Below are 144,179 nucleotides of genomic sequence, written 5' to 3'. Positions count from 1 at the left end.
ACGGTAGCACAACAGTGTTTCACATCAAGGCCATAGTAGCACAACATAATTGAATTTAGAGCCATAGCAGTACTTCATCATTTGAAGTGAAACCATAGCAGCAGCACAGTGTTTCACATCAGGGCCATAATCAGCACACCATAATTTGAATTAGAGTCATAGCAGCACTACATTATTAGCATTAAAGCTATAGTAGCAGAACAATGTTGTGCTACTATGACTCTACTTCAAGTTATGCTGTGCTGCTAGGGCCCTGATGTGAAACACAGTGAGCATTAGAGCTATAGTAGCAGCACAGTGTTTCACATCAGGGCCCTAACAGCACACCATAATTTGAATTAGAGCCATAGTAGCACCACATCATTTAAATTGGAGTCTTAGTTGGCCAACATAATTTGAATTTTAGTCATAGCAGCACTACATAATTAGCATTAGAGCTATAGTAGCAGAACAATGTTGTGCTACTATGACTCTAACTCAAGTTATGTTGTGCTGCTAGGGCCCTGATGTGAAACACAGTTAGCATTAAAGCTACAGTAGCACTACAGTGTTTCACATGAGGGCCCTAGCAGCACACCATAATTTAAATTAGAGTTAGAGCAGCATTGCATAATTAGCATTAAAGCTATGGTAGCACAACAGTGTTTTACATCAGGGCCAGGACAGCACAGCATAATTTGAATTTGGGCCACAGTAGCAGCACAGTGTTTCTCACTAGGGTCATAGCAGCACAACTAAATTTAAATTGGAGAGATAGTATTCCAGCATAATTAGCATTAGATCTATAGTAGCACCACAGTGTTTCACATCAGGGCCCTAGCAGCACAACATAATTTGAATTAGAGCCATAGTAGAAGAGCATCATTTGAATTAGAGCCATAGTTGGCCAACATAAATCGGATTATCGTCATAGCAGCACAACATAATTTAAATTAGTCATAGTAGCATAAAATAGGTAGCATTTGAGCTATAGTAGCAGAACAATGTTATGCTACTATGACTTTAATTCAAATTATGTTGTGCTGCTAGGGCCCTGATGTGAAACACAGTTAGCATTAGAGCTATAGTAGCAGTCGAGTGTTTCACATCAAGGCCATAGTGGCACAACATAATTTAAATAAGAGCCATAGTAGCACTGCATCATTTAAATTGGAGTCATAGTTGGCCAACATAATTTGATTTATAGTCATAGCAGCACTGCATAATTAGCATTAGTGCTATAGCTGCAGAACAGCACAATATAATTTAAATTAGAACCATAGCAGCACAACCTAATATACATGTGCACTTTTGAATAACATAATTTAAATTTGGACCATGGTGGCACAACAGTAATTTGAATTAGAGCCATAGTAGCACAACATTGTTCTGCTACTATAGCTCTAATGCTACCTATGTTGTGCTACTATGGCTCTGATTCGAATTATGTTGTGCTGCTAGGGCCCTGACGTAAAACACCGGGAGCATTAGAGCTACAGTAGCAGCACAGCGTTTCACATCAGGGCCCTAGCAGCACAACATAATTAGCATTAGAGCTATAGTAGCAGCACAGTGTTTCACATCAGGGCCCTGGCAGCACAACCTAATTTAAATTAAGTCATAGTAGCACAACATTGTTCTGCTACTATAGCTCTAATGCTACCTATGTTGTGCTACTATGGCTTTAATTCGAATCATGTTGTGCTGCTAGGGCCCTGATGTGAAACACAGTTAGCATTAGAGCTATAGTAGTAGTACAGTGTTTCACATAAGGACCAGGACAGCACAGCATAGCATAATTTGAATTTAGGCCACAGTAGCGGAACAGTGTTTCCCACTAGGGCCACAGCAGCACAACAAAATTTAAATTGGAGAGATAGTATCTCAGCATAATTAGCATTAGATCTATAGTAGCACCACAGTGTTTTACATCAGGGCCCTAGCAGCACAACATAATTTGAATTAGAGCCATAGTAGCAGAGCATCATTTGACTTAGGGCCATAGTTGGCCAAGATCATTTGGATTAGAGTCATGGGAGCACAACACAATTAGCATTAGAGCTATAGTAGCAGCACAGTGTTTCACATCAAGGCCCTGGCAGCACAACATAATTTGAATTAAAGTCATAGTAGCACAACATTGTTCTGCTGCTATAGCTCTAATGCTACCTATGTTGTGCTACTATGGCTCTAATTCAAATCATGTTGTGCTGCTAGGGCCCTGAGGTGAATCACAGTGAGCATTAGAGCTATAGTAGCAGTACAGTGTTTCACATGAGGGCCCTAGCAGCACAACATGATTCGAATCAGAGCCATAGTTGGCCCACATGATTTGTATTGGAGTCATATTGGCATTACATAATTAGCATTACTGCTACGGTAGCACAACAGTGTTTCACATCAAGGCCATAGTAGCACAACATAATTGAATTTAGAGCCATAGCAGTACTTCATCATTTGAAGTGAAACCATAGCAGCAGCACAGTGTTTCACATCAGGGCCATAATCAGCACACCATAATTTGAATTAGAGTCATAGCAGCACTACATTATTAGCATTAAAGCTATAGTAGCAGAACAATGTTGTGCTACTATGACTCTACTTCAAGTTATGCTGTGCTGCTAGGGCCCTGATGTGAAACACAGTGAGCATTAGAGCTATAGTAGCAGCACAGTGTTTCACATCAGGGCCCTAACAGCACACCATAATTTGAATTAGAGCCATAGTAGCACCACATCATTTAAATTGGAGTCTTAGTTGGCCAACATAATTTGAATTTTAGTCATAGCAGCACTACATAATTAGCATTAGAGCTATAGTAGCAGAACAATGTTGTGCTACTATGACTCTAACTCAAGTTATGTTGTGCTGCTAGGGCCCTGATGTGAAACACAGTTAGCATTAAAGCTACAGTAGCACTACAGTGTTTCACATGAGGGCCCTAGCAGCACACCATAATTTAAATTAGAGTTAGAGCAGCATTGCATAATTAGCATTAAAGCTATGGTAGCACAACAGTGTTTTACATCAGGGCCAGGACAGCACAGCATAATTTGAATTTGGGCCACAGTAGCAGCACAGTGTTTCTCACTAGGGTCATAGCAGCACAACTAAATTTAAATTGGAGAGATAGTATTCCAGCATAATTAGCATTAGATCTATAGTAGCACCACAGTGTTTCACATCAGGGCCCTAGCAGCACAACATAATTTGAATTAGAGCCATAGTAGAAGAGCATCATTTGAATTAGAGCCATAGTTGGCCAACATAAATCGGATTATCGTCATAGCAGCACAACATAATTTAAATTAGTCATAGTAGCATAAAATAGGTAGCATTTGAGCTATAGTAGCAGAACAATGTTATGCTACTATGACTTTAATTCAAATTATGTTGTGCTGCTAGGGCCCTGATGTGAAACACAGTTAGCATTAGAGCTATAGTAGCAGTCGAGTGTTTCACATCAAGGCCATAGTGGCACAACATAATTTAAATAAGAGCCATAGTAGCACTGCATCATTTAAATTGGAGTCATAGTTGGCCAACATAATTTGATTTATAGTCATAGCAGCACTGCATAATTAGCATTAGAGCTATAGCTGCAGAACAGCACAATATAATTTAAATTAGAACCATAGCAGCACAACCTAATATACATGTGCACTTTTGAATAACATAATTTAAATTTGGACCATGGTGGCACAACAGTAATTTGAATTAGAGCCATAGTAGCACAACATTGTTCTGCTACTATAGCTCTAATGCTACCTATGTTGTGCTACTATGGCTCTGATTCGAATTATGTTGTGCTGCTAGGGCCCTGACGTAAAACACCGGGAGCATTAGAGCTACAGTAGCAGCACAGCGTTTCACATCAGGGCCCTAGCAGCACAACATAATTAGCATTAGAGCTATAGTAGCAGCACAGTGTTTCACATCAGGGCCCTGGCAGCACAACCTAATTTAAATTAAGTCATAGTAGCACAACATTGTTCTGCTACTATAGCTCTAATGCTACCTATGTTGTGCTACTATGGCTTTAATTCGAATCATGTTGTGCTGCTAGGGCCCTGATGTGAAACACAGTTAGCATTAGAGCTATAGTAGTAGTACAGTGTTTCACATAAGGACCAGGACAGCACAGCATAGCATAATTTGAATTTAGGCCACAGTAGCGGAACAGTGTTTCCCACTAGGGCCACAGCAGCACAACAAAATTTAAATTGGAGAGATAGTATCTCAGCATAATTAGCATTAGATCTATAGTAGCACCACAGTGTTTTACATCAGGGCCCTAGCAGCACAACATAATTTGAATTAGAGCCATAGTAGCAGAGCATCATTTGACTTAGGGCCATAGTTGGCCAAGATCATTTGGATTAGAGTCATGGGAGCACAACACAATTAGCATTAGAGCTATAGTAGCAGCACAGTGTTTCACATCAAGGCCCTGGCAGCACAACATAGCACAACATAATTTGAATTAAAGTCATAGTAGCACAACATTGTTCTGCTGCTATAGCTCTAATGCTACCTATGTTGTGCTACTATGGCTCTAATTCAAATCATGTTGTGCTGCTAGGGCCCTGAGGTGAATCACAGTGAGCATTAGAGCTATAGTAGCAGTACAGTGTTTCACATGAGGGCCCTAGCAGCACAACATGATTCGAATCAGAGCCATAGTTGGCCCACATGATTTGTATTGGAGTCATATTGGCATTACATAATTAGCATTACTGCTACGGTAGCACAACAGTGTTTCACATCAAGGCCATAGTAGCACAACATAATTGAATTTAGAGCCATAGCAGTACTTCATCATTTGAAGTGAAACCATAGCAGCAGCACAGTGTTTCACATCAGGGCCATAATCAGCACACCATAATTTGAATTAGAGTCATAGCAGCACTACATTATTAGCATTAAAGCTATAGTAGCAGAACAATGTTGTGCTACTATGACTCTACTTCAAGTTATGCTGTGCTGCTAGGGCCCTGATGTGAAACACAGTGAGCATTAGAGCTATAGTAGCAGCACAGTGTTTCACATCAGGGCCCTAACAGCACACCATAATTTGAATTAGAGCCATAGTAGCACCACATCATTTAAATTGGAGTCTTAGTTGGCCAACATAATTTGAATTTTAGTCATAGCAGCACTACATAATTAGCATTAGAGCTATAGTAGCAGAACAATGTTGTGCTACTATGACTCTAACTCAAGTTATGTTGTGCTGCTAGGGCCCTGATGTGAAACACAGTTAGCATTAAAGCTACAGTAGCACTACAGTGTTTCACATGAGGGCCCTAGCAGCACACCATAATTTAAATTAGAGTTAGAGCAGCATTGCATAATTAGCATTAAAGCTATGGTAGCACAACAGTGTTTTACATCAGGGCCAGGACAGCACAGCATAATTTGAATTTGGGCCACAGTAGCAGCACAGTGTTTCTCACTAGGGTCATAGCAGCACAACTAAATTTAAATTGGAGAGATAGTATTCCAGCATAATTAGCATTAGATCTATAGTAGCACCACAGCGTTTCACATCAGGGCCCTAGCAGCACAACATAATTTGAATTAGAGCCATAGTAGAAGAGCATCATTTGAATTAGAGCCATAGTTGGCCAACATAAATCGGATTATCGTCATAGCAGCACAACATAATTTAAATTAGTCATAGTAGCATAAAATAGGTAGCATTTGAGCTATAGTAGCAGAACAATGTTATGCTACTATGACTTTAATTCAAATTATGTTGTGCTGCTAGGGCCCTGATGTGAAACACAGTTAGCATTAGAGCTATAGTAGCAGTCGAGTGTTTCACATCAAGGCCCTGGCAGCACAACACAGCACAACATAATTTAAATAAGAGCCATAGTAGCACTGCATCATTTAAATTGGAGTCATAGTTGGCCAACATAATTTGATTTATAGTCATAGCAGCACTGCATAATTAGCATTAGAGCTATAGCTGCAGAACAGCACAATATAATTTAAATTAGAACCATAGCAGCACAACCTAATATACATGTGCACTTTTGAATAACATAATTTAAATTTGGACCATGGTGGCACAACAGTAATTTGAATTAGAGCCATAGTAGCACAACATTGTTCTGCTACTATAGCTCTAATGCTACCTATGTTGTGCTACTATGGCTCTGATTCGAATTATGTTGTGCTGCTAGGGCCCTGACGTAAAACACCGGGAGCATTAGAGCTACAGTAGCAGCACAGCGTTTCACATCAGGGCCCTAGCAGCACAACATAATATTAGCATTAGAGCTATAGTAGCAGCACAGTGTTTCACATCAGGGCCCTGGCAGCACAACCTAATTTAAATTAAGTCATAGTAGCACAACATTGTTCTGCTACTATAGCTCTAATGCTACCTATGTTGTGCTACTATGGCTTTAATTCGAATCATGTTGTGCTGCTAGGGCCCTGATGTGAAACACAGTTAGCATTAGAGCTATAGTAGTAGTACAGTGTTTCACATAAGGACCAGGACAGCACAGCATAGCATAATTTGAATTTAGGCCACAGTAGCGGAACAGTGTTTCCCACTAGGGCCACAGCAGCACAACAAAATTTAAATTGGAGAGATAGTATCTCAGCATAATTAGCCTTAGATCTATAGTAGCACCACAGTGTTTTACATCAGGGCCCTAGCAGCACAACATAATTTGAATTAGAGCCATAGTAGCAGAGCATCATTTGACTTAGGGCCATAGTTGGCCAAGATCATTTGGATTAGAGTCATGGGAGCACAACACAATTAGCATTAGAGCTATAGTAGCAGCACAGTGTTTCACATCAAGGCCCTGGCAGCACAACATAGCACAACATAATTTGAATTAAAGTCATAGTAGCACAACATTGTTCTGCTGCTATAGCTCTAATGCTACCTATGTTGTGCTACTATGGCTCTAATTCAAATCATGTTGTGCTGCTAGGGCCCTGAGGTGAATCACAGTGAGCATTAGAGCTATAGTAGCAGTACAGTGTTTCACATGAGGGCCCTAGCAGCACAACATGATTCGAATCAGAGCCATAGTTGGCCCACATGATTTGTATTGGAGTCATATTGGCATTACATAATTAGCATTACTGCTACGGTAGCACAACAGTGTTTCACATCAAGGCCATAGTAGCACAACATAATTGAATTTAGAGCCATAGCAGTACTTCATCATTTGAAGTGAAACCATAGCAGCAGCACAGTGTTTCACATCAGGGCCATAATCAGCACACCATAATTTGAATTAGAGTCATAGCAGCACTACATTATTAGCATTAAAGCTATAGTAGCAGAACAATGTTGTGCTACTATGACTCTACTTCAAGTTATGCTGTGCTGCTAGGGCCCTGATGTGAAACACAGTGAGCATTAGAGCTATAGTAGCAGCACAGTGTTTCACATCAGGGCCCTAACAGCACACCATAATTTGAATTAGAGCCATAGTAGCACCACATCATTTAAATTGGAGTCTTAGTTGGCCAACATAATTTGAATTTTAGTCATAGCAGCACTACATAATTAGCATTAGAGCTATAGTAGCAGAACAATGTTGTGCTACTATGACTCTAACTCAAGTTATGTTGTGCTGCTAGGGCCCTGATGTGAAACACAGTTAGCATTAAAGCTACAGTAGCACTACAGTGTTTCACATGAGGGCCCTAGCAGCACACCATAATTTAAATTAGAGTTAGAGCAGCATTGCATAATTAGCATTAAAGCTATGGTAGCACAACAGTGTTTTACATCAGGGCCAGGACAGCACAGCATAATTTGAATTTGGGCCACAGTAGCAGCACAGTGTTTCTCACTAGGGTCATAGCAGCACAACTAAATTTAAATTGGAGAGATAGTATTCCAGCATAATTAGCATTAGATCTATAGTAGCACCACAGTGTTTCACATCAGGGCCCTAGCAGCACAACATAATTTGAATTAGAGCCATAGTAGAAGAGCATCATTTGAATTAGAGCCATAGTTGGCCAACATAAATCGGATTATCGTCATAGCAGCACAACATAATTTAAATTAGTCATAGTAGCATAAAATAGGTAGCATTTGAGCTATAGTAGCAGAACAATGTTATGCTACTATGACTTTAATTCAAATTATGTTGTGCTGCTAGGGCCCTGATGTGAAACACAGTTAGCATTAGAGCTATAGTAGCAGTCGAGTGTTTCACATCAAGGCCATAGTGGCACAACATAATTTAAATAAGAGCCATAGTAGCACTGCATCATTTAAATTGGAGTCATAGTTGGCCAACATAATTTGATTTATAGTCATAGCAGCACTGCATAATTAGCATTAGTGCTATAGCTGCAGAACAGCACAATATAATTTAAATTAGAACCATAGCAGCACAACCTAATATACATGTGCACTTTTGAATAACATAATTTAAATTTGGACCATGGTGGCACAACAGTAATTTGAATTAGAGCCATAGTAGCACAACATTGTTCTGCTACTATAGCTCTAATGCTACCTATGTTGTGCTACTATGGCTCTGATTCGAATTATGTTGTGCTGCTAGGGCCCTGACGTAAAACACCGGGAGCATTAGAGCTACAGTAGCAGCACAGCGTTTCACATCAGGGCCCTAGCAGCACAACATAATTAGCATTAGAGCTATAGTAGCAGCACAGTGTTTCACATCAGGGCCCTGGCAGCACAACCTAATTTAAATTAAGTCATAGTAGCACAACATTGTTCTGCTACTATAGCTCTAATGCTACCTATGTTGTGCTACTATGGCTTTAATTCGAATCATGTTGTGCTGCTAGGGCCCTGATGTGAAACACAGTTAGCATTAGAGCTATAGTAGTAGTACAGTGTTTCACATAAGGACCAGGACAGCACAGCATAGCATAATTTGAATTTAGGCCACAGTAGCGGAACAGTGTTTCCCACTAGGGCCACAGCAGCACAACAAAATTTAAATTGGAGAGATAGTATCTCAGCATAATTAGCATTAGATCTATAGTAGCACCACAGTGTTTTACATCAGGGCCCTAGCAGCACAACATAATTTGAATTAGAGCCATAGTAGCAGAGCATCATTTGACTTAGGGCCATAGTTGGCCAAGATCATTTGGATTAGAGTCATGGGAGCAGAACACAAGAGAGCATTAGAGCTATAGTAGCAGCACAGTGTTTCACATCAAGGCCCTGGCAGCACAACATAGCACAACATAATTTGAATTAAAGTCATAGTAGCACAACATTGTTCTGCTGCTATAGCTCTAATGCTACCTATGTTGTGCTACTATGGCTCTAATTCAAATCATGTTGTGCTGCTAGGGCCCTGAGGTGAATCACAGTGAGCATTAGAGCTATAGTAGCAGTACAGTGTTAAACATGAGGGCCCTAGCAGCACAACGTAATTTTAATTAGAGTCATAGTTGGCCAACATAATTTAAATTAGAGTCATGGCAGCACTGCATATATAGCATTACAGCTATAGTAGCAAAACAGTGTTTCACATCAAGGTCATAGTGGAAATTACATTACATAATGTAATTTAGAGCCATAGTAGTACTTCATCATTTGAATTGAAACCATAGCAGCACAACAGTGTTTCACATCAGGGCCCTAGCAGCACAACCTTATTTGAATTAGAGCCATAGTAGCACAACATAATTAGCATTAGAGCTATCGTAGCAGAGCAATGTTGTGCTACTAAGGCTCTAATTCAAATTAGGTTGTGCTGCTAGGGCCCTGATGTGAAATACTGTTCCGCTACTATAGCTGTAATGCTAACTGTGTTTCACATCAGGCCCCTAGCAGCACAACATAATTTGAATTAGAGTCATAGTAGCAGAGCATCATTCGACTTAGAGCCATAGTTGGCCAACATAAATCGGATTATAGTCATAGCACCGCAACATAATTAGCATTAGAGCTATTATAGCAGCACAGTGTTTCACATCAGGGCCCTGGCAGCACCAGCTATTTTGAATTAAGTCATAGTAGCACAACATTGTTCTGCTACTATAGCTCTAATGCTACCTATGTTGTGCTACTATGGCTCTAATTCGAATCGTGTTGGGCTGCTGGGGCCCTGATGGGAAACACAGTTAGCATTAGAGCTATAGTAGCAGTACAGTGTTTCACATGAGGGCCCTAGCAGCACACCATAATTTGAATTGGAGTCATATTGGCATTACATAATTAGCATTAATGCTACGGTAGCACAACAGTGTTTTCCATCAGGGCCAGGACAGCACAGCATTATTTGAATTTGGGCCACAGTACCGGAACAGTGTTTCCCACTAGGGCCATAGCAGCACAACAAAATTTAAATTGGAGAGATGGTTGCCCAACATTATTAGCATTAGATCTATTGTAGCAGAACAGTGTTTCACATCAGGCCCTAGCAGCACAACGTAATTTGAATTAGATCCATAGTAGCAGAGCATCATTTGGATTAAAGTCATAGGAGCACAACATAATTAGCATTAGAGCTATAGTAGCAGCACAGTGTTTCACATCAGGGCCCTGGCAGCACAACATAGCACAACATAATTTGAATTAAAGTCATAGTAGCACAACATTGTTCTGCTACTATAGCTCTAATGCTACCTATGTTGTGCTACTATGGCTCTGATTCGAATCATGTTGTGCTGCTAGGGCCCTGATGTGAATCACAGTTAGCATTAGAGCTATAGTAGCAGTACAGTGTTTCACATGAGGGCCCTAGCAGCACAACATGATTCGAATCAGAGCCATAGTTGGCCCACATGATTTGTATTGGAGTCATATTGGCATTACATAATTAGCATTACTGCTACGGTAGCACAACAGTGTTTTACATCAAGGCCATAGTAGCACAACATAATTGAATTTAGAGCCATAGCAGTACTTCATCATTTGAAGTGAAACCATAGCAGCAGCAGCACAGTGTTTCACATCAGGGCCATAATCAGCACACCATAATTTGAATTAGAGCCATAGTAGCACCACATCATTTAAATTGGAGTCATAGTTGGCCAACATAATTTGAATTATAGTAATAGCAGCACTACATAATTAGCATTAGAGCTATAGTAGCAGAACAATGTTGTGCTACTATGACTCTACTTCAAGTTATGCTGTGCTGCTCGGGCCCTGATGTGAAACACAGTGAGCATTAGAGCTATAGTAGCAGTACAGTGTTTCACATGAGGGCCCTAGCAACACACCACAATTTGAATTAGAATTAGAGCAGCATTGCATAATTAGAGTTAGAGCTACGGTAAAACAACAGTGTTTTACATCAGGGCCAGGACAGCACAGCAGAATTTGAATTGGGCCACAGTAGAGGAACAGTGTTTCCCACTTGGGCCATAGTAGCACAACATAATTTAATTTAAAGCCATAGTAGTACTTCATCATTTGAATTGAAACCAAAACAGCAGAATACTGTTTCACATCATAATTAGCATTAGAGCAATAGTAGCACAACATAGTTAGCATTAGATCTATCATAGCAGAGCAATTTTGTGCTACTATGACTCTAATTCGAATCATGTTGTGCTGCTAGGGCCCTGATGTGAAACACAGTTAGCCTTAGAGCTATAGTAGTAGTACAGTGTTTCACATAAGGACCAGGACAGCACAGCATAGCATAATTTGAATTTAGGCCACGGTAGCGGAACAGTGTTTCCCACTAGGGCCATAGCAGCACAACAAAATTTAAATTGGAGAGATAGTATCTCAGCATAATTAGCATTAGATCTATAGTAGCACCACAGTGTTTTACATCAGGGCCCTAGCAGCACAACATAATTTGAATTAGAGCCATAGTAGCAGAGCATCATTTGACTTAGGGCCATAGTTGGCCAAGATCATTTGGATTAGAGTCATGGGAGCACAACACAAGAGAGCATTAGAGCTATAGTAGCAGCACAGTGTTTCACATCAAGGCCCTGGCAGCACAACATAGCACAACATAATTTGAATTAAAGTCATAGTAGCACAACATTGTTCTGCTGCTATAGCTCTAATGCTACCTATGTTGTGCTACTATGGCTCTAATTCAAATCATGTTGTGCTGCTAGGGCCCTGAGGTGAATCACAGTGAGCATTAGAGCTATAGTAGCAGTACAGTGTTAAACATGAGGGCCCTAGCAGCACAACGTAATTTTAATTAGAGTCATAGTTGGCCAACATAATTTAAATTAGAGTCATGGCAGCACTGCATATATAGCATTACAGCTATAGTAGCAAAACAGTGTTTCACATCAAGGTCATAGTGGAAATTACATTACATAATGTAATTTAGAGCCATAGTAGTACTTCATCATTTGAATTGAAACCATAGCAGCACAACAGTGTTTCACATCAGGGCCCTAGCAGCACAACCTTATTTGAATTAGAGCCATAGTAGCACAACATAATTAGCATTAGAGCTATCGTAGCAGAGCAATGTTGTGCTACTAAGGCTCTAATTCAAATTAGGTTGTGCTGCTAGGGCCCTGATGTGAAATACTGTTCCGCTACTATAGCTGTAATGCTAACTGTGTTTCACATCAGGCCCCTAGCAGCACAACATAATTTGAATTAGAGTCATAGTAGCAGAGCATCATTCGACTTAGAGCCATAGTTGGCCAACATAAATCGGATTATAGTCATAGCACCGCAACATAATTAGCATTAGAGCTATTATAGCAGCACAGTGTTTCACATCAGGGCCCTGGCAGCACCAGCTATTTTGAATTAAGTCATAGTAGCACAACATTGTTCTGCTACTATAGCTCTAATGCTACCTATGTTGTGCTACTATGGCTCTAATTCGAATCGTGTTGGGCTGCTGGGGCCCTGATGGGAAACACAGTTAGCATTAGAGCTATAGTAGCAGTACAGTGTTTCACATGAGGGCCCTAGCAGCACACCATAATTTGAATTGGAGTCATATTGGCATTACATAATTAGCATTAATGCTACGGTAGCACAACAGTGTTTTCCATCAGGGCCAGGACAGCACAGCATTATTTGAATTTGGGCCACAGTACCGGAACAGTGTTTCCCACTAGGGCCATAGCAGCACAACAAAATTTAAATTGGAGAGATGGTTGCCCAACATTATTAGCATTAGATCTATTGTAGCAGAACAGTGTTTCACATCAGGCCCTAGCAGCACAACGTAATTTGAATTAGATCCATAGTAGCAGAGCATCATTTGGATTAAAGTCATAGGAGCACAACATAATTAGCATTAGAGCTATAGTAGCAGCACAGTGTTTCACATCAGGGCCCTGGCAGCACAACATAGCACAACATAATTTGAATTAAAGTCATAGTAGCACAACATTGTTCTGCTACTATAGCTCTAATGCTACCTATGTTGTGCTACTATGGCTCTGATTCGAATAATGTTGTGCTGCTAGGGCCCTGATGTGAATCACAGTTAGCATTAGAGCTATAGTAGCAGTACAGTGTTTCACATGAGGGCCCTAGCAGCACAACATGATTCGAATCAGAGCCATAGTTGGCCCACATGATTTGTATTGGAGTCATATTGGCATTACATAATTAGCATTACTGCTACGGTAGCACAACAGTGTTTTACATCAAGGCCATAGTAGCACAACATAATTGAATTTAGAGCCATAGCAGTACTTCATCATTTGAAGTGAAACCATAGCAGCAGCAGCACAGTGTTTCACATCAGGGCCATAATCAGCACACCATAATTTGAATTAGAGCCATAGTAGCACCACATCATTTAAATTGGAGTCATAGTTGGCCAACATAATTTGAATTATAGTAATAGCAGCACTACATAATTAGCATTAGAGCTATAGTAGCAGAACAATGTTGTGCTACTATGACTCTACTTCAAGTTATGCTGTGCTGCTCGGGCCCTGATGTGAAACACAGTGAGCATTAGAGCTATAGTAGCAGTACAGTGTTTCACATGAGGGCCCTAGCAACACACCACAATTTGAATTAGAATTAGAGCAGCATTGCATAATTAGAGTTAGAGCTACGGTAAAACAACAGTGTTTTACATCAGGGCCAGGACAGCACAGCAGAATTTGAATTGGGCCACAGTAGAGGAACAGTGTTTCCCACTTGGGCCATAGTAGCACAACATAATTTAATTTAAAGCCATAGTAGTACTTCATCATTTGAATTGAAACCAAAACAGCAGAATACTGTTTCACATCATAATTAGCATTAGAGCAATAGTAGCACAACATAGTTAGCATTAGATCTATCATAGCAGAGCAATTTTGTGCTACTATGACTCTAATTCGAATCATGTTGTGCTGCTAGGGCCCTGATGTGAAACACAGTTAGCCTTAGAGCTATAGTAGTAGTACAGTGTTTCACATAAGGACCAGGACAGCACAGCATAGCATAATTTGAATTTAGGCCACGGTAGCGGAACAGTGTTTCCCACTAGGGCCATAGCAGCACAACAAAATTTAAATTGGAGAGATAGTATCTCAGCATAATTAGCATTAGATCTATAGTAGCACCACAGTGTTTTACATCAGGGCCCTAGCAGCACAACATAATTTGAATTAGAGCCATAGTAGCAGAGCATCATTTGACTTAGGGCCATAGTTGGCCAAGATCATTTGGATTAGAGTCATGGGAGCACAACACAAGAGAGCATTAGAGCTATAGTAGCAGCACAGTGTTTCACATCAAGGCCCTGGCAGCACAACATAGCACAACATAATTTGAATTAAAGTCATAGTAGCACAACATTGTTCTGCTGCTATAGCTCTAATGCTACCTATGTTGTGCTACTATGGCTCTAATTCAAATCATGTTGTGCTGCTAGGGCCCTGAGGTGAATCACAGTGAGCATTAGAGCTATAGTAGCAGTACAGTGTTAAACATGAGGGCCCTAGCAGCACAACGTAATTTTAATTAGAGTCATAGTTGGCCAACATAATTTAAATTAGAGTCATGGCAGCACTGCATATATAGCATTACAGCTATAGTAGCAAAACAGTGTTTCACATCAAGGTCATAGTGGAAATTACATTACATAATGTAATTTAGAGCCATAGTAGTACTTCATCATTTGAATTGAAACCATAGCAGCACAACAGTGTTTCACATCAGGGCCCTAGCAGCACAACCTTATTTGAATTAGAGCCATAGTAGCACAACATAATTAGCATTAGAGCTATCGTAGCAGAGCAATGTTGTGCTACTAAGGCTCTAATTCAAATTAGGTTGTGCTGCTAGGGCCCTGATGTGAAATACTGTTCCGCTACTATAGCTGTAATGCTAACTGTGTTTCACATCAGGCCCCTAGCAGCACAACATAATTTGAATTAGAGTCATAGTAGCAGAGCATCATTCGACTTAGAGCCATAGTTGGCCAACATAAATCGGATTATAGTCATAGCACCGCAACATAATTAGCATTAGAGCTATTATAGCAGCACAGTGTTTCACATCAGGGCCCTGGCAGCACCAGCTATTTTGAATTAAGTCATAGTAGCACAACATTGTTCTGCTACTATAGCTCTAATGCTACCTATGTTGTGCTACTATGGCTCTAATTCGAATCGTGTTGGGCTGCTGGGGCCCTGATGGGAAACACAGTTAGCATTAGAGCTATAGTAGCAGTACAGTGTTTCACATGAGGGCCCTAGCAGCACACCATAATTTGAATTGGAGTCATATTGGCATTACATAATTAGCATTAATGCTACGGTAGCACAACAGTGTTTTCCATCAGGGCCAGGACAGCACAGCATTATTTGAATTTGGGCCACAGTACCGGAACAGTGTTTCCCACTAGGGCCATAGCAGCACAACAAAATTTAAATTGGAGAGATGGTTGCCCAACATTATTAGCATTAGATCTATTGTAGCAGAACAGTGTTTCACATCAGGCCCTAGCAGCACAACGTAATTTGAATTAGATCCATAGTAGCAGAGCATCATTTGGATTAAAGTCATAGGAGCACAACATAATTAGCATTAGAGCTATAGTAGCAGCACAGTGTTTCACATCAGGGCCCTGGCAGCACAACATAGCACAACATAATTTGAATTAAAGTCATAGTAGCACAACATTGTTCTGCTACTATAGCTCTAATGCTACCTATGTTGTGCTACTATGGCTCTGATTCGAATCATGTTGTGCTGCTAGGGCCCTGATGTGAATCACAGTTAGCATTAGAGCTATAGTAGCAGTACAGTGTTTCACATGAGGGCCCTAGCAGCACAACATGATTCGAATCAGAGCCATAGTTGGCCCACATGATTTGTATTGGAGTCATATTGGCATTACATAATTAGCATTACTGCTACGGTAGCACAACAGTGTTTTACATCAAGGCCATAGTAGCACAACATAATTGAATTTAGAGCCATAGCAGTACTTCATCATTTGAAGTGAAACCATAGCAGCAGCAGCACAGTGTTTCACATCAGGGCCATAATCAGCACACCATAATTTGAATTAGAGCCATAGTAGCACCACATCATTTAAATTGGAGTCATAGTTGGCCAACATAATTTGAATTATAGTAATAGCAGCACTACATAATTAGCATTAGAGCTATAGTAGCAGAACAATGTTGTGCTACTATGACTCTACTTCAAGTTATGCTGTGCTGCTCGGGCCCTGATGTGAAACACAGTGAGCATTAGAGCTATAGTAGCAGTACAGTGTTTCACATGAGGGCCCTAGCAACACACCACAATTTGAATTAGAATTAGAGCAGCATTGCATAATTAGAGTTAGAGCTACGGTAAAACAACAGTGTTTTACATCAGGGCCAGGACAGCACAGCAGAATTTGAATTGGGCCACAGTAGAGGAACAGTGTTTCCCACTTGGGCCATAGTAGCACAACATAATTTAATTTAAAGCCATAGTAGTACTTCATCATTTGAATTGAAACCAAAACAGCAGAATACTGTTTCACATCATAATTAGCATTAGAGCAATAGTAGCACAACATAGTTAGCATTAGATCTATCATAGCAGAGCAATTTTGTGCTACTATGACTCTAATTCAAATTATTTTGTGCTGCTAGGGCCCTGATGTGAAACACTGTTCTGCTACTACAGCTCTAATGCTAACTGTGTTTCACATCAGGGCCCTAGCGGCACAACATAATTTAAATTAGGGCCATAGTAGCACATCATCTTTTGATTTAGAACCATAGCAGCACAACAGTGTTTCCCATTCGGGCCCTAGCAGCACACCCTAATATACATGTGCACTTTTGTAGAACAATACAATTCAAATTTGGACCATGGTGGCACAACATAATTGCCATTAGGGCCAGAGCGGCACAACAGTAATTTGAAATAGAGCTATAGTAGCACAACATCATTTGAATTGGAGTTATATTTGGCCAAAATAATTTGATTTAGAGTCATAGTAGCACAACATTGTTCTGCTACTATAGCTCTAATGCTACCTATGTTGTGCTACTATGGCTCTGATTCGAATTATGTTGTGCTGCTAGGGCCCTGACGTAAAAGACAGTTAGCATTAGAGCTATAGTAGCATTACAGTGTTTCACATGAGGGCCCTAGCAGCACAACATGATTCGAATCAGAGCCATAGTTGGCCCACATGATTTGTATTGGAGTCATATTGGCATTACATAATTAGCATTACTGCTACGGTAGCACAACAGTGTTTCACATCAAGGCCATAGTAGCACAACATAATTGAATTTAGAGCCATAGCAGTACTTCATCATTTGAAGTGAAACCATAGCAGCAGCACAGTGTTTCACATCAGGGCCATAATCAGCACACCATAATTTGAATTAGAGTCATAGCAGCACTACATTATTAGCATTAAAGCTATAGTAGCAGAACAATGTTGTGCTACTATGACTCTACTTCAAGTTATGCTGTGCTGCTAGGGCCCTGATGTGAAACACAGTGAGCATTAGAGCTATAGTAGCAGCACAGTGTTTCACATCAGGGCCCTAACAGCACACCATAATTTGAATTAGAGCCATAGTAGCACCACATCATTTAAATTGGAGTCTTAGTTGGCCAACATAATTTGAATTTTAGTCATAGCAGCACTACATAATTAGCATTAGAGCTATAGTAGCAGAACAATGTTGTGCTACTATGACTCTAACTCAAGTTATGTTGTGCTGCTAGGGCCCTGATGTGAAACACAGTTAGCATTAAAGCTATAGTAGCACTACAGTGTTTCACATCAGGGCCCTAGCAGCACACCATAATTTAAATTAGAGTTAGAGCAGCATTGCATAATTAGCATTAAAGCTATGGTAGCACAACAGTGTTTTCCATCAGGGCCAGGACAGCACAGCATAATTTGAATTTGGGCCACAGTAGCAGCACAGTGTTTCTCACTAGGGTCATAGCAGCACAACTAAATTTAAATTGGAGAGATAGTATTCCAGCATAATTAGCATTAGATCTATAGTAGCACCACAGTGTTTCACATCAGGGCCCTAGCAGCACAACATAATTTGAATTAGAGCCATAGTAGAAGAGCATCATTTGAATTAGAGCCATAGTTGGCCAACATAAATCGGATTATCGTCATAGCAGCACAACATAATTTAAATTAGTCATAGTAGCATAAAATAGGTAGCATTTGAGCTATAGTAGCAGAACAATGTTATGCTACTATGACTTTAATTCAAATTATGTTGTGCTGCTAGGGCCCTGATGTGAAACACAGTTAGCATTAGAGCTATAGTAGCAGTCGAGTGTTTCACATCAAGGCCATAGTGGCACAACATAATTTAAATAAGAGCCATAGTAGCACTGCATCATTTAAATTGGAGTCATAGTTGGCCAACATAATTTGATTTATAGTCATAGCAGCACTGCATAATTAGCATTAGAGCTATAGCTGCAGAACAGCACAATATAATTTAAATTAGAACCATAGCAGCACAACCTAATATACATGTGCACTTTTGAATAACATAATTTAAATTTGGACCATGGTGGCACAACAGTAATTTGAATTAGAGCCATAGTAGCACAACATTGTTCTGCTACTATAGCTCTAATGCTACCTATGTTGTGCTACTATGGCTCTGATTCGAATTATGTTGTGCTGCTAGGGCCCTGACGTAAAACACCGGGAGCATTAGAGCTACAGTAGCAGCACAGCGTTTCACATCAGGGCCCTAGCAGCACAACATAATTAGCATTAGAGCTATAGTAGCAGCACAGTGTTTCACATCAGGGCCCTGGCAGCACAACCTAATTTAAATTAAGTCATAGTAGCACAACATTGTTGTGCTACTATGGCTTTAATTCGAATCATGTTGTGCTGCTAGGGCCCTGATGTGAAACACAGTTAGCCTTAGAGCTATAGTAGTAGTACAGTGTTTCACATAAGGACCAGGACAGCACAGCATAGCATAATTTGAATTTAGGCCACGGTAGCGGAACAGTGTTTCCCACTAGGGCCATAGCAGCACAACAAAATTTAAATTGGAGAGATAGTATCTCAGCATAATTAGCATTAGATCTATAGTAGCACCACAGTGTTTTACATCAGGGCCCTAGCAGCACAACATAATTTGAATTAGAGCCATAGTAGCAGAGCATCATTTGACTTAGGGCCATAGTTGGCCAAGATCATTTGGATTAGAGTCATGGGAGCACAACACAAGAGAGCATTAGAGCTATAGTAGCAGCACAGTGTTTCACATCAAGGCCCTGGCAGCACAACATAGCACAACATAATTTGAATTAAAGTCATAGTAGCACAACATTGTTCTGCTGCTATAGCTCTAATGCTACCTATGTTGTGCTACTATGGCTCTAATTCAAATCATGTTGTGCTGCTAGGGCCCTGAGGTGAATCACAGTGAGCATTAGAGCTATAGTAGCAGTACAGTGTTAAACATGAGGGCCCTAGCAGCACAACGTAATTTTAATTAGAGTCATAGTTGGCCAACATAATTTGAATTAGAGTCATGGCAGCACTGCATATATAGCATTACAGCTATAGTAGCAAAACAGTGTTTCACATCAAGGTCATAGTGGCACAAAATAATGTAATTTAGAGCCATAGTAGTACTTCATCATTTGAATTGAAACCATAGCAGCACAACAGTGTTTCACATCAGGGCCCTAGCAGCACAACCTTATTTGAATTAGAGCCATAGTAGCACAACATAATTAGCATTAGAGCTATCGTAGCAGAGCAATGTTGTGCTACTAAGGCTCTAATTCAAATTAGGTTGTGCTGCTAGGGCCCTGATGTGAAATACTGTTCCGCTACTATAGCTGTAATGCTAACTGTGTTTCACATCAGGCCCCTAGCAGCACAACATAATTTGAATTAGAGTCATAGTAGCAGAGCATCATTCGACTTAGAGCCATAGTTGGCCAACATAAATCGGATTATAGTCATAGCACCGCAACATAATTAGCATTAGAGCTATTATAGCAGCACAGTGTTTCACATCAGGGCCCTAGCAGCACAACATAATTAGCATTAGAGCTATTATAGCAGCACAGTGTTTCACATCAGGGCCCTGGCAGCACCAGCTATTTTGAATTAAGTCATAGTAGCACAACATTGTTCTGCTACTATAGCTCTAATGCTACCTATGTTGTGCTACTATGGCTCTAATTCGAATCGTGTTGGGCTGCTGGGGCCCTGATGGGAAACACAGTTAGCATTAGAGCTATAGTAGCAGTACAGTGTTTCACATGAGGGCCCTAGCAGCACACCATAATTTGAATTAGAGTCATAGTTGGCCCACATGATTTGTATTGGAGTCATATTGGCATTACATAATTAGCATTAATGCTACGGTAGCACAACAGTGTTTTCCATCAGGGCCAGGACAGCACAGCATTATTTGAATTTGGGCCACAGTAGCGGAACAGTGTTTCCCACTAGGGCCATAGCAGCACAACAAAATTTAAATTGGAGAGATGGTTGCCCAACATTATTAGCATTAGATCTATTGTAGCAGAACAGTGTTTCACATCAGGCCCTAGCAGCACAACGTAATTTGAATTAGATCCATAGTAGCAGAGCATCATTTGGATTAAAGTCATAGGAGCACAACATAATTAGCATTAGAGCTATAGTAGCAGCACAGTGTTTCACATCAGGGCCCTGGCAGCACAACATAGCACAACATAATTTGAATTAAAGTCATAGTAGCACAACATTGTTCTGCTACTATAGCTCTAATGCTACCTATGTTGTGCTACTATGGCTCTGATTCGAATCATGTTGTGCTGCTAGGGCCCTGATGTGAATCACAGTTAGCATTAGAGCTATAGTAGCAGTACAGTGTTTCACATGAGGGCCCTAGCAGCACAACATGATTCGAATCAGAGCCATAGTTGGCCCACATGATTTGTATTGGAGTCATATTGGCATTACATAATTAGCATTACTGCTACGGTAGCACAACAGTGTTTCACATCAAGGCCATAGTAGCACAACATAATTGAATTTAGAGCCATAGCAGTACTTCATCATTTGAAGTGAAACCATAGCAGCAGCAGCACAGTGTTTCACATCAGGGCCATAATCAGCACACCATAATTTGAATTAGAGCCATAGTAGCACCACATCATTTAAATTGGAGTCATAGTTGGCCAACATAATTTGAATTATAGTAATAGCAGCACTACATAATTAGCATTAGAGCTATAGTAGCAGAACAATGTTGTGCTACTATGACTCTACTTCAAGTTATGCTGTGCTGCTCGGGCCCTGATGTGAAACACATTGAGCATTAGAGCTATAGTAGCAGTACAGTGTTTCACATGAGGGCCCTAGCAACACACCACAATTTGAATTAGAATTAGAGCAGCATTGCATAATTAGAGTTAGAGCTACGGTAAAACAACAGTGTTTTACATCAGGGCCAGGACAGCACAGCAGAATTTGAATTGGTGCACAGTAGAGGAACAGTGTTTCCCACTTGGGCCATAGTAGCACAACATAATTTAATTTAAAGCCATAGTAGTACTTCATCATTTGAATTGAAACCATAGCAGCAGAATACTGTTTCACATCATAATTAGCATTAGAGCAATAGTAGCACAACATAGTTAGCATTAGATCTATCATAGCAGAGCAATTTTGTGCTACTATGACTCTAATTCAAATTATTTTGTGCTGCTAGGGCCCTGATGTGAAACACTGTTCTGCTACTACAGCTCCAATGCTAACTGTGTTTCACATCAGGGCCCTAGCGGCACAACATAATTTAAATTAGGGCCATAGTAGCACATCATCTTTTGATTTAGAACCATAGCAGCACAACAGTGTTTCCCATTCGGGCCCTAGCAGCACACCCTAATATACATGTGCACTTTTGTAGAACAATACAATTCAAATTTGGACCATGGTGGCACAACATAATTGCCATTAGGGCCAGAGCGGCACAACAGTAATTTGAAATAGAGCTATAGTAGCACAACATCATTTGAATTGGAGTTATATTTGGCCAAAATAATTTGATTTAGAGTCATAGTAGCACAACATTGTTCTGCTACTATAGCTCTAATGCTACCTATGTTGTGCTACTATGGCTCTGATTCGAATTATGTTGTGCTGCTAGGGCCCTGACGTAAAAGACAGTTAGCATTAGAGCTATAGTAGCAGTACAGTGTTTCACATGAGGGCCCTAGCAGCACAACATGATTCGAATCAGAGCCATAGTTGGCCCACATGATTTGTATTGGAGTCATATTGGCATTACATAATTAGCATTACTGCTACGGTAGCACAACAGTGTTTCACATCAAGGCCATAGTAGCACAACATAATTGAATTTAGAGCCATAGCAGTACTTCATCATTTGAAGTGAAACCATAGCAGCAGCACAGTGTTTTACATCAGGGCCATAATCAGCACACCATAATTTGAATTAGAGTAATAGCAGCACTACATTATTAGCATTAAAGCTATAGTAGCAGAACAATGTTGTGCTACTATGACTCTACTTCAAGTTATGCTGTGCTGCTAGGGCCCTGATGTGAAACACAGTGAGCATTAGAGCTATAGTAGCAGCACAGTGTTTCACATCAGGGCCCTAACAGCACACCATAATTTGAATTAGAGCCATAGTAGCACCACATCATTTAAATTGGAGTCTTAGTTGGCCAACATAATTTGAATTTTAGTCATAGCAGCACTACATAATTAGCATTAGAGCTATAGTAGCAGAACAATGTTGTGCTACTATGACTCTAACTCAAGTTATGTTGTGCTGCTAGGGCCCTGATGTGAAACACAGTTAGCATTAAAGCTATAGTAGCACTACAGTGTTTCACATGAGGGCCCTAGCAGCACACCATAATTTAAATTAGAGTTAGAGCAGCATTGCATAATTAGCATTAAAGCTATGGTAGCACAACAGTGTTTTACATCAGGGCCAGGACAGCACAGCATAATTTGAATTTGGGCCACAGTAGCAGAACAGTGTTTCTCACTAGGGTCATAGCAGCACAACTAAATTTAAATTGGAGAGATAGTATTCCAGCATAATTAGCATTAGATCTATAGTAGCACCACAGTGTTTCACATCAGGGCCCTAGCAGCACAACATAATTTGAATTAGAGCCATAGTAGCAGAGCATCATTTGAATTAGAGCCATAGTTGGCCAACATAAATCGGATTATCGTCATAGCAGCACAACATAATTTGAATTAGTCATAGTAGCATAAAATAGGTAGCATTTGAGCTATAGTAGCAGAACAATGTTATGCTACTATGACTTTAATTCAAATTATGTTGTGCTGCTAGGGCCCTGATGTGAAACACAGTTAGCATTAGAGCTATAGTAGCAGTCGAGTGTTTCACATCAAGGCCATAGTGGCACAACATAATTTAAATAAGAGCCATAGTAGCACTGCATCATTTAAATTGGAGTCATAGTTGGCCAACATAATTTGATTTATAGTCATAGGAGCACTGCATAATTAGCATTAGAGCTATAGTTGCAGAACAGCACAATATAATTTAAATTAGAACCATAGCAGCACAACCTAATATACATGTGCACTTTTGAATAACATAATTTAAATTTGGACCATGGTGGCACAACAGTAATTTGAATTAGAGCCATAGTAGCACAACATTGTTGTGCTACTATGGCTTTAATTCGAATCATGTTGTGCTGCTAGGGCCCTGATGTGAAACACAGTTAGCCTTAGAGCTATAGTAGTAGTACAGTGTTTCACATAAGGACCAGGACAGCACAGCATAGCATAATTTGAATTTAGGCCACAGTAGCGGAACAGTGTTTCCCACTAGGGCCATAGCAGCACAACAAAATTTAAATTGGAGAGATAGTATCTCAGCATAATTAGCATTAGGTCTATAGTAGCACCACAGTGTTTTACATCAGGGCCCTAGCAGCACAACATAATTTGAATTAGAGCCATAGTAGCAGAGCATCATTTGACTTAGGGCCATAGTTGGCCAAGATCATTTGGATTAGAGTCATGGGAGCACAACACAAGAGAGCATTAGAGCTATAGTAGCAGCACAGTGTTTCACATCAAGGCCCTGGCAGCACAACATAGCACAACATAATTTGAATTAAAGTCATAGTAGCACAACATTGTTCTGCTGCTATAGCTCTAATGCTACCTATGTTGTGCTACTATGGCTCTAATTCAAATTAGGTTGTGCTGCTAGGGCCCTGATGTGAAATACTGTTCCGCTACTATAGCTGTAATGCTAACTGTGTTTCACATCAGGCCCCTAGCAGCACAACATAATTTGAATTAGAGTCATAGTAGCAGAGCATCATTCGACTTAGAGCCATAGTTGTCCAACATAAATCGGATTATAGTCATAGTCATTATAGTCAGGGCCCTAGCAGCACAACCTTATTTGAATTAGAGCCATAGTAGCACAACATAATTAGCATTAGAGCTATCGTAGCAGAGCAATGTTGTGCTACTAAGGCTCTAATTCAAATTAGGTTGTGCTGCTAGGGCCCTGATGTGAAATACTGTTCCGCTACTATAGCTGTAATGCTAACTGTGTTTCACATCAGGCCCCTAGCAGCACAACATAATTTGAATTAGAGTCATAGTAGCAGAGCATCATTCGACTTAGAGCCATAGTTGGCCAACATAAATCGGATTATAGTCATAGCACCGCAACATAATTAGCATTAGAGCTATTATAGCAGCACAGTGTTTCACATCAGGGCCCTGGCAGCACCAGCTATTTTGAATTAAGTCATAGTAGCACAACATTGTTCTGCTACTATAGCTCTAATGCTACCTATGTTGTGCTACTATGGCTCTAATTCGAATCGTGTTGGGCTGCTGGGGCCCTGATGGGAAACACAGTTAGCATTAGAGCTATAGTAGCAGTACAGTGTTTCACATGAGGGCCCTAGCAGCACACCATAATTTGAATTAGAGTCATAGTTGGCCCACATGATTTGTATTGGAGTCATATTGGCATTACATAATTAGCATTAATGCTACGGTAGCACAACAGTGTTTTCCATCAGGGCCAGGACAGCACAGCATTATTTGAATTTGGGCCACAGTAGCGGAACAGTGTTTCCCACTAGGGCCATAGCAGCACAACAAAATTTAAATTGGAGAGATGGTTGCCCAACATTATTAGCATTAGATCTATTGTAGCAGAACAGTGTTTCACATCAGGCCCTAGCAGCACAACGTAATTTGAATTAGATCCATAGTAGCAGAGCATCATTTGGATTAAAGTCATAGGAGCACAACATAATTAGCATTAGAGCTATAGTAGCAGCACAGTGTTTCACATCAGGGCCCTGGCAGCACAACATAGCACAACATAATTTGAATTAAAGTCATAGTAGCACAACATTGTTCTGCTACTATAGCTCTAATGCTACCTATGTTGTGCTACTATGGCTCTGATTCGAATCATGTTGTGCTGCTAGGGCCCTGATGTGAATCACAGTTAGCATTAGAGCTATAGTAGCAGTACAGTGTTTCACATGAGGGCCCTAGCAGCACAACATGATTCGAATCAGAGCCATAGTTGGCCCACATGATTTGTATTGGAGTCATATTGGCATTACATAATTAGCATTAATGCTACGGTAGCACAACAGTGTTTCACATCAAGGCCATAGTAGCACAACATAATTGAATTTAGAGCCATAGCAGTACTTCATCATTTGAAGTGAAACCATAGCAGCAGCAGCACAGTGTTTCACATCAGGGCCATAATCAGCACACCATAATTTGAATTAGAGCCATAGTAGCACCACATCATTTAAATTGGAGTCATAGTTGGCCAACATAATTTTAATTATAGTAATAGCAGCACTACATAATTAGCATTAGAGCTATAGTAGCAGAACAATGTTGTGCTACTATGACTCTACTTCAAGATATGCTGTGCTGCTCGGGCCCTGATGTGAAACACAGTGAGCATTAGAGCTATAGTAGCAGTACAGTGTTTCACATGAGGGCCCTAGCAACACACCATAATTTGAATTAGAATTAGAGCAGCATTGCATAATTAGAGTTAGAGCTACGGTAGAACAACAGTGTTTTACATCAGGGCCAGGACAGCACAGCAGAATTTGAATTGGGCCACAGTAGAGGAACAGTGTTTCCCACTTGGGCCATAGTAGCACAACATAATTTAATTTAAAGCCATAGTAGTACTTCATCATTTGAATTAGAGCCATAGTAGCAGAGCATCATTTGACTTAGGGCCATAGTTGGCCAAGATCATTTGGATTAGAGTCATGGCAGCACTGCATATATAGCATTACAGCTATAGTAGCAAAACAGTGTTTCACATCAAGGTCATAGTGGCACAACATAATGTAATTTAGAGCCATAGTAGTACTTCATCATTTGAATTGAAACCATAGCAGCACAACAGTGTTTCACATCAGGGCCCTAGCAGCACAACCTTATTTGAATTAGAGCCATAGTAGCACAACATAATTAGCATTAGAGCTATCGTAGCAGAGCAATGTTGTGCTACTAAGGCTCTAATTCAAATTAGGTTGTGCTGCTAGGGCCCTGATGTGAAATACTGTTCCGCTACTATAGCTGTAATGCTAACTGTGTTTCACATCAGGCCCCTAGCAGCACAACATAATTTGAATTAGAGTCATAGTAGCAGAGCATCATTCGACTTAGAGCCATAGTTGGCCAACATAAATCGGATTATAGTCATAGCACCGCAACATAATTAGCATTAGAGCTATTATAGCAGCACAGTGTTTCACATCAGGGCCCTGGCAGCACAAGCTATTTTGAATTAAGTCATAGTAGCACAACATTGTTCTGCTACTATAGCTCCAATGCTACCTATGTTGTGCTACTATGGCTCTAATTCGAATCGTGTTGGGCTGCTGGGGCCCTGATGTGAAACACAGTTAGCATTAGAGCTATAGTAGCAGTACAGTGTTTCACATGAGGGCCCTAGCAGCACACCATAATTTGTATTGGAGTCATATTGGCATTACATAATTAGCATTAATGCTACGGTAGCACAACAGTGTTTTCCATCAGGGCCAGGACAGCACAGCATTATTTGAATTTGGGCCACAGTAGCGGAACAGTGTTTCCCACTAGGGCCATAGCAGCACAACAAAATTTAAATTGGAGAGATAGTCTTCCAGCATAATTAGCATTAGATCTATTGTAGCAGAACAGTGTTTCACATCAGGCCCTAGCAGCACAACGTAATTTGAATTAGATCCATAGTAGCAGAGCATCATTTGGATCAGAGTCATAGGAGCACAACATAATTAGCATTAGAGCTATAGTAGCAGCACAGTGTTTCACATCAGGGCCCTGGCAGCACAACATAGCACAACATAATTTGAATTAAAGTCATAGTAGCACAACATTGTTCTGCTACTATAGCTCTAATGCTACCTATGTTGTGCTACTATGGCTCTGATTCGAATCATGTTGTGCTGCTAGGGCCCTGATGTGAATCACAGTTAGCATTAGAGCTATAGTAGCAGTACAGTGTTTCACATGAGGGCCCTAGCAGCACAACATGATTCGAATCAGAGCCATAGTTGGCCCACATGATTTGTATTGGAGTCATATTGGCATTACATAATTAGCATTAATGCTACGGTAGCACAACAGTGTTTCACATCAAGGCCATAGTAGCACAACATAATTGAATTTAGAGCCATAGCAGTACTTCATCATTTGAAGTGAAACCATAGCAGCAGCACAGTGTTTCACATCAGGGCCATAATCAGCACACCATAATTTGAATTAGAGCCATAGTAGCACCACATCATTTAAATTGGAGTCATAGTTGGCCAACATAATTTGAATTTTAGTCATAGCAGCACTACATAATTAGCATTAGAGCTATAGTAGCAGAACAATGTTGTGCTACTATGACTCTAACTCAAGTTATGTTGTGCTGCTAGGGCCCTGATGTGAAACATAGTTAGCATTAGAGCTATAGTAGCACTACAGTGTTTCACATGAGGACCCTAGCAGCACACCATAATTTAAATTAGAGTTAGAGCAGCATTGCATAATTAGCATTAAAGCTGTGGTAGCACAACAGTGTTTTACATCAGGGCCAGGACAGCACAGCATAATTTGAATTTGGGCCACAGTAGCGGAACAGTGTTTCTCACTAGGGCCATAGCAGCACAACTAAATTTAAATTGGAGAGATAGTCTTCCAGCATAATTAGCATTAGATCTATAGTAGCACCACAGTGTTTCACATCAGGGCCCTAGCAGCACAACATAATTTGAATTAGAGCCATAGTTGGCCAACATAAATCGGATTATCGTCATAGCAGCACAACATAATTTGAATTAGTCATAGTAGCATAAAATAGGTAGCATTTGAGCTATAGTAGCAGAACAATGTTATGCTACTATGACTTTAATTCAAATTATGTTGTGCTGCTAGGGCCCTGATGTGAAACACAGTTAGCATTAGAGCTATAGTAGCAGTCGAGTGTTTCACATCAAGGCCATAGTGGCACAACATAATTTAATTTAGAGCCATAGTAGTACTTCATCATTTGAAATAAAACCATAGCAGCACAACAGTGTTTCACATCAGGGCCCTAGCAGCACAACCTAATTTGAATTAGAGCCATTGTAGCACTGCATAACTTGACCAGGGCCATAGTTGGCCAACATAATTTGAATTAGAATAATAGTAGCGCAATTAGCATTAGAATTAGCATTAGAGCTATAGTTGCAGAACATTGTTTCACATCAGAGCCATAGCAGCACAGCATAATTCCATTCAGAGGCATAGTAGCACAACAAAATCTGAATTAGAGCTATAGTAAAACAACATAATTTGAATTTGGGCCGTGGCTGCACAACATCATTTATATTACAGCCATAGTAGCACAACATCTTTTAAATTAGAGTCATAGTAAGACTACATAGTTAGCTTTAGCGCTGTAGTAGTAGAACAGTGTTTCACATCAGGGCCATAACAGCACTACATATATTTGAATGAGCGCGATGGCAGCACAACATATTTCACATTAGCGCTATAGTAGCATAACAGTGTTTCACATTAAGGCCATAGCAGCAAAACTTAATTTGAATTTGGCTTAGTGCAGCACAAAGGTATTCAACGTTAGGGTTAGCGTTACCACTGTTCAAATGAGGGTTAGAGCGGCCCACCACTGTTTGAATTGGGGTTAAAGCAGCCTGATTGGAATGGAATTAGAGTTAGGGTTAAGGTTACCACTGTTCGAATTAGGGTTAAAGCAGCCTGAATGGAACTGAGTTCGGGTTAGGGTTACCACTGTTCAATTTAGGGTTAAAGCAGCCTGAGTGACATGGAATTAGGGTTAGGGTTGCCACTGTTCGAATTAGGGTTAAAGCAGCCTGAATGGAACGGGATTAGGGGTAGGGTTAACACTGTTCGAGTTAGGGTTAGCGCAGCCTAAATGACATGGTATTAGGGTTAGGGTTAGAGTTACCACTGTTCGAATTAGGGTTAGTGCAGCCTGAAAGACATGGAATTAGGGTTAGGGTTACCACTGTTCGAATTTGGTTTAGCGCAGCCTGAGTGACATGGAATTAGGGTTAGTGTTAGCACTGTTCGAATTAGGGTTAGTGCAGCCTGACCTGATTGGAATTAGGGTTAAGAGGGCAACGAGGCACACCTGTCGGCCTGGGACTTCTAGAGGACTGGACCGTGCACGAGGAGCGCCAGGCCGAGTGGCGAAGACCAGACGATGACATAGACATAGAGTCCGGCTGCGGGAGGCACACGGGGAGCTCGCACACCTGCTCCATACACTAACACATGTGCTTCACACAGCCCACAAGAGCCTGCGTTCCCAATACTACGCACAGCACTCACACACTGCTAATGCGTCAGACACATTGACAAGGCTCACCGTTCACGTGAAACACACGCTGTTCCACCGACATGGCTGTTACGCACCACTTTTTACACTGCACTCTGCACAAATGCGCCGAGCGCCGGCTCGAGCTCCAGGCGCGCGGTGCACTTCCGTGCAAAACGCGAGAGACCACTGCTCTCTATTCGGCCATGACGGGCCTCGGGAAACACGTGCAAGCCCGTACGCGCGAAATGTTTGCATAATAGCGCGGGATCTTGTCTTCGGCGTCTTATTTACGACGAGAAACGCTGCGAGAAAACACACTCGCGAGCGTGTCGCGGAGGCACACTCATTCGGCGGCGGCCCGTTTGAGTCTACAACGTTCTCATGCTCGGTTTTAAGACCGGCCTACCAGCAGAGGGGCGGGAGGTTTCTGTGTGTTACACAGCGTATACAGAGTCTGACTCGCACTGAGAGACTAGAGATACTAGAGAGATGGCAGAAGTTGCTCCCGCGCCCGCTGCCGCGCCGGCTAAAGCGCCGAAAAAGAAAGCAGCGTCGAGGGCCAAGAAAGCCGGGCCCAGCGTCGGCGAGCTCATCGTCAAAGCGGTTTCCTCGTCCAAGGAGAGAAGCGGTGTGTCGCTCGCCGCCCTGAAGAAAGCCTTGGCCGCCGGCGGATACGACGTGGAGAAGAACAACTCCCGCGTCAAGCTCGCTGTCAAGGGTCTCGTGCTGAAAGGAACTCTTCTACAGACCAAAGGGACCGGCGCGTCTGGCTCTTTCAAGCTAAACAAGAAGCAGACGGAAGCCAAGAAGCCCACAAAGAAGACCGCGACTAAGGCGAAGAAGCCCGTCGCTGTTAAGGCGAAGAAACCCGCTGCGGCGAAGAAGCCCAAGAAGGTGGCGGCCAAGAAACCTGTTGCCGCCGCCAAGAAGTCCCCGAAGAAGGCAAAGAAGCCTGCAGCGGCTGCTAAAAAAGCCACCAAGAGCCCGAAGAAAGCGAAAAAGCCGGCGACTCCTAAAAAAGCAGCCAAGAGCCCCAAGAAAGCAAAGGCCGTGAAGCCCAAAGCGGCGAAGCCCAAGGCTGCAAAGGCGAAAAAGACAGCGCCCAAGAAGAAGTAAACATGTTTGTTTGTTTATTTCATGTCTTCCTTTACTAAACGGCTCTTTTAAGAGCCACCTATATTTTCCCCCAAAGAGCAACATTTTGGATCATCCCATGATGAAACTGAAAGCGAATACAAGATAGGGATTTATGATGTTTAAATACACAAACTATGTAGAGTTTCAAAACCGCGCACTATATGTATGTTTTCTTTCATTGTCGTGTCCCTGTGCATATACAGCACGTCCAAACCTGACTACACACACAAATATATAAATAGTGGCCCTCTCCAAATACTCATGGACACTAGTGTAATTTTATATTATATATTAGATTAGATTTATTGTTGTCATTGTGCAAGATACATGTACAGAGCTAAGAGAATGCATTTAGCATCTGCTCAGAGGTGCGTTAGATAGATAGAAATAGATATCTGTATATACATGAATGTGACAGGATGTACAGTAAGGTATATATAGATACACATAAATAAAATAGTAGTGCAGATGTACTGTAAGTAAAACACTGTGTAGAGAATGCGGAGTATACAAAATACAATATGTAACATTTACATATACAGTGATCTAACGGTGTAGTGTAGAGTTCAGTGTGGTGATGGTGGATGGAAATAAAGCTGTCCCTGATCCTGCTGGTTCTGGTGCATATGTTTCTGTATCTCGATCTTGACGGAAGGAGGTTAAACAGTTTGTGACTGGGATGTGAAGTGTCCTTGATGATCTTGTGAGCTCTGCACAGACAACTGCTGTGCCCTTTCCAGACAGTGTTTCTTGTGAATGTCCTCCAAGATGGGGAGCTGAGTGCCAATGATTCATTGGGAGATTTTCATTTTTCATTTCATTTTTTAGGGCCTGAAGCAATGCAGTTGCTGTACCACACACAGAAATGGTACAGCTGTAGAAGTTCTCCAGTATCCTGAAGCACAGACAGGACTTTTAAGGTGTCCTCAGCAAACACAGGCGTTGTTGAGTCTTTCTGATGAGTCAAGAAGCTTTTATTGTCATTTCAACCATATATAGCTGACGCAGTACACAGTAAAATGAACGTTTCTCCAGGACCCTGATGCTACATTAAACAACAATTCCAGAAACAAAACACACAGGGCTAAGGACTGGTAAGTGTCCTTGTCACATAAAGTGCATGTGTGCAACCTGGTGCAATCAGTGCAAAGACAACACAAGACAGTGCAAGACAACACAAGACAGTACAGGACAAGCTATAAAATACAAAATAGCTCTGATCAGGCCTACCATTCGTGGTGTCATCAGCAAACTGATGAGTGTCTGGGGTTGTCCAGGTGAGTCAGGGCTGATAGATCACTGTGGGAATGGCATCCAGATTGGAAAGAGGTAGGCAATTGCTATTGGTCCAGAGAGAGAGAAAGAGAGAGAGAGAGAGAGAGAGAGAGAGAGAGGGAGACATATGTTAATCTAATGTGACATTATTGACTTAGTTACACAGTCCAAATATACTGACACTTTCCATGATATTGTGCAGTATTGGACAAAAGAAGAGATTTAGGAAGAGCAACAACTAAAAACAAACAAACACACGCACGCACACAAATATTTGAATGATCTAGGAACTTGTGACTGTCAAAATAGTTATGGGCACTAGTGCAATTTGATATATATGACGTGTTCTACTGGCCTATTAGATAAACACGAAGCGAGACAAAAAGAGACTCACAGTTCACATTAGAAAGAAACCCTGTATACCATTAAACACTAGTATGAAGTGTTTTTGGTCTATTTTTTTTTAAGGTTTTATTCATGTATGTTGTTTGCTTCTTTGTTTGTTCTGATCTCATCTAAAACTATTAATGCGAAATGGCTGTTCCATACACAATAATCACACAAAATGATGTGAGCATCAATTCCTTTAATCTACATTTTTCTGCAACGTGTAAACATTGCCACACGATGGCAGTCAAGCTCTACAAAGTCCACTGACCTCTGCCTTTATTAGGAATATTCCTGTATACCCTGTATACACTAGTATGAATTGTTTTTGGTCTATTTTTTAAAAATGTTTTATTCGTGTATGTTTGTTTGTTTGTTCTGATCTCATCTCAAACCTAATTCTTCTACTACATCTACTACTACTACTACTACTACTACGGTTCCGAAGCATTCGGGCCGCCACATCCAGACTGTGCAACAGTTTTTTCCCGCAAGCCATCAGGCTCCTCAACAAAGAACTGAACTGAACTCTCTCTCACACACACACACACACACACACACACACACACACACACACACACACACACACACACACACTTACACACAACTGTGTGAGTGATCCGCACAAACCGGACTCAACACCCATCATACACTTCGTTCAACCAGGTTTCAATACCAATCACACTTTTTCACTATCGCAAAATGTTTACATGGCGTCTGTTGCTGATTCCGGGACTTGTTATTTTGCACAATATTCTGTCCAAATCCTTTGGTTACTGTTTACTTTATTTTTGATTGATGCTACTGCTGAATTGCGCAAATTCTGTTTACATCTTTCTGTTTACACTGCACCTTATTCTGTTATGACAGGTTTTACTGGCGGAGCTATTTCTATTTTTATATTTTGTTTATTGTGTATTGTCCTGCACTGTCCTGTGTTGTCTTGCACTGTCTTGTGTTGTCTTTTGCACTGTTTGCACCAGCTGCACACATGCACTTTATGTGGCGAGGATCTTAGTTCTCGGCCCTGTGTCTTTCTGTTCTGTACTGTTTGTTTTATGTTGTTTTATGTAGCACCTGGGTTCAGGAGGAACGTTGTTTCATTTCACTGTGTACTGCATCAGCTATATATGGTTGAAATGACAATAAAAGCTTCTTGACTCTTCTTGACTACTACTACTAACCATGATCATACAAATTATTCTTAGTAAGTTGAGGAATGAGTTAAGAATAGGGTTTGATGAATACCATAAATAATAATAATGATTGCTTAAGGCAGCATGGTGTGTAGTTCTGCATCGGTCTTGACTGCTATTGTGTGACCAAATCTAGAAAGTGCACATTTCTCTCTACCTTTTGTTGATTGCCGAAGTCAAGTCAAGTCAAGTCAAGTCAAAGGAATTGTTCACTTTCTCAATGATGCCTGTCTACACTACATGGTACGTTATTAGGAAATATAAACAGAGATATATAGCATACACTGCATTTCCTATTCAGGTGAGCGCTCAGTGAGCATACACACTCTTTGTGAAAGTGGAGCAGTTACCAATAAAAATGTGTCGTGATGCAATAAGTTCTAGAATAATAGTTTGATTGACAGTTTGTACAAGTCAGTGTGACACTGTCCAAATACATAGAGACCTTACTGTATATTTATTATTATTACAGCATAGGTAAAAGATGCACACACCAAATACTTCTGGACACTAGTGCAGTTTGAGCACTGGGTTTGTTCAGCTTGTCAGCTCCTGCTGTGGTGGAATGATGTTCACAAATGATTTGTGAGTTCCTGTTCCTGCACTCATATTTGCATCTGTATATATCTTTTCTCAATAAAGGAACGTTTCTCCCTTTTTTAAGGTGCCATCAAAATATTTGTGCTGTAAAAGTGAATGTGTACCTTAAGCATCATCTGTCTCTGAAACTTCCTCCTATTGAATTGTAAAAAATAATATACATATATTTACTCAATGTTCTACAGCCCATGTAGGTACACACAATGCTCACTCATTCTGATGCTTGATGCAAATATTAGCATAATCTCCTGAACTATGTGACAGATGTATGGATACCTGACGACTACTACTACTACTACTACTACTACTACTACAGTAAAACCCCGTTGTACGAGCAACCTATAGTACGAGCAAACGGAGATACGAGCAAACCTACGCTGCCGGTTCTCCGTTTTCGGCGGAGGGAAGCATCAGTCACTTAGTTGATGACGTATCACTCGGTCGCTCTCGTTGTTCAGTGCAGCAAAAACTTAACTTTTTTTTGTTTTATATTTTGATTTCACTAGAAATCTTGAAAAATGTCCCAAGAAAATCAGTGGTGGTGCTGTGAAAACGAAAGTAAATAGAATTACCATGGAAACCATAAAGTTTACGAGCGTTGTGCGCGTCTCACACTCGCAATCAACCACTACCACATGGGTAAGTGTTAAATTATTTTTACATTACGGTAATTTGCGGTGTATTTGTTTGTTAAAATAGGCTACAAATACTTTTTAAGTGCAGAAATAAGCGATCGAATGAGGTCTCGGAACGGATTAAACCATTTTTCATTCATTCCTATGGGGAAAATCAGTTCGAATGTATGAGCAAATGGACATACGAGCAATTTTCAAGAACGAATTATGCTCGTACAACGGGGTTTTACTGTACTACTACTACTACTACGACTACTACTATTGCTACTACTGCTATTGCAAATAGTACCACATTAATAGAAATTAGAATAATGCTTGTTAATATTAATAATAATCATGGGCCATTCCTACAATAGTCATGCTATATTTCTTGTGTGTTGAAAAGTATATTACAAGATTAACGCTACCACTACTACTACTGGTAGTAGGTGGCAGCAGGGCAGTGGTGGTCCAGTGGTTAAGGCTCTGGGTTACCGATCATAAGGTCAGGGGTTCAAGCCCCAGCACTGCCAAGCTGCCACTGTTGAGCCCTTGAGCAAGGCACTTAGCCTTATCAGCTCCAGGGGCACCGTATTATGGCTGACCCTGCGCTCTGACTGCAGCTTCCAGATGAGTTGGGATATGTGTAAATCTTTTAATTGCATATGTACAGTAGCTCAATATTTTGTCCCCCATCAGGTTTACACCCTTCTGGTCAGTGGTGGCACAGTGTGTAATTAACTGAAACCATAGTGTGTTCAATATTTTGCATTCCTCATGATGATATAAGCCTACTTAATGCAACAAGAACTGCAATTTGATTTATACTTCTACTGGAATAAAAATTGCAACTGAGTCAAAACAGTTCTGATTATAATCCTCAATGCAAATATTTGTGTGTTGAACTGCATTGAGTGTACCATGCTGTGAGCAAAAACCAAATTAAATCTATTCCACTACATGACTATTACTATTTATATATCACTATGTTTGTGTGGACAAAAAGGAAGTACAAGACTCTAGCATGTTAACGGCTGTGGCGGTTCGCTTTGAAGACATTCTTTTGTGTGATCGTTGGTTTTAGGTCCGCCCCCTCGCCTGTTCTCAAGTAGGTCCTGTGGAGAGAGAATAAATAGGCGGGCATTGCGCGGGGCTTCTTTATTGAGCAGCTTGAATTTGTGAGAGCAGCACCATGTCTGGAAGAGGAAAGGGTGGCAAAGGACTCGGCAAAGGAGGCGCTAAGCGCCACCGTAAGGTTCTGCGCGATAACATCCAGGGTATCACTAAGCCGGCTATCCGCCGTCTGGCTCGCCGTGGTGGTGTTAAACGTATATCCGGTCTGATCTACGAGGAGACTCGTGGTGTACTGAAGGTGTTCTTGGAGAACGTCATCCGCGATGCAGTCACATACACCGAGCATGCGAAGAGAAAGACCGTCACCGCTATGGATGTGGTGTATGCCCTGAAACGCCAGGGACGCACTCTTTACGGCTTCGGCGGCTAAACGCTTACCTACCAAATAACGTCAACACAACGGCTCTTTTAAGAGCCACCCAAATATTACAAAACGAGTTAGTTTCTTTTAGTGTGTGTGTGTGGCGCGAAGAAGGGGATGAAATAACTTTTTTCAAGTGTATGTGACTAATAGAATTTGAAATAATTGTAGATATATTCTAATAAGGTAAAACCTTGCACCAGCACTACAGTTTTGTCTCAAAGTTTATATACATACTTCACATTTGTTTGTGTGTGTGTGTATATATATATATATATATATATATGTATATGTATATGTGCGTGTGCGCGCACAAAACGGCGGGCATGGGAACAAAGCGTAGCTCAGGGGCGGGGTAGAGGGAACGGGAGAGGATGGGACGAGGGCGGAGCCTTGTATGATGAGGTTTGAATTTGTGACCAATAATACGACTCCTTTCCCTTGTACGTAATTACAATGCAGGTCTGTAAATAGAGAGGCGGCGAGGCGGCCCTTTTTCATTCTCTCGCAGTTTCCTCGAGAAGCAGCATTATGCCTACTGATCCAGCCAAGACCGCGCCCAAAAAGGGCTCCAAGAAGGCTGTCACAAAGACGGCCGGCAAAGGTGGCAAGAAGCGCAGAAAGTCAAGGAAGGAGAGCTACGCTATCTACGTGTACAAGGTCCTGAAGCAGGTGCACCCTGATACCGGCATCTCTTCTAAGGCTATGGGCATCATGAATTCCTTCGTAAACGACATTTTCGAGCGCATCGCCGGTGAGTCTTCTCGTCTCGCTCACTACAACAAGCGGTCCACCATCACTTCTAGGGAAATCCAGACAGCCGTGCGCCTGTTGCTTCCCGGTGAACTTGCAAAGCATGCCGTGTCCGAGGGCACAAAGGCCGTCACCAAGTACACCAGCTCAAAGTAAAGCGTGTTACGCCGTCTTTAAGATAAAAACCAACGGCTCTTTTAAGAGCCACCCATTTTTTCATACAAAGAGCGGTCTTTTTTGCGCGGGCAGCAATTCTCGCCGCCCGCTCACTATGACCTTTTGTATAACGAGGTAAGTAAACAAACATAGCATTAGAGGTACATTAGTAGAGCACAATTTGAATTTGGGCCGTAGCAACACAGCATATGAAGCATTAGAGCTATTGTAGCAGAACATAATTTAAATAAGAGCCATAGTAGCACTGCATCATTTAAATTGGAGTCATAGTTGGCCAACATAATTTGATTTATAGTGATTTATAGTCATAGCAGCACTGCATAATTAGCATTAGAGCTATAGTTGCAGAACAGCACAATAAAATTTAAATTAGAACCATAGCAGCACAACAGTGTTTCCCATTTGGGCCCTAGCAGCACAACCTAATATACATGTGCACTTTTGTATAACAACATAATTTAAATTTGGACCATGGTGGCACAACAGTAATTTGAATTGGAGTTATATTTGGCCAAAATAATTTGAGTTAGAGTCATAGTAGCACAACATTGTTCTGCTACTATAGCTCTAATTGTAATTATGTAGTGCTGCTATGACTAAAATTCAAATTATGTTGGCCAACTAAGACTCCAATTTAAATGATGTGGTGCTACTATGGCTCTAATTCAAATTATGGTGTGCTGATAGGGCCCTGATGTGAAACACAGTGAGCATTAGAGCTATAGTAGCAGCACAGTGTTTCACATCAGGGCCCTAACAGCACACCATAATTTGAATTAGAGCCATAGTAGCACCACATCATTTAAATTGGAGTCTTAGTTGGCCAACATAATTTGAATTTTAGTCATAGCAGCACTACATAATTACAATTAGAGCTATAGTAGCAGAACAATGTTGTGCTACTATGACTCTAACTCAAGTTATGTTGTGCTGCTAGGGCCCTGATGTGAAACACAGTTAGCATTAAAGCTACAGTAGCACTACAGTGTTTCAATGGAGGGCCCTAGCAGCACACCATAATTTAAATTAGAGTTAGAGCAGCATTGCATAATTAGCATTAAAGCTATGGTAGCACAACAGTGTTTTACATCAGGGCCAGGACAGCACAGCATAATTTGAATTTGGGCCACAGTAGCAGAACAGTGTTTCTCACTAGGGCCATAGCAGCACAACTAAATTTAAATTGGAGAGATAGTATTCCAGCATAATTAGCATTAGATCTATAGTAGCACCACAGTGTTTCACATCAGGGCCCTAGCAGCACAACATAATTTGAATTAGAGCCATAGTAGCAGAGCATCATTTGAATTAGAGCCATAGTTGGCCAACATAAATCGGATTATCGTCATAGCAGCACAACATAATTTGAATTAGTCATAGTAGAATAAAATAGGTAGCATTTGAGCTATAGTAGCAGAACAATGTTATGCTACTATGACTTTAATTCAAATTATGTTGTGCTGCTAGGGCCCTGATGTGAAACACAGTTAGCATTAGAGCTATAGTAGCAGTCGAGTGTTTCACATCAAGGCCATAGTGGCACAACATAATTTAAATAAGAGCCATAGTAGCACTGCATCATTTAAATTGGAGTCATAGTTGGCCAACATAATTTGATTTATAGTCATAGCAGCACTGCATAATTAGCATTAGACCTATAGCTGCAGAACAGCACAATATAATTTAAATTAGAACCATAGCAGCACAACCTAATATACATGTGCACTTTTGAATAACAATTTAAAATTGGACCATGGTGGCACAACAGTAATTTGAATTAGAGCCATAGTAGCACAACATTGTTCTGCTACTATAGCTCTAATGCTACCTATGTTGTGCTACTATGGCTCTGATTCGAATTATGTTGTGCTGCTAGGGCCCTGACGTAAAACACCGGGAGCATTAGAGCTACAGTAGCAGCACAGCGTTTCACATCAGGGCCCTAGCAGCACAACATAATTAGCATTAGAGCTATAGTAGCAGCACAGTGTTTCACATCAGGGCCCTGGCAGCACAACCTAATTTAAATTAAGTCATAGTAGCACAACATTGTTCTGCTACTATAGCTCTAATGCTACCTATGTTGTGCTACTATGGCTTTAATTCGAATCATGTTGTGCTGCTAGGGCCCTGATGTGAAACACAGTTAGCATTAGAGCTATAGTAGTAGTACAGTGTTTCACATAAGGACCAGGACAGCACAGCATAGCATAATTTGAATTTAGGCCACAGTAGCGGAACAGTGTTTCCCACTAGGGCCACAGCAGCACAACAAAATTTAAATTGGAGAGATAGTATCTCAGCATAATTAGCATTAGATCTATAGTAGCACCACAGTGTTTTACATCAGGGCCCTAGCAGCACAACATAATTTGAATTAGAGCCATAGTAGCAGAGCATCATTTGACTTAGGGCCATAGTTGGCCAAGATCATTTGGATTAGAGTCATGGGAGCACAACACAATTAGCATTAGAGCTATAGTAGCAGCACAGTGTTTCACATCAAGGCCCTGGCAGCACAACATAATTTGAATTAAAGTCATAGTAGCACAACATTGTTCTGCTGCTATAGCTCTAATGCTACCTATGTTGTGCTACTATGGCTCTAATTCAAATCATGTTGTGCTGCTAGGGCCCTGAGGTGAATCACAGTGAGCATTAGAGCTATAGTAGCAGTACAGTGTTTCACATGAGGGCCCTAGCAGCACAACATGATTCGAATCAGAGCCATAGTTGGCCCACATGATTTGTATTGGAGTCATATTGGCATTACATAATTAGCATTACTGCTACGGTAGCACAACAGTGTTTCACATCAAGGCCATAGTAGCACAACATAATTGAATTTAGAGCCATAGCAGTACTTCATCATTTGAAGTGAAACCATAGCAGCAGCACAGTGTTTCACATCAGGGCCATAATCAGCACACCATAATTTGAATTAGAGTCATAGCAGCACTACATTATTAGCATTAAAGCTATAGTAGCAGAACAATGTTGTGCTACTATGACTCTACTTCAAGTTATGCTGTGCTGCTAGGGCCCTGATGTGAAACACAGTGAGCATTAGAGCTATAGTAGCAGCACAGTGTTTCACATCAGGGCCCTAACAGCACACCATAATTTGAATTAGAGCCATAGTAGCACCACATCATTTAAATTGGAGTCTTAGTTGGCCAACATAATTTGAATTTTAGTCATAGCAGCACTACATAATTAGCATTAGAGCTATAGTAGCAGAACAATGTTGTGCTACTATGACTCTAACTCAAGTTATGTTGTGCTGCTAGGGCCCTGATGTGAAACACAGTTAGCATTAAAGCTACAGTAGCACTACAGTGTTTCACATGAGGGCCCTAGCAGCACACCATAATTTAAATTAGAGTTAGAGCAGCATTGCATAATTAGCATTAAAGCTATGGTAGCACAACAGTGTTTTACATCAGGGCCAGGACAGCACAGCATAATTTGAATTTGGGCCACAGTAGCAGCACAGTGTTTCTCACTAGGGTCATAGCAGCACAACTAAATTTAAATTGGAGAGATAGTATTCCAGCATAATTAGCATTAGATCTATAGTAGCACCACAGTGTTTCACATCAGGGCCCTAGCAGCACAACATAATTTGAATTAGAGCCATAGTAGAAGAGCATCATTTGAATTAGAGCCATAGTTGGCCAACATAAATCGGATTATCGTCATAGCAGCACAACATAATTTAAATTAGTCATAGTAGCATAAAATAGGTAGCATTTGAGCTATAGTAGCAGAACAATGTTATGCTACTATGACTTTAATTCAAATTATGTTGTGCTGCTAGGGCCCTGATGTGAAACACAGTTAGCATTAGAGCTATAGTAGCAGTCGAGTGTTTCACATCAAGGCCATAGTGGCACAACATAATTTAAATAAGAGCCATAGTAGCACTGCATCATTTAAATTGGAGTCATAGTTGGCCAACATAATTTGATTTATAGTCATAGCAGCACTGCATAATTAGCATTAGAGCTATAGCTGCAGAACAGCACAATATAATTTAAATTAGAACCATAGCAGCACAACCTAATATACATGTGCACTTTTGAATAACATAATTTAAATTTGGACCATGGTGGCACAACAGTAATTTGAATTAGAGCCATAGTAGCACAACATTGTTCTGCTACTATAGCTCTAATGCTACCTATGTTGTGCTACTATGGCTCTGATTCGAATTATGTTGTGCTGCTAGGGCCCTGACGTAAAACACCGGGAGCATTAGAGCTACAGTAGCAGCACAGCGTTTCACATCAGGGCCCTAGCAGCACAACATAATTAGCATTAGAGCTATAGTAGCAGCACAGTGTTTCACATCAGGGCCCTGGCAGCACAACCTAATTTAAATTAAGTCATAGTAGCACAACATTGTTCTGCTACTATAGCTCTAATGCTACCTATGTTGTGCTACTATGGCTTTAATTCGAATCATGTTGTGCTGCTAGGGCCCTGATGTGAAACACAGTTAGCATTAGAGCTATAGTAGTAGTACAGTGTTTCACATAAGGACCAGGACAGCACAGCATAGCATAATTTGAATTTAGGCCACAGTAGCGGAACAGTGTTTCCCACTAGGGCCACAGCAGCACAACAAAATTTAAATTGGAGAGATAGTATCTCAGCATAATTAGCATTAGATCTATAGTAGCACCACAGTGTTTTACATCAGGGCCCTAGCAGCACAACATAATTTGAATTAGAGCCATAGTAGCAGAGCATCATTTGACTTAGGGCCATAGTTGGCCAAGATCATTTGGATTAGAGTCATGGGAGCACAACACAATTAGCATTAGAGCTATAGTAGCAGCACAGTGTTTCACATCAAGGCCCTGGCAGCACAACATAGCACAACATAATTTGAATTAAAGTCATAGTAGCACAACATTGTTCTGCTGCTATAGCTCTAATGCTACCTATGTTGTGCTACTATGGCTCTAATTCAAATCATGTTGTGCTGCTAGGGCCCTGAGGTGAATCACAGTGAGCATTAGAGCTATAGTAGCAGTACAGTGTTTCACATGAGGGCCCTAGCAGCACAACATGATTCGAATCAGAGCCATAGTTGGCCCACATGATTTGTATTGGAGTCATATTGGCATTACATAATTAGCATTACTGCTACGGTAGCACAACAGTGTTTCACATCAAGGCCATAGTAGCACAACATAATTGAATTTAGAGCCATAGCAGTACTTCATCATTTGAAGTGAAACCATAGCAGCAGCACAGTGTTTCACATCAGGGCCATAATCAGCACACCATAATTTGAATTAGAGTCATAGCAGCACTACATTATTAGCATTAAAGCTATAGTAGCAGAACAATGTTGTGCTACTATGACTCTACTTCAAGTTATGCTGTGCTGCTAGGGCCCTGATGTGAAACACAGTGAGCATTAGAGCTATAGTAGCAGCACAGTGTTTCACATCAGGGCCCTAACAGCACACCATAATTTGAATTAGAGCCATAGTAGCACCACATCATTTAAATTGGAGTCTTAGTTGGCCAACATAATTTGAATTTTAGTCATAGCAGCACTACATAATTAGCATTAGAGCTATAGTAGCAGAACAATGTTGTGCTACTATGACTCTAACTCAAGTTATGTTGTGCTGCTAGGGCCCTGATGTGAAACACAGTTAGCATTAAAGCTACAGTAGCACTACAGTGTTTCACATGAGGGCCCTAGCAGCACACCATAATTTAAATTAGAGTTAGAGCAGCATTGCATAATTAGCATTAAAGCTATGGTAGCACAACAGTGTTTTACATCAGGGCCAGGACAGCACAGCATAATTTGAATTTGGGCCACAGTAGCAGCACAGTGTTTCTCACTAGGGTCATAGCAGCACAACTAAATTTAAATTGGAGAGATAGTATTCCAGCATAATTAGCATTAGATCTATAGTAGCACCACAGCGTTTCACATCAGGGCCCTAGCAGCACAACATAATTTGAATTAGAGCCATAGTAGAAGAGCATCATTTGAATTAGAGCCATAGTTGGCCAACATAAATCGGATTATCGTCATAGCAGCACAACATAATTTAAATTAGTCATAGTAGCATAAAATAGGTAGCATTTGAGCTATAGTAGCAGAACAATGTTATGCTACTATGACTTTAATTCAAATTATGTTGTGCTGCTAGGGCCCTGATGTGAAACACAGTTAGCATTAGAGCTATAGTAGCAGTCGAGTGTTTCACATCAAGGCCCTGGCAGCACAACACAGCACAACATAATTTAAATAAGAGCCATAGTAGCACTGCATCATTTAAATTGGAGTCATAGTTGGCCAACATAATTTGATTTATAGTCATAGCAGCACTGCATAATTAGCATTAGAGCTATAGCTGCAGAACAGCACAATATAATTTAAATTAGAACCATAGCAGCACAACCTAATATACATGTGCACTTTTGAATAACATAATTTAAATTTGGACCATGGTGGCACAACAGTAATTTGAATTAGAGCCATAGTAGCACAACATTGTTCTGCTACTATAGCTCTAATGCTACCTATGTTGTGCTACTATGGCTCTGATTCGAATTATGTTGTGCTGCTAGGGCCCTGACGTAAAACACCGGGAGCATTAGAGCTACAGTAGCAGCACAGCGTTTCACATCAGGGCCCTAGCAGCACAACATAATATTAGCATTAGAGCTATAGTAGCAGCACAGTGTTTCACATCAGGGCCCTGGCAGCACAACCTAATTTAAATTAAGTCATAGTAGCACAACATTGTTCTGCTACTATAGCTCTAATGCTACCTATGTTGTGCTACTATGGCTTTAATTCGAATCATGTTGTGCTGCTAGGGCCCTGATGTGAAACACAGTTAGCATTAGAGCTATAGTAGTAGTACAGTGTTTCACATAAGGACCAGGACAGCACAGCATAGCATAATTTGAATTTAGGCCACAGTAGCGGAACAGTGTTTCCCACTAGGGCCACAGCAGCACAACAAAATTTAAATTGGAGAGATAGTATCTCAGCATAATTAGCCTTAGATCTATAGTAGCACCACAGTGTTTTACATCAGGGCCCTAGCAGCACAACATAATTTGAATTAGAGCCATAGTAGCAGAGCATCATTTGACTTAGGGCCATAGTTGGCCAAGATCATTTGGATTAGAGTCATGGGAGCACAACACAATTAGCATTAGAGCTATAGTAGCAGCACAGTGTTTCACATCAAGGCCCTGGCAGCACAACATAGCACAACATAATTTGAATTAAAGTCATAGTAGCACAACATTGTTCTGCTGCTATAGCTCTAATGCTACCTATGTTGTGCTACTATGGCTCTAATTCAAATCATGTTGTGCTGCTAGGGCCCTGAGGTGAATCACAGTGAGCATTAGAGCTATAGTAGCAGTACAGTGTTTCACATGAGGGCCCTAGCAGCACAACATGATTCGAATCAGAGCCATAGTTGGCCCACATGATTTGTATTGGAGTCATATTGGCATTACATAATTAGCATTACTGCTACGGTAGCACAACAGTGTTTCACATCAAGGCCATAGTAGCACAACATAATTGAATTTAGAGCCATAGCAGTACTTCATCATTTGAAGTGAAACCATAGCAGCAGCACAGTGTTTCACATCAGGGCCATAATCAGCACACCATAATTTGAATTAGAGTCATAGCAGCACTACATTATTAGCATTAAAGCTATAGTAGCAGAACAATGTTGTGCTACTATGACTCTACTTCAAGTTATGCTGTGCTGCTAGGGCCCTGATGTGAAACACAGTGAGCATTAGAGCTATAGTAGCAGCACAGTGTTTCACATCAGGGCCCTAACAGCACACCATAATTTGAATTAGAGCCATAGTAGCACCACATCATTTAAATTGGAGTCTTAGTTGGCCAACATAATTTGAATTTTAGTCATAGCAGCACTACATAATTAGCATTAGAGCTATAGTAGCAGAACAATGTTGTGCTACTATGACTCTAACTCAAGTTATGTTGTGCTGCTAGGGCCCTGATGTGAAACACAGTTAGCATTAAAGCTACAGTAGCACTACAGTGTTTCACATGAGGGCCCTAGCAGCACACCATAATTTAAATTAGAGTTAGAGCAGCATTGCATAATTAGCATTAAAGCTATGGTAGCACAACAGTGTTTTACATCAGGGCCAGGACAGCACAGCATAATTTGAATTTGGGCCACAGTAGCAGCACAGTGTTTCTCACTAGGGTCATAGCAGCACAACTAAATTTAAATTGGAGAGATAGTATTCCAGCATAATTAGCATTAGATCTATAGTAGCACCACAGTGTTTCACATCAGGGCCCTAGCAGCACAACATAATTTGAATTAGAGCCATAGTAGAAGAGCATCATTTGAATTAGAGCCATAGTTGGCCAACATAAATCGGATTATCGTCATAGCAGCACAACATAATTTAAATTAGTCATAGTAGCATAAAATAGGTAGCATTTGAGCTATAGTAGCAGAACAATGTTATGCTACTATGACTTTAATTCAAATTATGTTGTGCTGCTAGGGCCCTGATGTGAAACACAGTTAGCATTAGAGCTATAGTAGCAGTCGAGTGTTTCACATCAAGGCCATAGTGGCACAACATAATTTAAATAAGAGCCATAGTAGCACTGCATCATTTAAATTGGAGTCATAGTTGGCCAACATAATTTGATTTATAGTCATAGCAGCACTGCATAATTAGCATTAGTGCTATAGCTGCAGAACAGCACAATATAATTTAAATTAGAACCATAGCAGCACAACCTAATATACATGTGCACTTTTGAATAACATAATTTAAATTTGGACCATGGTGGCACAACAGTAATTTGAATTAGAGCCATAGTAGCACAACATTGTTCTGCTACTATAGCTCTAATGCTACCTATGTTGTGCTACTATGGCTCTGATTCGAATTATGTTGTGCTGCTAGGGCCCTGACGTAAAACACCGGGAGCATTAGAGCTACAGTAGCAGCACAGCGTTTCACATCAGGGCCCTAGCAGCACAACATAATTAGCATTAGAGCTATAGTAGCAGCACAGTGTTTCACATCAGGGCCCTGGCAGCACAACCTAATTTAAATTAAGTCATAGTAGCACAACATTGTTCTGCTACTATAGCTCTAATGCTACCTATGTTGTGCTACTATGGCTTTAATTCGAATCATGTTGTGCTGCTAGGGCCCTGATGTGAAACACAGTTAGCATTAGAGCTATAGTAGTAGTACAGTGTTTCACATAAGGACCAGGACAGCACAGCATAGCATAATTTGAATTTAGGCCACAGTAGCGGAACAGTGTTTCCCACTAGGGCCACAGCAGCACAACAAAATTTAAATTGGAGAGATAGTATCTCAGCATAATTAGCATTAGATCTATAGTAGCACCACAGTGTTTTACATCAGGGCCCTAGCAGCACAACATAATTTGAATTAGAGCCATAGTAGCAGAGCATCATTTGACTTAGGGCCATAGTTGGCCAAGATCATTTGGATTAGAGTCATGGGAGCACAACACAATTAGCATTAGAGCTATAGTAGCAGCACAGTGTTTCACATCAAGGCCCTGGCAGCACAACATAGCACAACATAATTTGAATTAAAGTCATAGTAGCACAACATTGTTCTGCTGCTATAGCTCTAATGCTACCTATGTTGTGCTACTATGGCTCTAATTCAAATCATGTTGTGCTGCTAGGGCCCTGAGGTGAATCACAGTGAGCATTAGAGCTATAGTAGCAGTACAGTGTTAAACATGAGGGCCCTAGCAGCACAACGTAATTTTAATTAGAGTCATAGTTGGCCAACATAATTTAAATTAGAGTCATGGCAGCACTGCATATATAGCATTACAGCTATAGTAGCAAAACAGTGTTTCACATCAAGGTCATAGTGGAAATTACATTACATAATGTAATTTAGAGCCATAGTAGTACTTCATCATTTGAATTGAAACCATAGCAGCACAACAGTGTTTCACATCAGGGCCCTAGCAGCACAACCTTATTTGAATTAGAGCCATAGTAGCACAACATAATTAGCATTAGAGCTATCGTAGCAGAGCAATGTTGTGCTACTAAGGCTCTAATTCAAATTAGGTTGTGCTGCTAGGGCCCTGATGTGAAATACTGTTCCGCTACTATAGCTGTAATGCTAACTGTGTTTCACATCAGGCCCCTAGCAGCACAACATAATTTGAATTAGAGTCATAGTAGCAGAGCATCATTCGACTTAGAGCCATAGTTGGCCAACATAAATCGGATTATAGTCATAGCACCGCAACATAATTAGCATTAGAGCTATTATAGCAGCACAGTGTTTTACATCAGGGCCCTAGCAGCACAACATAATTTGAATTAGAGCCATAGTAGCAGAGCATCATTTGACTTAGGGCCATAGTTGGCCAAGATCATTTGGATTAGAGTCATGGGAGCACAACACAAGAGAGCATTAGAGCTATAGTAGCAGCACAGTGTTTCACATCAAGGCCCTGGCAGCACAACATAGCACAACATAATTTGAATTAAAGTCATAGTAGCACAACATTGTTCTGCTGCTATAGCTCTAATGCTACCTATGTTGTGCTACTATGGCTCTAATTCAAATCATGTTGTGCTGCTAGGGCCCTGAGGTGAATCACAGTGAGCATTAGAGCTATAGTAGCAGTACAGTGTTAAACATGAGGGCCCTAGCAGCACAACGTAATTTTAATTAGAGTCATAGTTGGCCAACATAATTTAAATTAGAGTCATGGCAGCACTGCATATATAGCATTACAGCTATAGTAGCAAAACAGTGTTTCACATCAAGGTCATAGTGGAAATTACATTACATAATGTAATTTAGAGCCATAGTAGTACTTCATCATTTGAATTGAAACCATAGCAGCACAACAGTGTTTCACATCAGGGCCCTAGCAGCACAACCTTATTTGAATTAGAGCCATAGTAGCACAACATAATTAGCATTAGAGCTATCGTAGCAGAGCAATGTTGTGCTACTAAGGCTCTAATTCAAATTAGGTTGTGCTGCTAGGGCCCTGATGTGAAATACTGTTCCGCTACTATAGCTGTAATGCTAACTGTGTTTCACATCAGGCCCCTAGCAGCACAACATAATTTGAATTAGAGTCATAGTAGCAGAGCATCATTCGACTTAGAGCCATAGTTGGCCAACATAAATCGGATTATAGTCATAGCACCGCAACATAATTAGCATTAGAGCTATTATAGCAGCACAGTGTTTCACATCAGGGCCCTGGCAGCACCAGCTATTTTGAATTAAGTCATAGTAGCACAACATTGTTCTGCTACTATAGCTCTAATGCTACCTATGTTGTGCTACTATGGCTCTAATTCGAATCGTGTTGGGCTGCTGGGGCCCTGATGGGAAACACAGTTAGCATTAGAGCTATAGTAGCAGTACAGTGTTTCACATGAGGGCCCTAGCAGCACACCATAATTTGAATTGGAGTCATATTGGCATTACATAATTAGCATTAATGCTACGGTAGCACAACAGTGTTTTCCATCAGGGCCAGGACAGCACAGCATTATTTGAATTTGGGCCACAGTACCGGAACAGTGTTTCCCACTAGGGCCATAGCAGCACAACAAAATTTAAATTGGAGAGATGGTTGCCCAACATTATTAGCATTAGATCTATTGTAGCAGAACAGTGTTTCACATCAGGCCCTAGCAGCACAACGTAATTTGAATTAGATCCATAGTAGCAGAGCATCATTTGGATTAAAGTCATAGGAGCACAACATAATTAGCATTAGAGCTATAGTAGCAGCACAGTGTTTCACATCAGGGCCCTGGCAGCACAACATAGCACAACATAATTTGAATTAAAGTCATAGTAGCACAACATTGTTCTGCTACTATAGCTCTAATGCTACCTATGTTGTGCTACTATGGCTCTGATTCGAATCATGTTGTGCTGCTAGGGCCCTGATGTGAATCACAGTTAGCATTAGAGCTATAGTAGCAGTACAGTGTTTCACATGAGGGCCCTAGCAGCACAACATGATTCGAATCAGAGCCATAGTTGGCCCACATGATTTGTATTGGAGTCATATTGGCATTACATAATTAGCATTACTGCTACGGTAGCACAACAGTGTTTTACATCAAGGCCATAGTAGCACAACATAATTGAATTTAGAGCCATAGCAGTACTTCATCATTTGAAGTGAAACCATAGCAGCAGCAGCACAGTGTTTCACATCAGGGCCATAATCAGCACACCATAATTTGAATTAGAGCCATAGTAGCACCACATCATTTAAATTGGAGTCATAGTTGGCCAACATAATTTGAATTATAGTAATAGCAGCACTACATAATTAGCATTAGAGCTATAGTAGCAGAACAATGTTGTGCTACTATGACTCTACTTCAAGTTATGCTGTGCTGCTCGGGCCCTGATGTGAAACACAGTGAGCATTAGAGCTATAGTAGCAGTACAGTGTTTCACATGAGGGCCCTAGCAACACACCACAATTTGAATTAGAATTAGAGCAGCATTGCATAATTAGAGTTAGAGCTACGGTAAAACAACAGTGTTTTACATCAGGGCCAGGACAGCACAGCAGAATTTGAATTGGGCCACAGTAGAGGAACAGTGTTTCCCACTTGGGCCATAGTAGCACAACATAATTTAATTTAAAGCCATAGTAGTACTTCATCATTTGAATTGAAACCAAAACAGCAGAATACTGTTTCACATCATAATTAGCATTAGAGCAATAGTAGCACAACATAGTTAGCATTAGATCTATCATAGCAGAGCAATTTTGTGCTACTATGACTCTAATTCGAATCATGTTGTGCTGCTAGGGCCCTGATGTGAAACACAGTTAGCCTTAGAGCTATAGTAGTAGTACAGTGTTTCACATAAGGACCAGGACAGCACAGCATAGCATAATTTGAATTTAGGCCACGGTAGCGGAACAGTGTTTCCCACTAGGGCCATAGCAGCACAACAAAATTTAAATTGGAGAGATAGTATCTCAGCATAATTAGCATTAGATCTATAGTAGCACCACAGTGTTTTACATCAGGGCCCTAGCAGCACAACATAATTTGAATTAGAGCCATAGTAGCAGAGCATCATTTGACTTAGGGCCATAGTTGGCCAAGATCATTTGGATTAGAGTCATGGGAGCACAACACAAGAGAGCATTAGAGCTATAGTAGCAGCACAGTGTTTCACATCAAGGCCCTGGCAGCACAACATAGCACAACATAATTTGAATTAAAGTCATAGTAGCACAACATTGTTCTGCTGCTATAGCTCTAATGCTACCTATGTTGTGCTACTATGGCTCTAATTCAAATCATGTTGTGCTGCTAGGGCCCTGAGGTGAATCACAGTGAGCATTAGAGCTATAGTAGCAGTACAGTGTTAAACATGAGGGCCCTAGCAGCACAACGTAATTTTAATTAGAGTCATAGTTGGCCAACATAATTTAAATTAGAGTCATGGCAGCACTGCATATATAGCATTACAGCTATAGTAGCAAAACAGTGTTTCACATCAAGGTCATAGTGGAAATTACATTACATAATGTAATTTAGAGCCATAGTAGTACTTCATCATTTGAATTGAAACCATAGCAGCACAACAGTGTTTCACATCAGGGCCCTAGCAGCACAACCTTATTTGAATTAGAGCCATAGTAGCACAACATAATTAGCATTAGAGCTATCGTAGCAGAGCAATGTTGTGCTACTAAGGCTCTAATTCAAATTAGGTTGTGCTGCTAGGGCCCTGATGTGAAATACTGTTCCGCTACTATAGCTGTAATGCTAACTGTGTTTCACATCAGGCCCCTAGCAGCACAACATAATTTGAATTAGAGTCATAGTAGCAGAGCATCATTCGACTTAGAGCCATAGTTGGCCAACATAAATCGGATTATAGTCATAGCACCGCAACATAATTAGCATTAGAGCTATTATAGCAGCACAGTGTTTCACATCAGGGCCCTGGCAGCACCAGCTATTTTGAATTAAGTCATAGTAGCACAACATTGTTCTGCTACTATAGCTCTAATGCTACCTATGTTGTGCTACTATGGCTCTAATTCGAATCGTGTTGGGCTGCTGGGGCCCTGATGGGAAACACAGTTAGCATTAGAGCTATAGTAGCAGTACAGTGTTTCACATGAGGGCCCTAGCAGCACACCATAATTTGAATTGGAGTCATATTGGCATTACATAATTAGCATTAATGCTACGGTAGCACAACAGTGTTTTCCATCAGGGCCAGGACAGCACAGCATTATTTGAATTTGGGCCACAGTACCGGAACAGTGTTTCCCACTAGGGCCATAGCAGCACAACAAAATTTAAATTGGAGAGATGGTTGCCCAACATTATTAGCATTAGATCTATTGTAGCAGAACAGTGTTTCACATCAGGCCCTAGCAGCACAACGTAATTTGAATTAGATCCATAGTAGCAGAGCATCATTTGGATTAAAGTCATAGGAGCACAACATAATTAGCATTAGAGCTATAGTAGCAGCACAGTGTTTCACATCAGGGCCCTGGCAGCACAACATAGCACAACATAATTTGAATTAAAGTCATAGTAGCACAACATTGTTCTGCTACTATAGCTCTAATGCTACCTATGTTGTGCTACTATGGCTCTGATTCGAATAATGTTGTGCTGCTAGGGCCCTGATGTGAATCACAGTTAGCATTAGAGCTATAGTAGCAGTACAGTGTTTCACATGAGGGCCCTAGCAGCACAACATGATTCGAATCAGAGCCATAGTTGGCCCACATGATTTGTATTGGAGTCATATTGGCATTACATAATTAGCATTACTGCTACGGTAGCACAACAGTGTTTTACATCAAGGCCATAGTAGCACAACATAATTGAATTTAGAGCCATAGCAGTACTTCATCATTTGAAGTGAAACCATAGCAGCAGCAGCACAGTGTTTCACATCAGGGCCATAATCAGCACACCATAATTTGAATTAGAGCCATAGTAGCACCACATCATTTAAATTGGAGTCATAGTTGGCCAACATAATTTGAATTATAGTAATAGCAGCACTACATAATTAGCATTAGAGCTATAGTAGCAGAACAATGTTGTGCTACTATGACTCTACTTCAAGTTATGCTGTGCTGCTCGGGCCCTGATGTGAAACACAGTGAGCATTAGAGCTATAGTAGCAGTACAGTGTTTCACATGAGGGCCCTAGCAACACACCACAATTTGAATTAGAATTAGAGCAGCATTGCATAATTAGAGTTAGAGCTACGGTAAAACAACAGTGTTTTACATCAGGGCCAGGACAGCACAGCAGAATTTGAATTGGGCCACAGTAGAGGAACAGTGTTTCCCACTTGGGCCATAGTAGCACAACATAATTTAATTTAAAGCCATAGTAGTACTTCATCATTTGAATTGAAACCAAAACAGCAGAATACTGTTTCACATCATAATTAGCATTAGAGCAATAGTAGCACAACATAGTTAGCATTAGATCTATCATAGCAGAGCAATTTTGTGCTACTATGACTCTAATTCGAATCATGTTGTGCTGCTAGGGCCCTGATGTGAAACACAGTTAGCCTTAGAGCTATAGTAGTAGTACAGTGTTTCACATAAGGACCAGGACAGCACAGCATAGCATAATTTGAATTTAGGCCACGGTAGCGGAACAGTGTTTCCCACTAGGGCCATAGCAGCACAACAAAATTTAAATTGGAGAGATAGTATCTCAGCATAATTAGCATTAGATCTATAGTAGCACCACAGTGTTTTACATCAGGGCCCTAGCAGCACAACATAATTTGAATTAGAGCCATAGTAGCAGAGCATCATTTGACTTAGGGCCATAGTTGGCCAAGATCATTTGGATTAGAGTCATGGGAGCACAACACAAGAGAGCATTAGAGCTATAGTAGCAGCACAGTGTTTCACATCAAGGCCCTGGCAGCACAACATAGCACAACATAATTTGAATTAAAGTCATAGTAGCACAACATTGTTCTGCTGCTATAGCTCTAATGCTACCTATGTTGTGCTACTATGGCTCTAATTCAAATCATGTTGTGCTGCTAGGGCCCTGAGGTGAATCACAGTGAGCATTAGAGCTATAGTAGCAGTACAGTGTTAAACATGAGGGCCCTAGCAGCACAACGTAATTTTAATTAGAGTCATAGTTGGCCAACATAATTTAAATTAGAGTCATGGCAGCACTGCATATATAGCATTACAGCTATAGTAGCAAAACAGTGTTTCACATCAAGGTCATAGTGGAAATTACATTACATAATGTAATTTAGAGCCATAGTAGTACTTCATCATTTGAATTGAAACCATAGCAGCACAACAGTGTTTCACATCAGGGCCCTAGCAGCACAACCTTATTTGAATTAGAGCCATAGTAGCACAACATAATTAGCATTAGAGCTATCGTAGCAGAGCAATGTTGTGCTACTAAGGCTCTAATTCAAATTAGGTTGTGCTGCTAGGGCCCTGATGTGAAATACTGTTCCGCTACTATAGCTGTAATGCTAACTGTGTTTCACATCAGGCCCCTAGCAGCACAACATAATTTGAATTAGAGTCATAGTAGCAGAGCATCATTCGACTTAGAGCCATAGTTGGCCAACATAAATCGGATTATAGTCATAGCACCGCAACATAATTAGCATTAGAGCTATTATAGCAGCACAGTGTTTCACATCAGGGCCCTGGCAGCACCAGCTATTTTGAATTAAGTCATAGTAGCACAACATTGTTCTGCTACTATAGCTCTAATGCTACCTATGTTGTGCTACTATGGCTCTAATTCGAATCGTGTTGGGCTGCTGGGGCCCTGATGGGAAACACAGTTAGCATTAGAGCTATAGTAGCAGTACAGTGTTTCACATGAGGGCCCTAGCAGCACACCATAATTTGAATTGGAGTCATATTGGCATTACATAATTAGCATTAATGCTACGGTAGCACAACAGTGTTTTCCATCAGGGCCAGGACAGCACAGCATTATTTGAATTTGGGCCACAGTACCGGAACAGTGTTTCCCACTAGGGCCATAGCAGCACAACAAAATTTAAATTGGAGAGATGGTTGCCCAACATTATTAGCATTAGATCTATTGTAGCAGAACAGTGTTTCACATCAGGCCCTAGCAGCACAACGTAATTTGAATTAGATCCATAGTAGCAGAGCATCATTTGGATTAAAGTCATAGGAGCACAACATAATTAGCATTAGAGCTATAGTAGCAGCACAGTGTTTCACATCAGGGCCCTGGCAGCACAACATAGCACAACATAATTTGAATTAAAGTCATAGTAGCACAACATTGTTCTGCTACTATAGCTCTAATGCTACCTATGTTGTGCTACTATGGCTCTGATTCGAATCATGTTGTGCTGCTAGGGCCCTGATGTGAATCACAGTTAGCATTAGAGCTATAGTAGCAGTACAGTGTTTCACATGAGGGCCCTAGCAGCACAACATGATTCGAATCAGAGCCATAGTTGGCCCACATGATTTGTATTGGAGTCATATTGGCATTACATAATTAGCATTACTGCTACGGTAGCACAACAGTGTTTTACATCAAGGCCATAGTAGCACAACATAATTGAATTTAGAGCCATAGCAGTACTTCATCATTTGAAGTGAAACCATAGCAGCAGCAGCACAGTGTTTCACATCAGGGCCATAATCAGCACACCATAATTTGAATTAGAGCCATAGTAGCACCACATCATTTAAATTGGAGTCATAGTTGGCCAACATAATTTGAATTATAGTAATAGCAGCACTACATAATTAGCATTAGAGCTATAGTAGCAGAACAATGTTGTGCTACTATGACTCTACTTCAAGTTATGCTGTGCTGCTCGGGCCCTGATGTGAAACACAGTGAGCATTAGAGCTATAGTAGCAGTACAGTGTTTCACATGAGGGCCCTAGCAACACACCACAATTTGAATTAGAATTAGAGCAGCATTGCATAATTAGAGTTAGAGCTACGGTAAAACAACAGTGTTTTACATCAGGGCCAGGACAGCACAGCAGAATTTGAATTGGGCCACAGTAGAGGAACAGTGTTTCCCACTTGGGCCATAGTAGCACAACATAATTTAATTTAAAGCCATAGTAGTACTTCATCATTTGAATTGAAACCAAAACAGCAGAATACTGTTTCACATCATAATTAGCATTAGAGCAATAGTAGCACAACATAGTTAGCATTAGATCTATCATAGCAGAGCAATTTTGTGCTACTATGACTCTAATTCAAATTATTTTGTGCTGCTAGGGCCCTGATGTGAAACACTGTTCTGCTACTACAGCTCTAATGCTAACTGTGTTTCACATCAGGGCCCTAGCGGCACAACATAATTTAAATTAGGGCCATAGTAGCACATCATCTTTTGATTTAGAACCATAGCAGCACAACAGTGTTTCCCATTCGGGCCCTAGCAGCACACCCTAATATACATGTGCACTTTTGTAGAACAATACAATTCAAATTTGGACCATGGTGGCACAACATAATTGCCATTAGGGCCAGAGCGGCACAACAGTAATTTGAAATAGAGCTATAGTAGCACAACATCATTTGAATTGGAGTTATATTTGGCCAAAATAATTTGATTTAGAGTCATAGTAGCACAACATTGTTCTGCTACTATAGCTCTAATGCTACCTATGTTGTGCTACTATGGCTCTGATTCGAATTATGTTGTGCTGCTAGGGCCCTGACGTAAAAGACAGTTAGCATTAGAGCTATAGTAGCATTACAGTGTTTCACATGAGGGCCCTAGCAGCACAACATGATTCGAATCAGAGCCATAGTTGGCCCACATGATTTGTATTGGAGTCATATTGGCATTACATAATTAGCATTACTGCTACGGTAGCACAACAGTGTTTCACATCAAGGCCATAGTAGCACAACATAATTGAATTTAGAGCCATAGCAGTACTTCATCATTTGAAGTGAAACCATAGCAGCAGCACAGTGTTTCACATCAGGGCCATAATCAGCACACCATAATTTGAATTAGAGTCATAGCAGCACTACATTATTAGCATTAAAGCTATAGTAGCAGAACAATGTTGTGCTACTATGACTCTACTTCAAGTTATGCTGTGCTGCTAGGGCCCTGATGTGAAACACAGTGAGCATTAGAGCTATAGTAGCAGCACAGTGTTTCACATCAGGGCCCTAACAGCACACCATAATTTGAATTAGAGCCATAGTAGCACCACATCATTTAAATTGGAGTCTTAGTTGGCCAACATAATTTGAATTTTAGTCATAGCAGCACTACATAATTAGCATTAGAGCTATAGTAGCAGAACAATGTTGTGCTACTATGACTCTAACTCAAGTTATGTTGTGCTGCTAGGGCCCTGATGTGAAACACAGTTAGCATTAAAGCTATAGTAGCACTACAGTGTTTCACATCAGGGCCCTAGCAGCACACCATAATTTAAATTAGAGTTAGAGCAGCATTGCATAATTAGCATTAAAGCTATGGTAGCACAACAGTGTTTTCCATCAGGGCCAGGACAGCACAGCATAATTTGAATTTGGGCCACAGTAGCAGCACAGTGTTTCTCACTAGGGTCATAGCAGCACAACTAAATTTAAATTGGAGAGATAGTATTCCAGCATAATTAGCATTAGATCTATAGTAGCACCACAGTGTTTCACATCAGGGCCCTAGCAGCACAACATAATTTGAATTAGAGCCATAGTAGAAGAGCATCATTTGAATTAGAGCCATAGTTGGCCAACATAAATCGGATTATCGTCATAGCAGCACAACATAATTTAAATTAGTCATAGTAGCATAAAATAGGTAGCATTTGAGCTATAGTAGCAGAACAATGTTATGCTACTATGACTTTAATTCAAATTATGTTGTGCTGCTAGGGCCCTGATGTGAAACACAGTTAGCATTAGAGCTATAGTAGCAGTCGAGTGTTTCACATCAAGGCCATAGTGGCACAACATAATTTAAATAAGAGCCATAGTAGCACTGCATCATTTAAATTGGAGTCATAGTTGGCCAACATAATTTGATTTATAGTCATAGCAGCACTGCATAATTAGCATTAGAGCTATAGCTGCAGAACAGCACAATATAATTTAAATTAGAACCATAGCAGCACAACCTAATATACATGTGCACTTTTGAATAACATAATTTAAATTTGGACCATGGTGGCACAACAGTAATTTGAATTAGAGCCATAGTAGCACAACATTGTTCTGCTACTATAGCTCTAATGCTACCTATGTTGTGCTACTATGGCTCTGATTCGAATTATGTTGTGCTGCTAGGGCCCTGACGTAAAACACCGGGAGCATTAGAGCTACAGTAGCAGCACAGCGTTTCACATCAGGGCCCTAGCAGCACAACATAATTAGCATTAGAGCTATAGTAGCAGCACAGTGTTTCACATCAGGGCCCTGGCAGCACAACCTAATTTAAATTAAGTCATAGTAGCACAACATTGTTGTGCTACTATGGCTTTAATTCGAATCATGTTGTGCTGCTAGGGCCCTGATGTGAAACACAGTTAGCCTTAGAGCTATAGTAGTAGTACAGTGTTTCACATAAGGACCAGGACAGCACAGCATAGCATAATTTGAATTTAGGCCACGGTAGCGGAACAGTGTTTCCCACTAGGGCCATAGCAGCACAACAAAATTTAAATTGGAGAGATAGTATCTCAGCATAATTAGCATTAGATCTATAGTAGCACCACAGTGTTTTACATCAGGGCCCTAGCAGCACAACATAATTTGAATTAGAGCCATAGTAGCAGAGCATCATTTGACTTAGGGCCATAGTTGGCCAAGATCATTTGGATTAGAGTCATGGGAGCACAACACAAGAGAGCATTAGAGCTATAGTAGCAGCACAGTGTTTCACATCAAGGCCCTGGCAGCACAACATAGCACAACATAATTTGAATTAAAGTCATAGTAGCACAACATTGTTCTGCTGCTATAGCTCTAATGCTACCTATGTTGTGCTACTATGGCTCTAATTCAAATCATGTTGTGCTGCTAGGGCCCTGAGGTGAATCACAGTGAGCATTAGAGCTATAGTAGCAGTACAGTGTTAAACATGAGGGCCCTAGCAGCACAACGTAATTTTAATTAGAGTCATAGTTGGCCAACATAATTTGAATTAGAGTCATGGCAGCACTGCATATATAGCATTACAGCTATAGTAGCAAAACAGTGTTTCACATCAAGGTCATAGTGGCACAAAATAATGTAATTTAGAGCCATAGTAGTACTTCATCATTTGAATTGAAACCATAGCAGCACAACAGTGTTTCACATCAGGGCCCTAGCAGCACAACCTTATTTGAATTAGAGCCATAGTAGCACAACATAATTAGCATTAGAGCTATCGTAGCAGAGCAATGTTGTGCTACTAAGGCTCTAATTCAAATTAGGTTGTGCTGCTAGGGCCCTGATGTGAAATACTGTTCCGCTACTATAGCTGTAATGCTAACTGTGTTTCACATCAGGCCCCTAGCAGCACAACATAATTTGAATTAGAGTCATAGTAGCAGAGCATCATTCGACTTAGAGCCATAGTTGGCCAACATAAATCGGATTATAGTCATAGCACCGCAACATAATTAGCATTAGAGCTATTATAGCAGCACAGTGTTTCACATCAGGGCCCTAGCAGCACAACATAATTAGCATTAGAGCTATTATAGCAGCACAGTGTTTCACATCAGGGCCCTGGCAGCACCAGCTATTTTGAATTAAGTCATAGTAGCACAACATTGTTCTGCTACTATAGCTCTAATGCTACCTATGTTGTGCTACTATGGCTCTAATTCGAATCGTGTTGGGCTGCTGGGGCCCTGATGGGAAACACAGTTAGCATTAGAGCTATAGTAGCAGTACAGTGTTTCACATGAGGGCCCTAGCAGCACACCATAATTTGAATTAGAGTCATAGTTGGCCCACATGATTTGTATTGGAGTCATATTGGCATTACATAATTAGCATTAATGCTACGGTAGCACAACAGTGTTTTCCATCAGGGCCAGGACAGCACAGCATTATTTGAATTTGGGCCACAGTAGCGGAACAGTGTTTCCCACTAGGGCCATAGCAGCACAACAAAATTTAAATTGGAGAGATGGTTGCCCAACATTATTAGCATTAGATCTATTGTAGCAGAACAGTGTTTCACATCAGGCCCTAGCAGCACAACGTAATTTGAATTAGATCCATAGTAGCAGAGCATCATTTGGATTAAAGTCATAGGAGCACAACATAATTAGCATTAGAGCTATAGTAGCAGCACAGTGTTTCACATCAGGGCCCTGGCAGCACAACATAGCACAACATAATTTGAATTAAAGTCATAGTAGCACAACATTGTTCTGCTACTATAGCTCTAATGCTACCTATGTTGTGCTACTATGGCTCTGATTCGAATCATGTTGTGCTGCTAGGGCCCTGATGTGAATCACAGTTAGCATTAGAGCTATAGTAGCAGTACAGTGTTTCACATGAGGGCCCTAGCAGCACAACATGATTCGAATCAGAGCCATAGTTGGCCCACATGATTTGTATTGGAGTCATATTGGCATTACATAATTAGCATTACTGCTACGGTAGCACAACAGTGTTTCACATCAAGGCCATAGTAGCACAACATAATTGAATTTAGAGCCATAGCAGTACTTCATCATTTGAAGTGAAACCATAGCAGCAGCAGCACAGTGTTTCACATCAGGGCCATAATCAGCACACCATAATTTGAATTAGAGCCATAGTAGCACCACATCATTTAAATTGGAGTCATAGTTGGCCAACATAATTTGAATTATAGTAATAGCAGCACTACATAATTAGCATTAGAGCTATAGTAGCAGAACAATGTTGTGCTACTATGACTCTACTTCAAGTTATGCTGTGCTGCTCGGGCCCTGATGTGAAACACATTGAGCATTAGAGCTATAGTAGCAGTACAGTGTTTCACATGAGGGCCCTAGCAACACACCACAATTTGAATTAGAATTAGAGCAGCATTGCATAATTAGAGTTAGAGCTAAGGTAAAACAACAGTGTTTTACATCAGGGCCAGGACAGCACAGCAGAATTTGAATTGGTGCACAGTAGAGGAACAGTGTTTCCCACTTGGGCCATAGTAGCACAACATAATTTAATTTAAAGCCATAGTAGTACTTCATCATTTGAATTGAAACCATAGCAGCAGAATACTGTTTCACATCATAATTAGCATTAGAGCAATAGTAGCACAACATAGTTAGCATTAGATCTATCATAGCAGAGCAATTTTGTGCTACTATGACTCTAATTCAAATTATTTTGTGCTGCTAGGGCCCTGATGTGAAACACTGTTCTGCTACTACAGCTCTAATGCTAACTGTGTTTCACATCAGGGCCCTAGCGGCACAACATAATTTAAATTAGGGCCATAGTAGCACATCATCTTTTGATTTAGAACCATAGCAGCACAACAGTGTTTCCCATTCGGGCCCTAGCAGCACACCCTAATATACATGTGCACTTTTGTAGAACAATACAATTCAAATTTGGACCATGGTGGCACAACATAATTGCCATTAGGGCCAGAGCGGCACAACAGTAATTTGAAATAGAGCTATAGTAGCACAACATCATTTGAATTGGAGTTATATTTGGCCAAAATAATTTGATTTAGAGTCATAGTAGCACAACATTGTTCTGCTACTATAGCTCTAATGCTACCTATGTTGTGCTACTATGGCTCTGATTCGAATTATGTTGTGCTGCTAGGGCCCTGACGTAAAAGACAGTTAGCATTAGAGCTATAGTAGCAGTACAGTGTTTCACATGAGGGCCCTAGCAGCACAACATGATTCGAATCAGAGCCATAGTTGGCCCACATGATTTGTATTGGAGTCATATTGGCATTACATAATTAGCATTACTGCTACGGTAGCACAACAGTGTTTCACATCAAGGCCATAGTAGCACAACATAATTGAATTTAGAGCCATAGCAGTACTTCATCATTTGAAGTGAAACCATAGCAGCAGCACAGTGTTTTACATCAGGGCCATAATCAGCACACCATAATTTGAATTAGAGTAATAGCAGCACTACATTATTAGCATTAAAGCTATAGTAGCAGAACAATGTTGTGCTACTATGACTCTACTTCAAGTTATGCTGTGCTGCTAGGGCCCTGATGTGAAACACAGTGAGCATTAGAGCTATAGTAGCAGCACAGTGTTTCACATCAGGGCCCTAACAGCACACCATAATTTGAATTAGAGCCATAGTAGCACCACATCATTTAAATTGGAGTCTTAGTTGGCCAACATAATTTGAATTTTAGTCATAGCAGCACTACATAATTAGCATTAGAGCTATAGTAGCAGAACAATGTTGTGCTACTATGACTCTAACTCAAGTTATGTTGTGCTGCTAGGGCCCTGATGTGAAACACAGTTAGCATTAAAGCTATAGTAGCACTACAGTGTTTCACATGAGGGCCCTAGCAGCACACCATAATTTAAATTAGAGTTAGAGCAGCATTGCATAATTAGCATTAAAGCTATGGTAGCACAACAGTGTTTTACATCAGGGCCAGGACAGCACAGCATAATTTGAATTTGGGCCACAGTAGCAGAACAGTGTTTCTCACTAGGGTCATAGCAGCACAACTAAATTTAAATTGGAGAGATAGTATTCCAGCATAATTAGCATTAGATCTATAGTAGCACCACAGTGTTTCACATCAGGGCCCTAGCAGCACAACATAATTTGAATTAGAGCCATAGTAGCAGAGCATCATTTGAATTAGAGCCATAGTTGGCCAACATAAATCGGATTATCGTCATAGCAGCACAACATAATTTGAATTAGTCATAGTAGCATAAAATAGGTAGCATTTGAGCTATAGTAGCAGAACAATGTTATGCTACTATGACTTTAATTCAAATTATGTTGTGCTGCTAGGGCCCTGATGTGAAACACAGTTAGCATTAGAGCTATAGTAGCAGTCGAGTGTTTCACATCAAGGCCATAGTGGCACAACATAATTTAAATAAGAGCCATAGTAGCACTGCATCATTTAAATTGGAGTCATAGTTGGCCAACATAATTTGATTTATAGTCATAGGAGCACTGCATAATTAGCATTAGAGCTATAGTTGCAGAACAGCACAATATAATTTAAATTAGAACCATAGCAGCACAACCTAATATACATGTGCACTTTTGAATAACATAATTTAAATTTGGACCATGGTGGCACAACAGTAATTTGAATTAGAGCCATAGTAGCACAACATTGTTGTGCTACTATGGCTTTAATTCGAATCATGTTGTGCTGCTAGGGCCCTGATGTGAAACACAGTTAGCCTTAGAGCTATAGTAGTAGTACAGTGTTTCACATAAGGACCAGGACAGCACAGCATAGCATAATTTGAATTTAGGCCACAGTAGCGGAACAGTGTTTCCCACTAGGGCCATAGCAGCACAACAAAATTTAAATTGGAGAGATAGTATCTCAGCATAATTAGCATTAGGTCTATAGTAGCACCACAGTGTTTTACATCAGGGCCCTAGCAGCACAACATAATTTGAATTAGAGCCATAGTAGCAGAGCATCATTTGACTTAGGGCCATAGTTGGCCAAGATCATTTGGATTAGAGTCATGGGAGCACAACACAAGAGAGCATTAGAGCTATAGTAGCAGCACAGTGTTTCACATCAAGGCCCTGGCAGCACAACATAGCACAACATAATTTGAATTAAAGTCATAGTAGCACAACATTGTTCTGCTGCTATAGCTCTAATGCTACCTATGTTGTGCTACTATGGCTCTAATTCAAATTAGGTTGTGCTGCTAGGGCCCTGATGTGAAATACTGTTCCGCTACTATAGCTGTAATGCTAACTGTGTTTCACATCAGGCCCCTAGCAGCACAACATAATTTGAATTAGAGTCATAGTAGCAGAGCATCATTCGACTTAGAGCCATAGTTGTCCAACATAAATCGGATTATAGTCATAGTCATTATAGTCAGGGCCCTAGCAGCACAACCTTATTTGAATTAGAGCCATAGTAGCACAACATAATTAGCATTAGAGCTATCGTAGCAGAGCAATGTTGTGCTACTAAGGCTCTAATTCAAATTAGGTTGTGCTGCTAGGGCCCTGATGTGAAATACTGTTCCGCTACTATAGCTGTAATGCTAACTGTGTTTCACATCAGGCCCCTAGCAGCACAACATAATTTGAATTAGAGTCATAGTAGCAGAGCATCATTCGACTTAGAGCCATAGTTGGCCAACATAAATCGGATTATAGTCATAGCACCGCAACATAATTAGCATTAGAGCTATTATAGCAGCACAGTGTTTCACATCAGGGCCCTGGCAGCACCAGCTATTTTGAATTAAGTCATAGTAGCACAACATTGTTCTGCTACTATAGCTCTAATGCTACCTATGTTGTGCTACTATGGCTCTAATTCGAATCGTGTTGGGCTGCTGGGGCCCTGATGGGAAACACAGTTAGCATTAGAGCTATAGTAGCAGTACAGTGTTTCACATGAGGGCCCTAGCAGCACACCATAATTTGAATTAGAGTCATAGTTGGCCCACATGATTTGTATTGGAGTCATATTGGCATTACATAATTAGCATTAATGCTACGGTAGCACAACAGTGTTTTCCATCAGGGCCAGGACAGCACAGCATTATTTGAATTTGGGCCACAGTAGCGGAACAGTGTTTCCCACTAGGGCCATAGCAGCACAACAAAATTTAAATTGGAGAGATGGTTGCCCAACATTATTAGCATTAGATCTATTGTAGCAGAACAGTGTTTCACATCAGGCCCTAGCAGCACAACGTAATTTGAATTAGATCCATAGTAGCAGAGCATCATTTGGATTAAAGTCATAGGAGCACAACATAATTAGCATTAGAGCTATAGTAGCAGCACAGTGTTTCACATCAGGGCCCTGGCAGCACAACATAGCACAACATAATTTGAATTAAAGTCATAGTAGCACAACATTGTTCTGCTACTATAGCTCTAATGCTACCTATGTTGTGCTACTATGGCTCTGATTCGAATCATGTTGTGCTGCTAGGGCCCTGATGTGAATCACAGTTAGCATTAGAGCTATAGTAGCAGTACAGTGTTTCACATGAGGGCCCTAGCAGCACAACATGATTCGAATCAGAGCCATAGTTGGCCCACATGATTTGTATTGGAGTCATATTGGCATTACATAATTAGCATTAATGCTACGGTAGCACAACAGTGTTTCACATCAAGGCCATAGTAGCACAACATAATTGAATTTAGAGCCATAGCAGTACTTCATCATTTGAAGTGAAACCATAGCAGCAGCAGCACAGTGTTTCACATCAGGGCCATAATCAGCACACCATAATTTGAATTAGAGCCATAGTAGCACCACATCATTTAAATTGGAGTCATAGTTGGCCAACATAATTTTAATTATAGTAATAGCAGCACTACATAATTAGCATTAGAGCTATAGTAGCAGAACAATGTTGTGCTACTATGACTCTACTTCAAGATATGCTGTGCTGCTCGGGCCCTGATGTGAAACACAGTGAGCATTAGAGCTATAGTAGCAGTACAGTGTTTCACATGAGGGCCCTAGCAACACACCATAATTTGAATTAGAATTAGAGCAGCATTGCATAATTAGAGTTAGAGCTACGGTAGAACAACAGTGTTTTACATCAGGGCCAGGACAGCACAGCAGAATTTGAATTGGGCCACAGTAGAGGAACAGTGTTTCCCACTTGGGCCATAGTAGCACAACATAATTTAATTTAAAGCCATAGTAGTACTTCATCATTTGAATTAGAGCCATAGTAGCAGAGCATCATTTGACTTAGGGCCATAGTTGGCCAAGATCATTTGGATTAGAGTCATGGCAGCACTGCATATATAGCATTACAGCTATAGTAGCAAAACAGTGTTTCACATCAAGGTCATAGTGGCACAACATAATGTAATTTAGAGCCATAGTAGTACTTCATCATTTGAATTGAAACCATAGCAGCACAACAGTGTTTCACATCAGGGCCCTAGCAGCACAACCTTATTTGAATTAGAGCCATAGTAGCACAACATAATTAGCATTAGAGCTATCGTAGCAGAGCAATGTTGTGCTACTAAGGCTCTAATTCAAATTAGGTTGTGCTGCTAGGGCCCTGATGTGAAATACTGTTCCGCTACTATAGCTGTAATGCTAACTGTGTTTCACATCAGGCCCCTAGCAGCACAACATAATTTGAATTAGAGTCATAGTAGCAGAGCATCATTCGACTTAGAGCCATAGTTGGCCAACATAAATCGGATTATAGTCATAGCACCGCAACATAATTAGCATTAGAGCTATTATAGCAGCACAGTGTTTCACATCAGGGCCCTGGCAGCACAAGCTATTTTGAATTAAGTCATAGTAGCACAACATTGTTCTGCTACTATAGCTCCAATGCTACCTATGTTGTGCTACTATGGCTCTAATTCGAATCGTGTTGGGCTGCTGGGGCCCTGATGTGAAACACAGTTAGCATTAGAGCTATAGTAGCAGTACAGTGTTTCACATGAGGGCCCTAGCAGCACACCATAATTTGTATTGGAGTCATATTGGCATTACATAATTAGCATTAATGCTACGGTAGCACAACAGTGTTTTCCATCAGGGCCAGGACAGCACAGCATTATTTGAATTTGGGCCACAGTAGCGGAACAGTGTTTCCCACTAGGGCCATAGCAGCACAACAAAATTTAAATTGGAGAGATAGTCTTCCAGCATAATTAGCATTAGATCTATTGTAGCAGAACAGTGTTTCACATCAGGCCCTAGCAGCACAACGTAATTTGAATTAGATCCATAGTAGCAGAGCATCATTTGGATCAGAGTCATAGGAGCACAACATAATTAGCATTAGAGCTATAGTAGCAGCACAGTGTTTCACATCAGGGCCCTGGCAGCACAACATAGCACAACATAATTTGAATTAAAGTCATAGTAGCACAACATTGTTCTGCTACTATAGCTCTAATGCTACCTATGTTGTGCTACTATGGCTCTGATTCGAATCATGTTGTGCTGCTAGGGCCCTGATGTGAATCACAGTTAGCATTAGAGCTATAGTAGCAGTACAGTGTTTCACATGAGGGCCCTAGCAGCACAACATGATTCGAATCAGAGCCATAGTTGGCCCACATGATTTGTATTGGAGTCATATTGGCATTACATAATTAGCATTAATGCTACGGTAGCACAACAGTGTTTCACATCAAGGCCATAGTAGCACAACATAATTGAATTTAGAGCCATAGCAGTACTTCATCATTTGAAGTGAAACCATAGCAGCAGCACAGTGTTTCACATCAGGGCCATAATCAGCACACCATAATTTGAATTAGAGCCATAGTAGCACCACATCATTTAAATTGGAGTCATAGTTGGCCAACATAATTTGAATTTTAGTCATAGCAGCACTACATAATTAGCATTAGAGCTATAGTAGCAGAACAATGTTGTGCTACTATGACTCTAACTCAAGTTATGTTGTGCTGCTAGGGCCCTGATGTGAAACATAGTTAGCATTAGAGCTATAGTAGCACTACAGTGTTTCACATGAGGACCCTAGCAGCACACCATAATTTAAATTAGAGTTAGAGCAGCATTGCATAATTAGCATTAAAGCTGTGGTAGCACAACAGTGTTTTACATCAGGGCCAGGACAGCACAGCATAATTTGAATTTGGGCCACAGTAGCGGAACAGTGTTTCTCACTAGGGCCATAGCAGCACAACTAAATTTAAATTGGAGAGATAGTCTTCCAGCATAATTAGCATTAGATCTATAGTAGCACCACAGTGTTTCACATCAGGGCCCTAGCAGCACAACATAATTTGAATTAGAGCCATAGTTGGCCAACATAAATCGGATTATCGTCATAGCAGCACAACATAATTTGAATTAGTCATAGTAGCATAAAATAGGTAGCATTTGAGCTATAGTAGCAGAACAATGTTATGCTACTATGACTTTAATTCAAATTATGTTGTGCTGCTAGGGCCCTGATGTGAAACACAGTTAGCATTAGAGCTATAGTAGCAGTCGAGTGTTTCACATCAAGGCCATAGTGGCACAACATAATTTAATTTAGAGCCATAGTAGTACTTCATCATTTGAAATAAAACCATAGCAGCACAACAGTGTTTCACATCAGGGCCCTAGCAGCACAACCTAATTTGAATTAGAGCCATTGTAGCACTGCATAACTTGACCAGGGCCATAGTTGGCCAACATAATTTGAATTAGAATAATAGTAGCGCAATTAGCATTAGAATTAGCATTAGAGCTATAGTTGCAGAACATTGTTTCACATCAGAGCCATAGCAGCACAGCATAATTCCATTCAGAGGCATAGTAGCACAACAAAATCTGAATTAGAGCTATAGTAAAACAACATAATTTGAATTTGGGCCGTGGCTGCACAACATCATTTATATTACAGCCATAGTAGCACAACATCTTTTAAATTAGAGTCATAGTAAGACTACATAGTTAGCTTTAGCGCTGTAGTAGTAGAACAGTGTTTCACATCAGGGCCATAACAGCACTACATATATTTGAATGAGCGCGATGGCAGCACAACATATTTCACATTAGCGCTATAGTAGCATAACAGTGTTTCACATTAAGGCCATAGCAGCAAAACTTAATTTGAATTTGGCTTAGTGCAGCACAAAGGTATTCAACGTTAGGGTTAGCGTTACCACTGTTCAAATGAGGGTTAGAGCGGCCCACCACTGTTTGAATTGGGGTTAAAGCAGCCTGATTGGAATGGAATTAGAGTTAGGGTTAAGGTTACCACTGTTCGAATTAGGGTTAAAGCAGCCTGAATGGAACTGAGTTCGGGTTAGGGTTACCACTGTTCAATTTAGGGTTAAAGCAGCCTGAGTGACATGGAATTAGGGTTAGGGTTGCCACTGTTCGAATTAGGGTTAAAGCAGCCTGAATGGAACGGGATTAGGGGTAGGGTTAACACTGTTCGAGTTAGGGTTAGCGCAGCCTAAATGACATGGTATTAGGGTTAGGGTTAGAGTTACCACTGTTCGAATTAGGGTTAGTGCAGCCTGAAAGACATGGAATTAGGGTTAGGGTTACCACTGTTCGAATTTGGTTTAGCGCAGCCTGAGTGACATGGAATTAGGGTTAGTGTTAGCACTGTTCGAATTAGGGTTAGTGCAGCCTGACCTGATTGGAATTAGGGTTAAGAGGGCAACGAGGCACACCTGTCGGCCTGGGACTTCTAGAGGACTGGACCGTGCACGAGGAGCGCCAGGCCGAGTGGCGAAGACCAGACGATGACATAGACATAGAGTCCGGCTGCGGGAGGCACACGGGGAGCTCGCACACCTGCTCCATACACTAACACATGTGCTTCACACAGCCCACAAGAGCCTGCGTTCCCAATACTACGCACAGCACTCACACACTGCTAATGCGTCAGACACATTGACAAGGCTCACCGTTCACGTGAAACACACGCTGTTCCACCGACATGGCTGTTACGCACCACTTTTTACACTGCACTCTGCACAAATGCGCCGAGCGCCGGCTCGAGCTCCAGGCGCGCGGTGCACTTCCGTGCAAAACGCGAGAGACCACTGCTCTCTATTCGGCCATGACGGGCCTCGGGAAACACGTGCAAGCCCGTACGCGCGAAATGTTTGCATAATAGCGCGGGATCTTGTCTTCGGCGTCTTATTTACGACGAGAAACGCTGCGAGAAAACACACTCGCGAGCGTGTCGCGGAGGCACACTCATTCGGCGGCGGCCCGTTTGAGTCTACAACGTTCTCATGCTCGGTTTTAAGACCGGCCTACCAGCAGAGGGGCGGGAGGTTTCTGTGTGTTACACAGCGTATACAGAGTCTGACTCGCACTGAGAGACTAGAGATACTAGAGAGATGGCAGAAGTTGCTCCCGCGCCCGCTGCCGCGCCGGCTAAAGCGCCGAAAAAGAAAGCAGCGTCGAGGGCCAAGAAAGCCGGGCCCAGCGTCGGCGAGCTCATCGTCAAAGCGGTTTCCTCGTCCAAGGAGAGAAGCGGTGTGTCGCTCGCCGCCCTGAAGAAAGCCTTGGCCGCCGGCGGATACGACGTGGAGAAGAACAACTCCCGCGTCAAGCTCGCTGTCAAGGGTCTCGTGCTGAAAGGAACTCTTCTACAGACCAAAGGGACCGGCGCGTCTGGCTCTTTCAAGCTAAACAAGAAGCAGACGGAAGCCAAGAAGCCCACAAAGAAGACCGCGACTAAGGCGAAGAAGCCCGTCGCTGTTAAGGCGAAGAAACCCGCTGCGGCGAAGAAGCCCAAGAAGGTGGCGGCCAAGAAACCTGTTGCCGCCGCCAAGAAGTCCCCGAAGAAGGCAAAGAAGCCTGCAGCGGCTGCTAAAAAAGCCACCAAGAGCCCGAAGAAAGCGAAAAAGCCGGCGACTCCTAAAAAAGCAGCCAAGAGCCCCAAGAAAGCAAAGGCCGTGAAGCCCAAAGCGGCGAAGCCCAAGGCTGCAAAGGCGAAAAAGACAGCGCCCAAGAAGAAGTAAACATGTTTGTTTGTTTATTTCATGTCTTCCTTTACTAAACGGCTCTTTTAAGAGCCACCTATATTTTCCCCCAAAGAGCAACATTTTGGATCATCCCATGATGAAACTGAAAGCGAATACAAGATAGGGATTTATGATGTTTAAATACACAAACTATGTAGAGTTTCAAAACCGCGACAGACACAGGTATAGGGATGCTTATGATTACATGATTTATGTATCGTTGTACACATGTCACATGAATGTTGTTTTCTGAGACCTGTTTCTTCCATGAGCGCGCGTTTACTCCTCAGTCACACACAGAGAGACTAGGGGAGGTGTGTGTGTGTGTGTGTGTGTGTGTGTGTAAAGGGGGGGGGGGGGGTGCATGGTAGGCTGAGGCTGAATGAATTTCACCATTTGTGATTGGATGTTGATCACATGGTGTTCTAAGCCAATAAGAGAGTGGCTGTGTTGCCTATATCACTGAGTTTTCAGCGCGAAGCATTCACTATTATCTACTTGTTCCTTGAACAAATCTAATCTGCAGCAAAATGAGTGGAAGAGGCAAAACTGGCGGCAAAGCTAGGGCCAAGGCCAAGACTCGCTCATCGAGGGCAGGACTGCAGTTTCCTGTAGGCCGTGTGCACAGGCTTCTGCGTAAAGGCAACTACGCTGAGCGCGTCGGTGCTGGCGCTCCCGTTTACCTGGCGGCTGTGCTGGAGTATCTGACCGCTGAGATTCTGGAGTTGGCTGGCAACGCTGCCCGTGATAACAAGAAGACTCGTATCATTCCCCGACACTTGCAACTCGCCGCGCGTAACGACGAGGAGCTGAACAAACTGCTCGGCGGAGTGACCATCGCTCAGGGTGGTGTGCTGCCTAATATTCAGGCTGTACTTCTGCCTAAGAAGACTGAGAAGGCTGTCAAGACCAAGTAAAGTCGTCCAATGCTGTGTTTGTCAGTACCCAAAGGCTCTTTTAAGAGCCACCCACTTTGACTCAAAAAGTGCAAGTTTGTTACTTTGTGTATGCTTTGTGTATATAATTGTATTCATTCTACAACGTTGCACCCAAGAGAATCACATTTAATAGGGCCCATTGGAATAGTCTAATAATCTTAGAAGCATAAATATAATAGGGAAGTATGCTGGTTAAACAAGGTCTGAAAAGTGAAGCTAAATTGCGACGGCCGTTATGGTGTAACTATAGAACAGGAAAACAGCTGTGCAAGAGAGCCGAGGGAGGGTGGAGTGGTCGGACTGTGGCGCTGACTTGGTCTAAGCCAATGGTCGTCGAGTGACGTAGAGCGATCGATCCAATGCAAGACGAGAGGTTTCGAGACGCCCAATGAACGCAAGGCGTCGTTCAGGCTTAAAAAGCCAACGTTTGCTAGCGCTTTTTATTCTGTTATTTTGTTCGTGAAGTGCAGAGCGCAACGCTATGGCAAGAACTAAGCAGACTGCCCGTAAATCCACTGGTGGCAAGGCGCCCAGGAAGCAGCTCGCCACCAAGGCTGCTCGCAAGAGCGCTCCGGCTACCGGCGGTGTGAAGAAGCCTCACCGTTACCGTCCCGGCACCGTGGCTTTAAGAGAGATCCGTCGCTATCAGAAGTCTACTGAGCTGCTCATCCGCAAGCTGCCCTTCCAGCGCCTGGTGAGAGAAATTGCTCAAGACTTCAAGACTGACTTGCGTTTCCAGAGCTCCGCCGTGATGGCTTTGCAGGAGGCGAGCGAGGCATACTTGGTCGGCCTGTTCGAGGACACCAATCTGTGCGCCATCCACGCCAAGAGAGTGACCATCATGCCCAAGGACATTCAGCTGGCCCGCCGTATTCGCGGAGAGCGCGCTTAAACAATAACTCTGTCCAATACACACAAAGGCTCTTTTAAGAGCCACCTCATTGTCTCAGTAAAACGAGCAAGTCTATACCATGGTTGTTTTAAACAAATGATGATTATATAGTGTCTAGTTTAGAAGAATGGAGCGCTTCAGGAAACACGTCTGATTTTGTGGCTGTGTCGCTGAGCATTTTGTGTTTATTATAGATTATTTTAGTACTTGGCGACAGTAGTAATAAAACATACAAAAAGCTGGTCGCTTGCTGTTCTGCACGGAGCATGACTGCCATCTTGTGGCCAAAGTGTCACTTCCCATTCTCGTGTCCTCGTTTGTATTCTAATGGAGGCAAACGAACCAATAAATTGCATTCATCATAGTATGAATTCTCTCACAGATAACTTTAGTATGAACATTTAAACTTTAGTATGAACATTTAAACATGTTTTTTTATGCGTTAGGATCAATTTGATATAACGTGAATCCAAAGCACTATATGTATGTTTTCTTTCATTGTCGTGTCCCTGTGCATATACAGCACGTCCAAACCTGACTACACACACAAATATATAAATAGTGGCCCTCTCCAAATACTCATGGACACTAGTGTAATTTTATATTATATATTAGATTAGATTTATTGTTGTCATTGTGCAAGATACATGTACAGAGCTAAGAGAATGCATTTAGCATCTGCTCAGAGGTGCGTTAGATAGATAGAAATAGATATCTGTATATACATGAATGTGACAGGATGTACAGTAAGGTATATATAGATACACATAAATAAAATAGTAGTGCAGATGTACTGTAAGTAAAACACTGTGTAGAGAATGCGGAGTATACAAAATACAATATGTAACATTTACATATACAGTGATCTAACGGTGTAGTGTAGAGTTCAGTGTGGTGATGGTGGATGGAAATAAAGCTGTCCCTGATCCTGCTGGTTCTGGTGCATATGTTTCTGTATCTCGATCTTGACGGAAGGAGGTTAAACAGTTTGTGACTGGGATGTGAAGTGTCCTTGATGATCTTGTGAGCTCTGCACAGACAACTGCTGTGCCCTTTCCAGACAGTGTTTCTTGTGAATGTCCTCCAAGATGGGGAGCTGAGTGCCAATGATTCATTGGGAGATTTTCATTTTTCATTTCATTTTTTAGGGCCTGAAGCAATGCAGTTGCTGTACCAACAGAAATGGTACAGCTGTAGAAGTGCTCCAGTATCCTGAAGCACAGACAGGACTTTTAAGGTGTCCTCAGCAAACACAGGCGTTGTTGAGTCTTTCTGATGAGTTAAGAAGCTTTTATTGTCATTTCAACCATATATAGCTGAAGCAGTACACAGTAAAATGAACGTTTCTCCAGGACCCTGATGCTACATTAAACAACAATTCCAGAAACAAAACACACAGGGCTAAGGACTGGTAAGTGTCCTTGTCACATAAAGTGCATGTGTGCACACTGGTGCAAACAGTGCAAAGACAACACAAGACAGTGCAAGACAACACAAGACAAGCCATAAAATACAAAATAGCTCCGCCAGTAAACCTGTTGTGACAAGACAAAGTGAACAAAATTGAACAGTAGCAAAAATGTAAACAAAAAAAAGTGTTGTGCAAAGGAGCAATATAGCAGCGGTTCAGAAAGGATGTTCAAGAAACGCATTAAAACTGTTTCTGGTATTGAAGTGATGTAATATGAGTGGTACTGAAGTCATGGGTGTGCGAAGTAGAGTGAAGAGTTTAGTGACCATTTAAGATCCTTGAAGATGAGGACGACTTCTACTAGGCGCTGGATCTCCTCCCTGAAACCGTCTTATCTTTTCCTCTGATCAGGCCTACCATTCGTGGTGTCATCAGCAAACTGATGAGTGTCTGGGGTTGTCCAGGTGAGTCAGGGCTGATAGATCACTGTGGGAATGGCATCCAGATTGGAAAGAGGTAGGCAATTGCTATTGGTCCAGAGAGAGAGAAAAAGAGAGAGAGAGAGAGAGAGAGAGAGAGAGATATGTTAATCTAATGTGACATTATTGACTTAGTAACACAGTCCAAATATACCGACACTTTCCAGGATATTGTGCAACATTGGACAAAAGAAGAGATTTAGGAAAAGCAACAAATAAAAAACAAACAAACACACGTACGCACACAAATATTTAAATGATCTAGGAACTTGTGAATGTCAAAATAGTTATGGGCACTAGTGCAATTTGATATATATGACGTGTTCTACTGGCCTATTAGATAAACACGAAGCGAGACAAAAAGGGACTCACAGTTCACTTTAGGAAGAAACCCTGTATACCATTAAACACTAGTATGAAGTGTTTTTGGTCTATTTTTTTAAAGGTTTTATTCGTGTATGTTGTTTGTTTGTTTGTTTGTTCTGATCTCATCTCAAACTATTAATGCAAAACCTTAGAGTAAATGGCTGTTCCATACACAATAATCACACAAAATGATGTGAGCATCAATTCCTTTAATCTACCTTTTTCTGCAACATGTAAACATTGCCACACGATGGCAGTCAAGCTCTACAACGTCCACCGACCTCTGCCTTTATTAGGAATATCCCTGTATACCCTTAAAGGATGTTTTAGTAACATGGGAAACACCAGATTATTAAATTATACCGATTTTTTTAGTGGCTTGAATTTGGACGGGAGTGGAATGGAGAAGGTGATCTGTCAGGGTCTGAAGACCACAGACTGGCCGTCGATTGGGTGGCCAGAAACATGTACTGGACCGATACGGGTCGGAACACCATCAAGGTTTCCAGATTGGACGGATCAGCGCGAAAAATCTTGATCAACAACAGCCTGGATGAGCTGAGAGCCATCGCTGTGTTCCCCAGTAAAGGGTAAAAATTATCTCCTGGTGTTTCTTCTAGTGTAAATCTTCCTGGGTGTTGGATTTACAGCACTTCTTCTGCGTATAAGTGTTGGGTAGAAGTCGACCGATATGGGTTTTCTCTGGCCGATGGCGATTTTCTTTTTTGCTGATATGTTTGGCTAATTTTCTTTTTTTCCCCTTTTTCATCTCATAAAATCAATTAATTAGTTAATAAGATGTGAAATTCAGAAAATGTATTAAATTAAACTTAATTAAATTAAAGTCCCAGTGAACCCAGCCATTAGGGGGGCACAAGCCAGTGTACTCTTAGTGCCGGTCCCAAGCCCGGGTAAATGGGGAGGGTTGCGTTAGGAAGGGCATCCAGCGTAAAACATGTGCCAAATAAAATATGCGGATCACAAATGAGAATTTCATACCGGATCGGTCGAGGCCCGGGTTAACAACGACCGCCACAGGTATCGTTAGCCGACAGGGTACCGGTGGAAATTGGGCTACTGTTGGCCGAAGGAGGAGAAGGAGAGGAGGAAGGCGTCTACAGAGACGGCAGGAAAAGGAGCAGTGTAGGAGAGTAGAGGTTCGGGTTGGTACTTTAAATGTTGGTACTATGACGGGTAAAGGGAGAGAGATAGCTGATATGATGGAGAGGAGAAAGGTAGATGTGTTGTGTGTTCAGGAGACCAAGTGGAAAGGGAGTAAGGCCAGGAACATTGGAGGTGGGTTTAAACTGTTTTATCATGATGTGGATGGGAAGAGAAATGGTGTAGGGGTGATTCTGAAGGAAGCGTACAGTAAGAGTGTAGTGGAGGTGAAGAGAGTTTCTGATAGGGTGATGATCGTGAAGGTGGAAGTTGAAGGGATGATGATAAATGTCATCAGTGTTTATGCTCCACAAGTTGGCTGTGAGATGTAGGAGAAAGAAAGATTCTGGAGTGAATTAGATGAAGTGGTAGATAGTGTACCTAGGAAAGAACGATTGGTGATTGGGGCAGACTTTAATGGGCATGTAGGTGAAGGGAACAGAGGTGATGAGGAGGTGATGGGTAGGTATGGTTTTAAGGAGAGGAATGTGGAAGGGCAGATGGTGGTAGATTTTGCTAAAAGGATGGAAATGGCAGTGGTGAACACGTATTTTCAGAAGAAGGAGGATCATAGGGTGACGTATAAGAGTGGAGGAAGGTGCACACAGGTGGATTATCTTCTGTGTAGGAGATGCAACCTGAAGGAGATTGGAGACTGTAAGGTGTTGGCGGGGGACAGTGTAGCTAGACAGCATCGGATGGTGGTCTGTAGGATGGTTTTGGAGGCGAAGAAGAAGAGGAGGAAAGTAAGGTTTGAAAGAAGAATAAGATGGTGGAAACTAAAGGAGGAAGAGTGTAGTGTGAGGTTCAGGGAAGAGGTCAGACAGGGGCTCGGTGGTGGTGAAGAGGTGCCGGATGATTGGGCAACTACTGCAGGAGTGATGAGGGAGGCAGCTAGAAAAGTACTTGGTGTGACATCTGGAAATAGAAAGCAAGACAAGGAGACGTGGTGGTGGAATGAGGAAGTGCAGGAGAGCATTAGGGGAAAGAGGTTGGCAAAACAGAAGTGGGATCGACAGAGTGATGAGAAAAGTAGGCAGGAGTACAAGGAGATGCGGCAGCAGGTTAAAAGGGATGTGGCGAAAGCCAAGGAAAAGGCATATGAGGAACTGTATAAGAGGTTGGACACTAAGGAAGGAGAAAAGGATTTATACCGATTGGCCAAGCAGAGGGACCGAGCTGGGAAGGATGTACTGCAAGTTAGAGCAATAAAGGATGGAGAGGGAAATGTGTTGACTAGTGAGGAGAGTGTGTTGAGAAGATGGAGGGAGTATTTTGAGCAGCTGATGAATGAGGAAAATCAGAGAGAGAGAAGGTTGGAGGATGTGGAGTTGGTGAAGCAGGATGTAGATAGGATTAGTAAGGGGGAAGTGAGAGCAGCGATTAAGAGGATGAAGAATGGAAAGTCGGTTGGACCAGATGACATACCGGTAGAAGCGTGGAGATGTTTAGCAGAGATGGCAGTGGAGTTTTTAACCAGATTGTTTAACAGGATTCTGGAAGGGGAGAGTATGCCTGAGGAATGGAGAAGGAGTGTGCTGGTACCGATCTTTAAGCATAAGGGAGATGTGCAGACCTGCAGTAACTACAGGGAAATTAAGTTGATCAGTCACACCATGAAGTTATGGGAAAGAGTAGTGGAAGCCAGGTTGAGAGAAGAGGTGACCATCTGTGAGCAACAGTATGGTTTCATGCTGTTGGAGGAAGGAGGTACCAGTCGAGCAGTGCTGGAGGATCTCAGACAGCGTGGTGCAGTGCGAGATGTGATAACGTCACTGAGGTAAGATGGTGCTGGAACATTTTTGGCCTTGTAGGCAAGCATCAGTGTTTTGAATCTGATATGTGCAGCTACTGGAAGCCAGTGAAGGGAGCACAGCAGTGGGGTGGTGTGGGAGAACTTGGGCTGATTGAGCACAAGTCGTGCAGCTGCGTTTTGGATCATTTGCAGTGGACGAATAGAGTTCTGGGGAAGACCTGCCAGCAGAGAGTTGCAGTCTGAAATGACAAATGACAAATGGAGGGTGGTACTTGGTGGGGACCAAGTACCGAGCCTTGTGGGACACCAGTGGTGAGTCTGCACGGGGCAGATTTGGATCCACTCCATGTTACCTGGTATGAGCGACCTTCCAGGTAGAAAGCAAACCAGTTCCATGCTGGTCTGCAGATACCGAGGCTCTTGAGGGTTGACAAAAGTGTCTTGTGGTTGACTGTGTCAAATGCTGCTGAATGGTCCAGGAAGATAAGTACAGATGACAGCTTGGCTGACCGAGCAGCATGCAGTTTCTCAGAAACAGCCAAAAGTGCCATCTCTGTGGAATGTGCTGCTTTGAACCCAGACTGATTAGGATCATGGAGGTTGTTCTCTGAGAGATAGACAGACAGTTGGTTAAAAACAGTGCATTCCAGAGATTTAGAAAGAAAGGAGAGAAGTGATACCGGTCTGTAGTTGTTGATGTCTGATGGATCCAAAGCAGGTTTCTTCAAGATGGGAATGACCCTTGCTTGCTTAAAGGTAGTTGGTACATAGCCAGATGTTAATGACCCATTGATGATTGTGGAGATGAAGGGCAGGAGATCTTGTGTGATGGTCTGAAGTATAGTTGAAGGAATTGGATCCAGAGGACAGGTGGTGCGATTGCAAGATTGGATGACTTGCAGTATCTCATCTTCTGTTAAGGTTGAGAAGCTTGACAGAGACGTAGTGGATTGTCGGCTGTGTTGTGTAGTCTTTATACATTCACAGTTCTAGCTCTTCCTGTTTTCCAGTTTGGATGCCAAATACAGACTACTGCCACCTGCTGGTATGGGGGAGTTATGTTCTCACACAAGCGCAGAACCTACACAACTGTTTGATTGATATAACAGATCTCGTTGTCACTAATGCTGACTGACTTCCTGACTTTTTCCGATTCGTTTTAGGTATTTGTTCTGGACAGATTGGGGTCATATTGCTAAAATTGAGCGCGCCAACTTGGACGGATCGGACCGCAAAGTTTAGATCAACACAGATCTCGGCTGGCCAAACAGACTCATGCTCGATTATGACACGCGAAGGTGAGAAACAGGAAGAGAACTAAACGACATTTATGTAGCACAAGACGACAAAGCTTTCTATGGAAGCAGCGTTTTTTTTTTCTAGGTTTCTAAGCATTTTGGAAAAGTATGATTTGATTTGAGTGATTTCCAGGTCTGGTTTAGTATAGAAAAAAGAGCACTGTATTAAAAAAATTTTTTCCAACTATTGCCTTATTTGGTTTCCTAAAATATAAAATTAAGAATTTGTAAAAAATATTTTTTATGAAACAAAGGCTTTGTGCACACTAATCCAAATACATTTATAAACCCCCTTGTCCACACTTTAGTTTTTAATTGTTTCCCAAAAGTTGCTCATACACACTTTTGTCCCTGTACTGGGCTGACACGTCGCGGCAATGATTCAAAATCGCTTTCTGGCATTTTTTAATGAATCCACTTTGGAGAGCCCTCAAAAAGAAGAGAAAAATCATCTTCTTCCGGCTGCTCCCATTAGGGGTCGCCACTGCGGATCATCCGTCTCCATACTACTCTGTGCTCTTCATCTGCCTCTTTCAAACCTGCATGTCTTCCCTCACCACATCCATTAACCTCATCTTTGGCCTTCCTCTTTTCCTCCTTCCTGGTGGCTCCATCCTCAGCATTATCCTACCGATATACCCCATGTCCCTCCTCTGCAAATGTCCAAACCATCTCAATCAGTCCTCTCTTTTACTTTGTCCCTAAAACGTCCTACATGCGCTGTCCCCCTCATAAACTAATTTCTAATCCTGTCCAATCGTTGTCACTCCCAACGAAAATATTGACATCTTCAGCTTTGCTACCTCCAGTGCCACATCCTGTCTTTTACTTAATGCCACTGTCTCTAATCCATACAACATCGCAGGTCTCAACACAGTCCTATAAACTCACTCCTGCCACTTTTTTCCACCCACTCCACCCTGCCTGCACTCTTTTTTTTCACTTCTCCAACCCACTCTCCATTACTTTGCACTGTTGATCCCAGGTACTTTAACTCATCCATCTTCTCCACCTCTTCTTCCAGCAACTGCATCACTCCACTGCCCTCCCTTTCATTCACACACATGTACTCTTACTTACTCCTACTGACTTTCATTCCCCTTCTCTCCAGCGCATACATCCAACTCTCCAGGCTCTTTTCAACCTGTTCCCTACTCTCAACACAAATCACAATATCATCCACCATCATCATAACTTCAAGGTGTTACTGATCAACTTTATTCCCCTGTAATTACAGGTCTGCACATCTCCCTTATTCTTAAAAACCTGTACCAGTGCACTCCTTCTCCATTCCTTAGGCATCCTCTCACCTTCCAAAATCCTGTTAAACAACCTGGTTAAAAACTCCACTGCCATCTCTTGTAAACATCTCCATGCTTCTGGAGGTATCTCTGCTTCTTCATCTGTCTTTTGGTCCTACCAACTTTCCACTCTTTATCCTACCGACTTTCCACTCTTCATCCTCTTAATCGCTGCTCTTATTTCCTCCTTACTAATCTTTTCCACTTCCTGCTTCACCATCTCCACACCATCCAACCTTCACTCTCTCTCATTTTCCTTGTTCATCAGCTACTCAAAATATATCTTCCATCTTTTCAACATTGCACTTATTTAGAATTGCAGTTTTAATAAAATGCAGTGCATTAAACGTGGATTGGTGAGCTACAGTAGCTAAAACATCCCGGCATTTATTCGGTGATATAACATACATCAGAGATTCTGACTCTGACAGACATCAGAGATTGTAAACTAACGCATGGAATTTAAAATCATTTGAGTGTGGAGAAGTATGGATTTTTTAAAATGAAAGATACGAACCCTGTTTGTTTGTTCACAATTTATTTTACCACAGCTAAACAGCTAAACTGTGTTTGAGTTGTAGGTAGTAGTTGTACCTGTGTGTGTGTGTGTGTGTGTGTGTGTGTGTGTGTGTGTGTGTGTGTGTGTAGGATCTTCTGAGTGGATGCACACCTGGACCGCATCGAAAGTTCAGACCTGAGCGGCAAACTACGGTCAAGTCCTGGTCACTCCCGTGTCTCATCCGTTCGCTCTCACTCAGGAAACTCACTCACTACTCACTCACTCACTCACTCACTCACTCACTCACTCACTCACTCACTCACTCACTCACTCACTCACTCACTCACTCACTCACTCACTCGCTCCTCATCAGTCCTCCACTCACACCCCTAACATTACTATCTCCTTCATCCACACCCTTCCATCTCTGGCCCTCGTTTTCCCTCCCTACCCCTTATCTTTTTTCTCTCTCCCTTTTCCCTCTATTTTCCTATCTGCTCTGTAGCCGGTTTCCTTTCCTCTAATTCGTTTCTCCCGCATCCTGCAGCAAGACCGTTGGATCTGCTGGACAGACTGGCAAACCAAATCCATCCAAAGGGTGGATAAACACACAGGGCGGAACAAAGAGACCATCCTGGCTAACGTCGAGGGTTTGATGGACATTATAGTGGTGGCACCCAACTGGCAGTCGGGTAAGAGCAGTTAGAGAGGGCGCCACGTGCGAGGTTTGAAGAATATCTGAAAATCATACCTGAGTAAAAGTATAGATTACTGCACAACTTACTCCATTACAAGTTCAAAGTCATCGACTGCAATATGAGTTAAGTATATGATTTAACAGTATTTGAGTATTCGACTTCATATTGTTATGAAGATGCCCTGATCCTCAACTACTGCTACTACTACAACACTGCATTAACCAAAATCAGCACAACAACTTCAACATGCCAGAATGCAACAACCAATCAAACAAGTCAGTAAACAAAACAAAAAACAAAGTAGTAAAGCAATCTATCAAATAAACAAATAAACTAAAAGTAAATCATTTTAGATAAAGTAAAACCAAAAAATTACTTAAGTATAGTTAAAAAAAATAATAATAATTTGCTTAAATACGTTACATATACTATACTTTACCACTGGTATTCACTTTGCTTTTGCTTTTAGAATACAGTGGTGGACAAAGTCCACAGAACATGTACTTGAGTTAAAGTAGAGATGCACTTGGTAAAATATGACTCCAGTAAAAGTAAAAGTGCTCTCTTTAAACCTTCACTTGAGTGAAAGCACAAACGCATTTACCTTCAAATGTACTTAATTATCCAAAGTACTATGATTTTATTATGGCTATATTATTCCTATTATCATTTTTGTCACAAGACTGTTGTTTAATAATTTCAGATTGAAAAGACTCTGTTACTCAACACACCAGTTTGAGTAAGAAGACTCTTCCCTAAATGTTCTGCTTGCTGTTGAACTGACGCTGAACTGTATGTTGGTGATAAGTAGATACCACCAAGCGCCAGTCAAAACAAATTCACAACAGAGCATGTGACACTGATTGGTGGCTTGCTGTGTGATTGACCGGTTAAGTTTTTATCCGCTCATAAACAAAAAGAAACGATTGATTTCGCAAAATGTATTTTAGCAAAAAGTAAAAGATTTTACTTTGAAACATTGTAAAATTGAAGTAAAATTATCCCGAATGGAAATACTAATATGATAGTTTCATCATTGTTAAAGTGTGCAGTGACGGGCTGTTAAATGCAACCTGTAATATTAATTACAGTCCAGATCTGCAGTGCTGCGGATGGCTGCGTTCAGAGTAACGTGGTGTCTGCGCCTCACAGTAAGAGCTTCATTACAACAGCGTGTGTGTGTGTGTGTGTGTGTGTGTGTGTGTGTGTATGTGTGTGTGTGTGTAAGATCTCACTCAGTATTTTGATCTCTGTTTTGTCAAAGATAAAACGCTTGTTCGGGTAATAAATTATTACATTATAAAAGAGAACGGGATAAAGGGGACTTGCTAGATGGGGAATGGGGAAGAGGAAGAACAGGGAAAAAGGGGGTGTGAAAGAGGAAAGACTGGGAGAATGGGTGTGGGAAAAACGGGAAAGAGGTAGTGGGAGAGCTGGAATTGAGAAAGTTGGGGAATGTGGAGGAGGAATAGGAGAGGGGGTGTGGGAGAGGAAGAATAGGAGAAGGAGAAGAGCAAGTGGAGAGAAGGAATAGGAGGGGGGTGGGAGAGGAGGAGTAGAGGGGTATGGAAGAGAAAGAATGGAGGGTGGGAGAGGAGGAATGAGATTGAGGAATTGGGAAAAGGGGGAATTGGCAGGAAAGTTGTATAATATTTCTGGAATGTGTCAAGTAGAATGAGTTTTGCGTGAAGACTTTTTTTTTTCTTTTTGTCCTCAGACACAAAAGTCCAAGTTCGCCGATCCCGCAACTTAACGTACAGTAACCATTTCTACCGAACATCAACACAGGACGTGAAAATAGAAACAGCACAGAAACCACCAATATACAACCAGTTATGATATAAAAAAGAGGTACACGTACTTAAAAAATAGAGAAGTTATTTTTTTCCGTCAGGTTCTTTTTTTTCTTTCTGTACTACTGGGTTCATTTTTCATCCGTTATCACATACAACACAAACGCAGATCAGGTCAGATATGTAAATGCAGCTCAAGCATTTGACACGCACTCTTTTTTTTTCTCCACTCTTTCACCATGTAGTCAGACTTTAGGCACGATGTATATAACACGTAACGTTCAGACCTACGGGAATCATCAGAGCGACTCTTAAGGGACATCATTAGATAGATTTTTTGATTACACAGTATTTTTAGTACACATCATATCCTGTAACTGTTTTTTTTTTTTTTTTTACTGTTAATGAAATCATTTGGAAAAAACGAAAGCAGGACATAACAGCGCACTGAGACATCCTAAACCGTGCACTCGTCCCTTTTTAATCTGTTGTTCTTTCCTCCACTCTTTCTTCACTACAGCTTTCTCACCCCTAAAACTCCCTCTCTCCTTTCGTCTTCTAATTCCCTGTTTTCCGTTACACCGACATGGCGAGAGCGAAGGTAGTCAAACAGCATGATGAGATGCTTCGGACTGAAACAGAGTGTGTTTTCCAGAGAAATTGTTCTTTAATCCAGAACTAAACTTAAGATCAAAATGACTTGCATGCACACGTGTGTGTGTGTGTGTGTGTGTGTGTGTGTGTGTGTGTGTGTGTGTGTGTGTGTGTTTCAGTCTGAAGCTGTTTAATGATATTGAATTGACATTGCTTTTGTAGCACGACATTCTTGTGTACCTATAGAGTTTAATGAGCAATTAATCTTTTGAATTTAATTTGCACCGTTTTTTTATGGCATCACTGAACATACCTGCATGGAAACTGTGTGTGGGTTTGGCTTCTATATACTTCTATATATTATCTTAAGTGATAAACCTGCATGTGTGTGTGTGTGTGTGTGTGTCAGCAGGAGGGCAGTTACACCAACGAGAAGATTTGTATCGTGGAGGGGGTGTGTCTGCTCTCGGTGGAGGATCTTTACTGGGAGGATCTGAAGCAGCTAAAGGTGTGTCGAGGAGGCACCTTTAAAACCTGCATGCGCACCGATACGGTGTCCCTCCAGGCAAGCTCCGCCTCCCTCAAGGCAAGCTCTGCCTCCTTGGACGACACCGAGACCGAACAGCTGCTTCTAGGCGACCAATCGGAATGCTCAAGTCTCAGCACTGCTCCCGTAGTGACGCCCAAACGCCACGGTGCCCTCCCTGACACGGGCTGGAGTTAGGGTTAGGGTTAGGGTTAGGGTTATCGCAAGCCATCCACTGAGAGCGAAGTGTGAAGCTTATATATATATACACACACACACACACACACACACACACACACATACACGCACACAAGCATAATCTTCCACACGTCTTTCAAAACAAACATACATTTAAAACACTACTCTACTGGAACCTAAACCACACACACACACACACAGAGCGCACCATCCAGTATGTTCAGTGCAGTGGACGAAAAACTCTGACTTTTACTGTTTTCTGAGAACCGAGCACGAACATTTAAAGAAACACTAGAATATCATTGATTAATATACTGGTATTTTTTTTTTTTTTTTTTTTTTTTTACCTTTAACTTAAATACAGATTATTGTGTATAAAGCGACTCAGTGGTAAAGACGAGACGTTCATTTAAATTTTTTACAGGATGCTGTCCCTCATCACTCATCTCACTTTCAGGAACTTTAATCTAAATATAATTTTTCTGTATAATGTGCTGAAACTGCTAACGGCCTCACGGGACCCGAAATCAGGAGGGCGCCGATGTCAGGAGCTCTGTCCTGGTACTTTCTGAACCCCCTGAGAGATTTCTGCTTTCTCCTCATCATTTCTTTCTTATTCTACTCTTCTTTCCAAATTGAGACAGTATAACATATAATGTATTTGATTGGTAAAAGGAACAGTTTGGTCACAAATAACATGCACACAAATATCCACACAGAAACACTACTCTTTACCCAAAAAGCGGCAATTGCATCAGTAGAATGGGTGAGAAACCATTCGGATTTTAAATGTAGATTTTAAATCAGATTTTTCTTCACGTTTTTACACTTTTTAAAGGTCAGCTTGTTTCATTTTCCAATTTAGGGGTGGCAATATTGTGGGCCACATCTGTATTTTCCCTTGAGCTCAACACTGAAGTAATAACAGATCCACTCATCTTTGATGACTGTCACGTTTACCTCTTGTTTTGTTCGGCTCCGCCCGCCACTAGCGAAACTATACCGCATGTTTTTACATTACGATACCATAATTAAGTTCTGTAACTTGTTAAATTAATACTTTAAGAGTCCTGGGTAGGCTAGGCCATGTCTCGGCTTGATATTTTCACATTACGATCTTCATATATATATATATATATATATATATATATATATATATATATATATATATATATATATATATATATATATATATATATACAGTGGGTACGGAAAGTATTCAGACCCCCTTCAATTTTTCACTTTTTGTTATATTGCAGCCATTTGCTAAAATCATTTAGGTTCATTTATTTTCCTCATGAATGTACACATAGCACCCCATACTGACAGAAAAACACAGAATTGTTGACCTTTTTGCAGATTTATTAAAAAAGAAAAACTGAAATATCACATGGTCCTAAGTATTCAGACCCTTTGCTGTGACACTCATATATTTAACTCAGGTGCTCTCCATTTCTTCTGATCATCCTTAAGATGGTTCTACACCTTCATTTGAGTCCAGAAATTTTTGATTATACTGATTGGACTTGATTAGGAAAGCCACACACCTGTTTATATAAGACCTTACAGATCACAATGCATGTCAGAGCAAATGAGAATCATTAAGGTCAAAGGAACTGCCTGAAGAGCTCAGAGACAGAATTGTGGCAAGGCACAGATCTGGCCAAGGTTCCAAAAAAATTTCTGCTGCACTTAAGGTTCCTAAGAGCACAGTGGCCTCCATAATCCTCAAATGGAAGATGTTTGGGACGACCAGAACAATTCCTAGAGCTGGCCGTCCGGCCAAACTGAGCTATCGGGGGAGAACAGCCTTGGTAAGAGAGGTAAAGAAGAACCCAAAGATCACTGTGGCTGAGCTCCAGAGATGCAGTCGAGAGATGGGAGAAAGTTGTAGAAAGTCAACCATCACTGCAGCCCTTCACCAGTGGAGCTTTATAGCAGAGTGGCCCGACGGAAGCCTTTCCTCAGTGCAGGACACATGAAAACCCGCATGGAGTTCTCCAAGATGGTGAGAAATAAGATTCTCTGGTCTGATGAGACCAAGATAGAACTTTTTGGCCTTAATTCTAAGCAGTATGTGTGGAGAAAACCAGGCACTGCTCATCACCTGTCCAGTACAGTCTCAACAATGAAGCATGGTGGTGGCAGCATCATGCTGTGGGGGTGTTTTTCAGCTGCAGGGACAGGACGACTGGTTGCAATCAAGGGAAAGATGAATGCGGCCAAGCACAGGGATATCCTGGACGAAAACCTTCTCCAGAGTGCTCTGGACCTCAGACTGGGCCGAAGGTTTACCTTCCAACAAGACAATGACCCTAAGCACACAGCTAAAATAACGAAGGAGTGGCTTCACAACAACTCCGTGACTGTTCTTGAATGGCCCAGCCAGAGCCCTGACTTAAACCCAATTGAGCATCTCTGGAGAGACCTAAAAATAGCTGTCCACCAACGTTTACCGTCCAACCTGACAGAACTGGAGAGGATCTGCAAGGAGGAATGGCAGAGGATCCCTGAATCCAGGTGTGAAAAACTTGTTGCATCTTTCCCAAAAAGACTCATGGCTATATTAGATCAAAAGGGGGCTTCTACTAAATACTGAGCAAAGGGTCTGAATACTTAGGACCATGTGATATTTTAGTTTTTCTTTTTTAATAAATCTGCAACAGTGTCAACAATTCTGTGTTTTTCTGTCAGTATGGGGTGCTATGTGTACATTCATGAGGAAAAGAAATGAACTTAAATGATTTTAGCAAATGGCTGCAAAATAAAAAAGAGTGAAAAATTTAAGGGGGTCTGAATACTTTCCGTACCCACTGTATATATATATATATATATATATACTCTTTAAATTAAAAAAAATATTAACATTTTTACGCTGTCAGGGCATATGCATCTTCCATCTTGTGAGATGCCTTACTCTCACTCTTACTCTTAGAGTGCATGTTCCTGTTTCTCCTTTTTATCAGCGTCTCCAGACGCCCAGAACAGAGCCTGTCTCCGCCAATCATGAACTGACGCTCACCCACGCACATGCTTCCACATACATACTTACTGTATGGTTTATACGACGCAACACTAGGAATTGCTCTGTTTTGCTAAATAATGTTCTGTAGCTTGTTAAGCTGTTATTAAATTACAGTATATTACCCCATACTGATCACAATTCTTTAAGACTCCTGGGTAGGTCAGGCCATGTCTTTACTTACCATATTTTCACATTACGATGAGGTCGTCTCCATCGTAATTCAGGGACTACCTTTATTAAATATAAATATAAATATAAATATATAAATATATATATATATATATATATATATATATATATATATATATATATATATATATATATATATATATATATATATATATATATATATATATATATATATATATATATATATATATATATATATATATATATATATATATATATATATATAGTCCACAAGTTATGATGGTTCAACTTTAGAGTTTTCGATCTTATGGTGACGATAGGGACACGACAAAATTGTAAAAAAATATTTACATTTTTGCGTGGCGCGCAGTAAGTCGGGGACCTAGTCCTGTGTGATTCCGAGTCAGATGACAAACGTCTTCATGAAAGCTTATTTACAACCAAACTGTTCCTTTTTATCCAGGTAGTGTTTTATCTAAAGTAGATAATCATGAAACCTTGTTAGTATTGTGATGTAATACATGATATCTCTCACTAATCATACTGCAGAATCATTCATAAAAGAAAAAACTATGAATGAGGTGAAGGTGCCAAATGGTGGTTTTTCTGGAGGTGTGTTTTTCTGGAGGTGTGTTTTCTGGAGGTGTCTTTGTTTTTCCGTGAAAACACACACACACACACACACACACACACACACACACACACACACACACACACACACACACACACACACACACACACACACAGCGAGGCCAACAATCCTTGGCAGCTACACTACTCGGTTTATCTGAACGGTAACCTGCTTCATGTTTGACCACCATGTTTTATAAAAAGACTGACACAGAAACCGTTGAACAGAGTTTAAACTGCAGAGAAGCATTTCTATGTGTTGAGGTTTTATTGTTATTGTATAGTTCTTTTTTTTTGTTTTGTTTTTGTACAAAAGGGATTTTTTTTTACCTGTGTTTAAAGGGATTGTGAACATTTTTGTTTTTCTAATTTATTACCACAAAGTCAGATTCAGCTTTGTTTTCTGTTTTATTTTCTTCTTTGCTCAGGCCATGCTCCTCACCTCCATGAATTCATTTCCAATCATTCTGATTAAAGGAATATAAATAACACTAATAATCTGCTTTAAAAGGTAAAAAGTGTACAGAATTTCAGTGAACTTGCACAAAATGCTCCAGATCATAATCTCAGTTTAATAGAAGAGATTTTGTATAGCTGTTATAATGTTGCTGGACTTTTTTTTTTTGTATGTGTGTTTATAACAATGGACTAGGGACAGAGATTGTGAAGTGAACCAAAATACCTGGACTGGACATCTGCTTTCTGCACCCGGGGAAAAAATAAAACAGCAAATCACTCCTCCTCCTGACTTTGTGAAAACAGATATTGAAAAAAAGAAAAAAAAGCCAAAATGCTGAACAGTCCCTTTATTGTGACTCACTGGACAGGACTTCATGAACCTCTTTTTTTTTTTTTTTTTTTTACATTCTCCTCGACATGTCGATGACGTGCCAGTTATTTAACAGAGTATATCTCTGAAATATCAGTACACATGTAACTGTTGTAAAGTTAATTAAGAGATATTTATAATTCCTTGGTTCGGATGTCACTTGGGTGTAAATATGAGGGAAAAAACGGTCTGTATATGATTTTTTTGTTTTTTTTGGCTTTTGTGATACTAACATGCCGTGTTTTTGACAGTGAATTATTTCTTTGCTATCTTTTAATATAAAATTGCATTTGGATAGAAATGTAGAGCATTGTTTCTCTTTTTTTGTCTGTATTTTTTTGTATAGTATTTCAAACGGTGCATTTTTTTTTACTTTTATTAATAAACATTATTTAATCATTTCTGTATATTCGTTTATTATTATTATCCGGATTAACAAAGACATGAAGAAATTAAAGAAAGGCCCCACAGATTGAATCAGGGTTTTATGCTGCAATAATAATTACAATGAAAAGTCAGTGCACCTGTACACAGGAAAAATATCAGAGTAATTTTTCCAGAGACAATATTCTTTTCCTTAAAAATAGTTGTTTTTGCTCTATTTTGAGTGTACAGAGTAAAATATATCAGTAGTGTGAGAGCAAAATTACAGAGTAACTGTGACTTCTCCCCATTGTCTCCTCACAGAGTTTCATTAATTCGCGTTACTCTACACAGTCATCAAGCGGTGCAGCTTGTGGAATCGGAAGACAAGGCGCATTTCTACTAGATGTAAGTAACTACATTTTTATATCTAATTATTTATTTTTGTTTTGAGCCTCTGTTTTGAGCTCATATCAATATCTGGATCGATTTTAATTTTAGAACTTTGCTTAATTTAGAAGCAAATAGTTATTATATAGATTACAAATGTAACAAATGTTAAATGACACCAGTGAAATTGCCAACTTTTTATTAAATGTTTGTAAGCTAAATTATTGTGGCGAGGATCGAGTTGTGCACCACATGTACTTGACTCGGTTAAGAGTTAAACTGGAGCCTTGACTGGATTGCTGGAGGCCATTTTGATGTGCATTAGCTCTATTCGGACTCGAATTTCTCACGGTAATGTAAGGTTTTATCAATATTTACAGGGGCTATTCTTTTTTTTTTTTTTGCCGTCTAAATCCAGAATGTTGTACCCTTTCATTTACAAGCTTGTTGTTGGGCTTTTGATCATTAATTAAATTAAATTAAATTAAATTAAATTAAATTAAATTAAATTAAATTAAATTCAATTCAATTCAATTCAATTCAATTCAATTCAATTCAATTCATTTCAATTGTTCTTTGTAAGTTCGTTTGTCCCTGATGAGCAACTGTGGCAAGGAAAATCTCCCCGAGATGGCATAAGAAAGAAACCTTGAGAGGAACCAGACTCAAGAGGGAACCCATCCTCATCTGGGTTGCACCGAATGTCCATTTGAAGCAGATATACAATGTTGTGGGGTACAGTGATGATGATCAGAAGCGAACTGTATTCCTGAGTCAGTGTAGCAGACTGTTGACATTAACTACAGTCCAAATCCATCCTCAAAACGCCTGTTCTTACTCTGGAATTTAATGGAACCACCCAAGGCGTTGATGAGAAACCGTCCCGAGCTGCACAGAGTGGCCTCCAGTCGAAGAAAACACTATCAGAGGCAGGCCTGGACGAAGTGGGAAGATCCACTAAGGGGAGAGGGGCAGGAACAGTGGTCACTGGAGCCTCAGGAGCATGTTTGACTCGACCGAGAGAGAGAGAGAGAGAGAGAGAGAGAGAGAGAGAGAGAGAGAGAGAGAGAGAGAGAAGAGTGTGACAGGAAGAGAAGGATATGGATTATTTAGTGTCCTTATTGTTGTATGAAAGTTAGTGTCACTGTGCAGTTTGGACTCCGGCAAGACTCGCTATGGCAGCATAACTAAAAGGGAGAACCAGAAGGCAACACAGACATGAGGGATCTCTGGAATAAGAGACGACCCACCACACCACCGTCAACAAACCTGAGTGAACGTGTGAATGTGAGGGGACGACAGCATACAAATATCCCAGTTCACCAAACACTTTATATCCATGTTCCCTCCAGATCTGAGCCTTTACCTAAGAAAAAAAAAAATCTACTGATCAAAGGTTTGACTAAATAAATAGGTTTTCAACCTCGACTTGAACACTGAGACTGTGTCTGAGTCTCGAACACTGGTTGGAAGGCTGTTCCATAACTGTGGGGCTTTATAAGAGAAAGATCTGCCCCCTGCTGTAGTCTTTGTTATTTGAGGAACCAACAGATAGCCAGCGCCTTTTAAACTAAGTAGGCGTGGAGGGTCACACTGGTACAGAAGTTCACTCAGATACTGTTGTGCGAGACCGTTAAGTGCTTTATACGTCAGTAGTAGTATTTTTTAATCAATGCGAGATTTAATTGGGAGCCAGTGTAGACTGATTAAAACAGGGGTGATGTGGTCATATTTTCTAGATCTAGTGAGGACTCTTGCTGCTGCATTCTGAACTAACTGAAGCTTATTTATGCACTTACTCGCACACCCAGACAGTAAAGCATTACAGTAGTCTAATCTAGAAGTAACAAAAGCATGAACTAGTTTTTCTGCGTCCTGTAATGACATCATATTTCTAATTTTAGCAATAGTTCTAAGGTGAAAGAAGGCGATCCTGGTGATATTATTCACGTGAGACTCAAAGGAAAGACTAGGGTCAATAATCACACCAAGGTCTTTGACAGCCGTACATGCTGAAACAAAAACACCATCCAGAGATGCTACGTAATCGGAAAGTTTACTTCTAGCTGCATGTGGTCCTAGTAAAAGTACTTCCGTCTTATCTGAGTTGAGCAGAAGAAAGTTATTAAGCATCCACTGTCTAATGTCCTTTACACACTTCTCAACATTGTTAAGCTGATCTCGCTCATCTGGCTTTGCTGAAATATACAGCTGTGTGTCATCAGCATAGCAATGGAAGCGAATCCCATGTTCATGAATGATTTCACCAAGAGGCAGCATATATAAAGAGAAAAGCAGTGGGCCTAAGACAGATCCTTGAGGAACACCAAACTTTACCTCATAAAGTGTGGAGAACTCACCATTTACATCAACAAACTGATAGCGATCAGTCAAATAAGACCTGAGCCAAGAGAGGGCTGTTCCCTTTATTCCAGCAACGTTCTCAAGTCTAGCGAGTAGTATAGTGTGATCAATGGTGTCAAAAGCTGCACTAAGGTCGAGCAAAACGAATAAGGAGACAAAACCCTGATCAGAAGCCAATAACAGGTCATTTACCACCTTAACTAGCGCCGTCTCTGTGCTATGATGAGGCGGAAATCCTGACTGATTATTCATAAGTAGGTGTGAGCATAACTGCTGTGCTACAACCTTTTCTAAAATTTTGGATATAAAGGGGAGATTTGATATTGGTCTGTAGTTGGACAGCTGACATGGGTCAAGGTCAGGTTTCTTAATAAGGGGGTGGATAACTGCCAGTTTAAAGGATTTTGGTACATAACCAGTGCTAATGGAAGAGTTTATTATTTTTAAAACAGGTTCAATTACCTCTGGAGTTATCTGTTTAAAGAAACTTGTAGGCAAGGGATCGAGAATGCAGGTTGATGATTTTGATGAGGAAATTAATGAAATTTAGTCATTCTCATGAATAGGAGTGAAGCTTTGTAGTTGATTGTCTGCTACAATTACACTGCTGTCTACAGGGTTTCTTGTAAAATAATTTGGATTTATATTAACTGTCTGGATTTCTTGCCTGATGTTCTCAATTTTATTATTAAAAATGTTCATGAAATCATTACTACCTAATGATGGTGTGCATGTTAGTGCAGTGCTTTTATTCCCTGTTAATTTTGCTACCGTGCTGAATAAAAATCTAGGATTATGCTTGTTATTTTTTATGAGGGTGGAGAAATATGCTGATCTAGCAGCACTAAGAGATTTTCTATAATTTAGGAGGCTTTCCTTCCATGCTATTTGAAATACTGTTAATTTTGTTTGACGCCATTTACGTTCTAATTTTCGAGTGGTTTGTTTTAAGGTGCGCGTATGATCATTATACCACTGTGCAAATTTTTTCTCCCTGATCATTTTGGTCTTTAGGGGAGCTACATAATCTAGAGTGTAACGTAACGTTGTTTCTAGGTGTTCAGTGGCCCAGTCGAGCTCTGCGGGGTCTGACGGAGATCTATCTAATATCGTAATTTCTGGAAGATTATTGATAAAACGCGCTGCTGTTGCTGACGTGAAAGTACGCTTAACACGGTAACATGGTGAGGTAGAAATGCAATGACTGAGGCAAATTTTAAACGAGATTAGACAATGGTCTGAAATAGCTTCAGACTGTGAAATTATGAGTTTTTTTAAGTTTTTTATTTTTAATCCAAATGTTAACAACAAATCGAGAGTGTGTCCACCACTATGAGTGGGTCCTATAACATTCTGATTCATTCAAACTGAATCTAGAATGGACACAACTGCTGCTCTTAAGGAGTCTTCCTGATTATCAAAATGAATATTAAAGTCACCAACAATTAATGCTTTGTCTAAAGAAGTAGCTAAATTTCTAATGAAATCTGCAAATTCTATAAAAAAAATCAGAGTAGGTCCCTGGGGGTCTATAAATAATAATTAGTGGAATTAACTGACTGGACCTGCTTTCGGACACTGAATATTTTATGTTGGTGTAAAGAACTTCAAATGTTTTACATTTTTGTTTAGTCTTTTGTGTGACGTTTAGATTATTATTATAAATAGCTGCTACTCCACCTCCTCTGCCATTTAGACAGGGTTGGTGTATGTAACTATACCCAGGAGGACTCGCTTCATTTAATGCTACATATTCATTCGATTTAATTCATGTTTCTGTCAAACACATTATATTAAACTCCTGGTCGGTAATAATTTAGTTTATAGTAAGCGCTTTTGACGTTAGAGATCTAATATTCAACAATCCTATTTGTAGATCAGAGGTGCTGGCTGTGCGTTCAGTCCTATTTAATTTAATGTTAATCAGGCTACTAAAACAGACTTTCTGAGAATTCCTATATGTTGGTTTCGCTCGGGGGACAGACACAGTCTCAATATGGTGGATCCTGAGTGACGACTCTGTGCAGCTAGCAGACGGTCGGTTTAGCCTGTCTGTCTGCTCCCTGGCCTTGGCTCCCTGGACAGTCACTTGTTAACTAGTGCTGTTCTGAGACTATTACCTATACTACAAGAAATGTGAGCACCACCTTCCCAGGTGGGATGGATACCGTCCCGCCCTAACAGGCCAGCCTTGCCCTCAAAAATGCTCCAATTATTAATGAAGCCCACATTATTTTTGGAGCACCACTCGGACATCCAGCAGTTCAGCGACCATAACCTGCTGTAGGCTACATCGCCACGTCGCATTGGGATGGGGCCAGAGCATGTTACTGCTTCGGACAATTAAAGAATATGTTTTGCGAGAGTTGGCGCTCACACTGAATTTGCATACTCCTCAGCACATGTGCAATTGCGCCATTATTGTGGAACACCGTGCAATGACCTTGCGCTTTTTTTATATTGACACTTTTATTCGTACAAAACCCGCTACTAAATTGTCAACAAATCGCCATCTGATTGCATGTGTTTTATCACTGAGGTGCCATTTGGATTATATTTTTAGACATCCATGAGAAAAATGGTCTGAATAGGGCTAGCATGCTAGCACCATGCATAAACTGTTGAACATTTATTACAAAATAAAAACACACCAGTGAAGAAAAAATAATTCATGTTGAATGTTATCTTCATCTGACAGTGAGTAATATTGCCTTGTGTTCATGTTTTTGCTTTCTTCAGGATGCAAACCAACAACGTTGTCAGAGTGAAGTACAAAGATAGCAAAAAATATATTTTTTCTCCAAAACCATTAACGTTTCAAACGTTTTTGGAATGTGGTAAGAGGATAAACTTTAACATTGTTAATATCATGAATACTTTTCCTTCTGAAAATTTTAATAGTCTTAAACTATGTTTATGGTTGTATCTTATGGGGGATAAAAATAATTAACGACCCTAAAGAGTCAACTGATATTCTATCAATTTTCCCACGATTCCAGGATATACCAGGCTTGGTATGTGAGAAATATAAAGATAAAAAATCAATTTCTATTGTTCTGCCGTAACACACACTTGTTCGGTAAACAAACTTACTCCTACTGTGGTACTGACTTTTATTATCTTTGGCAGATTGATCAAGATTTTAGACTTCTATTTGGCGATGGAACCTCTGCAAAGTTGTTGGAGAAGTGGTGCACCAGCATTAAACCAAAGGTTATTGCCCAGAGCCGTGGCCTCACACAGATTTGTGAGCTCCAAGACCTTATCCAAAATGCTAACGCCAATAAGGTTGAATAAGGTAACTATATTGTGCTATAGCTTAAGTTAACTAAGATGAAATTAAGCATTCATGGCAAAAGTTTCAGATGTGGTCACAACTTTACCCATTAGACATGCATGTTTTATACCGACTTGTAAACTGTATGAAAATCACTTGTTGCTCTAACATTTCTACCCTGATCTACCCTTTTATGCACAAGGGCCACATACAGGAGTTGCAGATTTACAATCTGAAATTGTTTTCATTTGGAGCTCTGAATAACAAAAGCATGGTTTATGTCATGTAAATACAGTTTAACTGTATGACATCGTACATCTGTAGTCAAGACTGTTCATAATATTAGTTAATACTGTTAATACTAGTTAATGTATTTATACAGGCTCATCTTCCAAATAATGTTAAGTCAAGTGAAACTGAGTAGGATGGTATGTTTAACACCTTTTAGCTAAAAACCAAACTTACAGGCCTTTAAAAGAAATCACTTTGTTTTCCATGTCTCCAGGTTGGGACAGCGACATGTCGTCAATTCTGATTCTGGTTCACCTTTTGCCACCTTCAAGTCAAGGCCGGAAAAAAACGGGAAAAATCTCAGCTATACAAGCATGTGATAGTCTTGTGAAATTCATCAAGGTAAATGGAGCAGGTCAATTGACTCTTTTATACTGTTCCTTTACTGTGTGACCTTGAACTTGCTTATTTCTCAGACAGGTACTTAAAGATCATCTGTCCTCCAAATTCTTTAATTCTTTTCTACTTCACACAAACTTAGTAACAATCTATTGGAATCTATTGGAAGTTTATACAAAAACGTTAGTGAAAGACAATAATCCATCTTCATTCATGCTGCATAATGACTTTAACTGTTAGGCCACGTTGGCTCTAATATGTTTTATTCTTTCACAGACTGGTACCAGTACCCAAGGGCACCTGGATAGAATTGGAGAAAGTCTTCAGCCATATCTACTTGCTGTTGAACCAAAGAAAAGTAGGATCCAGAGTTGGTTTATTGTAATTGACCAACATGCACTACCATACAAGGCCTCTAATTCACTGGCCTGTGTTGGTGAGCTTTTCAAATTTACTTTGTCCTTGGCACCTCATACTGTCAGCAATTGACCAATGTGTATAGCTTTCTTTAAACCACTGTTTATGATCTAGATGTTGAAGTCACCAAGGTGAATCCCAAAATGGCTGAGTTCAGAGCTAGAATGCTCTGATTTGTTTCATTTGTAAAAGGGGGCATGCCAATGCCAATTCCCTTATAAGGTACTATAAATTAGTCCATGGCCTTTTTTCAGGGAAAAGACTTCTACTGCACAGCGTTGCCCTCGGGCAACAAAATCTTTTCTTAGGCCCTAAATCTAGTGGATGTCTCTTTAAATATTTTGCAATCAACTAGAAAAGAAGAGAAGCTTTTTGTCATGGTCTAAAGACTTTTTATTTTGCATTTTTAGATATTACGTTTTTCTTTTTGTTGCCTCAGGGCAACGTTGTGTAGGGGGTAGTTTCTAAGGATGTTTTTGCTGACAGTGTGTTTTGATGTCATCACCTATTATGACATCACATATGACTGTATTTATGCACAGTATAAACCCTTATGTGTTTTTTAACACATTGCATGTGTTGCTGATGTGATGCCTCTTGCGTGGTGGAAGGTAATCAAAATATTTTTTTTATTGTAGCAACAACAGTTTACAGCCCACAAGAATGGCTGACTACAATGGGCTATACAAGATTCGCCCTTTCATAATTCACATCCTTACCAGGCTAAAAGAACTGTCTATGTGTGAGACATTAAGTGTGGATGAACAAATAATACTATTTAAGAGCAAGGGCAGATTCAAGCAATACCTTCCCAGTAAACCAAGAAAATGGGGTTACAAATTCTTGGAGGATGGCATTCCACACACTTTTGAGATTTATACTGGAAATAACCTGTCTATCCACCTGAACTTCCAGGTGTAGGTGCAAGTGGGAATGTAGTACTGCACTTAGCAGAACCAATATCAAAAGATTTTAATTTAATTGTTCTTTGACAACTGGTTGGAGCTTACACTATATCTCATGTCAAAAGATGGGACAGAGGCTAAAAGAGAAAGATCGAGGTCCCATGCCGTGCAGCAGTATACACTTACAATAAGCACATGGTAGGTGTTGACTTGTTGGATTCGCTGAATCCCTTCAAGTACCAAATACCACATAGTCTGTGCAAATTATAAAATGATAGGAGGAAGCAGGGGCCCATGGCTCCCATTCCTAACCAGGATGGCTGCTTGGACAATACCTCACATTGGCCAATAATGTGTGACAAGAAGAGAAGGTGCATAGTTCCCAGGGTATACAGGAACACCCAAAGTGACGTATAAAAGGTTTAATTTACACCTCTGTTTCACAGCAGAGAACTGTTTTTTTTTTTTTTATTTCACACAGAACGAAGTACATAAAATAACACAACACACTACATGATACAAACACATACCTGGATCAAATGCAATATGTGAATATGTTTAAAGTGCTTTTGACTTTTGCGCTTAATGATTGTTAAATTTTTAAAGAATTTTGTAAATGGGTTGCACTCTTGAGTTTTGTTATATGATCTGTGAATTCACAGTTTTCTCTGTGATTCTTTACCATTGTTGCACAACTTTGCCCCTGGACAACAAAAAATATTTTTTGGTGGGGTGGTCGAAAAAAACAAAGATTTTTATCAATAAAATATCCCAAAATAAACCAAGAAATTATGTGGAATTATTTGTATCATGAACTAGCAAAATGTGTGCAGTTGAGGGTTAAGTTAAAATGTGCTCAAAGAGGTTGTTTACATGTTTACCATAGTTTTTCTGGATTACGTAAGCATCTCAGCAAATGTTGTGCAATTGACAGTTCATGCCTCGATTCTGGTGAAAGCTTATCCACTGCCAACTCCATTTTATTAGGGAATGTAGGTGATTTACCAAACACAAATTCAAACTGTGAGTCTGTACTCCTAAAAACAAATATAGTAGACAGTTGTGCAACAGTGGTAGCTGACCTTAAAGTTGCTGGTGTCGCAGAGACAACTATTAACTATGTTGTTAGTGCTTTAGAAGAAGTGATTGAAGACATTCATATTGAAACTTGAGAATCTGTGGAAAAACAGCTTATCTTTAGAGGAGCCCAAAAAAAAGTCACAAATTGACCAGTGTTTTAATAAAATGCTAAATCCTTTTGTGGCAATGAACACTGAATAAAATAGAGGTTGGCACTGAGATGGCTGAGAAACTTATTGTGCCCATGTGGACTAAGGTCCTAAATGTGAAATGGGTCAAGTTCTGTGGAAATATATATCGGTCAGGGTTAGCAGTTTGTCTTTAGGTTCAAAATGACATGCCTGTATTTCTTGTAATCCATAATATTTTTGTCAAAGATGAACATGTTTTTTTAATAACAACTGCACTGAAAACTGTTTGTTTAGCTGAACATATTCATGCTTACAAAGTTGCACATACCATAGAAGCACCTTGTGTTTTGGATGTTAGGGATATCTTGCACCACAAACTGTTTGACATTTTGATGTCTAATGGTTGTGATTCTGATTTGTTTATTGTACCATATAGTTACATGTAATTCGTCCTGTTTGTCATATCAGAATCATTGTTTTTATTATTTTTATTTTTTCAAAATAAGCTTGAAAAATAACATTTGTGAGACATGAGTATATAGTTCATTTTTCTTTTAAGACTGAAAAGCAAGTTTTTCATTTTAGGTCCTTTTAATGGGTAAACATGAATGGTGTTTACTAAAGATCCTTCTAAAGATTCTACAGTTTGTCTTGTGTAGAGGTCAACCGATCCATCGGTTTTGCAGATTAACCAGCATTGATAGATACAGATACAGTTTTTCCTGGTAGCATTCGTCACTGGAACGTCAGAGAAGTTCCGCTTCTATTGCGAGATTGTCCTCTAGAGGTGAATCACTGATGCCACTGATGTTTGTTTTTACACGTGACACTGCACTCTGCACAGAGAGCACTATATTAAATGTATTATTTATAATTTGTTAATTATATAATTGTATTTATTAATGAATTACATTTTGCACATTTTCATGATTCAATAGGTTTTTCTTTTTTGCAAAAAAAAAAAAAAAAAAATTCTATTTCACATGCCTATTTTTTTTTTACCCAGTATCTATTTTGAAAACTAGAGGTCGACCAAATTTTTACTGATAGCTAGGTTGGATTGTACTTGCCGATAACGGATTAATCAACTCATTTACTGATATTTTTTTAAAGGATACTGAATAATACAACACTCCATGTAAAATATATATATATATATATATATATATATATATATATATATATATATATATATATATATATATATATATATATTTTTTTTTTTTACTATTTTACATGATGTTGTAAAGATTCAATAGTCTTGCTATGGCTGATAGGGTCATCCCTTTGGCCTTCATCTGGACAACCTGCTGCCGGAGGCTTTCAGTCACTTTAGAACGGCCCACCATCTTGCAGAGTCAGTGAAACTGGAAGTTAGGCTGCCAGTTATATACGGGTTGTGTCAGGCTGACGACCATGACGCGGAAGCGGAAGTAAGTCAATCATAGTTTATTGAAAACAACACAACCAAAAGAAACACACTCTCTTAAGCCGGGACGAAAAGCAACGAAGAGTATCCGATCGGGACAAGTAATCCACAACGCGAGCAAATGTCCAACAGAAAGCACAACCAGAACGGAAAGTAACTACACGGCAAAGAGTAATCCGACATGGAACAGAGTCCGGAGACAGAACCAGCGGGGAAGGCTGGCGGTCGAGCAGCCACGAGCATCACCAGCATGACACTCAAGAACCGACAGCCTGTGACTCAAGAACGTGAGTTTATATAGTCTATATATATATATATATATATATATATATATATATATATATATATATATATATATATATATATATATATATATATAATTATTAAAATAAATGATTATTACTGTCCACTATTAATTATTGAAGTAAATGTAATTTGTGCAATTTATTTTTAAGTTTAGATATCAGTGTTAGACTCATTAATCCATTAAATATCATTCTAATTCTTAATAGATTGTTGTGCTAAGAATAGCAGAGTCTTTTCATCTAAACTGAGGTTATAAACAAGAGTCTTGTGATAAAACAGATAATAGGAACATTATAGCCATAATAAATAGTACTTTGGATACTAAAGTACATCTGAAGGCAAATTTTGGTTCTTTTACTCAAGTGAAATATTTTACCCAGTGTAGCTCAAGTGCATGGTTTGTGTACTTTGTCCACCACTGTTAATAATCAAAATAAAATAAAATCTGTGCACTGTGGGCTCTTTGTGCAGTGAGCAGTCCCACATGTCAAAACATGTGCTGCTCTCTTAATGACTCATAAGGTTGATGTAAATGGTGAGTTCTCCACAATCTCTGGGGTAAAGTTTGGTGTTCCGTAAGGACCTGTCTTAGGCCCACTGCTTTTCTCTTTATATATGCTGCCTCTGGGTGAAATTATACATAAACATGGTATTCGCTTCCATTGCTATGCTGATGATAAGCAGCTGTATATTTCAGCAAAGCCAGATGAGAGAGATCTGCTTAACAATGTTAAGGAGTGTGTAAAGGACATTAGACAGTGGATCCTTGATAACTTTCTTCTGCTCAACTCGGATAAGACAGAAGTACTTTTAATAGGAACACATGCAGCTAGAAGCAACCTTCCGATTCCGTAGCATCTCTGGATGGTGTTTCTGTTTCAGCGTGTACGACTGTCAAAGACCTTGGTGTTATTATTGACCCTAGTCTTTCCTTTGAGGCTCACGTGAATAATATTACCAGGATCGCCTTCTTTCACCTAAGAAATATTGCTAAAATCTCTCTCTCTCTCTCTCTCTCTCTCTCTCTCTCTCTCTCTCTCTCTCTCGGTCGAGTTAAACATGATCCTGAGGTTCCAGTGACCACTGTTCCTGCCCCTTTCCCGCCGTGAATCTTCCACTTCGTCCAGGCCTGCCTCTGGATAGTGTACTTTTCGCTTCTGATAATCATCACTGTACCCAACAATATCGTATATCTGCTATAAATGGACATTCGATGCAACCCAGTTGAGTCTGGTTCCTCTCAAGGTTTCTTCCTTATGCCATCTCAAGGAGCTTTTCCTTGCCACTGTCGCCACTGGTTTGTTTATCAGGGACAAACTTACTTATAAAGAACATATTCACTTTTAATCACCACGGGCCAGTATCAAAATGATCCAGATTTGGAAATCCTATTTTTTCCTATCCAGGATCAGGTAATCCGTCTTTTATACCGGTTTTTCAAAGCAACATTGGACTGGATCACCCTGAGCCAGATACACAGTTTTCAAGATTACCAAATCCAGATTACCTGTGCTTTAAATGGGACAACATAACACAATGTGGGCTACCAGCTATGTAAAGAACAGGTAGAACAGCCAACATGGGGTCACTGTAAGAGTTTTTTATTTTTGAGAGAAAAACACTAAAATAACATAAACATCCACTTCCATTCATAATTTATTTTATGACCCCTCATCTGAGTCACAAAAAATAAAAAACAAATATACACTAACAATATATATATTTTTTAAGATATTTTGAAAACGTCTTAAAAAAATAAAATGGCTAAATGTCCAATCGTCAACAAAATAAAGAATGTTCAGGGTTCTGTTTCATCTGAGGAGGAGAGATCAGCATTTCCAAGCTCTGCTTTTAGGAGGCGGATCTAAAGTTTTGCTTTGTTTTGCTGCAGTTTGGTCAGCTTGATTTGTTCCTCTGCCAGGAGTATCTGTGATTCTGCTTTTTCAGTCTCTCGTTTTAAAAGTAATTCATAGGCATCATTATTATTATTCGGCAAAGGACGCTTTAAGCCTCTTTTCTGAGCTCCTGTGACTTCTGGCTCTACCAGTGAGGATACAGGTTGTATTTCAATAATAGGGCTGAGATCCAGAATGAATGTTTCCTCTGCATTAGGAGGAACTGACTCACTTTCCTCTACAATCGTAGGCTCACCATCCCCTACAACACCTTGAATCCCGTGCAGAGCTTTAGAGTTCTCACCTTCAATAATGTCCAGATCCACATCTGTGTATTCACCCTTCTTAAAGGGTTTGTTGCCTGTTTGGGTGTTTTTTGCTTTAGCAAGGTCCTTTGTTGCTCTGGCCCTCAGATTCTTCCATCTAAATTTCACTTGCTCCAAGGTCCTCTTCTGGCCAGAACCCATTGTATTCACATTCTAAATGATTTCTACCCAAATATCTTTCTTCCTTTCTTCCACCCGTAACAGAGCTTCCTACTATTGAGGCTTAATGGCACTTAACACCCTCCAGCAGTGCATGTGTTTCTGCAACAGTGAAATTAGGTCCTTTGGAGTCCATGGTTCCACCTCATCTGTTGCAGTGAACATAGTATTTAGAGGCCTTGGGCATGATTGATTTAATTGAACACAAGCCACAGCACGTCAGCCAATTAGTGTGTGGGTATTTGACAGCCATCTTATATTCAGCCTTTCTTAGAGGACTTAGAGTGAGGCACTGACATGACATGACAATATAGGAGTGGACAAATCAACTGTGAGTGATGTAGTGAAAGCTGTGTCAATTGCATTGGCCAGCCTGGTCAATCAGTTTGTTTCACTTCCAAAGGATGTCCAGATTGCCCAGGCCAAGCACAAGTTTTTTTCTTTTGGGGAACATGCCCAATACTATTGGGGTTATTGACTGCACTCATGTGTATATCCAAGCACCTCATGAGAGGGATTGGGAGTACATCAACCGAGAAGGGAGGTGCAGCATCAACATCCAACTTGTGGGCGATGCTGACCTCATCATCACAAACTGTGTCATGAAGTGGCCTGGGTCTGTTCATGATGCACGTATCCTGAGCGAGAGTGCTTTATACAGAGAGTTCCAAACCAACTGACTGGATGGAATAATATTAGGAGACAGCTTTTCTTGCAACAACCACACCTGCACAGGCATGCTTCAACACTGGTCATTGCAAAACAAGATGTGCAATTGAACGTTTAAATGAAGTTCTGAAGAGACGCTTTGCATGCCTTAACTACTTGCGAGTGGAACCACAGGGAGCATGCAACATAATACTAGCGTGTATCGTCCTGCACACATCGCTACCAGGCACAATGTCCTTCTCTGTGATGATGTTTATGATGCACCTGAGCCTGTTGAAGAACCAGACCAACCTCTGGCATTCTGTCAGAATGAGGGACTGACTGGACATATAGTAAGGGATGCAATTGTTAGACATTATTTTTGACAGGCTCATCTCTGATGATTGTTTCTTTGAAATTAATATACGGTGATGAATGATGAAAAATTGAATATATTATTTTTGTTTGTTATTGAAATCTGTTTGGGGGATGATTTCATATTTCATTATTTTTACTTTACTATACTGAATAGCTTAATTGGTAGCCTATGTCTACTATATTTACTTTATCACTGTTACAACAGTTACACAAGTCAAGTGCAAAATATAAATAAAAGTATATACACTAAATGATACAAATGTATCATTTGACCAATTTTAAAGTTTTACTACATTTTCCTCCTGGAATCCACCTTGAAATCCTACCCCCTGTTGGGATTAGGATAATCCTGTTTTTTTGGTTCGAAGTTATCCAAATCCTACTGACAAGTTTTGAACAACACAAACTGAAGGTTTGATCCAGATTTAAACTAGGATGGGTTTCTGTGATCTAATCCGATTTCAGATTCCTTCTTTCTCTTTTGAACAACGCATTTTCAAGATTTGATCCAATACGATAACCAGAATCCAATCAGATTACCTTTGAACAACTGGCCCCACATTATCTGTGTTAAGTTGCTTTGAGACAATGTTAATTGTTAAAAATTAATTGAATTGAATAAGGACCAAACTATCAGTATGGATTTTCGCAGATAGTAGATAGTTTCAGCAATCGACTACCGATGCTGATTAATCGGCAAAAGATGAATCAGTCGACCTCAATAAAAAAAAAAATAAAAAAAAACGTAATTGGTCAATTAATCGATTATCGCCAAGTACGCTCCAACCTAGCTATTGGTAACATTAAAATTCAATATTGCTTGACCTCTAGTAATGTGCACAGGAAACTGTTAGACCATATACATTTATACCATACAAACTCTTATAAGGACATCGGAGGGAAAAAAAGTCACAAGACAAATAAAAAAGCGCAAATGCAAGAAACTAAAATGTGTGCATGGTATTTCCAAAGTAAAGGGGTGAATGTGTGTGCACAAAGAAGTCTGTATTCCAAAAAATAACACAAAGAAGTCTGTATTCCTCTATACTACATGTTTCTTTCACAAGACTCAAATCAAATTCCAATGCCTGAAAAAAAACAAAAACAACGTTATCTGTATTAGATATCATAGCCATATCCAAATTAGTTACACAAAGAAACGTGATCTGAATTCACATTTCTCTGTTCAAGCTCCTCAGTCCCCTGCAATGAGAACAATATAAATATTGGCAAGACATTGACCTTTCATGACGTCCAGAATTCCACCATGCGCTCCGCTATATTTAATTCATGTTTCCCACTGAGCAGAGAAAATGTACTGAGCTACAGAAAATGTACACAGCCTGCATGAAGTAAGTGAATGTGTTGGCTGGCTCTACTGCCTTTGCTCCTGGAAAAATAATGCAGTCATGATAATGTGGGAATAAATACCAATCACGTGTCCATGGTGTCCTCACGAGAGCTCAGTTGACAAGAACAACAAGAAGAACAAAACAACTTATTTTTTGAATGTAGGTTCTTTTACTTTTCCTTTTCCACCTTATAATTATGTGGGGAAAAAAATTATAATTTGGACGTATGATGATGTATTTCTGTGCCAAATAAACTCTTTCCGGGTTTCAGAAATGTTTTTTTTTTAGTATGTCTCTTCATGATGTCATAAAGGGAGGAATTCCTTGTATGGGCACGAGAAGAATGTCTCTAAAGGAGTGTGTTTTTGGATGTAAGGGAAGAAGAACCTTGCTTAGTACTTACCATTTAGACACATCCTGCGGTAGTCGTTGTTGTCGTTGCTGTACTCGGGATTCTGGATCAGATAAGTTGGCCATAATTAACTTAAGACTATAAAGTTATTGTTCTAATTTTGTAGCTTGCAGACGAAACAGTTCGCAAAAGCTGCACATGCTTGCAGCTCTTTAGCTCCACCCACAGCATGCCATCAGGAACTCGGCTGTTTTCGGAGAGAAGTGTAAAGCTGTATCTTTCGTTTATAAATCTGCTAAAACTAAAGACTCTTCTAAGATATAAAGAATGCACTACTATTCTGTGGGTTCTCAAGATTTACATGAGATTGGCCAAAGTTGTGTGTTTGACTTTTAATTGTTTGAAGTTGGTGAGAAACACACAGATGATTATTTAGTCCCTGCTATATAAAAAGACAGAATTATCCTAGGACTGTATATGGCCATGTATGTAGATGAACAGCATAAATGTGGGGTAAAGTGCCGCCCTCAATATTAAATTGTATATGTGTGTGTGTGTGTGTGTGTGTGTGTGTGTGTGTGTGTGTCTATAAAGTAAACACTCAGCTGACCTAAATGTTCATTTATATTAATTTAACTTGTCATCTCACAGAGAAGAAGCAGAACTGTAGAAATGGCCAAGCAGTGAATGAAATAATCTGTGATAGATGGATAGCAGGTTGGAAAAATGGATCATTGAGCTTGGAGGTAAAAGAGACACTTAAAGAAAAATACAAGTTTTAGGAAGAGAGCGTCCTTTCAAATTCATGCCAATGCACACAATGAAAACAAATTTCACAGGTGAATGCTCGTGAGTATTTACTCACTAATACACTGATTATAGCTGATTACATTCCAAACAAACCCCTTCTATACTGGTGTAGACCTGGGCTGTGGATCATCTGGTACCTTGCCGCACAGAAAGAATAACTTTTTAATGTTGATTTTATTTTCATTTCATTGACTTTCACGGTGTGCAAGGTGTGTTTTCGATAGCTTGAAAGTTATGTTAGACAAAAATTATTTGAGATCAATAGAGAAAATGGTAAAGGGGATTATTTATAGTACATTTACAATGAACAGTGCTGGTGAAGAGGACATTGACATCGACATTGGATATTGGTGGTGAAGAGGACATGGACATCTACATTAGATGTTGCTGGTGAAGAGGACATGGACATCTACATTAGATATTGCTGGTGAAGGGGACAATCTAACTTTGACCTGGTCATTGATTTTGTTTGTATTCAGTTCAATAAAAGGTATAAATTAATTGACAGTTTCCCAATTTTTTATTGTTCAAAATAAAATGTATAATATTAAAAAATCTATAATATAATTATTATAATATAACATAAAAACTCATTACAAATATTTTGAATGGCTTTTTACCAAGAGCATATTTTATTTTAGTTTTAAATGTAAAAATTGACGTGAATATAAACTTATAAACAATAAACTTGACATAATATCCTATTATAATCCATTAATCTTAATATAAATAAAGTTTAAATACAATAAACAAATCCTAAATAAAATTTAATTGCGCATTCGCTTACTCCATCACTGCACCATGTGATCGTCGGTCGCGTTTGAACTCACCTATATTGATACGTCCACAAGCTAGCCAATCAGAAGCGGGGTTTCTGATGCACAAAAGATAAAACGGGGCTCGTGATGTCTCGCTACAGCTGCTGAGTGTTAATGAGAGGAAAACGAGCTGATTCAGTATCCGCCGCTAAACTGAATAAAACACAAAACGCTAAACATTTGTTATCGTATAAGTTTATTATTTATTGTGTTTTGAAGCCTATCCTGGGTTCGGCTGTAGTTTGGCACTTTGCATGTGCAGCCATTAAGTTTAATATTTACACTGCTTTAGGATGTAATATTTTCAGAAAACTGCTTCCCTGATTAAAAAGTCTGGGTGAAATTATATTTATATATGTTTATCTTTTATAACCTGCAGCAGCAGTGTAACTTGTGTATTGACCTTTTGTTTAAACTAGGCCTGGCCCAGTTTCAGTAGTTGGTGATGAAGTCTACCAGGACATGATCCTACTGTTAAAAGCCAAAGCCTGAAGCACAAGATCTTGATTATATATATTTTTTTAACCAAATACTAAAATCATTCCCTTAATCTGAAGGCCTTGAGCTGTAGTCTCCTGGGTGAACACACATGCTTATATCCTGATTCCTCTAACCAGACATGTCAAACTCAGTCTTATTGGGCTACATTTGGCCTGTGGGTCTGTTATATCTGACCTGTGGATTCATTATCTCCAGCCTGCATCATGTTTCTATCATAACTGCCAGACTTTGACTCTATGGGTGCTTCACATCTCTGAAACTATGCCCCATCTCTGCATGTTTGGAAGTCTGTATATCTTTGAGCAACGTTTCTCAGTTATGAAGATAAACTAAAGCATTTGCTGATCATCTCACTGATTCCCATCCTCACTCTTTCTTGAGTTTCCCTGAGCGCAGGTCCGAACCCCAAATGTTAATGAACTGACCGCCATGAAACAATGCTGAGAATCTCGCTCAGGCAAAAGTGCAGAATGTGCTGCTTTCAACTGAACCATTTTGTTTTTGTGCTTCATTCTATATCCTGCTAGCCTTGTTGTTTATTAAATCTTGACTGTTTGGCCCTCCATTTAGATCCGGCACTTAATCTTGGCCCCCTCTATTATTTGAGTTTGACACCCCTCCTGTACACAACCCGGGCAACAGAAAGTCAACGCTGTTTAGTTTTGAAAGCACTATGCTTATAAAATCCTTCTACATTTGCTTGTAACAGAAGCGCAAAGCGTCATGGGAGACGACAGCTAGTAGACGAAGCTTCCCACAGACCAGTAATGCGAACATAAGGTGAAATAATGCTTCAGCCTGAACTCTTGCATACAAAAGAATTGATTTGATGTCATTTGCTTACAGGCGTATTGTGCTTTTCGATCCACAGGTTTGGATAGCAAGGCTAAGCGGCTACACAGAGGCTCTGCAGCACTTTCAGAGGATTACAGATGACAAGAGTCCAGAATGGGCAAATACCAAGGACTGATCAAGAAGTTTGTGACTGACTCGAATGCAGTGGCACAACTCAAAGGACTTGAAGAGGCTTTGGTTTACGTGGAAAATGCCCATGTCGCGTCTCGGTAATGGAAACCCCCTGCATAAGAGTGATCCTAATTTTCGTGTTTTGACCTTCATTTTGACCCGCCTCTTTACGAGTAAACAATTGAGAAGCGTAAGAGCATCTGCCAAAGCTAGACAAAATTGAATTTGAGTTAAAAATGGTGATGGGCACAGACATTCACAGCAGATATTGCTGGTGATGGGGACATGGACCTTTACATCAGATACTGGTGCTGTGGGACAATGACTATTGACAAAAGAGCCATACAAATAAAACCAAATTGAAAATTTTGCAGCAGATCAATTACGCGTTGAGTCCGCTTTAAAAAAAAGTTTATACAGTCTCCAAGGTATTTGTCTGATTTGTTTTCTAAGAATGAAAAATATGGAGTTAATTTTTGTCTTGACCACAGAGTAGCGCTAGTGAACGGCACAGGAGTTGCATAATCAGGGTTTTTGCATCAAAATGTTTAGACCTTAAGTCTTAAATTCGCTGTTCTAGGTCTTAAATCATTTAAAACGGGGTCCTAATTTTTCCAATGTTGATGTATCGGAACCTCTAATGATCATTGAAATGCTCTCGCATCACTTCAGAATGTTTGTTTGTTCATTTCCATGGCTATGTAGTTTGTTCTTTTGCTGGTCCAAATATAATTTGATGTATTACAACTACAAATGAGAAATTTACAACTGCAAATCTCTCTTGGATGGTATGGAAGTGCAAGTTTAGCGATACCTCACTTAGAAAAAAAAAACCTGCAGAAACTTTGATAATGAGCTCTAATGTCACAACAGGTGAGCTGTAATGGTTCTACTGGTGCAGCTCTGAAGTGCTCCTGTCTGGCTTTCCCTCCTTTCTCAGAACTGTCGGCGAGGTTGTGTCCGGCGTGGTGTATAAAGTCCTTAACCAGCCTAAAGCACGTGCTAAAGAGCTTGGCTCGGACATCTGCTTAATGTACGTCGAGATCGAGAAAAGAGACGTGGTTCAGGAGGCAATTCTCAAAGGCATCGACAATAAGAACCCGAAAATCGCCCTCGCCTGCATGGAAGTGCTGAGACGGGCGCTGAGGTGAGTGACGAAAGCAAGAGAAGATGCCAAATAGTACCAAATATGGAAAAGCAGTACGTCTGTTTTGGGATCTGGGATGTTACATTAAAGCATAACTAAAGATGTTTAAAAATATATTTATTTGATTTCAAATCAATCAAATCAAAATCAAATAAAATTTTATTCATCACATACACATACATACACGGTACGACATGTAGTGAAATGTTTTATACGATGGTCCGGCATGAGGGAATAGGATGGGGGAAAAGAAAAGGATGCAGATAAATAAGTTTAAGGTATAAGAAAACTATATAAAATAAAAATAAATAAAATAAAATAAAAGAATATAAGGTATAAAGATATATAAAAAGATAATGTATGAAACAAATATACATATAAACAGTAAACAATGTGTAGTAAAAAATGTAAACAATAGGCAATTTGTGGTGGGTTGTCCATAAAGTGTCCGTGTGCGGTATGGTGTGGTGTAAGGGTCTGTAAAGTGTCCATGTGCAATATGGTGTGGTATGAATAAAATAAAAAGCGCACTGTGCTGTACAGTCCAGAGTTTAAAATGTCATGGTGCGAACGGTGAGATATGTTTAAAGTGACGTGGTGCGAAGGTGAATATATGTACAGAGAAGTGTGATGATGATGGAGAGAGTGGGCCAGTTCTAGATCCTGGGTGTTTCCTGGTTTAAACACCAGATGGCCTGCGGGAAGAAGCTCCTCCTCATTCTCTCTGTGTTCGCTTTCAGGGAGCAGAAGCGTTTTCCTGAACGCAACAGAGAAAAGGGTCCATTGTTGGGATGGCTGAGGTCCTTCATAATCTTCCTAGCACTTGTCCAGCACCGTGTGCTATAGATGTCCTGCAGGTTAGGGAGCTCAGTGTGGATGGTACGTTCAGCTGAACGCACCACCCTCTGGAGGGCTCGTCTGTCCTGCATGGTGCTGTTCCCGAACCAGGAAGTGATGCTACCCGTCAGGACGCTCTCAATGGTGCAAGTTTAGAAGGTCTTAAGCACCTGAGAGGGTAGTTTAAAGTCCCTTAAGCGTCTCAGATGGTACAGACGCTGCCGGGCCTTCTTTACCAGGGTGTTGGTGTGACAGGACCAAGACAGATCCTGTGTGATGTTAACACCAAGGTACCGGAAACTGTCCACTTTCTCCACTGGGGTCCCGCTGATGTTTATAGGTTGGTATGACCGCTCCCGCTTTGTGCTGAAGTCCACGATCAACTCCTTAGTCTTGCTGACGTTCAGGAGAAGGTTGTTCTCCTGGCACCATCTCTCCAGGTTTTTAACCTCCTGTAGGTAGGCCATCTCGTCGTTGTTCGAGATCAGACCCACCACAACAGTGTCGTCAGCAAACTTGATGATGGTGGTGGAGTTGGATGTGGCCACACAGTCATGTGTGTACATTGAGTAAAGCAGGGGGCTCAGAACACAACCCTGGGGGGCGCCAGTGCTGAGGGTGAGGGTGGATGAGGTGTGTTTTCCCACCCGTACGGCTTGTGGTCTGTCTGTCAGGAAGTTAGAGATCCATTGACACAGCGGCTGGCTGAGTCCCAGGACCTCCAACTTAGAGGTGAGTGTGGAGGGAATTATGGTGTTAAACGCTGAACTGTAGTCCACGAACAACATCTTTGCATAATTCCCATTTCTTTGGTCCAGGTGGCTTATCGTGGTGTGGAGAAGATGAGCAATGGCGTCCTCAGTAGAGCGGTTCTGACGGTACGCAAACTGTAGTGGGTCCAGTGTGTCTGGTAGTGATGCAGGGATGAAGTCTCTGACCAGTCTCTCGAAGCAATTCATCACTACTGAGGTCAAGGCTACAGGGCGGTAGTCGTTAAGGCAGGCGGGCTGGGGTTTCTTCGGGACAGGAACAATGGTGGACTGTTTGAAACATGAGGGGACAACAGACTGTTCCAGTGAGAGGTTGAATATCTCTGTGAACACCGGTGCTAGCTGGTCAGCGCAGGCTTTCAGAACCCGGCCTGTGATGCCATCTGGTCCTGCTGCCTTCCTGGTATTCACTCTCTTGAAAGCCCTCCTCACGTCATGCTCCGAGATGGTGAACGTGTTTACCTCTCCGGCTCTCTCGGCGTGCACGCTGGTTGTGCCGCTAGCGTGGTTAGCTGCAGCCTCGAAACGAGTGTAAAAGGTGTTTAGCTCGTCTGCCAGAGAAGCATCCGCATTCACCATTCTAGAAGATGGTGTTTTATAGTCCGTTATTGTTCTTAGTCCCTGCCACAGGTTCCTAGAGCCACCATGTTGAAACTGTGACTCTAGTTTCCTCCCATAGCGCCGCTTTGCTTCCTTCACCGCTCTGCGAACACTGTAACACGCAGCCTTGTACTCGTCCATGTCCCCGGTGGCGAGACCCGTGTTGTAGGCAGCGGAGCGGGATCTCAGAGCGTCGCGGATGGTTTTATCCACCCACAGCTTCTGGTTGGGAAACGTTTTGATAGTGGTTTTCTGCACTGTATCATCAGCTAGTTTCCCGATGAATCCCACAACCGCTTCCGTAAACATGTTGACGTCATCAGAGCTGCGCCGGAACATGTCCCAGTCTGCGTCATCCAAATCGTCCTGCAGAGCGGCCACCGATTGGTCAGTCCAGCGCGCGACCTCCCTCTGAACCGGAGCTTCCTGTTTCAGCCTTTGTTTGTAAACAGGCATGAGGAAGATGGCGGCATGGTCCGATTTCCCAAACGGTGGATGTGATTGTGCCTTGTAGCTGTTCTTGAATGGCGTGTAACAGTGGTCCAGTGTTCTTTCGCCCCTGGTAGGGCAGGTGATGTGCTGATGAAAGTTCGGTAGTGCGCGCTTGAGGTTGGCACTGTTGAAATCTCCGACCACAATGAGCGCAGCGTCCCGATGCTGTGTTTGGTGAAGAGATATTGTCTCGTGTAAATCCCATACTGCAGTGTCTGTGTCCGCTTGAGGTGGAATATAAACGGCACTGACAATGACCGAACTGAATTCCCGAGGTAGATAGAAGGGCCGACATTTGATGGTCAGTAGTTCCAGATTTGGTGTGCAGGAGCGTGAAAGAGGAACGATGCTCACGCTGTCGCACCAGTGGTTGTTCACCATCAGACACACTCCACCTCCTCTTGACTTCCCCGACTCCAGTGTTCTGTCCATGCGGTAAACCGAGAAGGACTCAGCCGGCTGGATGGCGTGGTCCAGTACCGCTGGGTTCAGCCATGTCTCGGTGAAGCAGAGAAGGTTGCAGTCCTGAATGTCTCTCTGGAACTTGACCCTTGCCCTGAAGGTCGTCGAGCTTGTTCTCCAGTGACTGGACGTTGGCTAACAGGATACTAGGTAAGGGAGCGCGGTGTGTGCGCGTGCCCTCAGCCTGTTCCTGACGCCGGCTTGTTTCCCTCGCGGACGCCGGTACGGGTCGCGTCCTTTGTTCACCCTCAGGATCTCGCTCGGCCAGCATGGGTCCGGTTTTAAAAACGGCGAAAGGTGAGTGCATTGTACACCAATAGATATGAGTGTCTCTGTCATATCTAATGATGTCCATCTTGTGTAGATGGAAGTGTATCTACTTAAATAAAAGTATAAAAAAACAAAAAAAGAGAAAACGTAGCCGGAGCAGTCGTGACGGCAGCCAACCTCACCGGCGCCATCTTGCTTTCTTTCAAATTTCTTTGGATTTCTGCTGTTTTTATTTTATGTATTCATTATTTATTTATTTTTTTTTAGATCTGATTGTTTTAACCAACCATCCTTTACAATTAAATACTAAAATTTTTCTCTTCAGTGACTCTGGAGCAAAGATCACCCTGAAAGCGGTCGAGAAGGTTCTGCCAAAGCTTTTCAAGTCTCGAGAGAAGGCGATTCGAGACGAGGCTAAACTGGTTGCTATTGAGGTTTACAGATGGATCCGAGACGCGCTGCATCCTCCACTTCTGAATATTAACTCTGTTCTAGTGAGGCAGAGACTCTTTACTGAATTTCTTATTTTTATTTATTAATTAATTTTTTTTTAAATAAAAATCTACATTTACTATTTTCTGTGTGTGCTAGCTGAAAGAGCTGGAGGACGAGTGGCCGAAGGCATCAGCTCCTTGTCAGAGCCGCTTCCTGCACTCGCTGCAGGACTTTCGAGCCAAGTTCGAGCAACAGCAGCAGGATGGAGGAGACGGAGAAGCAGAAGGAGACCGTACAGTAGTAGTCTGTACAAATGCTGTAGTGCTGACTTGGTTTATGAAGATGTGGATGACTTTTTTTTTTTTTCCGTCTCACAGGTGATGTGGAGGAAGCTGCTCCAGCAGTCGATGCTTATGAGCTACTGGATGCAGTGGAGATCCTCTCCAAACTACATAAAGACTTCTACGACAAGATCGTAAGGAGATACGTCGGTCCTAATCATCAGCATATGTTCATTTTTAAACGCAAGAAATTGATTTCACATTTTTGTGCTGTTTGTTTTCATAGCTTCAAAGATGTAAGCAGGCATTTGTGTGTGTTTCATGCAGGAGGCGAGGAAATGGCAGGAGAGAACGGAGGCTTTGGAAGCTCTTGAAGCTTTAGCAAAAAACCCCAAACTAGAGAGTGGAGAGTATGGAGATGTTAAAGCTCTCATCAAAGTCAAATAGTCTTTTTGAAAATTTCTTTCCACTGAAACCATTGCAAACGAGGAGTTCTGTGAAAGTACACACACACACACACACACACACGCGCACGCACGCACACACACACACACACACACACACACACACACACACACACACACACACACACACACACACACACTTAATGATAACTTTGTGGCTGAGCTGCATTTTCTGTTCAGAGCTTTGAATGCGACAGATTTTCTCCTGTGTCACTTCTCAAAATGTGTATTAAAACTCTCTGGTTCCTTCTTTTTAAATAAAATCTGTCAACTCTTTTCCAGGTCATTGGAAAAGACACAAACGTCATGTTGGTGTCACTGGCTGCTAAATGCGTAGCAGGACTCTCCACCGGCTTCCACAAGAAATTCAGCCCCTTTGCTCTTTATGTAAGTTCTTCTCTGTTAAGTATGTTTGACGACCATTTTTCTTCTTACTTGTGTATCATGTTTTGTATGTAGTTGGTGCCAACCATTCTGGAAAAGTTCAAGGAGAAGAAAGCTCAGGTGGTGCAGGCCCTGCAAGAGGCGTTAGATGCAGTGTTTCTTTCAGTAAACCTCTTTTTTCTTTATTTTTTTCATCAATTTACTTGCGTTTACATTGTTAGATTTTTAGTTTTTGTGAGTTTTTTTTTTTTGTTAATTAATGCTTACATTTCTTTCAGACAACACTTGAAAAAGTAAGCGAAGACGTCCTGGCTGTGATGGACAATAAAAACCCATCCATAAAACAGCAGGCTTCGCTGTTTCTCGCCAGAAGTTTCCGGCGTTGCACTCCCACTACGCTGCCGAAAAGCCTGCTCAAACCTGTGTGTGTCGCTTTGCTGAAGGTAAAAGCCGAGAGCAGAGAGCACCTTTAATACTCGGTAGAACGGTGTAGAGCCTGAATCATGGACAGTGGTGGACGACGTACACAGACCATGTACTTGAGTTAAATTAGAGATAAACGCGGTAAAATACTATTTCTCCAGTGTTTCCTTTAAATAAAAGTATTTGCCTACAGCACAACTTAAATAGATAATTATTAAGATTTAATAGGACATTAAGCAAAAGTCTTGTGACGTGATATTACGGCTCTGATCAACTCGGTTTACGTGGAAAGATTGCTACGCTTAGCACACCAATCTGTTCATAGAATGATATTGAGTCAAACATTGATTTGATGTGTATTAAAATAATCATGAGCCCAAAACCTTGAAGCCATTTCCTTTAGAACCAAATAAAATAACAGGATTTGAAAGCAGTCAGTTTTGGTTTACGGTTATTTGGTATTTGTCGATACTTTTTGCTGTTGATCTGGACCATAAGTCGTGCTTAGTAGATACCAATCAGCTTAGGATGGGTTAAATTTAGCACGCGCTCTACCCTGATTGGTGGCTTGCTGCGTGCTTGACCAGTTTTTATCCACTTGTAAATTAAAAAAAAAAAAGGAACGACTGATTTAGCTCAATTTTAAGTAGAAAGTTAAGATATTTGACTTTCAAATACAGTGAATGCAAAGTAGACCTTTAGATATACCTAGTATTATTCTGTAGATAAATTTCATGAAAAACTAACAGGAAGTGGTGAATAATGCAAGAGTCTTTTTTTTTCCTTCTTGTAGCAAGCAAATGATTCGGCTCCTGAGGTTCGAGACGCCGCATTTGAAGCTTTGGGCACGGCGCTCAAGGTGGTGAGTGAGCCCTTACCTGGCTGATGTGGACAAACTAAAAATGGACAAGGTTAAAGCATTTCCTCGCCTTCACAACGTCTGATACTTTTGGAACGTATTTTTCGGACTATAAGCCGCTACTTTTTTCCCACGTTTTTCCCACGTATTTTTTTTCCCACGTTTTGAACCCCGCGGCTTATTTATGAATTTTTCTGGGTTTTTCCCGGTTTCACAAACTTCAAGATAAAAAACTGCGACCCATAACTGTCAGAATGTTCAGGTTATAGGATCCAAGGCAGATGCAAAAGGAGCAGGGGAGAAAAGCTGTGCAGAGCCGAATCGGGGAGCCGATTCAGGGAGCCGATCCTACGCGGAGGGCGAGGATGCCGAGCCGGAAGCGGGGGCGCGTTCAGCGCGAGCCGGAAGCGGGGGCGCGTTCAGCGCGAGCCGGAAACCTAAACGCGCGTTCAGCGTGAGCTGAGCCGAGCCGGAAGCCGGAGCGCGTACAGCGCGAACAGAGCAGAGCCGAGCAGGAAACCGGACGGACGGACCAGAGAAGACGCTGGAGAGTGTTCAGGGCAAGCCTAAAGACAATCTGGCACTGACTGGAGGATTCAGGCGTCCTTATAAGTGCCAGAAAATTAGACGCCAATTCCGTGCAGCTGGTTGGGAGGGGGTGTTTCCTCGGTGATTGAGGCGGTAATGCCAGCAGTGCACAGGCGGGCTGACACATAACATTAGACCAATGAAATTTCCAATGAAACGAAAAAACGCACCTCACCTGTGTTCTGAGCTGCACGGCATCGGGAGAAAAAGCACAGACAGGTTTCCAAAACTCATGCTTTTTTATTTTTCTTGGCAACAGCATTACGGGTTAGTCAAAGTAACTTAGAAATGAGCATCAGAAAAAAATAAGGATATATTCCTCGGTCATGCAGTAATAACGGAAAAATGCGGCGGCAGCCTATTCCCAAAATACCGCTAGGCTCCTAAAGGAAGCAACATATTTCACCCGTTACACTGTGTAACAGACACTGTCTTTCATTAAAGCCTGTGTAAAGTTCATTAGTTTCAGTGTAGACACCTGCAGCTTATTTATGTTCAAAATAAAAATCTTTGTCAAATTCAGTGGGTGCGGCTTATATATGGGTGCGCTTTATAGTCTGGAAATTACGGTATTCGTTTTACGGTTTCTACTTTTGGAATATTTAGCACGTTTAAAACTTGTTTCGGTGTCTCTCGTAGATTAAGGAGTGTGCCGAGAAAGTGGAGCTGCCCGGAGGAAAGAAAGCTGCAGGACAGGTGAAGGAGAAAAACGCTTCAAAAGCCCTGCCTGCAGCTCCTGCTCCAGATAAACAATCTGCTCCTGCCAAGGAAACACCTGCAGCTGCTGCCACTAAGGTCAGTGATCAGGCTTCTTTATAAGTCAATTTTATTTCTGATTCAGTAAAAAAGCTTCCAATAATACAGCAGGTGGGAAAGTAAAGCCAAGTTACAAAGCAATTAGATATACAAGTTTTCAAGACGATTAACTGAAGTCGAGAAAAATTATACCTTTGGTCTATTTGTCAACACAACTGTTATATTTGTCATAACAACTGTTATATTTACATTCATTATTATCCCATATGAAGATCTACTTTTTTTTGGCTACTTTGTACTCAAATTATGGTTTAAATAAAAACACTCAAAGAGCATATTTCAAATGGCAGATAATGCTGTGCAATCAGCTGATTGTGTCTGAAGTATAAATTATACTATACTGTAATTATACAACAGGGGATTATAAATAACTTTATACATCCAGGGTGCGAACGTGTTCTAATTCAAGTCCATCGATTAAAAACCTCAAAAGACTTATGTATATAGATATTAAACAGAGTACATGTTCACAAACTTGTTTATATGTACCTACACAAGCATATATGCATGATTATTTTTATATCAGTCATCTATTTACTTATTGCAACAAAATTTCTTACTGACTGCCAAAAGCACACAACCAGATATTTATTATATACTGATATTACATTTGGACATACAGTATGCAGCCAAAATATGCATATGCTGCCTAGAGTGATAGCTCTTCATATATGTATGTATAGATATAGATGTGTGTGTGTTTTTCCAACACTTCCTTCCAATTAATGAACTTCTTGATTTTCATTTAAATTTCCATATAGTTATCACTTATCAGTAAAAATCCAGATCTTTCATATAGGGTGTGATGTGTTAATTTTTTTTATTTTAATTGTGTTTTTAGGCATCTGCTCCAACAAGAAGGGCAAACCCTCGGCACCTAAAGGAACTTCAAATCAAAGAAATCCGAGAGCAAGGACCTAACTGAAGCAGAGCTCTCGGTAAATAAAGCTCTGCTGATTCGCTTGTCATGCGATTGCGTGATGTGTGTATGACTGCACGTTTATTGTTTTGTTTAGCTTGAAGTGTGAGAAGAGAGAGCCGCTGCAGTTCTCCCAGCATCGTGTATGCAGATGCTGGACAGCGCCAACTGGAAGGAAAGGGTGGCCGCCATAGAGAAGTTTCTAAAGGTAACGAATTTTGGTATAAAGCGGCTCAGGAGAGTTTCAGCTTCGTAATCACAAAACTTATTCCTACACTTTTGTTATTGAGAATAGGATCGGTATACAAAGATTTACAACAGAGTAAAGTCTCTAAAGATAAAAATGGTCATTTTGAATTCTGAAAGCTTTATTGAACCATCAGCCCAAGATTTTCTTAATGTCTCTTTTTAACACTGTTGTTTCAAAGAGTTTCATTTATTTTTCAGGCAATGGAGCTGATGGACAAGAATGAGATGCCCTGTCAGGCTCTTGTTCTGATTTTGGCCAAGAAACCTGGTTGGAAAGGGACAAACTTCCAGGTAACTCCTTTTCCTCAAATTGTGCAAACACATTTGTTATGTTCTCTTAAACCGCTCCATTATTCTGCTCCACATAGTGTTGAGTGAGCCAGTGACATTTCTCTTTCTGATTCCTGTCCATCTCCAGTCTGTTCATTTAGATTTATTTCTCTGTTCGTAGGTGATGCAGCTGAAGCTGCAGGTCGTTTGTGCCGTGGCTCAGAAAGGTTCGTTTTTCTCCAGGACATTCAATTCAATTCAATTCAATTCAATTCAATTCATTTTTATTTGTATAGTGCTTTTAACAATGAACATTGTCTCAAAGCAGCTTTACACAGATAATGTGGTGATTAAAAGTAAATATGTTATTTGTTAGTATGTTTGTCCCTGATGAGCAACTGTGGCAAGGAAAAACTCCCCGAGATGGCATATGGAAGAAACCTTGAGAGGAACCAGACTCAAGAGGGAACCCATCCTCATCTGGGTTGCACCAAATGTCTTTTTGAAGCAGATATACAATGCTGCGAGGTACAGTGATGACGATCAGAAGCAAACTGCACTCCCGAGTCAGTGTAGCAGACCGCCGACACCAACTACAGTCTAATCCATCCTCAAAGCACCCGTTCTACTCCGGAATTACCTGGAACCACCCAAGGTGTTGGTGAGAGACCGTCCCAAGCTGCGCCGAAGTGTGAAGATCCACGGAGGGGAGAGGGGCAGAAACAGTGGTCACTGGAGCCTCAGGAGCATGTTTAACTCGAGAGAGAGAGAGAGAGAGAGAGAGAGAGAGAGAGAGAGAGAAGAGGGTGACAGGAAGAGAAGGATATGGATTATTAAGTGTCACTATTGGTGTATGAAAGTTAATGTCACTGTGCAGTTTGGACTCCGGCAAGACTCGCTATGGCAGCATAACTAAAAGGGAGAACCAGAAGGTAACACAGACATGAGGGATCTCTGGGATAAGAGACGACCCACCACACCACCGTCAACAAACCCGAGTGAACGTGTGAATGTGAGGGGACGACAGCATACAAATATACCAGTTCACCAAACACTCTATATCCATGCTCCCTCCAGATCTGAGCCTTTACCTAAGAAAAATCTACTGATAAAAGGCTTGACTAAATAAATACGTTTTTAACCTCGACTTGAACACTGAGACTGTGTCCGAGTCCCGAACACTGGTTGGAAGGCTGTTCCATAACTGTGGGGCTTTATAAGAGAAAGATCTGCCCCCTGCTGTAGTCTTCATTATTTGAGGAACCAACAGATAGCCAGCACCTTTTGATCTAAGTAGGCGTGGAGGAATCACACTGGTACAGAAGTTCACTCAGATACTGCGGTGCGAGACCGTTAAGTGCTTTATACGTCAGTAGTAGTATTTTATAATCAATGCGAGATTTGATTGGGAGCCAGTGTAGATTGATTAAAACAGGGGTGATGTGGTCATATTTTCTAGATCTAGTGAGGACTCTTGCTGCTGCATTCTGAACTAACTGAAGCTTTTTTATGCACTTACTCGCACACCCGGACAGTAAAGCGTTACAGTAGTTTAATCTAGAAGTAACAAAAGCATGAACTAGTTTTTCTGCATCCTGTAACGACATCATATTTCTAATTTTAGCAATTTTTCTAAGGTGAAAGAAGGCGATCCTGGTAATATTATTCACGTGAGACTCAAAGGAAAGACTCGGGTCAATAATCACACCAAGGTCTTTGACAGCCGTACATGCTGAAAACGAAACACCATCCAGAGATGCTACGTAATCGGAAAGTTTACTTCTAGCTGCATGTGGTCCTAGTAAAAGTATTTCCGTCTTATCTGAGTTGAGCAGAAGAAAGTTATTAAGCATCCACTGTCTAATGTCCTTTACACACTCCTCAACATTGTTAAGCTGATCTCGCTCATCTGGCTTTGCTGAAATATACAGCTGTGTTTCATCAGCATAGCAATGGAAGCGAATCCCATGTTTATGAATGATTTCACCAAGAGGCAGCATATATAAAGAGAAAAGCAGTGGGCCTAAGACAGATCCTTGAGGAACACCAAACTTTACCTCATAGAGTGTGGAGAACTCACCATTTACATTAACAAACTGATAGTGATCAGTCAAATAAGACCTGAGCCAAAAGAGAGCTGTTCCCTTTATTCCAACAACGTTCCTAAGTCTAGCAAGTAGTATAGTGTGATCAATGGTGTCAAAAGCTGCACTAAGGTCGAGCAAAACAAGTAAGGAGACAAAACCCTGATCAGAGGCCAATAACAGGTCATTTACCACCTTAACTAGCGCCGTCTCTGTGCTATGATTAGGCCGAAATCCTGACTGATACATTTCAAAAATGGTATTCATAAGTAGGTGTGAGCATAACTGCTGTGCTACAACCTTTTCTAAAATTTGTATATAAAGGGGAGATTTGTAATTGGTCTGTAGTTGGACAACTGACATGAGTCAAGGTCAGGTTTCTTAAAAAGAACATCAGCCCTGGCTGTGCTGGAAGCTGTGGTGGATAAAACTGGGGACGTGAAGTGTATTGCGAGGGCCCGAGAGGCTCTAACCGCTATTGCCGAAGCCTGCACACTTCCGTGGACTGTGGAACAGGTGAGTGGAAAACACAGCATGTGTAAAATTTGCTAAATCGGCATTTGGGTCAAATTTGTTCCTTTTTGCTTTTTTGGTTTTAAAACTTTAGGTCGTGTCCACGGCCTTTGCTTAGAAGAACCCTAAAAACCATAATGAAGCTCTGAACTGGCTCTGTGGTGCTATTTAGGAGTTCGGATTCGCAGGGTAGGTCAAATCCAGCATCTGGACATGTAAATATCGATAACAGTTTTTTTTTTTTTTTTTTCCAGGATAAATGTAAAGGCATTTTTAATAATTTAAAGACTGCTTTGGCTGCTTCCAATCCAGTGAGTATGAACAGAATTATTTTTATTTCTAGTATTTTAAAAATTCTTTTATATCCATATGTAGTCAAATGTGTGGTTTTAATTATTAAAATTTTTCGTGTGTATTAGTGTATGTATAAGTAAATGCTATGTTTATACATGTTCTGTGTGTATTAGGCTGTTAGAACTGCGGCCATTTTGCTCCTGGCAGTGATGTACCTGTACGTGGGCGCTCCTCTCCGCGTGTTTTTTGAGGACGAGAAGGCTGCACTGCTTTTCACAAATAGACGCAGAATTTAATAAGGTCTTTGAGGTTCTTTTTAACTTTATTTATTCACCAAATTTGAGTTTTGCAGTAGTACCATTTTAATATAGTATTAATGCATTTGAATCCAACTCATTAATAAGGTTCACATTAACAGTTTCCTGGAAAATTAAAATTAAGGTGTTATATATATATATATATATATATATATATATATATATATATATATATATATATATATATATATATATATATAAAACAATAAAAAAACTTGTGTTCAGATGAAGGGCCAGACTCCACCTCCTCCTATAAGAGGGCTGTCGAAAGCGAATGGGGTAGAAGGAGAAGAGGATTGTGATAAAGAGGAGGAAAATGATGAAGGTGCTGATGTGGATTTCTTGTTTTAAAAATTTAAAAATGCATTAACGTAACTATTTTTATGGAACTAATTTTATTAATGCCGCACTAATTTCTGCTTGACCATTTAATTATAAAAGTATTTTTATGATTTGAAATTAAAACCTTCAGTGCAACACGCATTTTTTCACAACGACTATTCTTTATTCAGATTTAAAAAAAGGGGGGGGAGGTGCGCTCCTTTATTGACGGTTTGCATTCTTAAGTAGAGAGTTGCTTCCATCTACTGTGGTAATGGATCAGAGACGTGCATCTCTATTCCCCAGACCAAAAGAAAACCACCATAAAGCACACATTCGCGTGGAAACGTAGCAAAAGTTCTGTTTGGTGTCCTGGTGATTTGTCATTTAAAACACAATTACTTGAATATTTACAAGAACATTTTGTCTTCATGCTCTATGTTCAGTAGGGTTTCACTAATAATAAACATACATTTGCATGAAGCATCCATATTTGTCCTTGCGCTTTTTAGAGTATTAAAACTTTAATTATTAATTTAAGGTACACTTAAAACAGACTGTGCGATTAATAGTTAACTCATGTCAATCATGCGACTAATCGCAATTAAACATTTTCATTGATTGACAGCCATATTTAAAACCATTAGCAGCATTGTCTTTAAATCCAATAGCACCTGTATTTTGGTACACGTGTTCCTACATCCATATTCTGTTCCTGAATCTTTAGTAATGAAAGGTTTTTTTTTTTGTTGATTGATTATTTACAACCTTAATTCCAGAAATGTTGGGACTTTTTTTTATATATATTCAATATTTTATTCACAATAGAACATGGAGAACATATGTTTAAACTGAAAATTTACACTTGTATGCACAAAATTGGTTCATTTCAAATTTGAAGCCTGCTACAGGTCTCAAAAAAGACACTGCTGCAACAAAGGGCTGAAAAAGCCAGAAATGTCAAGAATATTCAGCTGGAAGAACATCTAGTAACATCTGAAGTTAATTAGCATCAGGTCTGTAACATGATTAGCTATAAAAGGCATGTCTTTGAGAGGCAAGGTCTCTCAGAAGTAAAGATGGGCAGAGGCTAAAGGAGGTCTTCTTCTTCTTCCGGCTGCTCCCATTAGGGGTTGCCACAGCGGATCATCTGTCTCCATACCACCCTGTCCTCTACATCTTCCTCTTCCACACCAACTACCTGCATGTCTTCCCTCACCACATCCATGAACCTCCTCCTTGGCCTTCCTCTTTTCCTCCTACCTGGTGGCTCCATCCTCAGCATTCTTCTACCAATATAATTCATGTCCCTCCTCTGCACATGTCCAAACCATCTCAATCTCACCTCCCTCACCTTGTCACCAAAACATCCTACATGTGCTGTCCCTCTAATAAACTCATTTCTAATCTTATCCATCCTCGTCACTCCCAACGAAAACCTTAACATCTTCAGCTCTGCTACCTCCAGCTCCACCTCCTGTCTTTTACTCAATGCCAGTGTCTCTAATCGATACAACATCGCAGGTCTCACCACAGACCTATAAACTTTCCCTTTCATTTTTGCAGATACCCTACTATCACAAATCACTCCTGTCACTCTTCCCCACCCACTCCACCCTGCCTGCACTCTTTTCTTCACTTCTCTAACACACTCTCCATTACTTTGCACTGTTGACCCCAGGTACCTGTATTCCTCCACCTTCTCCAGCTCTTCTCCCTGCAACCGCACAACTCCACTGCCCTCCCTCTCATTCACACACATGTATTCTGTCTTACTCCTACTGAGTTTCATTCCCATTCTCCCATTCTCATTCAGCACATATCTCCACCTCTCCAGGCTCTTCTTAACCTGCTCCCTACTCTCACAACAAATCACAATATCATCCGCAAACATCATAGTCCAGGAAGACTCCTGTCTGACCTCGTCCGTCAACCTGTCCATCACCACTGCAAACAGGAAAGGGATCAGGGCCGATCCTTGATGCAGTCCAACCTTCACCCTGAACCAGTCTGTCGATCCTACTGCACACTTCACTGCTGTCACACTGTCCTCATACATGTCCTGCACCACCCTCACATACTTCTCAGACACACCTGACTTCCTCATACAATACCACAACTCCTCTCTTGGCACCCTGTCGTACGCCTTCTCTAAATCCACAAATACACAATGCAATTCCTTCTGTCCTTCTCTATACTTCTCCATCAACATTTTCAAAGCAAATAAGGCATCTGTGGTGCTCTTACTCTGCATGAAACCATATTGTTGCTCACAGATGGTCACCTCTTCTCTCAGCCACTACTCTTTCCCATAACTTCATGGTGTGACTGATCAACTTAATTCCCCTGTAGTTACTGCAAGACTGCACATCTCCTTAATGCTTAAAGATCGGTACCAGCACACTCCTTTTCCATTCCTCAGGCATCTTTTCACCTTCCAAAATCCTGTTAAACAATCTGGTCAAAAACTCCACTGCCATCTCTCCTAAACATCTCCACGCTTCTACCGGTATGTCATCTGGTCCAACCGACTTTCCACTCTTCATCCTCTTAATCGCTGCTCTCACTTCCTCCTTACTAATCCTATCCACTTCCTGCTTCACCAACTCCACATCATCCAACCTTCTTTCTCTCTGATTTTCCTCATTCATCAGCTGCTCAAAATACTCCCTCCACCTTCTCAACACACAATCCTCACTAGTCAACACATTTCCCCCTTCATCCTTTATTGCTCTAACTTGCAGTACATCCTTCCCAGCTCGGTCCCTCTGCCTGGCCAATCGGTACAAATCTTTTTTTTCCTTCCTTAGTGTTCAACCTCTCATACAGCTCCTCATATGCTTTTTCCTTGGCTTTCGCCACATCCCTCTTAACCTGCTGCCGCATCTTCTTGTACTCCTGCCTACTTTTCTCATCACTCTGTTTATCCCACTTCTGTTTTGCCAACCTCTTTCTCCTTATGCTCTCCTGCACTTCCTCATTCCACCACCATGCCTCCTTGTCTTGCTTTCTATTTCCAGATGTTACACCAAGTACTTTTCTAGCTGCCTCCCTCATCACTCCTGCAGTAGTTGCCCAATCATCCAACACCTCCTTAACACCACTAAGCCTCTGTCTGACCTCTTCCCTGAACCTCACACTACAGTCCTCCTCCTTCAGTTTCCACCATCTTATTCTTCTTTCAGTCCTCACTCTCCTCCTCTTCTTCTTCACCTCCAAAACCATCCTACAGACCACCATCCGATGCTGTCTAGCTACACTGTCCCCCGCCAACACCTTACAGTCTCCAATCTCCTTTAGGTTGCATCTCCTGCATAGCACATAGTCCACCTGTGTGCACCTTCCTCCACTCTTATACGTCACCCTATGATCCTCCTTCTTCTTAAAATAAGTGTTCACCACTGCCATTTCCATCCTTTTAGCAAAATCTACCACCATCTGCCTTTCCACATTTCGCTATTTAAAACCATACCTACCCATCACCTCCTCATCACCTCTGTTCCCTTCACCTACATGTCCATTAAAGTCTGCCCCAATCACCAACTGTTCTTTCCTAGGTACACCATCTACCACTTCATCTAATTCACTCCAGAATCTTTCCTTCTCCTCCATCTTACAGTCAACTTGTGGAGCATAGGCACTGATGACATTTATCATCATCCCTTCAACTTCCATCTTCACGATCATCACCCTATCAGAAACTCTCTTCACCTCCACTACACTCTTACTGTACTCTTCCTTCAGAATCACCCCTACACCATTTCTCTTTTCATCCACACCATGATAAAACAGTTTAAATCCACCGCCAATGTTCCTGGCCTTACTCCCTTTCCACTTGGTCTCCTGAACACACAGCATCTCTACCTTTCTCCTCTCCATCAAATCAGCTACCTCTCTCCCTTTACCCGTCATAGTACCAACATTTAAAGTACCAATCCGAACCTCCACTCTCCTGCACTGCTCCTTTCCCTGCCGTCTATGTAGACATCCTTCTCCTCTCCTTCTCCTCCTTCGGCCAACAGTAGCCCAATTATCGTTAGCCCGGTACCCTGTCGGCTAACGATACCTGTGGCGGTCGTTGTTAACCCGGGCCTCGACCGATCCGGTATGAAATTCTTATTTGTGATCCGCATATTTGATTTGGCACATGTTTTACACTGGATGCCCTTCCTACGCAACCCTCCCCTCCCCACAGCTTTTACTTAGTTGTCCGTGTGAGTGACTCTTGTATTTACTATTTGGCTGCGTTTCCTGTTTTTGTCCAGCTGTTGGGTTGGCTGACTGAAAAATTGCCCACGCTCTGTGCGTTCCTCATCTCTACTCCTGCTTGGAGGATCGTATCGCAGACGTAAGGAAAAAAGCCCAAGAAGCGCTTCCAGTGTTCATGATGCACCTGGGTTATGACAAGATGAACAAAGCTGCTGCTAAACTGAAGGTACTTGTGGATTTTAACGTGCCTTAATTCATTAGCAATACAAATTTAATGCAAATGGTTTCTCTTCATGTATATCAGAAGTTTATCCCAAATGCATCTTTTGTCTGCAATGAGGAGTTTTCTGTCTCTTCCTTAGCCAACATCGAAAGATCAGCTGGTTGGCTTGTTGGAAAAGTCTAGATCTGCCATGCCTGCCAAACCTGCCGCTCCGACCAAGGCAGCTCAGAGTAAAGCAGCACCTGCTTCCACAAGCATCGTGAAGCCCCCTGTAGCGCCTCCTGGTTAGTGGTTACCGCATCTATGTTAAACTGCTCAATGAGCATCGCAGAGAAACTAGAGATTAAACCCAGGCTGGATTTGTGACTCTGAAAATCCTTCATAAAAAACCCAATTTATTTCTTAGCAGAACCCATAAGCCAGTTTCATAACTTTCGAAACATGTACATAAATTTGGATATGCCATGTAGAAAGTGGTTTAGATGCAACAGTGAGCGTAGTGTGGCAAGAGGAATTTGCATTATATTACTGTATTGCAGAATGCAACATTCCCCCCCTCTTGAAATCCTATATATAGCTCATGAATCATAGAACTTGGCTACTTGAGACACACTCACACTTTTTTTTTTTTTTTTTTGGGTGACTGACATCTCAGTGATTCCAATGCATTTGTTTGTGTTCATAGTTTCAGACAAAGCTGTTCCTCTGAGTGAAACCCCACCAGCAGAATTAAAAAAGCCCAAACAAGCAGCTGCACCCAAAACTAAGGTCAGTGTGTGTGTCTTATTATAGTCAAATTTTAAAAACGGTTAGATAAAATGTATTTATTTATTTTAAACTGTGCATAAAATTGCTTGAAGGTTTTCTTCCTTTCTTGCTGCTTTTCTTAAATCGTTTTTGTTTTTAAGCACTTGTGAAGAAACCACCCAGTTGAGGAAGAGTGGAACGGTCCCATCTTCGTTGTTGTTCCAAACAGGAAAGAGCAGCGGATTAAAGAAGAGAAAAGTTTAAAGGCATGTTTTATGTCGGATCTCTACTTAGACTCTTAACCAGTGTTTTGTGCACTTATTTATCATGCTTATGTGTATTGCAACTTCCCTGCTGGTGTTTGTAGGTGTTGAAGTGGAACTTTAACACCACGAGAGGAGTTTGTTGACCTGCTAAAGAATCAGATGGCTGCATGTGTGGCTAAATGGCTGATGGAGGATATTTTTCACACGGATTTCCAGAAGCACATCAGGGCAATCAGCACCATGATGGAGGTGAGTCCTAGACCTGTTCAACTCTTTCACGTTACCCTAGTTGTCGCAATGCTGATTATTAACCTTATAAACAGCAGTTGCACTGTTCTGAGCTCTTGGGTGCATTTTATATGAACTGTAGCTGCTAATACAATATATTATATATATAACAATATTATTTCTTTTTCTATTAGCAACTGGAGGCACAGACTGAGGCCACAGTAAGCTGTTTGGATCTGATCCTGAAGTGGTTCACGTTGCGCTTCTTTGATACGAACACCAGTGTGCTAATAAAAGCTTTGGAGTATCTCAAGCTTTGTCAGTCTCAGTAACCAGGACTACCATCTCACTGAGCATGAGGCCACTCTGTTCATCCCTTACTTCACCCTAAAGGTAGAACACTTGTGTGTATATATATATATAATCTTTCTGATATTTAGCATTCTTTTAGCTGTACCATTTATATCATAGACAAAACTGTAGTTTGTCCACTGGCTGTTTTAAAGTTAATTCCACCTGAAAGTGTTTCTTGGAGTAATTAAGAACATCATTCTTAAAGGCCCCCCCCCAAGGGAAAGGGCAAAACTTCCAATTGTTTTTACCCCACCTGTTTTAACTGCTAATTCCATCAGTGTCCCTTCTTTTAGGTGAACGAGGACAAGTCCAGCCTCCCTGTAGTGAGCACCTCCATGGACAAGCTTTCTAAACTGTGCAAGTCTCGGGAACAGCAAGGCAGTAAAAAAGGTCAGGCCTCGAAGTCCTCCCGGGGATATTAACGATTTCCGAGCAAGACTAGAGAAAGTGAAAGTTAATTTATGTTGATGCTCGCACGCTTCACAGCATTCCCTGTGTTACCGCTTCTGCAGCAAAATGTCTTTGACATGTCTCTGTATTTACTCTTGTTTACATGTACAGATTTGAACTTGTTTGTCTCAAAATTTTTTACTAACTGCTTTCATGTCAGTGTTTTTACTGTGACTTTTATTCCTATTTTTTTTTTTTTTCATACTTCAAATAAATTATTTTATTTCTGGATTTTTTTCCCCCTCCTCTCTTTCCCAAGCCAAACACCAAAACTAGAACGATTTCCAATTAAATTGCAAAAGAACCAGTTTGTATTCTAGTCACATGGCGAAACTCAAATTGCCATTATGCAGCCATGTTTGCTTTTTTCCTCAGCTTGACTTGCACCATACGCTGACCAGTCTATCAGTTAGCTCAAAGTTGCCCTTGTTGGCATTTCTCGCTCGGATTATTAGCGTTGCACCCAGTGATCTTTGCAAACGCGCTCTGTGGTGTGCATTCTCTACTCATTAAATGTCACTTGCCTCTCATTTCTTCCTCTGTGTCTTTCACGTCCCCTGCTGAATTTCTAGCCTGCAGCTATATAATGCTGTGTAGTGCTAATGAATAAGAGTAAAGTCCAGTGACTCGGGTTTTGTGCTAATTGATGTGGGTGTGGGGTCAGCTTTTCCATTATCTGTTCAGTCTCTCCCTTAATGACTCGTATGTTCCCAAATTGCCTTTAAATACGATCTGATATCAAAGTTTCGAGACTAGTGGTGCTATTCTGACCACGTCTGCTATTTCATCATGAAATTCTGCATGCAACTGGGCACAGGAAGACCAAGTCCCCGAAACCATTCCGCAACTTGTGCATAAAAATATAAAAAAAAACAATCCACATGATCTCACCTACCGACCCACCCTACCCGCCAGATTTCTTTCTCCTTCGGACTTCACCGCCTTCTTAAAGATAAAGCTCCTGTTCAAAGGTCGCTGTTTTGATACCACTGTGGAGATACAGCATGAATAGCAGAAGGTGCCTGAAACATTTTGGAGAGAAGATTTCCAGGACACATTGCAGAAGTGGCAGGAACCTTGGGAGCACAGTATTACTGTGCAAGGGAACTATTTGGAAGTTGATTGTGTGTAAACACAAGGTACTTTCTTGTAAACTTAACTTTTTGATACTACCTCGTATATGTAGTTAAAGGAAATTTATGACCTCATGCCCAATAATGTGTGAATAAACAATCCCCATGATGAACAAAAACACCAAAAATAGGCATTACAGCTTGACTAATGGGGATCTGGAAAGTGTCAAAATATTCACTTTTACACATTTGTGCCTAATAACTTAGTGTCTGTACTGTGAAATCTGTGCAACATTCATGTAATCATCCATCCTTAGAATTCAAATAGAGTATATCTGCAACATGTACATAAACTTAGAAAGACTTTTTGTGTGTTGATGTCGTCCTCTTCTTTCGGCTGCTCCTATTAGGGTTTGCCACAGCGGATCATCTGTCTCCATACTACTCTCTTCTCTACATCGGCCTTTTTTAAACCAACTACCTGCATGTCTTCCCTCACCACATCCATAAACCTCCTCTTTGGCCTTTCTCTTTCATTCTCCTACCGATATACCCCATGTCCCTCCTCTACACATGTTCAGATTGTTTTTCTTAATTTATTTAAACAGAATTGGGAATATAATGATTTTTGTTGTTGTTTGTTTTTAGTTATGCCTCAGGTAATGCTGTTTGTTCACCAGCAGAGGGAGCCTTCTCCTCAAAAAAATATGAAATAGTTTTTTTGGCCAAATCTGCATCCTTTACTTGCTTGTAGTATGTTTCAGCATTCGCTCTCATACACACTGTAGATATGTATTACAATAAAAGTGACTGGACAAAAAGAAATTCAGAAAGTGTGTGTGTGTGTGTGTGTGTGTGTGTGTGTGTGCTGTCCAAAAGTATACAAGGCTGCTCGTTATTGCCTGCTTCTGTTGTTTCTGCTCTGCTGTTTTATTCCAAAATGATGTATGAATGTTTAAAGGTCACTAGAGTAGAACAGATCCAGTAGCCACTCAGACCTGTTAGGGTAAAAGTGAAGTTAAAGGAGATGTTTTATCAGCTGTATGAGCTCTGAAAGGGGGAACGAGCCACTTACACAAACAAATTTTGTTTAAATACCATGACATTATGTGCTCTAAACCAAGCGGCGACTTACGGCTAGATTCAGATACAAAACAAAATGACTTGTAGTGTCAAAATGACTGCTTGCTAAAACAATGCTAGGTTAGAGTTAGATCAGATTAGATTACGTTATCTTGTTTATGGCTTTTCCTCATTTAAAAAATGGTATAACAATTCAATATAACAAAGCAGACGGTGGTCTAGTGGTTAGGATGCGGCGCTCTCACCGCTGCGGCCCGGTCAGGAAACCAACCCCAGCCATTAGGGTTGCACAAGCCAGTGCATTCTTAGTGCCAGTCCCAAGCCCGGATAAATGGGGAGGGTTGCGTTAGGAAGGGCATCCAGCATAAAAACATGTCCCAAATCGAACATGCGGATCATGATGATCCGCTGTGGCGACCCCTAATGGGAGAAGCCAAAAGAAAGTTTAATTCAATATAACAAAGTTAGTGAGAGCGGGGGTTTACACATCATCCACCTAAGGTTTTAGTGCAGTTGTGTGCTGTTTGACATTTTCATGGACTCGGTTATCTGGTGCTGCATCTCTGCTAACAATACCCATGTCATTCAACCGTGCTTTTATCACAAACAGGAAATGAGGCCACATCATGGTGTTATATTTGCATCCAGATGCCCGTATCATGCTCTAATAACACCAGTGGACTTCTGTATGCCTTGGTCATTAAGTTCTCAGCTTCCTAATCACTGCTGGCAGCTATTGTTATTAACCTTATTAGAGAACTTTGTGCGTGTGTGTAACAGAATTAATTGGATTAGCCCTGAAGCTAAATGAGAATTCAAAATAAACGCCATTGAGTGCAATTACTTTTTCTTTGTTCGCGGTTGGACTTCATATCTAAAAGCTTTAATCATCAAAGATTTCCAAAAGCTTACCCGCTCGTGTTTAGTTGGACACTCATGTCCTCGTTACTGGATTGAGGTTATCAGTTTGTTTGCGTTTCCTCCACCACTCGCCCCTTCTTTCTAAGGGATCAAATCACATTTACTGTAATAAATGTGTTTCCGGCGTGATTATATACACACCTGTCAACCCACTACGTTATGAAAATGTCACCATGTGGACAATAAAATGCATAAAAGTGTTAAACCTCAACGACCGGAATCTGCCAAACCTACAATTAAAAAAAAATGCCAGGTTGGAGTTGTGACAAGTTTTCTTCAGCACGACGTCTGCCATTTTCTTCCCTCTTAGTCCCATTGTGTTCTCAGCACTCAGCACTACTACTAAAGCTCTAAACAACACACTCCTACTTTTTTGTACAGCTAGAATAACCCCGATTTGGCAAAAAATGGTAAGTTTAACTTCAGTCAACTGATATTTTAGCAAGCTTGCAGAAAAACTAGCAGAATTAGTTACAATACTAAGATACAATATAATGGTTTGAAGAAAATGACTAGACATTGTGATGGTGCACATGCAACCTAAAAATCTAAATTAATTTAATTTTATTTAAGACTTATACATATCAAGGGCACATCTGAGCATCCACAAAAAGGTTTTCACATTTTCAATGCATTTATAATAAAAAAAAAAAAAAGATGCATCTGTGGAGCTTTGACCTCATCATCAGTACACAATGTGGAAAACAGGGGGATGAGCTTCTTTGATATCTTATACAGTCATGGCTACAGTACTATGAAATGAAAATAAATAAGATGAATAAATCACATCAAGCAGCTACATACCTTTAAATGATTGAGAAGAGCTGTGTGTTTTGACATGAAAGAAGGGAGGTTGAATTTTAAATAAATTTTATGATCTTTGGTTTTAGATCATAGATACGATAGATTAAAGATACATATGCAGCGATGATGTAATGCGATTTAATGCAATACGGTGCAATGGAAGAAATATGTCATGCTCTTCAATATAGTACAGTCTTTGTTTAAGGCATACAGCAAATTACACATTTATTTAAGAGTCTTCTGACATGTAACACACAGCCCTTTCTTTTCCTGTTTTGTCTACAGAAAGACGCAGCTCTACCTCTGCCATGTTTGAGAAACAGTTAAGTGAGGAGAAATCAACCTACATATAAAATATTGATCACAAATTATTGGTCACGTTCTATATAATAAAAGTAAATAAATTGTAAATAAATTGTTTTTTTATTTTATTTAAAATTTTATGCAAATATGTTAAAGAATGATGCATCAAGATACAAATGCCAACTTGTATTCGATTCACACTTTTTAAAAAACGATGCATTAATAAAAACAAAAAAATTATGAGTTTAGTACCATTCTCACACCATGGATAGTTAAAAAAAAATGGTAAAGCTGGACAGTTTTCATGTTTATGTCTATATATGTTGTAGCCACATGGACTAAATCCACTTTGACCTTCAAAAGCACTTCCACTATCATGTTGTTTTATGACTAATTAAAATCCTAACACCTTGAACACTTTGTCCTTTTCCTTAGTTCATTTCTTGACGATTTTCAATGTGTGAGAGACCACTGCATAACTGCACCACAGCTTCTCATGAAGGGATGCACCTTGATGTTTATATACCATACCAGGCCACCTTCTTTACTGGTTTTATTTACCTGTGAGTGGTTTTAATGTTCTGGCTGAACACATAATGTGCAGCTGAGTGTTATAAGGACTGTGCATTTTAATTGGCGAAGCACCAGATATCTGTGTAGGCGTAGTGCTCTGCCGCGCCGACACTGTGCGTCCTTGTCCTTGTCACCTCTTTATGCAAACAGATTGACAGATTCATTTAAAAAGCATGAATACTTCAGCACCGTTTCCTCTTTTTTCATTCTAGCCCCTCTTTTCTCTCACTTGACTTTTTCTTTCTTCACAAAATCTGAAAGCATCTCCTCTTTCAACGACCTACATTAAAAATGAATAGAACCGAAATTAACAAGTCATCGGCGTACTGTGGGCATACAGGATTTTCTAAATAACGTCATGTCAGTTTCGCAAAAGTACAAAGGCAACTGATGCATTTAAAACCTTTAGGTTTGTTGCTTCAAAGGCAGGTTCCGGTATTTTCCTTGATGCTGCCTATTTATTTTGGTTGTTGCAGATGTGATAGATAATGCAGCCACAGAGCGTTAAAATACCTGACCACAGCATCTTTCGATTCATCACTGAGACTACACACACACATTGAATATGGGACAATAAGCATGATCTATTTTTAGTTATCTACTAAGCTTTAAAAGGAGTGTTTTTTAATTGAAATTGCAATCAATCTTCTCTCGAGACAGGAAGAAATAAACAGGAAATGACACAACAAGAAACCCCATAAGGAAATTCACTAGCGTTTTATGTGAATGCTTCCAAAACCATGGCAAGAGAAAAGTATATCCTTATTTTTGCTGAATGGGATGATTTCGTGCAACTGTCAGGTCATCGACCTCTATTAATAATTAGGGGAAATTTTGTGTTTGTAAGCAAACCCTTATTATCAAATACAAATGCACAATAGTGAGTACACCCTAGTATATTTAGTATATCTTCTCAAGGGGCAATACTATAGAAATAAAAATTGCAGCTTGTATAGCAGTACAGATTTACTGTCCCCTAAAAATCCATTTACATTTACATTTGCATTTAGCAGTTGCACTTGTCCAGAGCGACTTACAAAAGTGCTTTGAGTCTCTAGCAAAGAATAAAACTACAAACCCGATTCCAAAAAAGTTGGGACACTGTAAAAATTGTAAATAAAAAAGGAAGGCAATAATTTACAAATCTCATAAACTTATATTTTATTCACAATAGAATATAGCTAACATATCAAATGTTAAAAGTGAAACATTTTGAAATATCATGCCAAATATTGGCTCATTTTTAGTTTTTTATGAGAGCTACACATTCCAAAAAAGTTGGGACAGGTAGCAATAAGAGGCTGGAAAAGTTAATTGTACATTTATGGAACAGGTGGATGACCAATTTGGAACTTATTAGGTCAATTTGGCAACGTGATTGGGTATAAAAAGAGCCTCTCAGAGTGGCAGTGTCTCTCAGAAGTCAAGATGGGCAGAGGATCACCAATTCCCCCAAATGCTGCGGCAAAGGAGTTTCTCAGAGAAAAATTGCAAAAAGTTTACAGTTGTCATCATCTACAGTGCATAATATCATCCAAAGATTTAGAGAATATGGAACAATCTATGTGTGTAAGAGTCAAGGCCGGTAAACCATACTGGATGCCTGTGATCTTCGGGCCCTTAGACGGCACTGCATCACATACAGGAATGCTACTGTAATGTAGATCACAACATGGGCTCAGGAATACTTCCAGAAAACATTGTCCGTGAACACAATCCACCGTGCCATTCGCCGTTGCCGGCTAAAACTCTATAGGTCAAAAAACAAGACATATCTAAACATGATACAAAAGTGCAGGCGTTTTCTCTGGGCCAAGGCACATTTAAAATGGACTGTGGCAAAGTGGAAAATTGCTCTGTGGTCAAACGAATCAAAATTTGAAGTTCTTTCTGAAAAACTGGGACGGCATGTCATCCGGACTAAAGAGGATAAGGACAACCCAAGTTGTTATCAGTGCTCAGTTCAGAAGCCTGCATCTCTGATGGTATGGGGTTGCATGAGTGTGTGTGGCATTGGCAGCTTACACATCTGGAAAGGCACCATCAATGCTGAAAGGTATATCCAAGTTTTAGAACAATGCTCCCATTCAGACATCGTCTCTTTCAGGGAAGACCTTGCATTTTTCAACATGACAATGCCAGACCACATACTGCATCAATTACAACATCATGACTATTATCATAGACTGTTATAAAAAGAAGAGCAGATGCCACACAGTCGTAAACATGGCCTTGTAACAATTTTTTTGAGATGTGTTGATGCCACATTTTCTCAGTTTAAACATTTGATATGTTATCTATGTTGTATTCTAAATAAAATATTGAAATTTGAAACTTCCACATCATTGCATTCCTTTTTTATTCACAATTTGTACAGTGGTGGTGAAAAATATCTCAACATACGGCCATTTTTGTCAAAATAGCTGGCAACAACAGTTACAGTACAGTGGTCAGGGTCATTGAGAGGTTTTCCAAGATGTGTTACACTCAGAACAGGCCTCGCAATTGTCCATCAAGGAAGCTGAGTCTTTGTGCTGTGCATCAGGTGCTGAAAAACTTTAAAAGGCTTAAAAAATAGACGCATGAGTGCTGCTACCATTGCTTTAGAGGCTGCAAAAGCGGAAGGTCCTCTTCTCAGTGCTCAGACCATATCCCGCACACTGTCCAGCATGTGTGGCAACTCCCCATGAAGAGTACCAAGAAAACTGTGTCTTGCCTACAGTCAAGCATGGTGGTGCTAGCATCATGGTATGGGTCTACGAGTGCTGCTGGTACTGGGGAGCTGCGGTTCATTGAGGGAAACATGGATTCCAACATGTACTGTGACATTTTGAAGCAGCACCTGATGCCCTCCTTTAAGAAACCGGGCCGAACGGCAGGTTTCCAACATGATAACAACCACAAACACACTGCCAAGATGACAACTGCCTTGCTGAAGAAGCTGAATGTGATGAAGTGGCCAAGTATGTCTCCAGACCTGAATCCCATTGAGCTCCTGTGGGGCATCCTCAAGCGGAAGGTGGAGAAGCACCATGTGTCTAACATCCAGCAACTCTGTGATGTCATTATGGAGGAGTGAAAGAGGATCCCAGCAACAACCTGTGCAGCTCTGGTAAATTCCATGCCCAGGAGGAGTGATAGTTAAGGTAGTGATAGATAACAAAGCTCACACAAAATAGTAACACTAGTATTACAGTTTTTACATATTCACTTAGGGTGTACTCATCAGTGTTGTTCAGTAACGCGTTACTGTAACGCAGTTAATTTTGACAGTAACTAATACTGTAACGCTGTTAATTAAATAAATTAACTCTGTTACCGTTACCGTATGGTGCGTTGTCCGTTACTTTTTTAAATTAATACATTTTGGCTGAAATGTAGCCTACAGTCTAACCTGTTTACAGCAGCGACGCATTGCGGTATTGGTGGATTAAAACCACGTAAACACGAAGAAGACACGCTGTGGGTGTGTCTCTGTTCATTCAGGTCTGTGCGGCAGTAATGGCGAGTGGAATCGAGAGCAAGCCGAGTTTCTCAAAGTGGAAATATGCTCATTATTTCACTTTAGTTGAGCATATAGACAAAAAGCTGTGTCTTTCTGGTTCGAAGGTTGTATCTACTGCGATAGAAGCAACTCCAATCTGTCAAAGCACCTCCAGAAACTCCATGCCTCGAAGAAGCTAGAAGCTAACCCGGTGTTATGTTGTACATTGTTGATAGTTTTCCTACTTAAGCTGTGAAAGGAACATGTTTAAGGGCTCAACACAACAGCTTTTATGATGCAGAAGCCACTTTAGTTTTTTGATTCTGAATATATTATTCAGCTTGTTTTGTTATTTATTTCAGTAATCCTTGAGCTATATTCAGTTTGTGCTGGTCTGACTTAAATAAAATTGTGTTTAAAAATTACTTTGTGTTTAGGTCAGTTTTGTGTTTGTGTAACTGTAACTAGTTACTATTTCTTAGTAACTAGCACAACACTGGTACTCATTTTTGTTGTCAGCTATTTAGACAATAATGGCAGTATTATGTTATTAGTTATTTTCTGAGGACAGTATGCTATACAAGCTGTACACATTGACTTTACTAAAATCTATCTATCTATCTATCTATCTATCTATCTATCTATCTATCTATCTATCTATCTATCTATCTATCTATCTATCTATCTATCTATCTATCTATCTATCTATCTATACGTATATAAAGTTTCATTTCTATAGTATTGTCCCTTTAGAGGATTATGCTAAAATGGTTGCTGAAATAGAAGTGGTGTACTCACTTTTGTGAGATACTGTATGATATGAGTAAAACATATATTTAGGGCTGTTCCAAATTTTGGGACCCCTTATTTAGATGAACCATCTTCATGAAAATGTATGTAACTCTAGCAAACTGCCATGCAGCTAAAAATGCTAAAATTGATCATGATGTTCAGTGAAGAAAACCTCATGGGAGCTCATTACAAAGAAAAACAGGAAAAGCACACTTGACCCTTGTCACAGCACCAAACCACAGCGAGTTGAACTTAGTCAGTGACTAAAGCTAGAACCCTGTTAAGGTTGTTTTCTAGAGCATGAAAAGAAAACACACAAGACAAAATTAAAATGAAGGTTCAAACTGAAGTGAATGGTAAAGTTTGGTCTTTAGTCTTTGGAAAGAATCCAGTGACTCTTTGGCAAGCCAGACGGGTTCTTTGAGGGCTATAAGATATAGGAAGGTATAAGATATAGGAGGCCAGAAAAGGAAACAAGGCATTCAGTGTGGTGAAAGAGAACCTTGGGAATTCCAGTTCAGTTGTAATGGTCAGTTGATTCAGTTGTAAACCTGTCCCAGGATGTTTAAAGACACTGAGTGATGTGAGGGTAATAGATGCTTGTCCAGACCAAAAATGTGTTCAGACAGTGTGGCCTAAGCATTTGTCATCTTGGTCTTGCAGTGGTACAGATAAAACTGATTACATTCTTATTATTTTATTGTGAAGCAGTCAGCATGTAGAGATTGTGTTTTCTATTGCTACATTAGTGTCAGAACCTGCTTTGTGTTATCCTGCATGCTCACGAATGTTCACCTTTAACCGATTCAACAACGAAGCCATCGTGAATAATGCCGTGATTCAGTGCGGCGCAGAGAGCCGAGCTCTATTATTCACTTGTCAGACTCGCTCTTCCTTTCTTCCCGTTTCTGCTTCCTCTCTTCTCTTAATGTCAACAGATTGTTGGATGTCACAGCCTCGGAAAACTGTTTTCTGTTTTAGCTGTCATCTACTGTGACCTGATTTTCACCCCTCTTTTCCCCACAATATAATCCTTTCCCCTCTTTAGAAGGAAAATGGCAAACTGTGTGTGTGTGTGTGTGTGTGTGTGTGTGTGTACACACGCTTTTATTTATTTATTTATTTATTTTTTAGGCTGTCTATTATTAAATAAGGCTGTACGAAGAAAGGAAGGTCACTGTTCAATCCATACTCAATAAAGTGGGTGTGTTTGTGATGAGCCACTCACAGAGACACCATCCTATTTATACACTGGCTATGGGGGTTATAAAATACATCATCTAAATACTGCAAAACATTCGACTCATCACTTTTTTTTCTGTGTGTCTGTTTGCCCATTGCTGTGCAGCATTGTGTTGAAATTCCCTAAATCACATATGTGGAGCGTTTATTTGTTAGGGTTAGCCCTAAACACCAAGCGATTAGAAGTAGGTGGTGGAGAGTAACGAAGTAAATTTGTGGAGATTTTCACTTTCTTTTACTTTTAACTTTTTAACTTTAACATTTCAAAGTCAAATCTCTTGACCTGACTCGAACTTGCCACAACACCCATGGTCTTATTTGCATGATTTAAGTAGTTGAAAAGAAGGTTTTGAGCTCATGATCATTGTAATAGATATCAATCAGTGTTTGACTGGTACCTTAATATCATTCTATTAATAGATTGGCATGCTAAGAGTCTTTTCACATAAACTAAGTTAATTAAGAAAGAGTCTTTGACACAAATTATAATAGGAACATTATAGCCAAAATAAACCATATAACATTGGATACTTAAGTACATTTGAAGGCAAATGCTTTTGTACTTATACTCAAATGAAAGTTTAAAGGGAGCACTTTTACTTTTAATGGAGTAAGATTTTACCGTACTGTGCAGCAGTGTGCTGAAATCTCCTTAATCACACTATGTGGAGTATTTAGTGTTTTTAGGGTTACATTCTTAACCCCAAGCAAACAGTTGTATACCATCTCGCATAAAAGCATCTGCCAAATGATTCCAAAGTAAAATATAAAATGATGGTAAGGACAGTTTCTCGAAAGAAAAGTTACCTTGTGCAACTGTGTGCCTTTCTACACCATATAAGCAACACCACTGCCACCCACGACCCTCCTCATGTCCTTCCCAAGACCATATTATATAGCACGAGTGCAAGTCATTAAAGTTACACAGTCACAGCACAGTTACAGGTTGTAACTTCAACTCCACAAAGCTCTTGTTTTATTTTCTGCCTGCTAAAGATGTGCTATTTCTATTACTGACTTTACCTTAGGGAAGGCCAGATGGATCTTAATTTGTTAACTACAAAACAAAAGGTGTGTTCATTGTTGTGTTTAAAACAGGTGTGTTTACAGTTTCCGAAAAATGTGAAGAAACAATTAAAGCCAATTAAACATAAAAATCGCTTTTGGATTCCATGAGGGTGTATCTGGCTTCAAGGAAAGTGTTTGGCAGGCAGCTGTGGTATGTTTGCATGTGTGTGTGTGTGTGTGTGTGTGTGTGTGTTGTGCATCAATAAAGTGATGACACTAGGGGGTGGGTTTGTGCCAATTTAGGAAAAAAAAGACTGAGGTAAATGTAGGTGTCAGAACATAGCATTAATTAGCTGGATTAATAATGTCAAGCATAGGAAAACAATCATGTTTTGTGTGTGTGTGTGTGTGTGTGTGTGTGTGTGTGTTGTGCATCACTGATGTATATACAGTGAGAAAAATAAGTATTTGAACACCCTGCTATTTTGCAAGTTCTCCCACTTAGAAATCATGGAGGGGTCTGAAATTGTCATCGTAGGTGCATGTCCACTGTGAGAGACATAATCTAAAAAAAAAAATCCAGAAATCACAATGTATGATTTTTTAACTATTTATTTGTATGATACAGCTGCAAATAAGTATTTGAACACCTGAGAAAGTCAATGTTAATATTTGGTACAGTAGCCTTTGTTTGCAATTACAGAGGTCAAACGTTTCCTGTAGTTTTTCACCAGGTTTGCACACACTGCAGGAGGGATTTTGGCCCACTTCTCCACACAGATCTTCTCTAGATCAGTCAGGTTTCTGGCCTGTCGCTGAGAAACACGATAACTTCTTCTATTTTCTAATGATTGCTCCAACAGTGGACTTTTTTTCACCAAGCTGCTTGGCAATTTCCCCGTAGCCCTTTCCAGCCTTGTGGAGGTGTACAATTTTGTCTCTAGTGTCTTTGGACAGCTCTTTGGTCTTGGCCATGTTAGTAGTTGGATTCTTACTGATTGTATGGGGTGGACAGGTGTCTTTATGCAGCTAACGACCTCAAACAGGTGCATCTAATTTAGGATAATAAATGTAGTGGAGGTGGACATTTTAAAGGCAGACTAACAGGTCTGTGAGGGTCAGAATTCTAGCTGATAGACAGGTGTTCAAATATTCATTTGCAGCTGTATCATTCAAATAAATAGTTTAAAAATCATATATTGTGATTTCTGGATTTTTTTTTTAGATTGTCTCTCACAGTGGACATGCACCTACAATGACAATTTCAGACCCCTCCATGATTTCTAAGTGGGAGAACTTGCAAAATAGCAGGGTGTTCAAATACTTATTTTCCTCACTGTATTCTGAAATGAGAAAAATGTCCTTTAGTCATGTGACTCAGCTTTCCAATAGTGTCAACAATATATATATATATATATATATATATATATATATATATATATATATATATATATATATATATATATATATATATATATATTGTGTGTGTGTGTGTGTGTGTGTGTGTGTGTGTGTGTGTGTAATTTGTAATTTACAGCAGTAGCTGAAGAAGGCACTTGTTAGCTAACATAACATTTAAGTTCTTCAAAAACCCTGTGTTTTTGGATATATAGTTGTTTTGAAGAAATCTCATAGAAATTTCAGACGTCCTGTAGTCATTAAACAAACTTTTTGTTTCGTGTCCTTGTCTTAACAGGACTCTTCTCACATGCATGCAGCCTGGCTTCAGTAACATCCGCAACATCTTTTGCTAAAAAAACATAAAGAACTGAAAAGAACGTGGCCCAGGTGGTCAGAAGTTTCCTGAGGAGTGAAAGAGTAATTTGTCTTTCCACAGGAGGTCCTCTTTTGCTTTTTCTGTGACGTCTGTTCATCATTTCTGCTGACCACCCAGAGTGACTCGCTTATTGTGTAGCATTCACTCTCTATAGCCGTTTTGTCGGTTTGCCAGCGCAGCGGAAAAAAACTGCGAATGTGCTCTCTTTGCATTTTATATTGTACACGGCGTATAATAGGGGACAGGAGTGTGCAAGTCGAAAGTCGATTTTTAATCGAAGTGAATACATTAAAGATACATATGAAGCAGCTACCAATTCCATGCGATATGATTAATCACTATTGCAATGCAGTGTGATCCGATTCTGATTTGATTCAACACAATGCAATTCAATTCAATATGATGCAATGAAAAAAACTATTCTATGCAATTCAATATAGTACAGATGGTTCACTTTTATTTCTTTTCTTCAGACACAAATGTATTTATGTGCCTTCTGACTTCTAACATATGGCCCTTACAAGCAGGCCTTTGTAGTGCAAAAAAACCCAGACAAAAATAAAAAAATAAAGAAATAAAACCAGACAATCTTTTCCTGTTATGTCTCCAGGAAGATGCGGCTCTACCTCTGCCATGTTAATCTGTATTCTATATGACTCTCAGGACACGACTCAGCCTCTGTAGTGCTGTGACACATCATATTTACGTAGCAGCAGTGGTGCTGAGAGAACAGGCTTGAAAAACAGTTTAGCGAGGAGAAATCAATCCACATATCAAATATTGGTCACTTTCTAAATAATAAAAGTATTACGCATCTACTAATAATTATATAATGAAAAATTTTTTTTTTTACCAATATGCAAATAGGTTAAAATGCTAACTTGTATCTAATGCACACTTTTTTTTACATTAATGCATCACATCTTTAACTTCTATGCCAATGCACCGATGTGAATCCATGAATCTTACCATCCTTATCGTTGGCTGGCTTTCAGTTTATTTGGTGTTCCTCTATTAAACTGGAGCAAAGTACCTTTGTGTGCACAATAAAAAAAGTTCCAGTCCTGAATCATTAGTACACACAAAGCCTTCAAATTTCACTAAAGTTTTAGATTAAATGTGAAAAAACTTTGAAAAAGTTTTGCGAGGTATTTTGGATTGGGATTGGGTTCGGATGTGAGGGGTTTCTTTCAGGATTTCAATACACATTCACATCTTATGCAATCACAAGTAATCTAGAGATTTTGCACTGAATTCACCATCGAAAAACAGACTAGCTGCATATGACATCATTGACTCATTGTGTGTGTGTGTGTGTGTGTGTGTGTGTGTGTGTGTGTGTGTGTGTGTGTGTGTGTGTGTGTGTGTGTGTTTACCTGCTGTCTCTATAATTCTGGCTCCCTTTTTGTATTAGGATAAACAGTGAAATTGGCTGAGCATCTGGCTAATGAGCTTGTTAACCTTTCCCAAAGCTAAAAAGCCAATGTTTTGGTTTCCATCAATTGTTTTAAAATATTTTTTTTTTTGCTGCTGCTGAATAACAGAAGCTGCTCAGTGCAGAAAATACTACAGCTCCTGAGATCTATTGTCTTTTATAAAAATTGCATTCTAAATAATTTACTGAACTGGTGAGGAAAATCGGACACTACCTGAGAAGAGTCTGTTCACCAGCTCCTATAATTTAACATGTAAGTTCGGATCACGTTCAATACTAAAGTTATAGACGAGATAACTTGCTGAAAAACGCATAAATAAGACTTTCCCTAAAAAAAAAGTTTCCTGGATGAAAGAATTTGTTGCCCTAAAACCTGTGTATTCTGTGCTGGAATAATCTGATTTAAATGTATTTATATTTTATGTTAGTGTCTAATTTTACAAGATATCAAAATATTGTTTGATTGTAATTATTTCATGTATTGTGGCAGTAATTTTCCTGTTCATTTTGTTAATGGCTTAGAGCACCATCTAGTGGCAAATTAGATGTTAAATCAAACCGTTTTTTCTGGTGTTCAAAGGAAACAGGAAGTAGTGAACGCTCAAAGCAGAGTATTAGAGATGGGTCTCTTTATTCGCCATCACTTTTTGTAATCTTTAACCTTGCAACAGTATCTCTTGAAAGGGTTAATTTGATTTGCTTTAATGTGTTATACCTGCATATAAAGGTAAAGTGTTACGTTGAAGTGAATTACT

The 144,179-nt window shown here is 40.5% G+C and overlaps 5 protein-coding genes, 3 long non-coding RNA genes and 6 pseudogenes across 14 annotated transcripts; 13 read left to right on the top strand and 1 right to left on the bottom strand.

The window, feature by feature from the left end:
* Positions 1-30,741: 30,741 nt before the first annotated feature.
* LOC310735506 (histone H1 pseudogene) lies at positions 30,742-31,368 on the top strand (annotated as a pseudogene). Its single transcript has one exon. The product of its transcript is annotated as a histone H1 pseudogene (transcript).
* Positions 31,369-36,639: 5,271 nt separating this feature from the next.
* On the top strand, positions 36,640-36,965 carry LOC310735510 (histone H4; the record flags this gene model as incomplete). Its single annotated transcript, XM_083558272.1, has 1 exon — positions 36,640-36,965. Exon 1 carries the CDS (start codon positions 36,654-36,656, stop codon positions 36,963-36,965), a length of 312 nt encoding a protein of 103 aa, XP_083414398.1. The 5' UTR covers positions 36,640-36,653.
* A 319-nt stretch (positions 36,966-37,284) lies between these two features.
* On the top strand, positions 37,285-61,446 carry LOC310735508 (histone H2B pseudogene; annotated as a pseudogene). The gene is made up of 7 exons: positions 37,285-38,004; positions 39,124-39,174; positions 56,160-56,721; positions 57,131-57,436; positions 59,740-60,151; positions 60,246-60,536; positions 61,242-61,446. The product of its transcript is annotated as a histone H2B pseudogene (transcript).
* A 7,908-nt stretch (positions 61,447-69,354) lies between these two features.
* On the top strand, positions 69,355-70,869 carry LOC310735505 (histone H1 pseudogene; annotated as a pseudogene). The gene has a single exon. The product of its transcript is annotated as a histone H1 pseudogene (transcript).
* A 250-nt stretch (positions 70,870-71,119) lies between these two features.
* LOC310735507 (histone H2A pseudogene) lies at positions 71,120-71,585 on the top strand (annotated as a pseudogene). Its single transcript has one exon. The product of its transcript is annotated as a histone H2A pseudogene (transcript).
* A 436-nt stretch (positions 71,586-72,021) lies between these two features.
* On the top strand, positions 72,022-72,492 carry LOC310735325 (histone H3.2). Its single transcript, XM_083557975.1, has one exon. It carries the CDS (start codon positions 72,036-72,038, stop codon positions 72,444-72,446), a length of 411 nt encoding a protein of 136 aa, XP_083414101.1. The 5' UTR covers positions 72,022-72,035; the 3' UTR covers positions 72,447-72,492.
* Positions 72,493-83,772: 11,280 nt separating this feature from the next.
* Positions 83,773-84,526, top strand: LOC310736163 (low-density lipoprotein receptor-related protein 4-like; the record flags this gene model as incomplete). The annotated part of the gene is made up of 2 exons (XM_083559542.1): positions 83,773-83,809; positions 84,212-84,526. Exons 1-2 carry the CDS (start codon positions 83,795-83,797, stop codon positions 84,524-84,526), a joined length of 330 nt encoding a protein of 109 aa, XP_083415668.1. The 5' UTR covers positions 83,773-83,794.
* A 10,697-nt stretch (positions 84,527-95,223) lies between these two features.
* Positions 95,224-96,692, top strand: LOC310736136. The gene is made up of 3 exons (XR_014536474.1): positions 95,224-95,291; positions 95,407-95,575; positions 96,060-96,692. It is a non-coding gene; the product is annotated as an uncharacterized lncRNA (long non-coding RNA).
* A 6,207-nt stretch (positions 96,693-102,899) lies between these two features.
* LOC310736162 (putative nuclease HARBI1) lies at positions 102,900-104,342 on the top strand (annotated as a pseudogene). The gene is made up of 2 exons: positions 102,900-102,942; positions 103,147-104,342. The product of its transcript is annotated as a putative nuclease HARBI1 (transcript).
* Positions 104,343-106,045: 1,703 nt separating this feature from the next.
* LOC310736160 (cytoskeleton-associated protein 5-A-like) lies at positions 106,046-119,164 on the top strand (annotated as a pseudogene). The gene is made up of 17 exons (XR_014538189.1): positions 106,046-106,075; positions 108,436-108,471; positions 108,563-108,755; positions 109,598-109,804; positions 113,561-113,729; positions 113,827-113,962; positions 114,048-114,145; positions 114,279-114,389; positions 114,698-114,802; positions 114,875-114,964; positions 115,078-115,242; positions 116,016-116,133; positions 117,309-117,468; positions 118,327-118,423; positions 118,502-118,612; positions 118,852-118,944; positions 119,105-119,164. The product of XR_014538189.1 is annotated as a cytoskeleton-associated protein 5-A-like (transcript).
* On the bottom strand, positions 110,769-113,357 carry LOC310736161 (uncharacterized protein; the record flags this gene model as incomplete). Its single annotated transcript, XM_083559541.1, has 3 exons — positions 113,053-113,357; positions 111,071-113,001; positions 110,769-110,811 (listed from the first exon to the last, which is right to left on the bottom strand). Exons 2-3 carry the CDS (start codon positions 112,933-112,935, stop codon positions 110,769-110,771), a joined length of 1,908 nt encoding a protein of 635 aa, XP_083415667.1. The 5' UTR covers positions 112,936-113,001; positions 113,053-113,357.
* Positions 119,165-121,803: 2,639 nt separating the features above from the next.
* LOC310735471 lies at positions 121,804-122,464 on the top strand. Its single transcript, XR_014536308.1, has 3 exons — positions 121,804-121,831; positions 121,988-122,114; positions 122,357-122,464. It is a non-coding gene; the product is annotated as an uncharacterized lncRNA (long non-coding RNA).
* Positions 122,465-126,755: 4,291 nt separating this feature from the next.
* On the top strand, positions 126,756-127,812 carry LOC310736177 (cytoskeleton-associated protein 5-A-like; the record flags this gene model as incomplete). The annotated part of the gene is made up of 4 exons (XM_083559553.1): positions 126,756-126,887; positions 127,024-127,168; positions 127,570-127,653; positions 127,793-127,812. Coding segments are annotated over exons 1-4 (300 nt in total), but the record flags the coding sequence as incomplete, so codon positions are not given.
* LOC310735470 lies at positions 127,813-128,512 on the top strand. The gene is made up of 3 exons (XR_014536307.1): positions 127,813-127,908; positions 128,008-128,146; positions 128,320-128,512. It is a non-coding gene; the product is annotated as an uncharacterized lncRNA (long non-coding RNA).
* The last annotated feature ends 15,667 nt before the right edge of the window (positions 128,513-144,179 follow it).

This window comes from Silurus aristotelis, assembly GCF_946808225.1.
Source record: "Silurus aristotelis genome assembly, chromosome: 13".
Lineage (NCBI taxonomy): Eukaryota > Metazoa > Chordata > Actinopteri > Siluriformes > Siluridae > Silurus > Silurus aristotelis.
The sequence above is the reverse complement of the archived record's forward strand: the minus strand, read 5'-3'. Positions and strand labels throughout refer to the sequence as shown.

What these genes read in the sequence shown, in the direction of transcription:
- LOC310735325 (XM_083557975.1), top strand. Translation starts at nt 72,036, where the DNA reads ATGGCAAGAACTAAGCAGACTGCCCGTAAATCCACTGGTGGCAAGGCG.